This window comes from Capra hircus, chromosome 3, assembly GCF_001704415.2.
Source record: "Capra hircus breed San Clemente chromosome 3, ASM170441v1, whole genome shotgun sequence".
Classification (NCBI taxonomy): domain Eukaryota; kingdom Metazoa; phylum Chordata; class Mammalia; order Artiodactyla; family Bovidae; genus Capra; species Capra hircus.
This window is the reverse complement of record NC_030810.1, coordinates 92528942-92673120: the sequence shown is the minus strand read 5'-3', so window position 1 is coordinate 92673120 and position 144179 is coordinate 92528942. Positions and strand designations below refer to the sequence as shown.

The 144179-nt window shown below is 44.6% G+C and overlaps 1 protein-coding gene across 2 annotated transcripts; it reads left to right on the top strand.

Moving 5' to 3' along the window:
• On the top strand, positions 79145-135275 carry NGF (nerve growth factor). Of its 2 annotated transcripts, XM_018039349.1 has the most exons (3): positions 79145-79207; positions 125567-125690; positions 134382-135275. In XM_018039349.1, exon 3 carries the CDS (start codon positions 134394-134396, stop codon positions 135117-135119), a length of 726 nt encoding a protein of 241 aa, XP_017894838.1. In that variant the 5' UTR covers positions 79145-79207; positions 125567-125690; positions 134382-134393; the 3' UTR covers positions 135120-135275. The 2 variants fall into 2 exon arrangements, with proteins under 2 accessions (XP_017894838.1, NP_001272644.1); NM_001285715.1 differs by lacking the exons at positions 79145-79207; positions 125567-125690 and having other exon boundaries at positions 134386-135193.

Below are 144179 nucleotides of genomic sequence, written 5' to 3'. Positions count from 1 at the left end.
ACTCTTTGCAACCCCACGGACTGTAGCCCACCAGGCTCTTCTGTCTGTCTGCCTAACAGTCAATAAATGCTTTTGTTTCATTTCAGATATTAGACCTTGCTCTCAGCTGGGAACCTGGGGCCTCTGTATACCTTGCAGAAGCTGCCAAAGGCTGCTGAACCTCTGGTTTGCTCTTTTCTTCAGTTTTATTCTTCCCCAGAAAAAGAATAAAATTAGTTTCAGAAATGTTGGGAGAAGATATTGTATATTTAACACTATGGGAAAAATCATGGCAACTTGAGTTCATCTTTCATTCATCACTCTGAGAATATTCAGTTTAGGGGGTAGAGATAACTAAACACCTGCATATCTTTATAACCAGTCCTGTAATGAAGTCAGAAAACAAACCTGTTGGCAAGATGGAGAAACAGTGGAAACAGTGTCAGACTTTATTTTTGGGGGCTCCAAAATCACTGCAGATGGTGATTGCAGCCATGAAATTAAAAGACGCTTACTCCTTGGAAGAAAAGTTATGACCAACCTAGATGGCATATTCAAAAGCAGAGATATTACTTTGCCAACTAAGGTCTCTCTAGTCAAGGATATGGTTTTCCAAGTGGTCATGTATGGATGTGAGAGTTGGACTGTAAAGAAGGCTGAGCACCGAAGAATTGATGCATTTGAACTGTGGTGTTGGAGAAGACTCTTGAGAGTCCCTTGGACTGCAAGGAGATCCAACCAGTCCATTCTGAAGATCAACCCTGGGATTTCTTTGGAAGGAATGATACTAAAGCTGAAACTCCAGTACTTTGGCCACCTCATGCGGAGAGTTGACTCATTGGAAAAGACTCTGCTGCTGGGAGGGATTGGGGGCAGGAGAAGAAGGGGACGACCGAGGATGAGATGTCTGGATGGCATCACTGACTCGATGGATGTGAGTCTGAGTGAACTCCTGGAGTTGGTGATGGACAGGGAGGCCTGGCGTGCTGTGTTTCATGGGGTCGCAAAGAGTTGGACACGACTGAGCGACTGAACTGAACTGAACTGAACTGAACTGTAATGAAGTCAGAAAACAAACCTGTTGGCAAGAAAATGCATCTTTAGTGCATTTAGGGTGACTGCTTATCTCTTCCTACACCTCTAGGTCAAGTGTTACCATCGCTGTTTGAGATTCTGCTGTATCCTGTCTTCTTAAACACCACTGGACTCAAAATTTTCCACTCTCACTATTGTTTCAAATACTTCATTGCTCAATAAAGGGTGATAAAGAAGAAAGATGGGATTAAAGGGAGTACTGAGAGGGGAGGAAAGCGACAGGAAATATTAGATTAGCATCTGAATGGTCAGGCCACTCAAGATGGCTGCTCTCTTGCTCTCTGTACATCCCCTGCTTGACCAGTCCCTGCTTCATTAACATCCTACTTACCTGTCTGATCTTTCCTCATAATCACAGAGCCTAATCAGTACTTGCCCTCAGGTCCATCAAGTGATGATTCTAATCTTTATATCAGAACCATCTCCATTATGATAGCAGTGAAGGGCATCTTGCTCTGTGGGCTTCCCTGGTAACTGACTGCCAACCTGACTGTCAATTCCACTTGTAACTGCAAACATGCACACACTACCCTCCCTATCCCCCCACCCTCACTCCACCATGGAGCAAAGCCTGCTGCCATGTCTTACCTGCCATCGGCCACACACGGTGAGATGTTATTCCAGGACCTTGCTTCATGCATGTAAGATTGCCCCATCCATTAAACCATTGATGTCTCTGTCACTGACTCCAGGCTCTTTATTTCATCTTGAGGATAAGCAAGAATAGGGCTTGCAGGCTTGTGGGATGTAGCCCAACAGCACCCAAATTATCTTAGACCTTTCACTAGTCACTTAGTAAATGCTATTCAATTGAATAATGGTGATCATCTTGTAAGGTAATAACCATTATTCTGCTTCATAGATGAGGAAGTGGAGGCTCAAAGAGGTTAAATTGTCCACCATTGCACAACTGTGTTACTCGAGTAGACTTTAGTCAAGCTTTCCTTGGCTCCATAGCCTATCCTTTTTTTGTTGTTGGTGTTGCATTATTGACTATGATGGTGGTAGTTTAATCACTAAGTCCTATCTGACTCTTGTGACCCCAAGGACTCTGTCCATGGGATTTCCCAGGCAAGAATACTGGAAAGGCTTGCCATTTCCTTCTCTAGAGGATATTCCCAACCCAGGGATCAAATCCAGGTCTCCTGCATTGCAGGCAAATTCTTTACCACTGAGTCACCAGGGAAGCTCTTTATTGATTATACAGGGCTGCTAAACAAATTACCACCACACTCAGTTGGCTTAAAGCAACAAAAATTTATTATCTCACAAGTTTTATGAGTCAAGAATCTGGGTGCAGCTAGACTGGGTGCTTCTGACTCAGGGTGTCTCCCAAGGCTGTAGTCAAGGTTTGGGCGGGGGGCTGCCAGCATATCCAGGCTCACCCACGTGGCTGTTGGTAGGTCTCACATTCTCATTGGCTGTTGGCAGGAGACATACATTTTTGCCATGGGGACCTCCCCACAAGGGCAGCTCACAGCATAGCAGCTGGCTCCTCCAGGGTGAGTAATTGAGAGTGAGAGCAAACACTGGAGACTGAAGCCAGTGTCTTTTTATAACTTATCTTGAGATAACATGCCATCACTGCTACTATGTTCTTGTCTGTAGAAATGAGTCAGCAAGTCCAACCAATGATGCTATGAAATTAGTGTTCAATATGCCAGCAAATTTGGAAAACTCAGCCATAGCCACAGGACTGGAAAAGGTCAGTTTTCATTCCAGTCCCAAAGAAAGGCAATGCCAAAGAATGCTCAAACTACTGCACAATTGCACTCATCTCACACGCTAGTGAAGTTATGCTCAAAATTCTCCAAGCCAGGCTTCAACAGTACATGAACCATGAACCTCCAGATGTTCAAGCTAGTTTTAGAAAAGGCAGAGGAACCAGAGATCAAATTACCAACATTCACTGGATCATCAAAAAAGCAAGAGAGTTCCAGAAAAACATCTATTTCTGCTTTATTGACTATGCCAAAGCCTTTAACTGTGTGGATCACCACAAACTGTGGAAAATTCAAGAGATGGGAATACCAGACCACCTGACCTTCCTCTTGAGAAACCTGTATGCAGGTCAAGAAGCAACAGTTAGAACTGGACATGGAACAACAGACTGGTTCCAAATAGAAAAGGAGAACATCAAGGCTGTATATTGTTACCCTGCTTATTTAACTTATATGCAGAGTACATCATGAGAAATGCTGGGGTGGAAGAAGCACAAGCTGGGATCAAGATTGCTGGGAGAAATATCAATAACCTCAGATATGCAGATGATGCCACCCTTATGGCAGAAAATGAAGAATACTTAACCACCCTCTTGATGAAGGTGAAAGAGGAGAGTGAAAAAGTTCGCCTAAAGCTCAACATTCAGAAAACTGAGATCATGGCATCCAGTCCCATCACTTCATAGCAAATAAATGGAGAAATAATGGAAACAGTGACAGATTTTATTTTGGGGGGCTCCAAAATCACTGCAGATGGTGAGTGCAGCCATGAAATTAAAAGATGCTTACTCCTTGGAAGAAAAGCTATGACCAACCTAGACAGTATATTAAAAAGCAGAGACATTACTTTGCCAACAAAGGTCCGTCTAGTCAAGGCTATCGTTTTTCCAGTAGTCATGTGTGGATGTGAGAGTTGGACTATAAAGAAAGCAGAGCACCAAAGAATTGATGCTTTTGAACTGTGGTGTTGAAGAAGAGTCTTGAGAGGCCCTTGGACTGCAAGGAGATCCAACCAGTCCATCCTAAAGGAAATCAGTCCTGAATATTCATTGGAAGGACTGATGCAGAAGCTGAAGCTGAAACTCCAATACTTTGGCCACCTGATGCGAAGAGCTGACTCATTTGAAAAGACCCTGATGCTGGCAAAGATTGAAGGCAGGAGGAGAAGGGGGCAACAGAGGATGAGATGGTTGGATGGCATCACTGACTCAGTGGACATGAATTTGAGTAAACTCTGGGAGTTGGTGATGGACAGGGAGGCCTGGTATGCTGCAGTCCATGGGGTCTCAAAGAGTCAGACGTGACTGAGTGACTGAACTGATGATCAAGTAGAGGGGGGTTATGCAAAGACACGAACACCACAAAGTAGAGGTCATTGGGTGTCCAGTAGAAATCATCTCTCTGAGCTTGATTTTAAGTCCTAAGATATTCTTTGCTTTACAAAAATTTTTTTTATTTAAACTTCCCCTTAAGTAAAACCAAACATTCTATCTGAGTTTAGCATCTCTCATGAACTTTTCTTTATTGTAAATGTTTTAGGAAAGAATTTGAGAGAAGTTACATGCAACTTTAAAACAGGCAGTTCAATGATTGAAAGAATGTAGTTCTGTTTGTATGTGTGTATGTATATGGATATATATGTGTAGATATATATATATATAAATATTAAAATGTTCTTGTCATGCTGGTTGCAATTTTTAAACTATAAGAATAAAATAGAGTGATAAATAACAGTGATAAGCAGCATCTGGCACAATGTCCATTACTTTTACACAAGTATTATTTTGCAAAGATTTCTATATTGTGCAGTTTGGATGAGAACCAAAAGAAATATCTTTGTGGGCCCCTGATCCATGCTATGTGAGCATCTGTTCCCTTCTAAGTAATATCTAATTAATGTTCAGAATTAACTAAGAATACTTACTGAATATATACTAGGAACAGAGTCCAGTCCTTCACTCTGGCGAGCAGTTGGTAAAGTTTCTTTTTTTCATTCCTGAAATACCTGAAGCTCCAAGGCCCTAATGGGAAAAGGCAGGATGGATAGACAGCAGGTCACTTGAACAAGGCCCTAGGGTCCCAGAGACCTCACTTCAAAAGTATCCTCTTCCGCTGGAGGTTCGTGGGCAAATGGTCTCGTCTGAAACAACACCCACCCACCTGAGAGGCAGCTGTGAGAAGAGGCAATGTAGTCAGGTGGCTTAGGCTCCATGCGCTCAGTCTATGTCTGAAAGCCAGACTGGGTTCATCTCCTGTCTCTACCACTTAGCTATGGAAAAGCCCATAACCTCTCTGCTTCGCTTCACCATGTGAAAAGTAGCCATATGATGGCACCTACATCATTGTACTGTTGGGAGAATTATGTGCATTAATATGTGCAAAGCTCTTGGAATACTTGGCATTTCGGAAGTGTTAAGCCAAGGACAAGCCAAGGACAAATGAAGTCATTTGTGTAAAAGCCCTATCCCAGCACCTGGCATAAGGTAAGAAAATTAATAAATTTTTAAGCATTTAATTTCTTCATCTATAATATGGGCGTATTAATGCCTATCTTATAGAGTTCTATTTTTTTCTGGGTAGTAGAAATATTAAAAAAATTTTTTTTATTGAAGTATAATTTACAGTGTTATGTTAACTTCATGAATACAGCACAGTGATTCTTTTATCATATAAGTTATTACAGAATACTGAGTATAGTTCACTGTGCTATACAGTAGGTCCTTGTTGATTATCTACTTTATATACAGTAGTGTGTATATGTTACACCCAAATTCCTGATTTACCACTCCCTTCCACCTTTCCCCTTTGGTAACCATAGCTTATTTTTCTATGTCTGTGAGTCTGTTTCTATTTTGTAAATAAATTAATTTGTATCACTGTTTTAGATTCCACATGTACGTGATATCATATGGTACTTGCCTTTGTCTGTCTTATTTCTCTTAGTATGATAATCTTTAGGTCCATCCATGTAGCTGTAAATGGCATTATTTCATTCTTTTTTATGGCTTAGTATAGAGTTCTCTTATAGAGTTCTTATGAACATAAAATTATGTGTGTGTGTGTGTGTGTGTGTGTGTGTGTCTATGAAAGTTGCTCTGTCATGTTTGACTCTTTGCGACCCAGGACTATAACCTGCCTAGCTCCCCTGTGCATGGGATTCTCGAGGCAAGAATACTGGAGTGAGTTTCCATTTCCTTCTCCAGGGGATATTCCCAACCAGGGATCAAACCTGGGTCTTCTGCATAGGCAGATGGATTCTTTACCATCTTAGCCACCAGGTAAACCATATGTATGGGTTGTATACATATGTGTGTGTATATGTATATGTGTATATATATAACATCTAATGGTTTGTGATCCAACTAAGGACTTAGTGAAAATGAAAGTCACTCAGTCGTGTCTGATTCTTTGTGATCCCCATGGACTATATACTCCATGGAATTTTCCAGGCCAGAATACTAGAGTGGGTAGCCTATCCCTTCTCCAGGGGATCTTCCCAACCCAGGGATCAAACCCAGGTCTCCTGCATTGCAGGCAGATTCTTTACCAACTGAGATAACAGGGAAGTCCCAAGGACTTAGGAGATGGCAGCTATTACTATTAGGTATATTCACAAAAAATTACAGAGCTGCCAATATGTGGGAGTTGGGGATGTCAAATAATTCAGTGCAAAACCTCTCTCAAGCCAGGAAGGAGGTAAATCTCTTAGCTATCAGGGGTGTTGTGCTCCAAGATGACTAAAAGATTTCCTTTTAGCTTGGGTAGTGCTTTCTGGAGTTCCTTTGGGGCAGCATATGTACAGGGAATTTTAAGTCTGAGAATGGTTTCTTCTGGTTTCTGCTTGGTATTTTAATTGGCATATTAAGTTTCTTATCTACGTCTTTTTTGTGTTTTTAATAATATCCCTTTGTGGTTGCAGACTGAGTGCAGAAAGAATGTATTAGAAGGAGCTAGTGGAGATAAATGCCGTCCACACGCTGAGAGTCTGGAGCTCTGGGATCACTGGGTTCCAGACAGAGGGATTGGCTGTCAACCCCGTGAGCTGTTTCTGGAGGGCCTGGCTCATGGTGTGATGAGAAGGGAAGGCTTGAGGGCACCCAAAGAAAGGCCTGCTGAAATTCTTTTGTCTGCTTTCTCAAGGACTACCACTGTGCCTTAGCCCCTCTCTTGAGAACCCCACTCAAGAACGCTTGATGTCTCGAACTTCTCTTTCCAGGCAGAGAGGAATATTTCGTAGGTAGCACCAGCTTGGGTAGAAAAGAATGCATTTCTCAAAAACATAACCCTGTCTATGACCCTGCTAATGATAACCACAAACCAAGGGGAAAGAAAAGCAATTTAAAGCTAGTTCTGGGAAGCAGATCGCCCCCTGACCTCCTCCCCAGAGCCAGAGCTCTGAGTATCAGACTGAAGGCAAACACACCACAAACAAGACAGTGGGAGACACTGCTTCATGACTAATTGGCTTTAAGAACACAGAATAAAGGGAAAATATATAAACAACTCTTGAGCTTTGAAAATAAATACTACTAAGGACCATGGATTGCTCATGTAATTTCGTTTTTATTAGAAATACCAAACTCCATGACCGTCTCTGTCCCACCCTAATGTAGAGTTCATTAGGGGTGTATCATCTCTAATTTTAATCTTCAACTATATTAGAAATTTTATTTGTTTTTCTGGTCCCTCTTTCATTTCTTCTTACCTGGAAGCTTCAGAGAAGAAGTCTCATCAGAGTTCACTTGGCAATATTTTATGGATCTTAAATCCAGTAAATTTCATAGAAGTCCTAACTTTCATCACCTTTCAAATGGTATTAACTTGGCTTTAAACTCCTAAGAGGATCTCAAAGGATAAGTTCCTGCTATCTGTTATCAACTCCCTGTTTGGGGATTAGTCCTGTGTTTTCATGTGGGATAGAAACATATCCGGATAATTCTCCTGAGCTTCACTTGTTGAAATGTGACATTTGTCCTATCATTTAATTATGGCTTAGCTCCCAGAAAGCTTTGCTGTCACCTCTGAGACAGCTGCTTGCCCCTCCCCCATAGCACATACACTCAGTCTAGTCCAAATCCACCCTTCAGCTAAAATAACAAAAATAAAAAACAAAGCTAATGACAAAATACGGAGTGGAAACCCTTCATCTTGAAAGGCTCGCTCAGCTTTGTGTGGCTTGGAGCTGTTAGCCACAGAGAGATCAAAAGATTGCACTTGGGTTTTTCTGTCTTGGCGTGGTAGGGCTTCCAAATGCCTGGCCCACCCTACCTCCTGGCTTCTCCCTCCAACCCAGCATTTTAGCTTTCCTCACTGTCACTTTGTCTCACTGAATCCCAGAAGTACCTTTTTCTAGGGAACCTTTGTTACCTTCAATGTTGCCAAAACAGAAGCTGTCGCTTTAGACAGCTTCAAACTTTATAACTTCACAATCGTGTGTAGAAAGAGAACTGGAATTAGTGGCAAAGACCTTCTCTGTGTGTGTTTCCTCATGTGAGATTTGCAACTTGAAAAGATCATTCTTCCATGTTATAATCCTTGTTCTACTATCATCGAGGGTTTTCTCTCTGTGTAAAGTAACCAGCTGAGTGGTACCCAGTAGGTGCTGGCAAATGGATAAAAATGAGGGGGTTCGGGGGGAACTGTTCTTATTTGTAGCATTTGCCGATTGCCTTGATTTATACATATCCAGCTTGATTGATTTCAAGATGCAAAAGTGAAGTCACTGAGCACAGATTTGGGAAGAAATGCCCGCCCCCAGCTCCACTGGCAGTGTGTCTGCCCCAACACAGGGCTGGGGGAAGGCTGGGGAAGGCTGGGGAATGCTGGGAGCAAGCGGTACTTGAGCTTGAATCTCGAAAGGTGAGTAGGCACTTTTTGAATGGATAGAGACAAGAGAGAAGAAGGCAAGAATTTCTAGCAAAGAGTATGCTATCAACACCGAGTTCACTCTGCTCTCTGCATGACAGACCAATAAACTGAGGTGTCGAGGCTAGGAATACGACTTTATTCCAAAATCTGGTTTCTCAGATGGCATTAGTGGTAAAGAATCTGCCTACCATGCAGGAGACGCAACAGGCAGGGGTTTGATCCCTGGGTTAGGAAGATCCCTTAGAGTAGGAAGTGGCAACCCACCCAATATTCTTGCCTGAAAAATTCCATGGACAAAAGGAGCCTGGTGGGTTACAGTCCATGGGGCCTCAAAGAGATGGACACAACGAGCACGCACACACACACCAGGAGACCAAGAAGATGGCAGGCTAGTGTCTCCAAAAACGACGTTATTGAGGTCTGGGTGCCCGTTTCTTTTATATAGAGAGGGAAAGGAGGTGGGGAAGTAAAGTAAAAGACCATTTATCTTGCAAAATAGGAGGAGATGTGTTAATTTCTCCTTTTCTTCAGCCATTCACAGATGGGCAGGGTCAGCTCCTTATGAGCTGAACTAAGTCATTTTAGTTTAACTGTCAGGGTAAGGTTCTCTAAGGCAGGCTATTATGTCTGATTATAATAGTAAAAGTAACGAAAGGCAGAGATTAAAGTCAAAGAAACAGATCCAACATGTAGTCAGAACTGGCTCTTCCTTGTTACAGGTGAACAACCTTTGCTGCCTTCTAAGTGTTCATGGTGGAGCATGTATGGCAGGGATGGACTGAAGAAAAGACTCCCTCCAGCAAGTCATCTTGGCTCTAGCAACGTCCTCCGTCATCTACATAATTCCTGGGATTAAATGTAATCTAGAGTCTCCTCTCAAGACTATTAGTTCCAAACAGGACAGAAGATCCTCTCCAACTGGATTCTTTTCAAAAAAAAGAGCAGTTTCAACTAATCCTTTGGTTACAATAGTCAGTGTCCTAGTGAAATAGTCATTATTCTAAGAGCCAACATCAATACGTTATTATTACAGAGAATGATCACACAACAGGGTGCCTCCAAGCCAAGAAAAAGGGAATTTTAGACTAAGAGGCTGTTAAAGGTCATGCTGTGATTTAGCTGCATAGGAAATGGAGAAAGTTTAAAGGGAAAGAGTGATGCATTGATTTGCGTCAAAATAAGAGCTTTGTGTAACAGGAACTATTTGAGAGTAGTCTAATTACCAACTGTCTCCATCACATTAGCTTGCCCTCCAAAACCTGCATTTCTTTGGTTGCATCTAAGGGCAATTCAGAGTATTGCTTCAAGGCAAGAAGTTTATGTTTCTGAACCTGGGCACTAGTAAGACTCATCACTCTCAGTGAAATCAACAAATATTTATTGAGGGGCATCTTGGCCCATGATACCAGGTTATCCTTATTCCTGGCACAGCAGCCCAGGGCTCCGAATGCCCTACTCTCCTCTGCTATCCCTGGATTTTTTCAGGAAGAAAAAAGAGATGCCTCAAGAGATTTCTCATCAACTCTTTCCACTCCTGTCTCTTGACCTACACGGCAGGCTCCAAGGGTTCGGGATGCTCAGACATTATTTTTCTGGCTTCTTTCTCTTTCATGAGGATTTCCTACTCTAGCTTCTATAATTCATTTAACTATTGTTTGTGTAACTTAACTATATTTAAACATATAATTTAATATAAGTAAATACAAAAATACTATAAATATAACTATAGTTTAACTACACTTTGCAACATGGACATGTTCTAGAGACTTTTGGGTAATGGATACTTTAAAAATGAACCAGAAAAAGCCACCACAAATCAGAAGCACAAACTGAGTTTCTCCCTTAAGGTCTTTTTTTTTTTTTTAACTATGGGAAAAATGCTAATTTTCTTACACAGGAAACTTTAACAATCCAATTACAGTGAGTAGTAAAAATAGTTTCCTAGTGGGAATTGTTAAGGATATTGAAATAAACCCCCCTGGTAACACCAAATATCAGTTAAAATTATGTGGTAAATCAGGACAGTAAAATTTCTAATGAGAGGTAAAAATAAGAATTTGGAAGTCATATATTACCAAAGTCATCATTTTGCTGCCTGGTCCTAGGGGCCAGCATTGTTCTTTCCATGTTGTTTAAATAATGTCGTACCAGGATAAGCATGAGATTAAGTTTAATATTATCTTGCTGCTGCTGTCAACAGACAAACTTTTCAATGCTGTTTCCCCTTCTGCTACTAAGTTGTTGCTCAGAAAATAACTGATAACCAAGAATGACCATCATAAAACTTCCTTCCCAAGCACAGTGAAGGATATGTTATTGTAAAGAAAATTAGATCAATTTATATTAAATAAATAAAATCTTAAATTCACAAAATTGGCTCCAAAGGAGTTTGAATGAGTGGAAGGCAGCCCCAACTAGAAGCCCAGGCTCCGAGGCCTGGTCTCTTTTTGAGATCATCCTTGTCATCTTGTTTCAATTATTTAAGGCCATCACACAAACATAGGGAGGAAGTCATTCCCTAGAGCTCTAAGCCTCTTCCTATCCCAGAGGTGGCCCTCGGCTCATCTCTCCCCATCTCAATAGTCCTGGAGAAAGGGTAGAACCAGGTCTTTTTGTATCATTTATTTCTAATTGGAGGATAATTACTTTACGATGTTGTGTTGGTTTCTGCAAGACATCAATATGAATCAGTCACAGATATACACATGCTCCCTGCCTCTTGAACCTCCCTCCCACCTCCCGCCCCATCCCACCCCTCTAGGTTGTCACAGAGCACCAGGCTGAGCTCCCTGTGTTACACAGCAACTTCCCATTAGCTAGCTATGCTACACATGGTAATGTACAGATTTTAATGCTACTTTCTCAATTCGTCCCACCCTCTCCTGCCGGTGCTCTGTCTATAAGTCTGTTCTCGATGTCCGAGTCTCTATTCCTGCCCTGCAAATAGGTTCATCAGTACCGTTTTTCTAGATTCCATATATATACATTAATATATGATATTTGTCTTCCTTTTTCTGACTTACCTAACTCTGCATAACAGACTGTTGCAGGACTAGGTGTTAAGGGACATAACACACAGAGGAGGCCACATGGAACAGAAGGGTAAGCTGAATCCTCAGAGGGCAGCCCTCACTGGTTAACTGAGCTGGTGCGCTATTTAATCCTCTGAACCTCACTGGCAAAGTGGAGCTCGTAATATTAGTATTTACCTTACAGATTGTTTGAAGGATTCAATGAAATAGGGATAAAGTGCCCAGCATAGAGCAGAGTTCAGTCAACAATAGTGGCATTCACTGTACTTCAAAGCTACTCCTAGTCCTCTCCAGAATGGAGTTTCTTCCTCTTCCCTCCCAGCAACGTTTCCTCCTCTGCCCACAAGGAGAGAGGAGGGACTGGCATTTCCTCTACTAGCATCATCACAGCAGGCCAACTGCAACTGGAGGGTGAGTCTGAAGAAGACGAATACCCCAATGAATGGAAGCTGTAGCAACTGTTTGATCGCTGGAAGGAGCTGGCTCTTCGGAGGCCCAAGGTCACCTGGTGGGGCAGGAGGTTCTGTCAGTGGACATGAGCTTAACCCAATAAAGAAGGGCCAGGTCTTATGCTCTGGGAGGACAGGCAGCCCCACTTTACCAACGAGATGAAAAAACATCCTGTAACTTTTTACCACTTGGCTGGGATGCAGCATTCTTGAATTGTCCAAAACCAGCTATGCTACAAGCAGTGTACATTGCTGTTTGTATGTCTGCCTGCTCGTGTTTGCTTTCAGTGTCTTAGCAGATTGGCTCTGGGTTCATGCTGCGTGTTGTATTTGGCAAGAGGAGGTGTTTTAATATCCTAGCTTGGCTAGAACTATCTCAATGCCGAGGAGTTCAGCTATTTTGAATAGGATAAAGTATTGCCTCAGGTTCCCACGAAATCATAGCATAGAACAGTTCAACTTTAAACTTGAGTTATCTACCTTAGGAAATACTTGCTAAAATAGCCACATCTGGAATAAGTCCCATAGGTTCCTGGAGCTCCGACCAACTCTTGGGCAAACCATGCATATCAAAACACAGTTGATGACTTATCTGCACTATCATCTGGGAAGCTGAAATGGATAGAGCATCCTTGTCCTTACCCTAACCTTCCTCTGTATGTGTCTTTAATCCTGTACCTTAAATGGATGAGACCAGTGAAGACTGAAGTTGCCTTGTTCCAAGTTTCTATGATTTCTGTTCAATCCAAGAAAGATATGTTCACCCACACAAATGGAGTAAGGCTAAATTGATTCATTCATTCACAAATACTTTATTGCATCCACTTGTACAGACACTTTGTAAGCACTGAGGCTACAGATGTGAACGGCCCAATCTCTGCCTGAAAAACTCACAGTCTAACAGACGAGGCAATACTCCTGATAAGTAGAGGATACAGATAAGGCAATTAGTCAATTCCACAGGGACTGGAAACCAGGAAAGACTTTGTGGAAAAAACGACCTTTGTTCAGGTTTCTTGATTTCCAGTCTCCATAGACCTGACCGCTCCCCACCTGAACTCAGGACAATCCTAACAGCAAATGACAATCAATCACACTGTGACAACTTTTCTTGCTTGAATTATACTCATAGACTATTAGAATGACTCTCAAAATTGTTGCAAGTGTTAACCACTCAGTTGTGTCAGACTGTTTGCAACCCCATGGACTGTAGCCCACCAGGCTTCTCTGTCCACAGAATTCTCCAGGCAAAAATATTGGAGTGGGTTGCCATTTCCTTCTCCAGGGAATCTTCCTGACCCAGGGATCAAACCTGGGGTTCCTACATTGCAGGCAGATTCTTTACCATCTGAGCCGTCAGGGAAGGTCACTAGCTAATTGAAGAGTCACTGCTTTTATGACATGTGTTCATCTCCTTAGTCAGCAAAACAAACTCCCCTTTGATATTTGACAGTTTCAATAGTTTTAGCCAATTCTATTAAAGATGCATGCTATGGAACTCTATAAACAGGGCATCTAGGAAATAGATATATCTGAAACCATGCCCTTTGTTTATAACTCATGTCTTCCCAATAGTGAAAGATTAAAAGTTGACTTTTTAAAAGATTTGAGCTTAAGATAAGCTGCATGTGTGCATGCTCATTTGCTTCAGTCATGCCTGATTCTTTTTGACCATATGTTTTGTAGCTCACCAGGCTCCTTGGTTCATTGAATTCTCCAGACAAGAATGCAGGAGTGGGTTGCCATTTCATCCTCCAGGGGATCTTCCCAACCCAGAGATTGAACCAGAGTCTTCTGGTCTCCTGCACTGCAGGTGGATTCTTTACTGCTGAGCCACCAGGGAAACCCCAAGATAAACTACCTGATAACAAAGGCAAGGAGGAAACAGAAGCACCAAAGTCAGTATCAAGTCATTGACAATTAGTATGATCTCAGAGCCACTGTATGTTTGCCCCAAATGTTTCTCATGCCTTTACCTCTAAGTGACAATATCCAAACTTCCACTAGAAGACTTTTTCTTTACCATCAGGTTTGATTCTATTTATGTTTTATAGCCTTCTTTTCTTTATCTTTTTTTTTTTGGCTGTGCTGGCTTTTCGTTGCTGTGCACAGGCTTTCTCTAGTTGCAGCGATCATTTGCTACTCTCTAGTTGAGATGTGCAGGCTTCTCATTGCAGTGGTTTCTTTTGTTGCAGAACATGGGATCTAAGGAGTGGGCTTTAGTAGTTATGGTGCTCAGGTTTAGTTGAGTCACCTGGAAAGTCCCATGGGTGAAAAAAGGAGTGCAGTTAAGGTGGAAGGAGGGGAGAAAGAGTGAATAAAATAAAGGTTGAGGGTACTCCAAACTTTTTTATTTGCAATTTGCTAAAGGCCAGTCCTGCTCTCAGTTTAGGTAGAAAAAAAAAGGAAAAATTCACAAATAAAAAATGAAATTCTATACCTAAGATTTGTAAGACAGGTGAGTTTGATGGTTTTGATAATTAAGACTAAGACAGCCCACCCTTACACTCCAGCCTCAGTTTGTAGTCATACAGGAGTTTCTGGTCCAGAATATACCAGATTGCAGTAGGTGACATGAGGATGACATGGCCGGATGTCACGTGGCCCATGGCACTCTGAGAAAACAGCTGCAGTCACACTTTTTCATCAAGGACATCCAGTGTCATATTTCACTTTTCCTTTTTAAAATTTTTACTGTATATGCTCTTCCTTGTACTTAAATCTGATGTACAAAGCATCTCACTTCTCAGTCCCCACCCATGGGCCAGTGCAGGCCTGCCAGAAAAGGGATGAGTCAGTGTCTCAAAGTCCCAGTACAGTCACCAGAGGAACCTTCCATTCCTACCTGGGCAGAGTATTTGCGCCTGCAGATTCATCCACAAGTACAGATTAAACACTCTCTGTGTAGCAGCTGGACCTGCCCTGTGACAGATATCAGAAAGTATTAGACACAGTTCTGGTTTTGTTGTGCTTATAATTGTACTGGAGAGATAGTCACAAATGCATGAAAATGTCCGGCCACAGTAGGATGTAGTAGGGACTAACTTTCTAAAGAGAACTTCAGTCAGTCAGGAAAATGAGAGATACCTGTAGATGAAATGGTTAAACTCCATGAGGGAAGGGACAAAATCAAGTGTTTGTTGTTGTATCCACAGGGTCTTTAACATAGTGGGTGCTCAATAAATATGTGTTAAATGAATAAGTAGATAGATGGATGGATAGATGAATGGATGGATGGTGGGATGGGTAAATGGTAGATAGATGCTATTGTGAAATACTCCATAAAGGAAGTAGTGTTTGAAGATTAGCTAGACTTTTGACACAGAGGAGACGGGAGAGGGAAAATCAGAAAAAGTGCCTCTCCTAAAGCTCCCCATGTCATGGAGCAGGGTGAGGGCGCTGTTTCCGCAGGTGGCACCAGTGGTAAAGAAACTGCCTGCCAATGCAGAAGACACAAGAGACACAGGTTCCATACCTGGGTTGGGAATATCCCCTGGAGGAGGGCATGAAAACCCACTCCACTATTCTTGCAGGGATAAAGGAGCCTGGCAGGCTACGGTCCATGGGGTCGCAAAGCGTCAGACACGAACGAAGTGACTTAGCACACATGCATGCAAGCTAGAGCAAAGACTCCAGAGCAGCTGACCATTTCTGAGTCCTGAGCAATGCCGCGTCTCCAGTTTCTATCAGCATCAGTGGGGAGTAAGAGCAGAGTCAAGCTAGAATCCAAAAAGAGAGAGTGGGATATGGAAAGCAGAGAGGTAGCTTCTCGGTTTGAATACAACCTCAGTCTTCCACCAGCCATTCCTCCATCTACGGGGCAAGCTTGCAGAGAGCCAAGGTTGTCACACCCTGCCTGGGTCCATGGTAAAACAAAAGGAGAGAGAATCAACTTGTATCAATATAGATTGGGCACAATGGTCAGTGTGAAGACAGGAGCCAACAGGTTACAACTTTTCCCATGTTTTTCTGCTGGGCCGCATAAGGCTTGGCTTCCAGTGTGAACCCTGAGTTTCTTCCAAGATGAGCTACTTAATTCACATCCAGAGGCTCTTAATACCAAATTAGTTGATACATCCAAGTATTCAACAACAGTACCAGACCCATAACAAGACATATCTTACTATCTGCTTTTGTGATCTATGGAGGCAGCAAGAGATATTCAAGCTGAAGGCAGCTGCTGTGTCCTCTTCTGTGTTCCCAGCGTCTAGCCAGTGCCTGACAAATAGGAATTACTCAGCAAATGTTTGTAGAATGAAGGAGTAAGGCAGCTGTAGCTCCGTAGTGTGAATCAGCCTTCTGCTCGTCTTTCCCTGCCCTAAATCCTACTGTAAATGACTGAACTTCTGCCATCATTCTGTTCTGTTACTAGGATGAGGGTTCCTGCTCTTATTGGATCTATCCAGGACTGAACGCCTGCCTTAGGACCCAAGTCTATTATATGTTTTCTTCCTAGATGGCAAGTGTCTGAATTTCTCAGATATTGTCTTCCGCAAGTCACCTTTGGCCTCCACTAAGAACAGGCCCTCAATACGGTTTCATGTTTCAGTGCTTTCCTACTCTCAATCCCTCTTCACTTCTTTAACTTTTATTCCTGCTTCAAAGCTCGTCTCAACCATCACCTTCTCTCTGAAGCCTACCCAGGACTGCCTTCCCTTAGGTAATGTGAACATTCCTCCTTTAGGTTCCCATGGCCTCCTGGGTGCATCTCTACTGCCACTACCTAGTAAGTTTCATTGCAATCACTCATCCACTCACCTGTTCATGCTCAACTGTGAGCAAATGGAGGACGGGGAATATACGTTCATCTTTGTATCCCCATCATTTAAGATAGGGAGAAGGAAATGGCACCCCACTCCAGTACTCTTGCCTGGAAAACCCCATGGATGGAGGAGCCTGGCAGGCTGCAGTCCATGGGGTCAAGAAGAGTCGAACACGACTTCACTTTCACTTTTCACTTTCCTGCATTGGAGAAGGAAATGGCAACCCACTCCAGTGTTCTTCCCTGGAGAATCCCAGGGATGGGGGAGCCTGGTGGGCTGCCATCTATGGGGTCGCACAGAGTCGGACACGACTGAAGTGACTTAGAGCAGCAGCATCTAAGACATTGTCTAGCACAGTATTCAATAGAAGTTTGTTGTTTATTTTTTTAAGTGAGTGAGTGAATGAATGAGTGAAAGGCTTCTTCCTATCAGGGTGGTCTGAGCTGAGACCTGTTTTTTGCTATCCATCCTGGATGTCAAATGTTGCCTCTGACATTGACTATCCATTTCCCTAAGTCCTGTGGTTCAAGTGCCAGAATCTCTCTTATTTAACACCCCTCTCACCATGAGTGCTTTGACTAGCCCTGTTAAGAATTTTGCACTGCCATGTCCCATGGTAGGACACTTTGTTTAACACTGATCATGGTAGAATCACACAGCTGCACATTGCACTTTTATAATTTCAACTATGTTCGCTCAACATGACTTATGGCTTTAGAATTTATTGATACACATTTAAAAATTACTGTTTAGGTCTTAAATATATGCCATCTATTTCATCTGGCACAAAGAAACGCTCATATATCCCAACAGCAAAGGGAAAACTGTTAGATTCATTTAAAGATGGCAGACGCTGTTCTGTACTTTATGGAGATTTTGAGGGATTTTTTTTCTTTGTCTATAAAAGGATAGTTTTTGTCTAGAAGAGATTTTTACTTTATGCTTTGACTTTATTGTATCTTTGAAAATTTTCCTCTGTATAGTTTAGTATCTCCAAGATAAGGATTTCTTTTTAAACATCATCACAAACCATGATCATACAAAGAAACCCAACAATAATGCCTTCATATTACCAAATACACTTCAATCTCTATACATACATACATACATACATACATACATATGTATATACATACATACATGTATATACATATGTACATACATACATGTATATATAAAAAAATATGTATATTTAGGTTTTAATTGGGATCTGAATAAAGTCCACACCTTTCAGTTAGTTATTCTCTTAAATTTCTTTAGGCTTCCCAGGTGGCTCAGGGGTAGAGAGTCCACCTGCAATGCAGGAGATGCTGGAGACATGGGGTTCAGTCCCTGGGTTGGGAAGATGCCCTGGAGGAGGGCATGCCAACCCACTCCAGTATCTTCGCTGGGAAAATCACACGGGCAGAGGAACCGGGCAGGCGACAGTCCTCAGGGTCGCAAAGAGTCAGATATGGCAAGTGACTGAGCAGCAGCGGCAGCAAATATCTTTTAATCTGTAGAATCTTCCTCCATTGCTTTTTAAAAATTTTTACCTTGTTGTTTTGTTGTTGCAGAAACTAGATTGTTTAACTTGTACTTTCCTGCAGTCTGGATTTTGCTAATTACATCCTCCTGGTGTTCTTTAACATGTTACCTTATTCCCTATGTATCCTTTAAATTGGTAGTTAGATCAGGAGACTTAATTATATTCAGGTTTGCTTTTTCTTTTTTCTAAAACCATTTCACAGGAGGAATTGTGTGTTTCTATCAGGAAGTGCAAAATGTCTCTTTTTTATTACCTTAGCAGCCATTGGTGATAGCCAGGTAGATCCATTATTTCATTAGGTTTCGCAAATTGGTGAAAATCTAATTCCCGTAAATAACACTGATGAACCCATTTTCATGGAAGGAATGGAGAGGCAGACCTACTGAATGGACTTGTGGTCATACCTTCTTCATGTATTAAATGCAATACTTCTAAAAGGCAGATTTTTCTTCACCTATTTTTTTTTTAATCCTAAGCTACAGTTTGTTTAGGAATCAATAATAAATATTCAATTGTTTTATTTCTGTTTTCAGTCAGTCTCTAATATTCTTCCGAGGCAATCAGTTAAAAAATGAACCCATGGATTTAAATATATTTGATGCATTTCATTCCACGGTGGTCATTTTCCTTACTGATGCTCAAATTGTTCCCTTTCCACCCAAAGAGAGACTGTTCAATTGGCTCTCTGCCCTTTTGACATGATCCCAGTAGTTGCTGATGGCTATTTTTTACTTTGGTATGACAAGATGCTTCAGGCTTATCTTCTGCATTCCACCCCCAGATCTGGAATCAGCCTTTTCTCTAAGAAGCCTGATTCCTTTTAGTAGGAAATCATGCTTCTAAGCAAAATTTGGGTCCTAGAGGGGCTCAATGATTTTGCTTTGCTCACTGCCTCTAAGTCTTTTTGGTGAGCTAGAAAAATCATGATTTTATAGAGATACCACCAGTTCATATAATACCATTAGTTAGTTAGTTCAGTCGCTCAGTCGTCGACTCTTTGCGACCCCATGAATCGCAGCACACCAGGCCTCCCTGTCCATCACCAACTCCAGGAGTTCACTCAGACTCACATCCATCGAGTCAGTGATGCCACCCAGCCATCTCATCCTCTGTCGTCCCTTTCTCCTCCTGCCCCTAATCCCTCCCAGCATCAGAGTCTTTTCCAATGAGTCAACTCTTCGCATGAGGTGGCCAAAGTACTGGAGCTTCAGCTTTAGTATCATTCCTTCCAAAGAAATCCCAGGGCTGATCTCCTTCAGAATGGACTGTTTGGATCTCCTTGCAGTACAGGGGACTCTCAAGAGTCTTCTCCAACACCACAGTTCAAGCGCATCAATTCTTCGGTGCTCAGCCTTCTTCACAGTCCAACTCTCACATCCATACATGACCACAGGAAAAACCATAGCCTTGACTAGACGGACCTTAGTCAGCAGAGTGATGTCTCTGCTTTTGAATATGCTATCTAGGTTAGTCATAACTTTTCTTCCAAGGAGTAAGCATCTTTTAATTTCATGGCTGCAATCACCATCTGCAGTGATTTTGGAGCCCCCAAAAATAAAGTCTGACACTGTTTCCACTGTTTCCCCATCTATTTCCCATGAAGTGATGGGACCAGATGCCATGATCTTCGTTTTCTGAAGGTTGAGCTTTAGGCCAACTTTTTCACTCTCCTCTTTCACTTTCATCAAGAGGCTTTTTAGTTCCTCTTCACTTTCTGCCATAAGGGTGATGTCATCTGCATATGTGAGGTTATTGCTATTTCTCCCGGCGATCTTGATTCCAGCTTGTGTTTCTTCCAGTTCAGCGTTTCTCATGATGTACTCTGCATATAAGTTAAATAAGCAGGGTGACAATATACAGCCTTGACGTAATATTTAAAAATTTAAATATAAATATAAATCTGTATGTATTAATATATGTATAAGTATGAACTGTATGTGTATCCTCTATTCATTGATAAAAAGATGAATTACTCTACATGCTTTTCTTCACCATGCCTTTTGTTACTTAACAGTAAATCCTGGGGATCTCACCATTGTCGTATTGTAATGTATGAAGAGAATCACTATTCCTTTATACGGATGCATAAGTGTTCCATTCATAGATACAGCATAATTTATTCAAGCAGTCTCCTAGAGATGGATATTTGATTGGTGTAGGATTTTGCTACTAGGCAATGGCACCTCACTCCAGTACTCTTGCCTGGAAAATCCCATGAATGGGGGAGCCCAGTAGGCTGCAGTCCATGGGGTTGAGAAGAGTCAGACACGACTGAGCGACTTCACTTTCACTTTTCACTTTCATGCATTGGAGAAGGAAATGGCAGCCCACTCCAGTGTTCTTGCCTGGAGAATCCCAGGGACGGGGGAGCCTGGTGGGCTGCCGTCTATGGGGTCACACAGAGTCAGACACGACTGAAGTGACTTAGCAGCAGCATGACTACAATGGATTGCTTTGTGAAAATATCTTTTTATTATTTTGCAGGTGTATCTTTGGGAAATATTCCTAGAAGTAGATTGCCAGAATAAAGAACAAATACATAGACAATTTTACTAGATCTTGCCAAATTCCCCTTCATAGGGTTCAGCCCTTTATATCTCCACCAGTGATTTTGAGAGAACCCAATTCCCCATAGACTTGCCAATAGACTTTGTTGCCAGACTTGAATTTTTGCCAGTCTGATAGATGAGAAATGAAATCACAGTGTGGTTTCTCCTGTCATGAGCAGGACTGAGCATTTTTTCATAACACTTAAGAGCTATTTCTGTTTTTTGTTCAATAGTCTTTATCTCTAGCCTATTTTCCTATAGGGTTGCTGGCTTTTTTTCTCCTCTATTTTTATATTTTTAATATATTATATATATTAGCTATTAATCTGTGATGTACATTGCAAACATTTTCCCTAGTTTATCTCTTGTCTTTATTTTACTTGTGTTATTTTTCCATGTGGAATTTTAAAAAATTATGTAACGACATTTGTCACCTTTTTCCTTAATCATATTTAGATTAAGTTTTCACTACTTTCAAATTATTGAAATTGCCATTTTTTTGGTACTTGTATTTGGTATGATCCCTTTGGGATTTAACCTAGTGAGCAACTGTTAGGGACACATCCAATTTTATTATTTTCCATGTGGTGATTCAATTATCCTGCTGCTGCTACTGCTGCTAAGTCGCTGCAGTCGTGTCTGACTCTGTGCGACCCCATAGACGGCAGCCACCAGGCTCCACCATCCATGGGATTTTCCCGGCAAAAGTACTGAAGTGGGGTGCCATTGCCTTCTCGGTCAATTATCCTAATATCACTTAAAAAATATTGATCTTTCTCTCTGCTGATTTGAGATGGTGTTGTTTTTATTGTATTCCAAACATTCATAAACAATAGGATCTATTTAGTTTTTCTTTTGTTTTATTAGTCTGTCTACTCACACACTAACACAAATCTATTTTAAAGGTTTTATAGTATGTTTTAGTGTCCAGTCTAACTGAATTCTCTTTTTCAGGGTTATCCTATCTATTCTTATTTATTTGTTCTTCAACTGAATTTTCTAACCAAATTGTCTAGGTCTAAAAAGTAACCTGAGAGGATTTTATTGGGATTGCATTATACATAAAAATTAGAGAGAATTACCATCTTTATAAAATTGAGGCTTTCTATATAAGAACATGGAATATTTGCATTTGTTCAGGTCTACCTTTGTATCATTAAGAAAAGTTTTATAGTTTTATGACATTTCTTGTTAATTTTTTGCCTATTTTATTTTTAATTTATTATCATAAATGGATTCTCCTCTTCCATTATACCTCAAATTGTTTTTTGTTTATATATGTAATATAAAATCTATTGAATTTATGTTAATTTTATGACTTGCTACTCTATTAAATTCTTTCATTTCAATTTTTTTTAATTTTTATTTTATTTTTTTTTAATTTTAAAATCTTTAATTCTTACATGCGTTCCCAAACATGAACCACCCTCCCACCTCCCTCCCCATAACATCTCTCTGGGTCATCCCCATGCACCAGCCCCAAGCATGCTGTATCCTGCGTCAGACATAGACTGGCGATTCGATTCTTACATGATAGTATACATGTTAGAATGCCATTCTCCCAAATCATCCCACCCTCTCCCTCTCCCTCTGAGTCCAAAAGTCCGTTATACACATCTGTGTCTTTTTTGCTGTCTTGCATACAGGGTCGTCATTGCCATCTTTCTAAATTCCATATATATGTGTTAGTATACTGTATTGGTGTTTTTCATTTTAATATTTTATACATCTACTTTTTAGGTAGGGTTTTCAATAATTATGTTTCCTGAAAATATAGTTTTATTTCTTTCTAATTCTTATGCTTCAATTGCTTTCTCTCTCATCTAATTATGATGATTAGCCTCTCCAATGCAATATTAAATAGTCAAGAACTTAGAACCTAAAACCAATGTAAGAAATGGGTCCACTATATTTTAAACAAACTCCGTCTCAAGGAAATGATCAAGAGAGTTAAGCTATTGTGTCTATGCCAGTCTAAAAGATGTTATAGAGTACAATCTTTTACATCCATAATGTGGGAACTTTCAGTGGTGATCAATCCCTCTTCATGGCATGTCTCCCTTGAACTCCTGAATGTAAGTAAATCCTAAAGCTTCAGCTCAGTTCAGTTCAGCTCAGTTGCTCAGTCACGCCTGACTCTTTGCGACCCCATAGACTGCAGCACACCAGGCTTCCCTGTCTATCACCAGCTCCTGGAGCTTACTCAAATTCATGTCCATTGAGTCAGTGATGCCGTCCAACCATCTCATCCTCTGTCGTCCCCTTCTCCTCCTGCCTTCAATCTGTCCCAGCAGCAGGGTCTTTTCCAATGAGTCAGTTCTTCACATCAGGTGGCCAAAGTATTGGAGTTGCAGCTTCATCTTCAGCATCAGTCCTTCCAATGAATATTCAGGACTGATTTTCTTTAGGATTGACTGCTTGGATCTCCTTGCTGTCCAAGGGACTCTCAAGAGTCTTCTCCAGCACCGCAGTTCAAAAGCATCAATTCTTTGGTGCTCAGCTTTCTCTATAGTCCAACTCTCACATCTATACATGACTACTGGAAAAACCAGACCTTTGTTGGTAAAATAACATCTCTGCTCTTCAATATGCTGTCTAGGTTGGTCATAGCTTTTCATCCGAGGAGCAAGAGTCTTTTAATTTCATGGCTAGAGTCACCATCTGCAGTGATTTTGGAGCCCCTCAAAATAAAGTCTGTCACTGTTTCCATTGTTTCCCCATCTATTTGCCATGGAGTGATGAGACCAGATGCCATGATCTTAGTTTTCTGAATGGTGAGTTTTAAGTCAACTTTTTCATTCTCTTCTTTCACTTTCATCAACAGGCCCTTTAGTTCCTCTTCACTTTCTGCCATAAGGGTGCTGTCATCTGCATATCTAAGGTTATTGATATTTCTCCTGGCAATCTCGATTCCAGCTTGTGCTTCATCCAGCCCAGCATTTAGCATAATGGGATCCTTTCTGAATTAAGCCTTTAAACTCTCATGGGAACGCACTATGGAAAGTCTCAGATTTATCCCATGAGTAAATGCAATGATCCTTCCAATCCTTTAACCATTTCTAATATTGATTTCTGAAGTTTTGTTTTATAGCAACATCTTACCCATTCAGACTTTTAGAAAAGAAAATCAGTCTAAAGAAATGGAATATTAGAATTATGAAAAGCTTGCCACATATTTGACATTGTTCATCTGGATAAGGGGGTAGTGACACATTCTGGTGTCAGGTATAGCTTCAGAGCCCAGGGATCTGTGGGGCTCCAGGTCATAAGGGTCTTTACTGACCTAGCAGTTTAAGGCCAGGGCTTAAGTGCATGTTCTCATCTGCCTTAGAAATAGGACTCAGCCACCATGCTTTGGTTCTTGGTCTGCGTGTTTTGGACAGACTGGCATAGAGTTAAGTACATGGACCTTGGATAGACCTAAAATCAAATACTGGTTCCCATACTCATTATGTATCTGGTCTTCAGAAAATTATTGAACACATTCATCTTGTGTTGTCTGTAAAATGAAGATATTTCTTAGTTCCTTGATTATTATAAGGATTAAATGAGACAATGTACACAAAGTGCTTAACAGAGTGTTTGTCTCAATAGATGGTAATTATTATTTCTACTACTAAATTAATAGAAAATGCCAAATAAGTAGCGCATCAGTGCTATTGCAGTTTCAGCCACAGCAATTAAATCCTCAAACAGGGATGTCTCTGAGTCACTACCACTACAAGGCAAACTTAGAAACGTATGTGTGCGTGCCAGTCGCTAAGTCTTGTCCAGTTCCTTGCCGCCCCATGGACTGTATCTTGCCAGGCTCATTTTGTCCATGGGGTTCTCCAGGTAAGAATACTGAAGTGGGTTACCATTTCCTTCTCCAGGGGATCTTCCCAATCCAGGGATTGAACCCACATCTTCTGCACTGGTAGGCAGATGCTTTACCACTGAGCCACCTGGGAAGCCCCCAGAAAAGTATAAGAAGCAGCATATTGACCACTTCCTACTGTAAAGCAGATGGAATAATTGGCTTTTAGTTAGAATTCCAATCAGAAAATTACCTTTACCTCTCATCATTCCTGAACTTCCAAGAAATCAGTCCACTCTCCAGTATCCAATCCAGTGTGAGAAGGCTGAGGCCCTCCTGCTGTGTAGGTCTTGGGACATTAGACTGGAAAGGGAGCTAAAGGTTGAGACTGGGGTGAGAGTCCAGCCAGAAACAAAGGCTTGGTATGAAGCATCAAGGCCAATGTAACAGGCAGAGGCAAAACTAGGCCAGGAGTCAGCCACTGGCCACCAACTGAAAGAGGTGACGAAATCTGTAGTCAACACCTGGCAAGGTCACTGAGGCAACAGTGAGAAAGAACTCTCTGGCAGCAACTTGCTGTGAAGGACGCCGCGAAGTTTCAGACAGATAAGCTGGAAGCACAGTGCCGTGGATGGATGACCTAGGCAAGGGCGCCAAACGATGAAGTCATTTTGGGGTTTGCTATTCAAAAGTGGGAGGTGACTTGCAGAAATTGAGGGAGAAAAACCTATCTAACAATGTCATTTTACATAAGCTAAGATTCCTATTAAAAAATCACATATTCTAGATCACTCAGTAATCTTACCTTCTTTGCTCAAATGTTAAGTGATGCAAAAGTTGATGCTGGAAGTGGGTACTATTGTAATAAATTCTAACCTATGCGGCATAAGTCTGGACACAGAATAGCAGGTAGAAGTCCAATAGGCTCAAGGAGGCCATGGCAACAGCCTAAAGAAAAGCAACAAATTGTTCTTGACAGCCGGACAAAGGGGGGACTCATGGTACACAGTGGTAGAAATTTTTGCAACACTGTCTTCTGTGACAATATGGGAGATTGGAAATGGATATAATGGACATGATGATTTAGTTAAAACTATATCTGAGCAGAAAGTTGAGGAAATCACCTGGATATTTCTAGTTGTACAGCATACGGTACTGATGGAGATAGTAAAAAATAGGAATTATTAAGTTTTAAAGTAGAACTTGGCGAAAATATAAAGGTCTGAGAACAATTTCACACCAACAAAATTTTCTCAGTGAGAAATGGCCTTAAGGCAGAGATCAGAAAAATGTGAGCTCAGGGTAAAGTTGAAGCCAAGTTTATAAAAGTCAAACCCTTTGCTAAGAGTTTAGATATATTGTAGACAGTGCCTAACAGATTTAGAAAAATAGCCTTTTTCAATATCTCAGGTGTATACCTCCAAGATCCTCTCTTGGATGCATGAGAGAGCATCTAGGAATGATCGAGTTTCTGTCCCTCAGCAGCTTCATGGAGAATGCAGGGAAGAAGGATTTTGAGATTTGAAGGTACAGCTTTTGTATAATGAAGTGAATTATAAATTGGCACCTGAGAAACTCAATAAATTAAAACTTTACACTAGGTTGGCCCTAAAGGAGTAAAGACAAGGTAAAATACAGACATATAAAATAAAATTATAAGTCCATAATTTCTATGGACAGGAAATAGCTTGGTAAAACTACTCTTGCAAGCATGGACTTTTCTCAGGGAAATGTAGAGATCACTGAAAGGGTGAAGCTTAGAATCATGGAGTACAGCACCCAGAGAGCAAGGCAGCCCTAATCAAAGAGCTGGCAACATATTCCCTGATACCTTTCAGAACTGCCATAGCCCAGTGACTGCTCTGGCTTCACCTTTTTGAACAGCAGTATCAGTTACAGTCATTCAATGCCCGTCACACCGTTATATGTCAGGTGTAGGATGGGAGGAGAGAACTTATCTCTTCAAATTGCGTGTGGACATGATTTAGATGATACAACACTGGATCTTGAGCCCAAGTCTCACGCTGTAATGAGATGGGAATTTAAGGTATTCAGGGAAAGGTGAGTGTGTTGCTAGTAGGAAGGATATAAGATGGAGAACTGTGGCCAATTGTATTTCCCAAAGAGAACCACAACAGTATCTACCATCCACACACCCATCTTTAATGCGACCTTGTCATTTCCTATTTGTCACTCTACTGAGAGATGGAAATTAATTTCCCTCTCCTTGAATCTAGGTTAAATACGAGAATGTGGTAGAAATAACACTGCATGAATTTGGAGACTAAATTAAACGTTTTCATCTTCAGCTTTTGACTTTTAGAACACTCACTCTGGATGCTTCCTCTCAGGTTAGTCTCTCTTACAAGCCAGGTCTCTGATCTAAGTATCCTAAGCCACCTGGAGAGACCATGTGGGGGTCTAACAGCGCCAGCTGAGCCCAAGCATCAGTTATCTGAGTAAGAATGATTCCAAATGACCCTATTTTGCAGGTGTTAGAGTCAACCCCAGTCAAGGTCCCAGATAAGAGAGCAGAAACAAGCTATCCTTGCAGCATCCCGTCTGAATATCTGGTCTACAGAACCCATGAGCTTTGAAAAAAGCCATTTTGGGCCATGAAGTTTGAGGTGGTTTTGCTATACAGCAGCAGATTTCCAAAAGAGTGCCTAAAAGTTGGGACTTTGTACAAGAAAATGATAGTTCATCGAAGATCAAAGATCAACCTGGGATAAGAAAAGAACACCTTTTGACATCTACACGAAAATATCAAGAGAACCTGGAAGAATAGATTCAAACAGAACTGGAACACAGAATATCTGTACCACTGACACAGAGGATTAAACAATTTCAAGAGGGGAAGAAACTAGACATGAATTTTTAGACCCTGTAATATATCATCTGTATATTGTTGTATGTACATAGGCCTTAATTGTACCGTAAAATGTAAAAAGGTTCTCATTCCAGACTTTTGATTCCACTATTCTGAATTATTTTTCATTCTATGATTTTAAATCCAAATAAGAAAAAATAAAACCAAAGAAATCTTTCAGATGTGAACACCCGCTTCCAGTGATGAAATAAGGTGATCTAGAATTATAATCCCATGGGACCTGATCTAAAAACTGGAAAACATACAGGAAACAACTATTTTCAGACATTGGATGATAGCGCAAGAGTGCAGTCAGTGAGAAAAAGGAGACAAATGAGGTGAGGCTTACCAATGCCTACACTGTCTGTCTAGGGGTAATTCCAAGACTGGGGCACAGGAAGGAGAAACCCCAGAAGACTCCACCAATCTTGTTTTTCTTTTAAATATATAACTGTATTATCTTTTATTTAAAATTATTCTTATTTTTATACAGTTTTTAAAGGTTGTTTTCCCTTTACAGTTACTGCAAAACATTGGCTATATTCCCCACATTGTATAATACCCTCCAGAGCCTGTCTTACAGCCGACAGTTTGTACCTCCCACTCCACCAATCTTGTTTTTTGAAAAGACAACTATCAGAGCTCTGGAAAGCTGAAGCAGCAAGAATTTCAAGAATAGAATATACAAGAGAAGAGAGTGACTCCAAGGAAAAGCTCCAGAAATCTGAAGAAGATTTGAATACCAATTTGTATACGTGTAGAGTAAATCCAGTGAAGTTTAGCATGAATAACATCTGAGACAAGAGCAATTACTCAAAATTATATGATGATTTCAAGAGCTCTCACAGGGCTGGGAATTGTAAAAATTCTCTTTGGACAAAATGGAGAAATCCTTATAAAATACATGGGGTATAAAATACAGTCTCCAGAAACATTCGAAGTTACAATTAGGACTAAACCAGCCTGAAATGAAGACAACTCCAGTCCTGCCTTAGAAGAGTTTAAAAACAAGCTGCAAGAAGCTCAAACTAATCTGCAATACCTTAATTGCCTGCTGATAAAAGTTAAACACTCTTTAAAGTAACATCAAAATATAGCATCCAACAAGATAATATTCACAATCTCTAGCCTCTACTCTAATATTGCTAATATACAAAGCAACAAAGTTACCCGTAACTAGGACAAAAGTCAGAAACAGACCAAGAGAAAAACAGTACTGATGAAATTAGCAGCAAAGACTTTAAAACTATTATAAATACGCTCCTGAATTTGTAACTGACTGAATTGTGTCACCCCTCAAAATCCATATGTTGAAGTCTTAATCCCCAGTGTAACTGTGCTTAGAGATAGGGCCTATAATGAGGTCATAAGGGTGGGGCCCTGATAAAACAGGATCAGTCTCCTTGCAAGAAGAGCCACCAGGGCTTTCTCTCTCTGCCTCCCTAACATTCTCCATTTCTGTTTTCTCACTCTCTCCTCTACCCATGTGAGGACACAGTGAGAAGACAGCTATCTGCGAGCCAAGAAGAGAGTTCTAACCAGGTACCAAATTGACAAGCATCTTGGACTTGCCAACTTCCAGAACTGTGAGAAAGAAATTTCTGTTGTTTAAGGCACCAAATCTAGGGTATTCTGATACGGCATCTCAAGCAGACCAATACATTTCTTCTGTTCAAGAATGTTAAAGGAAAACATCTCCATGATGAGGAGAGGATAAAGACTCAGAAAATTTTAAGTAAAAAATACAATAACTGAAATGAAAAATAAATTGGTTGACATTGAGAAGATAAAATACTACAGAAGTAAGCATCACGGAAGTTGAACACATAGCAATAGATACTGTCAAAAATGAAGTGCAGAGAAAAAAAAAAGAATGAGAAAAAGTGAGCAGAGATTCAGTGACCCATGGGACAATATCAATGGTCTAACATATATTAAATTTACAAATGGAGTCCCAAAAGAACAGGAAAGAGAAAGCAGATAATATATTTGAAGAAATAATGCCCACTGTTTTTCCAAATGTTATGAAAAGTGTGAGTCTACAGATTAAGAAACCCAACAAATCTCAAGCAGAATAAACATAAAGAAATCATGCTATGGTATGTAATAATCAGATTTCTGAGAACCAGAGATAAAGAGAAAATACTAAAACAAGCCAGAGGGGAATAAATAATTATACAGATAAACCAATATTTGAATGATGGTAGACTTCTCATCTGGAGAAGGAAATGGCAACCCACTCCAGGGTTCTTGCCTGGAGAATCCCAGGGACGGGGGAGCCTGGTGGGCTGCCGTCTATGGGGTCGCTCAGAGTCAGACATGACTAAAGCGACTTAACAGCAGCAGCAGCAGCGTCATCATGGGCTTCCCAGACGGCTCAGCGGCAAAGAATCCACCTGCTGATACCAGAGACGCGAGAGACGTGGGTTTGATACCTGGGTAGGGAAGATCCCCTGGAGAAGGAAATGGCAACCCACTCCAGTGTTCTTGCCTGGAGAATCCCAGGAACGGAGGATCCTGATGGGCTGCCGTCTCTGGGGTCGCACAGAGTCGGACACGACTGAAGCGACTTAGCAGCAGCAGACTTTTCATCAAAGAGAGTAGGACAGAATACAATGGACTGACATCCTTGAAAATTCAAGTATTTAATGCCACTGAACCATACACTTTAAAAATATAAATTAAGGTGGTAACTTTATATTATGCTCATTTTACCATAATAAGAAATACCAAAAAGTTCAATCTAGAACCCTATATTCAGCAAAAATATCTTTCAAAACTGAGCATGAAATAATGCTAAAAAATGAAATGTTATCAGATGTTATCAGATTATCATGCCATATTATAACCAAAAATGTTTAAATTTCTTCAGATAAAATAAAACTGATAGGAATTTGAATTTTGACTTAGGACTAACGATCATCAGAATACAAAAATAATTTTTTGACTTAAAAAATCTTTTAAAGAGATAATTAAATGGCTTAAAGTAAAATTAATCATGTTGTTGCTTTTGTTTAGTCACTAACTCGTGTCCAGCTCTTTGCAAACCTATGGATTGCAGCACACCAGGCTACCCTGTCCTTCACCATCTCAGTTTGCTCAGACTCATGTTTATTGAATTGGCAATGCTATCAAGCCATCTCATTTTCTGCCACCCCCTTCCCCTTTTGCCTTCAATCTTTCCCAGCATCAGAGTCTTTTCCAATGAGCTGGTTCTCATCAGGACTTTAGTGTTTACAAGATAATGAGGAAATAAATAGATGACAACATAGCATAAAGGCAAAGAGGTGAAAGGGAAGTTGATGATGGTGAGATCTTTATAATGTCAGTGAGGAGGTATAGTGCTATCTAAAGGTGGACTGTAAAAAGTCAAAGATGCTTACTGTAAACACAAGAGTAACCACCAAAATAATGAAACTAAGAAGCATAGCTAATAAACCAATAGAGGAAGCACATTTGAATTAGTAAAATTACTTGATTAATTTTTTTAAGTAAAAAAAAAGAATAAAGAATTGGTAGACAAAATAGAAAACAAATATCAAAGTGGCATTTAACTTAAGTAATTAAATGTTTAACAGGTAAAACATTTAATGTTTAATTAAATGTTTAACTTAAGTAATTAAATGTTATGGTCAAAGCACTGCAGTTAAAATGCAGAGGGGGTTCCATGGTGGTCCAGTGGCTAAGACTCTGCACTCTTGATACAGGGGCCCAGTTTAGATATCTGGTCAGGAAGCCAGATCCCACACGCCACAACTAAGAGTCTATATGCCACAACTAAAGATCCCATGTGCTGGGGGACATTGTCCAACCAAATAAATAAATGGATATTTAAAAATAATAATATATAAATAAAATTCAGACATCTTAAGATTTGATTAAAAAAAAAACCCAAACAAAAACAAAACAAAAGCCACAACTGAATCCAGATATATGTTACCTACAAATACTCACTTGACATATAAAGATGCTGAAAGGAAAAATATATTAGGCAAACATCAAACAAAAGAAAGCTGAAATGGACTTAATAGTATCAGAAATGTGATTCAGGAACAGAAATAATATCAGGTATAAAGATGGACATTTTATAATGATAATGGTTTCGATTTATCAAGGAGACGTATTGACAACAGCCATCATTTCACTATATACAGTTAACTCTTGAACAATCTAGATTTGAACTGTGCAGTCCATCTATACACAGATTTTTTTCAATAAACATAGTGCCTAGATTTTCATTTTCTAGATTTTTAAATTAACTAAGTGTGGGGGAAATTTTGTGTTCAATTAGAGCGCACAACATTGTGGAATCAAAAGAACAAGGGTTTGAGTCCTAATTCCATCCAAACTGTTTCATCTTCCTGCCCTTGGTTGCATCATTTATCAACTCCTTTGTTTTTTCTGTTTTTAAACTTACTTATTTATTTTTGGCTGTGCTGAGTTGTGGCAAGTGGGGGCTACTCTCTAGTCACGGTTCTTGGGATCTAGAGTGGGTGGGCTGAGTAGCTGTGGCTTCCAGGCTCCAGAGCAGGGGCTCAGTAACTGTGGAACATGAGCTTAGTTACTCTGTGGCATGCGGGATCTTCCGAGAGCAGAGATCGAAACTGTGTCTCCTGTATTGGTAGGGAGATTTTTTTTTTTTTTTACCACTGAACCACCAGTGAAGCCCAGTTCATTTGTTTTTGAGCAATGAAAGTAGTGCTTGGATTTTTGACTGCTTGGGGTTGGCTCCCCCAATATCTGAATTGTTCAAGGGTCAACTGTATATGTTTATTAAATCATCATGTTGTACACCTTAAGCATACGATTTTTATTAAAAATCAATCCAGAAAAAGAAGACAGACAATATTAAATATATGCAAATCTAATAACAAATATTTTAAAATAATTAAATAAAAATGGATAAAACAAAGTAGAGGTAGATTATGAGTATAGTTACAGATTTTAATATTCCTCAGCAATCATATAACAGGTAGACAAACTGTCTTAATTGATGTTTATAGAACACATCACCTAACTAGAGTAGAATAAACATTTTTAAGTGAACATAAAACATTCACCTAGATCATACTATGGGCCCTAAAATAGGTCTCAATAAATTCAAGAGGCTTGAAATCATACAAAGAATATTTCTTCACTGTAACAGAAACAAACCAGAATTAATAACAAAAAGTTAGCTGGGAAATCCCCAAATATTGGGAAATTAAACCACACAGTTAAAAATACACCATGGGTCAAAAAAGAAATCACAAGGGAAATTAGAAAATATTTTGAACTGAAATAAAAATGAAAACACAACATAAAATTCATGGGATGAGGCTAAAGCAATGCTTAGAGGGAAATTTATAGCGTTAAATGATTATATGAGTAAAAAGTTCTTAAATCAATTATCTAAACTTTTGCCTTAAGAAGCAAGAAAATAAAAGTAAATTAAACTTGAAGTAAAATGAAAACAGAAATAATAAAGATATAAGGAAACCAAAAAGCTTAAAATGGACAAATAAAGAAAAAGCTATGAAGCCAATAGCTGGTTCTCTGAATACGTCAATAAAATTGATAAGCCTGAAGTTTATTCGCCTGGGATTTCCCCAGGGTTAATGCTGAATGTTCCAGATTTCAGGATCCATTCAGGTTTGAATGAACTGGCACAGTTGGTCACTCTGCTGTACCCAGATTGATCAGGAAGTAGAAAAAGAAGGTGCAAATTAACAACATCAAGAATGAGACATATTTGATCTGTGTAATTCTTTGTTGGCACACTTACTTGGCCTTTTCAGAATGATCAGCAGCACCCCTGGTCTCTACCCACTAGATGCCAGCAATATCCTAATTTTGTGACAAATGATGACATCTCTAGTCATTCTTACATGTCCCCTGGGTGGGCAAACTGACCCTCGAGAACCACTGATCTGATACACATGGGTCAACTGATTAGCAACAGCAGTACCATGTAATTCAATGGGAAAAAATACACTATTGAATAAAGTGTGTTGCAACAATCATATCCTTACAGAAAGAAATGAATCTTTCCCTATATAAAAAATTGCCTTTAAATGGATTATCTACCTAAATATAAGAGCTAAAATTATGACACTATCTGTAAGAAAGCACAAGAGAAAATCTTTGTGACCTTGGGTAAGCCAAAGCCTTTTTGGATTACTTAAAAATAATAATACATTGAGCATCATCAGAATAAAATGTCTGCTTTTCAAAGAAATTGTTAAGAAAATGTAAAACAAGCCACAGTCAGAGAGAAAATATCTGCAAAAAATAACTCGTTTTGGAATATACAAAGAAATTTTTGCTGTTTTTGTTACCACTGAACCACCAGGGAAGCCTATAAAGAAAGTTTATAACTCAATAAAAGAAAAACAACCCAGTGAAATTTAGCAAAAGATTTCAACAATCACCTTACCAAAGTAGATATGTAAATGCCAAATGAAAGCCCATAATAAGAGTCTCAACATCATTAGTCATCAGAGAAATTAAAACCAAAATGAAGTATAGCTATATAGATACTCATCAAAATGGCTACATTTTTTTGTTAGATGAAATAAACTAAAAATATCTGACAGTACCAAGTGTTGACAGGTTTGTAGAGCAGCTGGAACTCTCATAAAATGCTGATAGGTATACAAAATGGTACAGCCTCTTTGGGAAACATTTGACAGTTTCCTATGACATTAAATACCACTTACCATATAACCCAGCACCTCCAGTCCTAGGTATCTTCACAAGAGAAATGAAGACATGCTCACACAGTGGCTTACAGGCAAATATATATGGCAGCATTATCATAACTGCCGAAAGGTGGAAACAGCCTAAAAGTCCACCACTGGTGAGTGAATAAACAGACTGGTAGATCCATACAACGGAATACCACTCAGCATTAGAAGGAAGCAAACTGCAGTGGCATAGGCGAATCTCAGAAACATTTTGTTGAAGGTAAAAGTCTACACAGTAGACTCCATCTGATGTAGCCTTCTACCTGCATTCTAGACTTACATGCATTCTAGATTTCTGTCATTAAGGTGACAGAAATCAGGGAAATGTTTCTAGATGCTAACAGTGGAGGAGGGGCTGATTGTGAAGGGGTGTACGCGAACTTTGGGGGACGATGGAACTGCTGAGGATGGTGTGATTGTCAGCAACTAGGCAGCGGCACAAGGTGACAAGAGGAATGAAGGTCCTTGTGCTTAGAGGGGCAGACAGGTGGCAACTCGACTTGGTGGCAGCAGCAATAGCAGCTGCAGCAACTCTTCAGTGAGGGCTTACACTAGGCCTGGCAGTATGATGAACCCTTTAGATGCATTATCCCATTCAATCTTCAGAATAAACATCTGGAGTGAATTCTACAGCTTCCCATTTTTACGCATGAGGGAACTGAGCCCCAGAGAGTTTAAGTGCCATGTCCAAAGTCACCCCACGGGTCAGCAGGTGTGACTGATCCCCAAATATGAGCCGTAAATTAGGGACTTGTCTTGCCTCCTGCGTGGAATGCTGTTATAACTCTTACTTCCATGTGACTGTGTTGCACAATGATATAATACCTATATTTTTCATCCCAACATGACCTTTTGCAATATAAGCCTGTGTGGTTATGCCACACGAATGATTAAAGCATTTCAGCCTAAATCGAGAGCCCCTGAATTAACCCTTTCTTGGTCAATAAGGAAAAAACACTTGGGAGTCTTTCTGTGTGTTGCAGGCTATATTTTCTGCAAGTAGTTGCTAAGATAGAATTTGGGGTGATATCTATAAAAGAAAGGGTAAGAAAGCAGGATTGGGCGAAGGGACCAGTCAAACCATAGTGTCGACCCAACAAAATCCTGGCAAACCCAGTGGGGCTCCCTGGGGTGAGTGTTGCCCAGCAGAGTGGCCCACACAGAGCCAGAATGGCCATGCTTTTTGTATCCCTGCCTCATTCAGTCACTGATTTAGGGTTGTCTCAAGAAGGATGTGACCTTGGGCAAGGCTACTCTCTACACCAGAGCAGTCCTGAGATGCTGACTGCTCAAGTATCTCTCTATCCTGCAGCTGGTGAGCATCCTTGGGTTTGCACCTGGGCATGCACTTCTGAGTCCATGGTCTGGTGCTGCTTTCAGAATGCTTCTGCATGGCACTGCAATGTCACTGAGTTATCCCAAGTCCTCCCAAGAGATTTTCTTTTTCAATGGACATACTAATACTTGAAAAAATAAAATCCAGAAAGCATTGTCTGAACAAACTTGATTGGATGGTTTAAAACAAAAACCTGTGGCTAATTCATGTCAGTTCAGTTCAGTTCAGTTCAGTTGCTCAGTCGTGTCTGACTCTTTGCGACCCCATGAGTCGCTGCATGCCAGGCCTCCCTGTCCATCACCAACTCCAGGAGTTCACTCAGACTCACGTCCATCGAGTCAGTGATGCCATCCAGCCATCTCATCCTCTGTCGTCCCGTTCTCCTCCTGCCCTCAATCCCTCCCAGCATCAGAGTCTTTTCCAATGAGTCAACTCTTCGCATGAGGTGGCCAAAGTACTGGAGTTTCAGCTTTAACAACATCATTCCTTCCAAGGATGTCAATGTATGGCAAAAACCACCCCAATATTGTAAACTAATTAGCCTCCAATTAAAACAAATTACTTTTTTAAATCGCTTAACATAATGTTGATCTTTTGCTTGTAATTAAGTGTTTCTTTTATCAGTATCATTCATTTATTCATTTAAAGTGGAGCAACATATATACACTACCATATGTAAAATAGATAGCTAGTGGGAGCCTGCTGTGTAGTATTGAAGAAGGCAGTGGCACTCCACTCCAGTACTCTTGCCTGGAAAATCCCATGGACGGAGGAGACTGGTAGACTGCAGTCCTTGGGGTCGCGAAGAGTTGGACACGACTAAGCGACTTCTTTCACTTTTCACTTTCATGCATTGGAGAAGGAAATGGCAACCCACTCCAGTGTTCTTGCCTGGAGAACCCCAGGGGTGGCGGAGCCTGGTGGGCTGCCGTCTCTGGGGACGCACCGGGTTGAACACGAGTGAAGCGACAGCAGCAGCAGCAGCAACTGTGTAGTATAGGGAGCTCGGCTTGGTGCTCTGGGATGACCTAGATGGATGGGATGGGGGAGGATGGAAGGAGGCCCAGGAGGGAAAGGATATATGCATACATATAACTGACTCACTTTGTTGTACAGCAAAAACCAACACAACATTGTAAAACAGTTACACTCCAATAAAAATGTAAAATGTATGGTCATGCCTATGTACCAGGCACTCTCTTGATTATTGAAGATATGAAAACATACACAACATGGTAAGAATAAATAAATAATGGAAAAGACAAGCTTCTTATCCTTCAGAAGCCTAAAATTTACCACATGAGGACAGCAGGGAATCGAGTAATAGTAGAAGTATGCTGCCTGCTTTATGGAGAAAAGGTGGAGAAGGTTTTCAATATCTGAGCTGGGCCCTGAAGATGAATGATTGGAGCTGAATGGTCAGGGATGGAAAGACATCCTTGGTGAAACTGGGAACAGAAGTGAAGTCAGAACTGGGAGTAGTCCAGTTGTTGCAGGAAGGAGGACCCCTTCCAAGGCCCGAAACTGGGCTCTTGTCTAACACTCGGAAATGAATTGTCCGAGGAGACATGTGCTGACAAAGCAAGAGCTTTTATTGGGAAAGGGCACCCGGGTGGAGAGCTGTAGGGTAAGGGAACCCAGGAGAACTGCTCTGCTGCGTGGCTCACCGTCTCGGGTTTTATGGTGATGGGATTAGTTTCTGGGTGGTCTTTGGCCAATCATTCTAATTCAGAGTCTTTCTTGGTGGCTCAGAGGTTAAAGCATCTGCCTCCAATAAGGGAGATCCGGGTTCGATCCCTGGGTCAGGAAGATCCCCTGGAGAAGGAAATGGCAATCCACTCCAGTATTCTTGCCTGGAGAATCCCATGGACAGAGAAGCCTAGTAGGTTACAGTCCACCGGGTCGCAAAGAGTCGGACACGACTGAGCGACTTCACCTCCCTCCTGGTGGCGCACACATGGCTCAGCCAAGATGGATGCTAGCAAGAGGGATTCTGGGAAGTGGACGGACACGCGGTGTCTCCTTTTGACCTTTCCCGAACTCTTCCGGTTGGTGGTGGCTTATTAGTTCCGTATTCCTTATCAGGATCTCCGGTCATAAAACAACTCTTGCAAATGGTTACTATGGTGCCTGGCCAGGGTGGGCGGTTTCAATCAGTGCGCTTCCCCTAACACAGTGAGGACTGTGTAGCGTAGGATTGGCAGGCTGAGGGGAAGGGTGCCCAAAAAGCTGGTTGGGATGAACTGTGAGCTCCTTTGAACACCATGCCAAGAAGGCTGGAGGAATCACATGAAAGCCCAGGACCCACCGAGGCAAATCTACTCTTATGACTGGACAACTCAGTGTGTCTTTCTTTCCAGATGCACGGGGGTTCTTTTTTTTGTCTTTGGTTTGAGCCTTGTCTCCATGTAGGTTTCAGGATTTTCGATTTGCTCTCAAGCTCATTGTGGGCTTCCCTAATAGCTCAGCTGGTAAAAAATCCACCTGCGATGTAGGAGACACTGGTTCAATTCCTGGGTTGGGAAGATCCTCCAGAGAAGGGGTAGGCTATCCACTCCAATATTCTTGGGCTTCCCTGGTGGCTCAGCTGGTAAAGAATCTGCCCACTATGCAGGAAACCTGTGTTCAGTTCCTGGGTTGGGAAGATCCCCTGGAGAAAGGAAAGGCTACCTACCCACTCCAGTATTCTGACCTGGAGTATTTTCCCATTCTCCATGGTCTCATTGAGTCCTGTCTCAAAGAGTCAGACAGGACTGAACGACTTTCACTTTTAACCTCATTGTATTCTTATTCGCCCGTGTTATTTCTGACCATAGCTTCTAAAATCATGTTCTCCTATCCCTTTAGTCAAGCAAGTTGAGGAGGTCAGGACATATTAGTAACAGTGAGACCTTGAACTGATGTCAGTACCACAACGGAAACACCATTCCCCTGTGGATAGCAAGTGAGCACACCCACACCTCGGGCACCTTCTCTGTTGTTGAAAGGAAAAAAAAAAAAAAGGAAATCATTGTTGTTTAGAGTTTTAAATCTTTTATTTCTCTTGAAGTTTCTGCTCCATCTTTGTGGCCACTTTCAATAGGACCAGATACAGATACTTTATTTTTACACGATCCCTTAGAATTCAAAAAGAAATGTAACAGATTCACGTAATTGCTTGAAAACCCACCTCTGAATCACAAAGCTGATTTACATATAAAACAGGAATTAGCAAATGTTTTCTGAGCCAGTAAATGTTTTAAAGACATTCTGATGAGTCAGTGTTTAACCTTTTCTCACATAAATAGGACAAAAGATCTTTGTCATGTTTTCTCTTAAGTAAATATATTTTAAAACTGTGCCTCCATGGGGTTTCAATTTTCTTTTCAGTTGTCACTGTGAAGGGACAAGGCAGCTGGAATGAAGGATAACACATTACGCCCCTACTCTGAATTTCCTGCCTTTTGTTTTCTTGGATCATAGCCTTAATGTTGTTTAAATAGTGCTGTGTATATTTAATTTCCTTTTTCTCTCCAGAAAAAACAAACAATTTTTTAAAAAATCACCCCATCTTTCACGGTGGGTTATAAAAGTGTTCTTGAGCTAAAATTGAACTGGTCTCTTATTTAAACATATAAATATATACTTAGGTACTTTAATCCACTGTAATTTATTTTATTGATTGAGTGCTTGGGTAGAAATGTATTTGTACACATTTTATCCATGTCATGTGCTTTGCATTTAAAGATAACACTGCTGATAGTGACTGCTAATTGGGCAAAGAGCATGTATCTTCCAAGGTGCATGTACGCAAAGTCTGTTCTTCGCTGTTTTGCAGACTATGTTATCTGTGACTCTCCCTCTTCATCTCAAATCCTCCCCAAAGAGTGAAAGATACATTGAGTTAGAAGGATATTTAGATATTATTTAGCCCAACTACCCAAATGAAGCAGGTACCCACTATGCTCTGGCCTCATCTTATAACTTTCAGACAGAAGACATTCATCTGTATAGAAAGGTAGCCCATTTCATTGTCATTCATGCCTAAGTATTAAAAAATTATTCCTAAGTCAAAATTTTATTTCCTCTAACTTCCTGTTATTTATAGTGCCCTTTCAGTTCAGTTCAGTCACTCAGTTGTGTCTGACTCTTTGCAACCCCATGAACCACAGCACGCCAGGCCTCCCTGTCCATCACCAACTCCCAGAGTTAACCCAAACTCATGTCCATTGAGTCGGTGATGCCATCCAACCATCTCATCCTCTGTTGTCCCCTTCTCCTCTTACCCTCAATCTTTCCCAACATCAGAGTCTTTTCAAATGAGTCAGTTCTTCGCATGATGTGGCCAAAGTATTAGAGTTTCAACTTCAACATCAGTCCTTCCAAGGAACACACAGGACTGATCTCCTTTAGAATGGACTGATTGGATCTCCTTGCAGCCCAAGGGACTCTCAAGAGTCTTCTCCAACACCACAGTTCAAAAGCATCAGTTCTTTGGTGCTCAGCTTTCTTCACAGTCCAACTCTCACATCCATACATGACCACTGGAAAAACCATAGCCTTGACTAGACAGATCTTTGTTGACAAAGTAATGTCTCTGCTTTTTAATATGCTTTCTAGGTTGGTTATAACTTTCCTTCCAAGGAGCATCTTTTAATTTCATGGCTGCAATCACCATCTGCAGTAATTTTGGAGCCTCCAAAAATAAAGTCTGACACTGTTTCCACTGTTTCCCCATCTATTTCCCATGAAGCGATGGGACCAGATGCCATGATCTTAGTTTTCTGAATGTTGAACTTTAAGCCAACTTTTTCACTCTCCTCTTTCACTTTCATCAAGAGGCTCTTTAGTGCCCTTTCAGTTCAGTTCAGTTCAGTCTCTCAGTCGTGTCCAGCTCTTTGCGACCCCATGAATCGCAGCACGCCAGGCCTCCCTGTCCATCACATTTAGACCCAAACAAAATATGTACAGGAAAATTTTCAGAAGACAATTTTTACATCTCCTCTTTTGTCTTCTTCAGATGAAAATTTCTCATTTCCTTCAGCAGTTTCCTACTATCTTGACAACTGACTGTCAACACGTATCAATTTGTCAACATTTTTCTTTTGAGTAGTTTTTTTTAAATGAAGTAGAGTTGATTTACATTATTATGTTAGTACCTGAATATATATATATTAATGATTCAATATTTTATACATCAGGAAAACTAGACAGATACATGTAAAATCATGAACTTAGAATATTTCCTCACATCATATACAAAAATAAACTCAAAATGGGCTAAAGACATAAGTGTAAGACCTGAAACCATAAAACTCCTAGAAAAGAACATGGGCAGAATGCACTTTGACATAAATCATAGCAATATATTGTGTTGCCTCTGAAGGCAAAGGAAACAAAAGCAAATGTAATCAAACCGGAGCTAATTAAACTTAAAAGCTTTTGCGCAGCAAAGGAAACCATCAACAAAATGAAAAGGCAACCTACTGAAAGGGAAAAATTATTTGCAAATGATATGACTGATAAGAGGTTAATATCCGACATATATAAACTGCTCATACAACTCAACATCAATAAAACAAACAACCCATTTGAAAAATGAACACAAGAATTGAATAGACATTTTCCCAAAGAAGACAAATGGCCAATAGGCACATGAAAAGATATGCAACATCACTAATTATTAGATAAATGCATATCAAAGCGACTATGAGATGTTATATCACCTCACATCTGTCAGGATAGCTATCAATAGAGTTTTACAAATAGGGCTCTCCTGGCGGCTCAGTGGCAAAGAATCCTCCTGCCAGTGCGGGAGACAGAGGTTCAGTCCCTGATTCAGGAAGATCCCACATGCCTTGGAGAAACTAAGCCCACGCACCATGATGACTGAGCCCAGGAGCCTGAACTACTGAGCCCACATGGGACATTACTGCAGCCAGCATGCCCTAGAGCCTGTGCCTCACAAGAGAAGCCACTGCAATGAGAGGCCCAAGCACTACAGCTAGAGACTATATCCCACTCGCTGCACACAGAGAAAAGGTCCGCAAGGCAACAGAGGCCCAGCACAGCCAGAAATAAACAAATACAGAAAATTACTTTTAAAACATCTACAGATAATAAATGCAGGCATATGCAGAGAAGAGAATTCTTGTACACTGCTGGTGGAAATGTGCGTTGATGCAGCCACTATGGAAAACAGCATGGAAGTGCCTCAGAAAACTAAAAAGAGAACTGCTATATGACCCAGCAATTCCACTCCAGGGTATCTATCTGAAAAAAAAAAAATAAAATGGAAACACTACTTTGAAAAGATACAAGCACCCCAATGTTCATAGCAGCATTATTTATCATAGGCAAGATATAGAAGCAACCTATGTTTCACCAACAGACAAACGGATAAACAAAATGTGGTACGCATATATACATAATAGAATATTATTCAGCCATAAAAAGAATTAAATTCTGCCATTTGCAACAACATAGATGGACCTAGAGAATATTCGGTCTAGAGAATGAAATAAGTAAGATGAGAAAGACAAATATTGTATGTTATCACTTATATGTTAAAACTTCTCATGTGGCCTGAGGAGTGATATGGACAGATACACAGGAATCTACATGTCCCCCTTTCTTCTTTCTTCCTGTAATATGGCCTTACTCTTGACTTGTCAATTTTTGCCTTATACTTCAAAGGTTTTTCTTTCCATAAAAGTTAAGTCATATCTTTTATAGACTTAGTATTTGTCCACTTGACTTTTGGAGCTAAAATGTAGGATTTTGCGTTTAAATCTCATTTTTTTTTCTTTTCATTATAGTGGAGGGTTTTTTGTTTTGTTTCATTTTGTTTTTGCTAATTCTATTAACAAACATAGTTTTCTCTTCAAACTTATTTTCAGTTGAAAACCTACCGAACATATAATCTATATCTTTATTCAAGCTTTTGATGAAAACATTGTGTAGTATAGGTCTCAATATGGAACACCTGGACAAGCCATTAAAAACTCTTTCCCCTTCCGAAGTTTGTATCAGTTCATTAATTAACACCCTGATCCTTCAACCAGCTATCACTGGTCTAATTTCCGCTTTGTTCAAAAGATATGAGAAACTCGTTAAATGCCTTACTCAAACTATGCTATGTCTAAATAGCACTTTCTTGACATACAATTTAATAACTCAATCAAGAGTGGAATAGATGCCTTTCTATGGCTTCAACAGCAAACTATATTTACTAGTGGAGCCTGGAAGGTACAGTAAGTCCCCTACATATGAGCAAGTTCCATTCCAAGCATGGAATCCAATTTGTTCTTAAGCCCAACAAAGTTAGACTAGGTACCCAACTAACACAATTAATTATATAGTACTGTACCACAATAGGTTTATAATACTTTTCACACAAATAACATAGTTAAAAACACAAAAAAATAAAGGAAACATTTTAAGTCTTACAGTACAGTACCTTGAGAAGTACGGTAGTACCAGCTACATCATCACTGCTTTCATGCTCACTTCCGGATGTCCTCGGCTTGAGATAAAGACATTGCACTCCTGTTCTCTATATGGTACAAAGTACACAGAAGCATAACCACTTGTAGAGGATGCACGCAAGCGACCATGTAAGCCAGATACATGAACCAACTTACGCGACTGGACACGCAAACACATGTTCACGTCTTGGAAAGTTCACAGCTTGAAGGTTCGTACTGTAATGGGGTATAAAATAGATACTGGTTAAATTAGCGAATAAATGAGGAGTGGCATAATGGAACACAACAGAAGCATCAGTTTCCTCGTGTGTGTGTGCACGCTTAGTCGCTTCAGTCGTGTCAGACTCTTTGCACCCGGGTGGGCTGCAGCCTGCCAGGCTCTTCTGCCCGTGGGATTCTCCAGGCAAGCATACTGGAGTGGGTTGCCGTGCCCTCCCCCAGGGGACCTTCCCGACTCAGGGGGTCACACCCGGGTCTCTCATGTCTCCTGCATAGGCAGGCAGGCTCTTTACCACTAGTGCCACCTGGGAAGCCCCCTGTTGCTCACCCGTCTGACCTATACTTGATGACAAGGGGTGTATGGAACCTACCTTTGCCCAGTGGGTGGCTAATAAATGTGGAGACCACTTCCTGATGTGGGAAGAAAGCAAGAACATGGTGTGAATAGCCGCTGGTTGGTGAGGGGCTGCAAATGATGAGCTCCATATCTTCTGTGACACAGGCAATGATGATAACTTCTGAGAGGGTTAAATAAGGAGCTTGAGTGGAGCAGTTGAGGGGATATCCAGAGGAAGCATGCCAGGATCAGTGTGAAGATGACTGGTGGGTGCAAGACAGGAGCTTATCATTCAGGTTTCAACGTGTATTCATCAAGTACCTATGTGCCAGGTACTACCATTCGAGGATAGAGCAAAAAACACACCAGATATTTTCCCACTTTACCAAAGCAAACATGTTAGTGGGAGAGACAGTTAAGTCAACCAATATGCTCCACGTTGATAGGTTAAGTGTTATGAATGAAGTTAGCAGGGTAATAATACTATACACAGACTAGGAGACAGAGAGAAGACTATTTGGATAAGAGTGGTCAGGAAACCATCACTTAAGCAACATTTGATGTTATGTAGCAACCTGGATGGGAAGGGAGTTTGGGGGTGAATTGATACGTGTATATGTATAGCTGAGTCCCTTTGCTGTTCACCTGAAACAATCACATTGTTAATCGGCTATACCCTAATAGAAAATAAAACGTTTTTTAAAAAGTAAACTTGGAGTTAAATCCTGGAACTGGGAAAGGGCAGTGGTGTTCTGATTAATTGGCTCTCAAAAAAAGAAGGAAAAAAGGAAAGAAAGCTCTAAAAAAAAAGAAAGAAAAGAAACTCTGATTTGTAGTTTTGCTGTTTTTCATAGTGTAAATACACCACCACCAGTTTCCAGATACCAACATGACATCACTAAATGCAGAGCAGGGAAGAAAGGTACACTTTTCAGTCTGGCAAGCCTGTAGAAGCCCTCTCCAGCACACCACTAGAAGAATGTTGCAATGAAAAGGGAACCTCCGCAGGAAGGCATTCAGGGTGACTAGGGACAGGAAGTGGGGAGGGAGAGGAGTGTGGAAAGCCAGAGAGGTTGGCAAATGCCAGCTTTTCCATGTAAGGAGTTGGATCTCATTCTAAATGAAGTGGAACAAGATCTGATTTACATTTTAAAAGGATCGTTCGCATTGTTATGTGGAGAATGAGTTAGAATAGCAACAAAAATAGAAGCAGGTAGCCAGTTAAGAGTCATTGAAGTTGTCCAAGCAAGAATTCGGATGAGGGCAGTGGAAATAAAAGAAGCGGATATATTTGAGACATATTTTGGAAAGAGAAGGTAGTAGAACTTACTGGTAGATTAGATGTGACAGTTCAGAGAAAGGAACATTCAAAATAATTCCTAGGTAATCGTGACCAACTGGGAGGTTTCTATTGCCACTTATTGAGCTGTGGAAGAATGGAGGAAAAAATGGATTTGAGTTCAGGAAATTAGTTTGAGATACAGAATAGGTATCTAGGTGAAAATGTCAAGTAAGCATTTGGACACAGAGATCTGGAACTAAGGAGAAAGACTGGGGATGGAGATATAAAGTTGCCTGTCACCTACATCAGATAGCAGTTGAACCATGTGACTGGTGGGGATTACATAGACAGAGTATATTAACAGAGAAAAGATCAACCCCTGAGAAACTTAACCAACTAGTGGCCAGCTCGAAAAAGCGAATTCAGCAAAGGAGACCAGACAAAGTGATCAAGAGAGAAATAGATCATTGTGCTGTCAGAGACGTCTGGAGGAGAAAGTATTTCAAGGAGGAAGTAGTCAACTCTGTTGAAGTCTGTTGAAAGTTCATGCAACATGAAGACAGTGAAGTACCCACAGGATGAAGCAAAATGGAGGTCCTGGGTGGCCTTGATGAGAGATATTTCAAGGTCAGATGATGCAGAATGAATCAGGGCAACACCACCAACTCTGACATGGCAGAGCAGAATTTGGCTCAGTCTGCCCCATCCCAGAGTTAGTCACTCCTCTGGACATGTTGGTACAGCTGTCTGGAGAAGAAAGCAAGAGGCTGACAATCAGTCTCAGTATCACCCACTAAATAGCTGCATGATTCCAATAAGCCAAGTAATCTCTCTAGACCCTCATGTATTCTCATCAGTAAAATTCTGAGTCTGAAGTCACTCAGTCGTGTCCAGTTCTTTGCAACCCCATGGACTGTAGCCTATCAGGCTCCTCCGTCCATGGGATTTTCCAAGCAAAAGTGCTGAAGTGGATTGCCATTTCCTTCTCCAGGGTATCTTCCCGACCCAGGAATCGAACCCAGGTCTCCCGCATTGCAGACAGACGCTTTCACTGTCTGAGCCACCAGGGAAGCCCCTAGTAGACATCAGTAAAATTAAATGCTCTGAAATTCTACTTATTCATTTACTCATTCAGCAAATATGTATAAAGCAGTGATTCTATGCCAGTCCTGAATAAGAAAAGACCAGTTCCTGCCCTTGAACAATTGTCTCTAATTTACTGACTCGCACTTTATACAATTCTTGTGTCTGTTATGTGGCTTACCTCCCCTACAAGATGGTAGGGTCCTTGAGGCTGTATTTTTCTCAACTTGGTGTCCTCCACAGGGCCTAATACAATGCTTGGCACATACTGTGCACTTAATGTCAAGGGCATTAATATGTTATACTCTTAAAAAGAAGATTTATGATTTTCCAATTCATGTACAAATCCTTGCCATTTATTATCTGGACAAATTACTTAATCTCTCTGGGCACTGATTTCTTTAACTGTAAAATGGGATAATTACAGTATCTATATCATAATAGACTATGAAAATGTGATATGTGTTCATGGTGGAAAGTTCAAAAAAATCAGAATTTATTAAAAGGTGAGCTAAATTACTAATGACTTCACAACTAGAGGTAACTAATGCAAGTAACTTGATGTATGCCTTCACACTCTTCTCTTCGCATGATACAAAGATTATATCCTGAACTCAAGTGGCTCAAAGAGCCATTACGCATGACGGTGCTTGTACTGGAAATATTGTGTAGAGCTCTTTTATTAAATTAATAAAATTAATTAATTAACTAAACCTTTTTCTCCCTTCATGCAAAATAGAGTGAAATTACTTTCATTCTATTTCCCAAAATGTATATATTAAAAGCTACCAGTTATTGAGTCTTTGCAGTTTGAATGTTAAGCATTTTGTATGCATTATCCTACTGACTTATATACGCTGTGATAAGTATTACCCCCATTTTACTGAGGAGGAAAATGAGAGTCAGAGAACGTGGCATTACTATTGTTCACCAGTATCCAATTCTACTCTCTTTCTGGACACATGTGAATAGCATAATTCTCTGCCATGCCGATATTAGCTGTGGCCATGTCTACTTTGGTCAGTGAAGCGCCAACAGCAGTGATGTGAGCTGCTGCTGGATAGGAACACTTCATTCCTGATGCTTAACTCACCACCAGTCTTTCCCCTGTCACGGTCATCATGGAAACCAGCATGGGTGTGGAGAGTTAATGTTGAGCCATCCTAAGCAGAACAGCTGTGCTGGAGAGTTGCCAGACCTGTGTCAGTCTTTGCTTGAGCAAGAATTAAAGCTTTCTTGTTTGAAGCCATTCAAATGCTGAGATTGTTTGTTACCGCAGCATAGCTTGGCCAATCCTGATTAAGGCAGAGGGCTTAAAAAACTCCCCAAGATCGCAGAGCTTATAAGTAGCACGGCCAAGATTTGAGCTCAGATCTGTATGAAGTCCATGTTCAATAGTTTATCTAAGAGTTAGGCAAAGATTTTGTGAGAAATAGAGAGTAAGCAGCTGAGAGTGAAACTACTATAACAGTTACTGTCATCAGCTTTCTTGTTTCACCTTGAATATGGTAATGATAGTGTCATCTTTGAAGTTGTATGGCATTTCTCCAGATGTGCACATGTTTGGAAACAAGTAAGCAAAACAGAATAACCTTACCAGTTATGGTAAAATGTGTGTTTTCAACATCATGAGAGGATCAGGAAAAGTCATGTTAAATTTGTGAAGCAAAGAGAGTTGGTGAAGCAAAGTTTGAAAACAGGAAACATCTAAATTAAATCACATTCATTAAAATCCTTTACCCAGCAAGCAGTTTCAATGATACACCCTTCACTGGAACCTCTGGGAAGCAATCTAAGCCTCTTTGGGATGCAAAGATGATAAAATTGATAAGTAGAGCAATTATTAAAAGTTTTAAAGACAGAAATTGCTGAGTACCCAGCCAAGTTGAGTGGGAAAAAGAGGGTGAAACAGGAAGGATACAAAAGCACTCATAGTTTTCAGACCACACAAACTGTTAAAACAGTATAAAGCCCTGTATGTTATGAAGAACTAAGGTAGGGACTCTCGAACTTGCAAAGAGCGTACTGCACTAACTGCCAGAATCTGATTGCTGGGGCATTCCTAAAACTGTGGCCAAAACCACATGGCTAGCTTTTGTCAATTTCATCCTTCATAGTGGAAGACATTAAATTTGAATATGGCTCCTAATTTATTCAGAGAAAATAAAGATAGTATCTTCTTAGTGTCTCCAACCCATCAGCACAACCCGACCAAAGTAGCCAATTCTTAAAGACAGAACATTAATAAAAAGGAAAAGCAGTCCCTTTCTTGGGTCAGTAGACAAAGAAGGAAATAGCTCCAACTGCCTATTTCCTTACTCTTCCAGCCCTGATCCCAAGACAGGATGTTATCATGGTCCTTAGGGATGGGTGACAAATGAGGTGCTAATGGATCCTTTGGACTGAAATTCAGATGCATGTGGGTCTTTGCCAAAGCTCTTGTCCAGGGAGAACCAAAGGAACGGGATTGGGTCTTGGTGCATCATTTAAACAGAATGAATGTAGCATCAACTGCAGTAACCTGGGCTGAGACCAGGTTCTGGCATCTTCTAGGGCTCCTCATCAGCTCCTTTGATGAGAAACAGGCTTACTTTTCATGAGGCTGTGTCCACTGTGGCTATTACATCAGAATCTGAGGTTTCATCAGTGCTGGCTTGATTGCCTTATCTAATATGAGATATTTATATTTAAGATTCACCATTAACGCATTTGTATGGTCAAGTTGTGCAGAGCATTATAAAGCTGTCTGCAATTCTTGGCATCCTAAACTAGCACACACTCAAATACTAAACCTAACATATTCAAAACAATAGCACTCCACCTTTTCTCAATGGAACATAATCACAATGTTTCATAAGAAATTCCTCACAGTGAAAAGGTGTTTTTGCCATCTTGATGGAGTCTCCTTCTGTGTAAGTAAAAATATTTTACTCCTTCATCAGCCCTTTATGTGTGCGTATGTGCTAAGTCGCTTCAGTTGTGTCTGACTCTTTGAGACCCCACGGAGGAGAGGCTGACCTTAGGTAACAGGCACCCCTCCTCCAGTATAACAAGACAAGGAGAAGCAAACGGGTCCCTGGTTAGGCAGGTAACTCACCACCGTTCCTGTCTGCAATCTGAATGGGGCCACGATTGCACACTTTCAGCCTCTTTCACTTCCACAGGGACAAATTCTCTGCCATCCAGGCTGCTGCCAAGCCCTGCATGAAAACACTACCAAAAAGTGTGTCCTTACTCAGAGTGTCAGCATTCCTAGTTAGGCTTTTCCTCTCTGGATTTGCCATGGTAAAACATCCTTAAGAAGCATGTTTGGGTTCCTCTTCAGATAATGCCTTCTCCATCACTGCCACCTCATGACAAGCTCTGGCTCTGCTTTGAGCCATGTGTTCAAGGGGTTTAGGTATAGACTTGCAGGATAAGTTAAACAGAGAAAGCTGGGAAGGCACTCTCCATACTCACCAAAGTTCTTTTAAGGAGAGCTATCTCTCCCAAGATACGTATTAATTACAAAGGAAAATACAAAGATTTTGAAAATTTGGCAAAAATTTTGTGGTAGAAAAATGTGGTAGACACCTCTTAACCCATTGATCAAGGTTAACGATCACCAGTAATGAGATACATTGACCTCATGTACTTCCTGATATGATGAACCCAGAAGTGTACATCATTCTAAAGATATTCACGCCAAAAATGCCTACCACAGTCTAATCATGAGAAGACATCAGACCAACTCAAATGAAGAGCCATTCTGCATAAACCTGGGCTGTAGCCTTCAAAAGAGTGAGGTTGTTCAAATGTCCTTCAATGGACAAATGCTTAAATAAATCAGGGGACATTGTACAATGGAGCACACAGTAAGGAAAATGAACAAACAATTGATAACTGAAACAACTTGTATGGACCTCAAGGGAATTTTGCTGAGTGAAAAAAAGCAGTTTTGAGAGGTCACATTCTATAAGAGTCTATTTATATGGCATTCTTGAAATGACGGAACTATAGATATAGAGAACAGATTTATGTTTGCTAGAGGTTAGGGGGTGGGAAAGGAAGGGAGCAAAGGCAGCTCCCTCCTTGGGTACCATAAGTGATCCTTATGACAGAACTGTTTTTGATGGCAGCCACAAAAAACCACCCATGATAAAACTGAATAGAATTAAACATACATGCATATATAGACACAGAGATATACACAAGTCCATGCAGAACTGATGAAACTTGAAGAAAGTCCATGGATTGTACAATGTCTATTTCCTGGTCATGCTTTTTGTGCTCTAATTATGCAGAGTGCTTCTACTGAGGGAAATCAGGTCAAGTGTACAGGGATCTCTCTGTATTGTTAATATTTCTTACAACTGTATGTGAATCTATAGTTACCTCAAGAAGTTTTAAAAAGTATATTAAGGTTGTAAAAGTCAAGGAAAGACTTATTAGAGGTTCCAGATTAGAGGAACCTAAGGAGTCATGATAATTAAATGCAATATGGGAGCCTGGGTTTGATGCTGAACCAGAAAAAGTACTAGTGCGGGATGAAGTCTGTAGTTTGGTTCATTGTACTATGCCGATGTTCATTTCTTAGCTTATATCAATGTATGATTATTATATAAGATATAAGAGTAGGGGATGCTAGATGAAGAAAACTCTCCACTATTTTTGCAACTTTTCCTCTAAGTTTAAAATAATTTAAAAATTCAGAAAAAAGTTTAAAAGGTTTGTAAAGAAAAGTTTCTTTTATCCTAATCAGAAATCTAACTGCCTTTTAAACATAAATTGGAAAGCTAGCAAACTAAAGGAAAGAAAATAATAAAGGGAAACAAAACACACATGTAATTTCCTAATATTCTTACTGATAAGGTTTCTTCACGTTTAAGACCATTTATAGCGGCTGCTAATATAATATAAAATCCTAGGGTTTAAATATCACATCGATACTACTTTTCTATTATACCAACCTCTACAGTCCACTATGTTACATTTGCCTGATCTAATAACCATTGTTTTTTAGAGCAATTTTCTCCACTGATGATTGTTCTGTGAGCAAGCCATCTCCTGCTCCCCTCACTTGCCATTCATGGTGGAGACCATAGCTAGGTGGAGATCCCAAGGCCACTTTGGTTCCAAAGAACCCATCCAGGCTGCCTCAAGCATAGAGGAGTGACCCACAATGACTCAACACACTTTTCAATACAACTGGTTGGAATAAGATAGATTTCCTCACATCCATGATCTCAGTATCACACTTTCAAGGCCAAGGAACTCAGAGGACAGAACAGCCCACCCAGCAGTGTGCACTCTGCAGGCTGTTTCTCCAGGCTCAGCTTCTGCCATGTTCTTTGGCTAAACCATCTAAAGAGCCAGGTTTTGCTGTGTGTAGACTTTTTTTTGCCTTCCTCTAAATAAGTATTTTTCCAAGCGTGGAATTCAGAGGAGAGGTCACTTTTTCTGCATGGGAATCTGCCTGGTTTCTTTTTATGGTCATTTCTATATCCAGAAAGTCCCAGGTCTAGGATGGCATGGAACATTCTGGTGACGCTCCTCTGAGCAAGTGTTCCCGTATCCACTTGCTATCTTGTCACCTCAAATGCGGTAGCCACTCCCAGGTCCTACAGTCCCTGGTTTTTCTGCTCAAGTGGAAAAAGTACACTCCTTTAGTTTCTTCTTTGAGTTCTTATCTGTATAGCTCTGGTCCAAGGCCGGACTGGTCTGGTTTTCATCCATCTGACCACAGAGGTTACAGCAGGATGGACAGAAGTTTGGACATAGCAGTCTGGGAAAACTTCTCCTATAAACCTGACTTGATACATCTGTCCTGCTGGCAACCAGAGGCCCATCAAGCAGCCAGCTGGCTCCTCGCCTCTTCCCAGAGGCTTAATCCAATGAGGAGCTCCCTAATATGTTTCACTCTGGAGGAAGCAAGTGTCCTGCCCAAGACAGCCCAGTGGGCTGGGCGTACCAGAAGCCCCAGGGTAGCAGAAGCAGTGTCCCACCCCAGGCAGGAGCACAAGGAAGATGTTGACATCCAGCAAGGAGAGTAAGACTGGTGCACCAGACTGTGTCCGTCCTTGCTGTTTTCTCAACAACCGCTTCCCCCAAAACACAAAACATAAAGCCCCCGCTCTCATCTATCTGGTTCTGCTAGATGAACCAACAGAGCATAAAGCTAGTTTCCTGATATTCAGACCCAAGAGTCAATGGTTATTATTATACAAGAGGTCCAGCCTAGAACTTCAGGTACTTCCTTTTTAAGCCAAAGTTGTCTGGCACAAACAACTTTAAGGAAAAATGTGCCGCTCCACCCAAACCTCGCTGGTAGGAAACACTCCCCTTCTATTGGGTTGGCCAAAAAGTTTGTTTGGGATTTTCCATAACATCTTATGGAAAAAAAGCAATCGAACATTTTGGCCAACCCAATTGAATGTTAAGGAAATCTACTGTGCTGACATCTCAAGTGGTGTGACTGGCCTGGGCTTCAACCAGGGGGAAAAGGGGAAATACTCCAGGCCAGGGAAGGAACTGGGTGCTATTTGAGGCCTCCATTGAGGTCTCTGTCACTGTGTACTGCAGCTCAGCGAGGCTCCCGCAGTGAGTGAGCAGGCTGAACTCACCCTGCTGGCAGGCAGGGAGCACTCGGTGAGGGTTGGCTGATGGCAATCACGTGGCTGGACTGAGATTCCCCCTTTAAGGGACATGTGCTCACAGCACCCTTCAGCCACAGCCTCAGGTGCAGGGCACCAGCAGGAGGGGCCAACCATTGCCCTTCTCACCCGCTCCTTGCCACTGTACTAGAATGTCCTTGGAAGGGCCCTGGCTGCCATGGGCACTGTAGGTGGGGGCAATCATCCGTGGAACTCTGTGACATTTTCTTTCTGTTTATTCTTTAAGTTTTAGTGGAATTCTGTGGTCCAGACTTGGTTTCAGACTCTCTGCTCTCAGAGTCAGCTAAAGTACAAAGGGGGGAAAAAAGAGAAAGTAGTGGGAAAAATTAGATTCTTGATTTGTGTCCAGATGGTTCTGGACGAAAATAGACTCAGAGATTCTCACTGCAAACTTGCCTCTGGTATGAAGCTCCCCTCCCCTCTTCATTTAAGGTCTTCTTGGTAGAAGAGGGAATGGGGATGGGAAAATACTGGGAATGTTCATTTTTCTTTTTCCCAGCCATATATTAAAAGGCAGCACAGGTTCTAGCTGAGGACTTTGGGGAACACAAGGAGTCGCCCTTTACCTGGGGCCCTAGGATGATAGGATTTTTCACCAACTTGGAAGAGCCCCTTGGAGGCAGGCTTGCAGGATGGGATAGTGTGCTCTGCAGGTGATAATACTGTGTGCTGGACACGAGGAAGGGCCACATGGCCCTCACCAGACTCCACTTTCGAGGAGCTTGAGGGAAAGGAGGAAGGCAGCACACAGACCCCGGGGTCTGGGTCCCCTGCCTCAGAGAGCAGCAAGGTTTCATCCCAGCCCAGTCTCCTTCCCTTCAAGGAGATGCTCATGAGAGGGTACCCTCAGAGAGCAGCAAGGTTTCATCCCAGCCCAGTCTCCTTCCCTTCAAGGAGATGCTCATGAGAGGGTACCCTCAGAGAGCAGCAAGGTTTCATCCCAGCCCAGTCTCCTTCCCTTCAAGGAGATGCTCATGAGAGGGTACCCAGTCCTCTTTGAGGAGCTCACGAGAGCCTTGGGGCTTCCCTGGTGACTTGGCAGTAAAGAATCTGCCTGCAATGCAGGAGCCGCAGGAGACACAGGTTCAATCCTTGATTGGGAAGATCCCTTGGAGAAGGAAATGGCAACTCACTCCAGTATTCTTGCCTGGGATATCCCTTGGACAGAGGAGTCTAGCGGGCTATAGTCCATAGAATTGCAAAGACTGAAGGGATTTAGTGCACACGCAGGCATGGGGACCTTGAGGAGACACCTGTCAGCAACAGGAAGCCTGACGGATGGAACGGCCCCATCTCAGGACCTCCAGGGCATGAGCTTGACAACAAAACCAAGTGACCCTAGGGCCCCACCCTGACCAGAAAGAGGCCATGCCCTGTGCTTCTCTCATCCCCCAAATTATTCCCAGTCACTCCTTTGAGGCTCACTGAGAGCCCAGTGTTCATAAGTCACCACACAAGGTGGGTGTCCTAAAGTCCAGGACCTCCTCCAGTGGCAGCCAGTCAGATGCTCATGAATGAATAGTGGCCAAATGGAAGGTACTTTTTAAAAAATATGCTTTTCTACAGTTGGGTTTCCTTCCCAATGTTCCTAATGTTGCAACTGTCTTACAGACAACCAGAGTGCCAGTGAGTCTGTCCTTGGATCTGGGTGCCAGGGACAGGCAAGAGAGGAGAGACAAAGAGGTGTCAGTTGCAGGGCCCAGGCAGATGCCGGAAGCAAGAAACAGCAGATAGTCTAAAGAAAGCATCCTTGTGAAGGTCAGGTGGCAAGGAGAGTCCGATCTGAGACACTGCTGCCGCCAGGCTTCAGGCAGATGCTGAAGGAGAAGCTCAGGAGAAGCTCAGTCCAGAATATCTCCTCAGGCGCTGAGACTCAGACGCGGGGACCTCTGTATAGTTTGCCTAGGGCCATGTCTGGGTTCAGCCCTGAGGTCTTTTTTCAGAGCTTGAGGACTTGAAATAAGATCTTTCAACTTTCTTAACCCACTTCACCTATCTGTTGGGATTCCCTTGTGGCTCAGCTGGTAAAAAATCTGCCTGCAATGTGGGAGATCTGCATTCAGTCCCTGGGTTGGGAAGATCCCCTGGAGAAGGGAAAGGCTACCCACTGCAGTATTCTGGCCTGGAGAATTCCATGGACTATACACTCCCTCCCTGGGGCCACAAAGAGTTGGACTCAACTGAGAGACTCACTTTTGCCTGTTAGGTATTTTCTCAGCTTCAAATCATCATTGGGGGAAACCTTATTGTATAGGCAATATGTTTGAACACAGAATAACAATATTTTACATTTTACTGTGCTTTATACTTAACAAATCACTTTCACATCTCTTCTCTTGTGTGAGTTTCAAAACTACCCTATGAGGCAGAAAGGAAATGACTGGATTCCACACACCGTTAGATTCCTGGAAGGCAGGGACTATTTTGTTCTCTGTTATAACTTAAGCATGATATGTTGCCTGGTGCAGGGTAGATGCTTAGCTAAATATTTTTTTAATAAATGGATGAATGGATGGATGGTTGGATGGGTAGATGGATGGATGGATGAGAGGGTGGACAGATGGAAGGATGGATGGAATCTGCCTTGATTTTCAAGCTGGATTCAATTCCCAATTCCATTTACTACCTTTTGGCTTTGTCCAAGTCTCTAAACCTTATTTTCCTAACCTGTGAAATAGCAATAATGATATCATTTCTGCTACCAGTGTCATAGTGATTGGGAATAGAGCCAGGGCTTGAACTAGGATTTCCTGATTTTTGGTTCATTGTTTGTTTCATTATGGTGGAGGGAAGGAAGGAGGAAATTATTGTGTGTTTGTCTGTCAGGCTATGTTTTAGGAACTTTAGGGGGAATTGTTATGATTATTCCCAATTTACAGGTAAAGAAACTAAGAGATGCAAAGTGACTTGTTGAGGTTCCACAATGGAGTTAGGATTCAAACCCAGGTCTACCTGACTTCAAAAGCCAGCTTTTCCACCACCTGCCATATTTTATTTTTAGACAATGATTAGACATCTCTCAGGTTCCCCATCCATCCTGGAAACAAGACTGACAGTGACTGCCAAATACTCCAGTACCGCAGTGGAAACAGCCACTTGTGCGTTTGCCCCCGTTTTAACTATTGAATATAAACAACCCTGCAAGTTGGAATGTTTTGGCCAGAAACACGGTTGTCCACTACTACATTCTAGAGCATCAGATAACTCCCTGGTTGCCCAATTTTTTTTAATTCTAGACACTCTGAAAAATAGCAGGTAATGTAATCTTTACAAGACTAGATCTATGGAACCATTTATGGCTCAAAACAAACTCAAAGTATATGACGATTTATCGTGGAAGTCACAGAGGAGGAAAACCTGGCGGAAAATGAAAACAGAGCTTAGCCTAAATCTTTTCATAGCCTTTCTATCAGAGTAATTAGTTGCGTTAACTTTTGGCCAGGAAGCAGGTATACAAAGCAACTTAGGACCCAAAACTCTGACACAGGATGTTCCAATATGGGGCACACCTGGGCTTAGGAAGAGGGGAAGGAAAGTGGGGTGGAGGAGAAAGAAGTAGCTTTAATCCTGGAGCAAATGGAAACTCTTAATGGGTGAGGCTTGAATATGTCTGTCTCCAAGATGTATTTCTTTATCAGTGAAGGCTCAGCTGCAAGCGACTAAGAGCCGAGCCTAGCCTAAGTTAGTCTAAAGCAAAATGTTAATTTATAGGTCCACACAACTTACAAGTCTAGAGGCTGGCTGTCACAGACTTAATGTTTGTGTTCTCCCCAAATTCATACGTTGAAACCCTAGCCCTCATTGTAATAGTATTTGGAGGTAGGGCCTTTGAGGCTAATTAGGTTTAGATGAGGTCATGAGGGTGGGGTCCTAGGGATGAAAACAGTGCCTTTATAAGAGATCAGCGAGCCTTCTCTCTCTTTTTCTCTTTGCCATGTGAGGATTCAGCAAGAAGGCAGCCATATGCAAGCCCGGAAGAGAGCTTTCACCAGAACCTGATCAACTGGCACCCTGACGTTGGGTTTCTAGTCTTCAGAACTGTGAGAAACAAAATTTTGTTGTTTAAGCCACCTGGTTTATGGTATTTTGTTATTGCAGCCTGAGCTGGCGAAGACACAGGTATGGCTTCAGTATGGCTGGCTACCGGAGTTCAGAGCTGGTCATTAGAATCTTGTTTCTCTCACTCAGTGTTTGAACTCTCCTTACTCTCTCAAGGCTCCATTCTCAGAAAAATTTATGCCCCAGTGAGGCTACATTGCCTGCCAGATTCAAGTTGGAAGGGCAGTCTAGATGGAGGCATCTTCTATTCCAGAAATCCCAGCAAGAACCCATTACATCTCATTGGCTCTGATAGGGAAACACGCCTATTCCTTAACCAATCTCTGTGGCCAGAGAATATGACATGCTGACTGCCTGTGGCCTTGGCCATGTGCTTCACTCTGATTCTGTGGGCCTAGCCCCACCCAAAGAACACAAAATGAGGTGGGAGTGTGGGGGCTGAAGACACAAAGAGCACAGCAGGTTAGTGGAGCCTGGGTGGAAGCCAGGTCAGACCTCGAAAGCAAACCCCCCAGGACCAAGAAAAGAGTGAGTCAGCAAGGGAGCAGATGAATGCCCACAAATAAACCACTGTGACGTGTCTCAATAACCTTGCACACTGAGTTTACTATTAAGCTGTGAAATGTTTTATCCCAAATAAGTTAAATGGTAGAGTTCGTTAGGATGAAAATTCATACCGTCTGTGTCTTAAGTTCTGAAACTCAGTTCACAGGGTTCGGTAATAGCGTTGGTTTATCAAAATTTGTCTAATTAAATCATTACAGATGTGCCTCACTTTTCACCATGTGCTTATTCCTTTTAGTGTGTATTAAACTGAATTTGAGACCAGTGGATTATATTTTCAAATGTGAGGACACTTAAAGGAGCATTGTGAAATGCATCTATGAAAAAAAAACCAAAACACTCGCTTAATTTCTCTATAAGTGTAGGTTGTGGCCCATTGGCCTTTTGTAAAGTGAGGCCTCAGTAGCATCGTTAAATGTGGTGAGCATGACCGTACACACAGCCTTGACTTGAAAATCTATAGCAGTAACTGCAGAAGAATCCTAAAAATACAAAACAATAACAACAACAAAACTTTCCCCAACGATGTTTTTCCATATGAGTCTATCCTTATAAGACTAAATCTCTTTAAATTCATTTCCCCAGACTATGTTTCTCCCTGAACAACAAATTCCATAGAACGAATAGCCCTGCAGAGATATGACAGCAGAAAGACTCCAGGAGCCGATGGTCCTGGAGCCAACAAACAAAACTCTGGTTCAATATGGTTGCCATCAGATCAAGGGTCAGGCCTCTGCGCATCTCCACGCTACCAATTAGCATGACGCTCCAGCTGAGTTAAACGGTTCTCATTGGCAGCTTCCACCCCACGGGGGAGGCCATCAGGACAGATGCCAAAGTAGGCATATATTGTGTGTGAATTGTTCCAATTTGTTGATTTGGAGATTTTATTTGAGTTATTGATAAAAGCTGATACTCAATTAGTACTAGAACTAAAGTTGTGCTTATTAGGAATTTTCTCTTCAACAGGCTGGGAACTCAGAGGTTTCCTTCAGCCAGGGGCACTCATGGTAATCTTTAGAACATTCTCTTCCAGCTGAAAACATTAGGATGTATGAATACGATCATGACATAAATATCTCCAAGTAGGGCAACTAGGGCAAGGAGAACATAATTTCTGCCTGTAAATAATAAAAGACTCTTTTCCATCATAAAAGATGAGAGAGGGGCAGATTGCAAAGGACTTGCAAGTGCTTGTTGGTCCTATTTCACCCTCTCAGGAAGGAAGCAGAGAGCATCTTTTCTGGAAATAATAGGTAATCCTCTCCCTTGTGTGTTTCTAGGGGCACTTGAACCTCATTCCCAGAAGCATCTCCCCCAAGTGTTCTCAGGGTGCCAAAACTCCTTTCACAAGTCACACTGCTCAGTTCTTCAAGTTCAAAGGCAAACATCTGGGAGATGTTAGCTTAAATCTATGAACATGTACCTTAGAGATGCCAGAGCCTTTCCAGAGAGGTGGTATTGGTGACATCAGATATCCGTTGCGGGAATTCTCTCACTGAATCCTCCCAGCAACTGTACGGACAGGTGTACTATTACTAACACTCTTTTACAGAGGAGGAAACTGACATTTAAAAGCAAAATAAGGGGGACTTCCCTGGTGGTCCAGTGGTTAAAAATCCACCTTCCACTGCAGGGGATGCAGTTTTGATCCCGAGTCCAGGAACTAAGACCTCACATGCTGTGGGTAATCAAGCCCACACGCCATAACTAAGACTCAACACAGCCAAATAAATACATAAAAATGAAAAAAATCCTCCAAAACAAAATAAGGAACTTGCCTAGGTCCTGCAATCTTTTGAGAAACAAAAGGGTTGAGAAGGGAATAGAAAAGTATGAGGACAGGTAAGCTTCACAGTTGTTGCCAGGGCCAAGCCCCCAAACCATTCACAGCACAGCTCTCTCTGTTTTCCCAATAGGAGGAGTCAAAACAGGCATGGTGTAGGGTAAGGGGGGTACCCAGCAAGTAAAACACAACCATGTACCCATCTGAGCAAACACATTCACCATCATTTCCCCGTGGCAGATTCCAAGGTGGAAAAGGAAGGCGCTGTGTGAGTCTCCCTTCTTAGCTCCCGTCAACCATGGACACACTCCATGCCCCTGACTTCTTGCCCGTGGGGCCTAGAGGCTGCAGGTGGTGAGTAGTAGTAGCAGCAAACAAGAAGGAGATTCCCCCCCACCTCCCCACTCCCTCGTCGACCTCACTCAGAATCCGATGCCGGCAAACAGAACGGAGCCCAGAAAGAAGAATGATGCTGGTACCTGATACTCCCCCTGGGCCTCCCCTCACCACTACACTCCGCAAAGACTGCCATATGTAACATATTTAAGAACATAAACCACCCTCACATATCCCCACAGCCAAGAATTCTCCCTCAGTATCTACACTTTGCTTTGTAATTCTAAGCCAGTCCCACCACAGCAAGCTCTGGGGCATCCAAGATGGGACAGATCAGGAAACTGCTGACTTTGCCCTGAGTACCCCGCAGGCAGCTGATCCACCTGGGAAGGTCTGATATGCTGGACTGCAGACAGCTACCGTGTCCCAGGAATCCAGATGCTCCTTATTAAGATATTTTGAGTTTGTGTTGTTAATTTGTCCAATCATAAGGGAAGAAGGAGGTTCTGATAGCTCTCTCTGTAATTTCCCATACTTTGGGGGATCAAAATTCCCTGCCACATACTGGAGAGGAGCTGAAAAACTTGACTTCTACTCAATGCAATTCCGAATCCGGTGGGTCATTCCTTGAACGAACTTATATTAAACTTCTCCTTGTGTATCAGGACTAGTGATGGCTGCTGGGCTTTCTTCAGAGGTCCCCATAGCAACACACCCGAGACAAACCAACATGATGGCAAGTGGCCAGTGCCGAAGGGCAGGCATGACCCGCACCACGGGAGCAGAATGCAGGGTTCAAGGCCTCAGCTGCGGCTGATGGCCAGAGAAGTGTTTGCCTTTATAGGGCAGCTCAGTCTTCTTCTGCACTCTGGGGTCCATTTTTAGATTCAGATTCAAAGAGCATCAGGTTCAGTTCAGTTCAGTTGTTCAGTTGTGTCCAGCACTTTGTGACCCCATGGACTACAGCACGCCAGGCCTCCCTGTCCATCACCAACTCCCAGAGTTCACTCAGGCTCACATCCATTGAGTTGGTGATGCCATCCAACCATCTCATCCTCTGTTGTCCCCTTCTCCTTCCATCTTCAATCTTCCCCAGCATCAGGGTCTTTTCCAATGAGTCAGTTCTTCGCATCAGGTGGCCAGAATATTGGAGTTTCAGCTTCAGCATCACTCCTTCCAATGAATATTCTGGACTGATTTCCTTTAGGATGAACTGGTTGGATCTTCTTGCAGTCCAAGGGACTCTCAAGAGTCTTCTCCAATACCACAGTTCAAAAGCATCAATTCTTTGGTACTCTGCTTTCTTTATAGTCCAACTCTTATATCCATACATGACTACTGGAAAAACCATAGCTTTGACTAGATGGATCTTTGTTGGCAAAGTAACGTCTCTGCTTTTGAATATGCTATCTAGGTTGGTCATAACTTTCCTTCCAAGGAGCGTCTTTTAATTTCATGGCTGCAGTCACCATCTGCAGTGATTTTGGAGCCCAAAAATCAAAGTCTGTCACTGTTTCCACTGTTTCCCCATCTATTTCCCATGAAGTGATGGGACCAGATGCCATGATCTTTGTTTTCTGAATGTTGAGCTTTAAGCCAACTTTTTCACTCTCCTCTTTTACTTTCATCAAGAGGCTTTTTAGTTCCTCTTCACTTTCTGCCATAAGGGTGGTGTCATCTGCATATCTGAGGTTATTGATATTTCTCCCGGCAAACTTGATTCCAGCTTGTGCTTCATCTAGCCCAGCATTTCCCATGATGTACTCTGCATATAAGTGAAATAAGCAGGGCGACAATATACAGCCTTGACCTACTCCTTTTCCTATTTGGAACCAGTCTGTTGTTCCATGTCCAGTTCTAACTGTTGCTTCTTGATCTGCATACAGATTTCTCAAGAGGCAGGTCAGGTGGTCTGGTATTCCCATCTCTTTCAGAATTTTCCACAGTTTGTTATGATCCACACAGTCCAAGGCTTCAATAAAGCAGAAGTAGATGTTTTTCTGGAACTCTCTTGCTTTTTTGATAATCCAATGGATGTTGGCAATTTGATCTCTGGTTCCTCTGCCTTTTCTAAATCCAGCTTGAACATCTGGAAGTTCATGGTTCCTGTACTGTTGAAGCCTGCCTTGGGGAATTTTGAGCATTACTTTACTAGTGTGTGAGATGAATGCAATTGTGTGGTAGTTTGAGCATTCTTTGGTATTGCTTTTCTTTGGGATTGGAATGAACTGACTTTTTCCAGTCCTGTGGCCACTGCTGAGCTTTCCAAATTTGCTGGCATATTGAGTGCAGCACTTTCACAGCATCATCTTTTAGGATTTGAAATAGCTCAACTGGAATTGCATCACTCCACTAGCTTTATTTGTAGTGATGCTTCCTAAGGCCCACTTGACTTCACACTCCAGGATGTCTGGCTCTGGCTGTGCGGCACTGAAGTGGCTGTGAGGAAATACCCCATGTCCAGGGGCAAAGGAGAAGCCCTAGCAAGACGGTAGGCACTGGAGCGGCAGCTGCGCTGCGCTGGAGCGACTTTGAGGAGATACACCACGTCCAAAGGTAAAAGAGAAGCCCCAGCAGGATGGTAGAAGGGGCAAATTTGAGTTTAGAATCAAACCCATTCCCGCAGAGACACTCAGGGGGCTCAAACAAACCTTGTGTGCATCAGGACCCAGAGACCCCACAGAGACTGAGACAGAACTGCGTTTGAGTCTCTCCTGTGGAGGTACGGGTCAGCAGTGGACTGCTGCAGGGCAGGGGCTCTGGGCGCAGCAGACTTGGGTATAGCATAAGCCCTCTTGGAGGAGGTCGCCATTAACCCCACCATAGAGCATCAGGATAATTCCAATAAAATTAACCCAGCCATCCATCACACACTGTTACATTCAGGGAAGTCCTGAGCAGGGGTGGAGGCAAGTGTTTCGAGGACCCAGAGCCTGTGCTGTCTGACCTGGCAGGGGGTGCCGGATCCTCTGCAGGCCTCCTCATGCCAAGGCCTGGGGACTTAGGGCCCAGAGTGCTGGCCAGCTTGCCCATGCTCCACTTGTCTGAATAGTCACTCACTCACTCATGCAACCAGTATTTGCGCTGTGCCTCTTGTTACCCAGTGCTGCTCTGGGGCCAGGGCTGAAAAAGGACAAAAATCACTGCCCGATGGAGCCGACAGCCTAAGGCAGCAAGTGAGACAACAAATAAGAATAACAAGCCCTCTTGCTGTGTGCCAGCCACTGATCTCAGCGCTTCCATATTCCATTTTCTCCACTCTACGTTGTTTGTTGTTTTAGTCACCAAGTCGTGTCCGACTCTTTGCAGCCCCATGGACTGTAGCCCACCAGTCTCCTCTCTCCATGGAATTTCCCAGGCAAGAAAACTGGAGTGGACTGCCATTTCCCTCTCCAGGGGATCTTCCCAACCCAGGAATTGAACCCACGTCTCCTTCATCAGGTAAACAGCCACTAGGGCAGCCTGCCCACCTATGAAGTAGGCACTAGCGTTGAGCACAATTTACAGACAAGAAAAGTGAGGCACAGAGAGTTCATGTAACCTCCCCAAGATCAGCAGCCAGGAAGTGGAGGAGTCCTGGATTTGAACAGAGCCCATGCTTTCAGTGATCACACTCCACAAAATAAATGTCAGTTATACGTCACCATAGGAGGTGATAAGTTCAGTAGGAAAGGAAAAACAGGGAAGCAGGATAGGAAGTGCTAGGGGGTATGTGTGGGAGAGAGTGGTTTTCGGTTTTAATTATAGGGGTCAGGAAAATCCTCATTATGAAGGGACACTAGTAAAGACTTGAAGGAAGTGAGAAAGTGAGTTATACAGACATCTGGTGGTGGGGAGAACATTCTGAGGAGCAGACAGTGAGTGCAAAAGCCGTGGCAAGGAGTAAAAATTCTGCACCCAATTTCAGCATGGGAGGGTGAGCAATTCCCTGACATCAGCTCAGGCTCGTAAAATTCAACTCAAACCTGACACTGTCTCTGCAGAGATAGCCACAGAATCCATAGGCTAAAGGTTCAGTTCTTCAAGACTCCTCTCCCCCACAACCTCAGACCCCATTCATAAACCCAGCTTGTCTCCTATGCTTCTTCTGACCTATAGACAGGAGATTCCAATGACTCCTTCACTGCGTTTGATTAATTTGCTAAAGCAACTCACAAAACTCTGAGAAACATTTTTAGTTCCTGGATTATTGGTTAATTATAAAAGCCTGTAGCTCAGGAACAGCCAGTTGGAAGAGATGCACACGGCAAAATGTAAAGAAAGGTTGCCAAGCTTCCATGCCTTCTCCTAGGGTACCATTCCCCTGAAATCCATGTGTTCGCAACCAGAAGCTCTCTGAGCCCATCCTAGTGGGTTTTCATGGAGGCTTCATTATATAGACATGACTGATTAAATCCCTGGCCATTGGCAATTGATTCAACCGCCAGCTTCTCTCCCCTCTGCAGAAGTCAGGGGTGGGATTGCAGGTCCCAACCCTCGGATCATGAGATTGACTCTCCTTTTAACCAGCTTCCATCCTTAGGTGGGGTACAAAAGTCATCTCATTAACAAAACAAGAGACACCTTTATGGCTTCCATCACAGGCAATTCCAAGGGTTTTACAGATTTTGTGCCAGAAATGGGTCAAGGACCAAATCTATATTTCCTGTTATAAGTCACGACATCACAGGGAGCCTGCCTGGAGCGTGCAGCAGCGGCAGTGGAGGGAGAAGGAAACTGAAGGAGCTGAGACAGAGGTAAGGGGTTGGGAAATCATACCACACAGGGCTGATGAAGGCACGACGTGGACCTGGGATGTTTTCTGAGTGATGGGAGTTGTGGAAGGCATTATCAAGCAGTCAGTCAGTCATTCAGTCATGTCCAACTCTGAGATCCCATGGACTGTAGCCTGCCAGGCTCCTGTCCATGGAATTTTCCAGGCAAGAATACTGGACTGGATTGCCAGGGTATTTTCCCAACCCAGGCATCAAACCTGGGTCTCTTGCATCTCCTGTATTGGAAGGTGGATTCTTTACCACTAGTGCCACCTTGGAAGGCCAGGAGCCATAATGCTTTCTGACATATATTTTCCGTCTGTCCCCTTCTGACCTCAGGATAGGATTACTCTTCCTTGTCCCTCTGAAGCTGTGTGTGGCTATGTGCCTTGCTCAGTCGACAGAATGGGAGCAGAGGTGATGTGGTCACTTTCAGATAGAAACTTGGAATAAGAAGTAAGCTTTCTTGGATTAAGCCACTCAGATTTTGGTGTTGTTTGTTACCTCAGCATAATCTAGCCCAAACTGACGAGTACAGATTCCAAGAGGGAAGACCTGTTCTGGCAGGATCAGTCTGGCAGCGGCTGATATTCAGAGACAGGTTGGAATCAGAGAAAGCAGTTAAGGGAGTATTGCATCACCAGATGAGAGATGCAGATGCGGTCAATCAATCCTCAGTAATATTGGAAACAACAAAAAGTGATCAGATTCCAGATACATGCAACTGAACCATCAGAATTTGCTAATGAATTGGATACTAGCGGAGAGAAAGTGGAAGATGACCCCAAGGTTTATGGTATGGTCAACTAGAAGGACAAAAAAACCCTCAACCCTCCAAACCAACGCCTTCGTGCAACACACACACACACACGTTTCAAAAAAGAACTCTATTTTTCTTTCGGCAGGCAGATGCCTGAAATTTCACTATTAAAGAGTCATTCTTCTTGGATAAGCATTGCCCTTTCTAGGCAGTTTATTTCAAAATGAAAATATCTACTAGAGAGGTTCTTCAATGTGGATTGATTTATTTTAGCAACTCTAAAGACACCCTTGAAATCATCTAGTCCAAGCCTCTTATTTCATTTGAAAAAAACAGAGGCCCAAAGAGGTAAATGATCTTTCCCAAGGTCATGTAGAAAATTAGAATCCAGCCGAGACCCGAAGAGAAGGACTCCTGGTTCATAGCTCATTGCTTTCTCCCCTGCCTCTCGTCCAGGCTGCGTAGAGGGCTTCTAGCTGTGCACGCACTTTGGAGGGATGCAGGGAGGAGAGGCAGTGACTCCTTCACTATTCTGTGTGGACCAGTCCTGAGCAGGACTCAAGAGTATCCCCCTTCAAGGTTGAGAATCTTCCGTCACATTAACCTTGACTTTACAGGTCCTGAAGCAAAGCCCATACCTGAGAAGAAATAGTATTAAAAGGAACTGAAAAGAATACATCCTGTTCCACTCTGCCTGTGAGTGTGTCTGACAGTTAGCAAGCATGGGGCACATTCAAGTCCCTTCTTCCCTCTGTCTTGTTCAGTGCTTTCCTGCCCTGCCAGCTTTGTGCCACTCTTCCTACAAAGCATTCTTTGCACGGCTCCCCCTGGGTCGGGCACAGCTAAAAACAGACAGTGCCAACACTCCTCTTGGTATCCTGGCACATTGCATCCTGGCACGCTAACTAGAATCATTTGATGCTGCATTTTTATGTCAGGCTTTAAATCTGCAAAGTGCCTGACTATAATTTTTATTCGATTTTTATTATTAGTTGTACCTTTTAAAACAGCTATTTGAAACCGTTACCACTGAAACTCTTCTCTGACTTCGGCAAATCTTGGACCATGGTCATTTTTGGTGACTTCTGCCTTAGACTCAGTCCAGGGTCTAAGGAAGCCAAACCACCTTTTTAGGTAGTTAGTGAAATCTGCCATTTCCCACGTGTGGCAGAGTGGTGAGAGTCAACAAGCAGGTTTGGACCAGAATCTCTGCTTCTAAGAAGAAAGTAAAGAATAACCCCCAAAAGAAAAACATGGCAAAAGAGATTCACAGCTTTAGAGGCCAAATAGCAACTCTCAGAGCCACTGGCAGTCAAGGGACAGTTTGTAATGTTTATCAGGTCCCAGTATTGAAAAAATGTGTAGAATAAACTGAAATCATGTTAACTTTTCCTTCTGAAGTTTAAATGAATATCTGTATTATACAAAAGTGCCGAAAAGTATATCAAAGCCTATAAAAATAAGGCTAACTAAGACAGTGTTTCCAATGATTTTGCTTTTGTTGGAAAAGAAATGTCCCCATAAAAAGGCATAATTTGTGCCTCATTCTTCTGTGGAGCGATCTACGAATAGTGCACTTGACGGCCTGGGTAAACTTCCCTTTCTTCCAAGCAAACCAATTTTGTCTTTCCCTGCACACATGCAAGAAGTTTGGAAAGATCACTAAAGCCACACTTGGAACAATGTGACATTGTGTGCTGCTCCCGGACACATGGCCTGTTTCATATATTAAGCGCTTTCTAAATTCCACTAATGACAATGCCATATGTGCTGTCTTCAGTTTTTACCCCCATTTATGCCTTTATTTCCCCTCAACAGACCCCAGCTGTTATTAAAGAACAGTATTTAAGTCCCATCACAATAAAGATTTCTCAGTTATGAGTGATCCCAAACAGTGGCCCATTTCTTGGAATAATTTTACCAAATTCAGTTTGGTATGGTGTGTACTCAGATCTGTCAATGATGCAGGAAAAAAAAAAAAAAAAGCTGAATACCTGATCTCAGAAATGACCTGATCTTTGAAATGACAAGATTCCAACATAACCCCTTGAACTCAATTCTGATGGGACCTCATATAGAATTCCAAATAGGAATGATGGCTTTGTCCTATAGAGATTTTAATGTTTTTTTTTTTTTTTTTTTCTTTTTCCCACTTTTGCCACTTTTTGCTCCAGGCCTTGATGGATCCTAGGTTCCATCACAAGGAGAACTTCAGCAACTGCCAGTCCTCTGTGACAACAGAGTCATTTCCAAGGGGGTTCAGGAGGACTTCTCATCACCTTAACCACATAATCAGGCCTGACAGTATGATACTGGTATTGACACCAAGTGGCTTAAGGAAGATTTACCTGGACCAACGTACACATCAGAGGCAGAGTTTAAACCAGCTCTTTTCTCATCCTAAGAACTTGGTAGCAAAGTAGCTCCTTATTTCATCTCAATCCAGAGGGACGACATCACACATAAGATCTTTTCTTCTTGGGCCTCTTGGGCAAGCATTTTTCCCCTCACCACAAAATCCTTTTCTTTCTTTATTTTATTTTATTTTTAAAAATGAACTTGCTGCTCCAAACCGGCTTGGTATCTGGCTCTGGGTCCAGAACTTGAGGCTAAATGGTGAGGTTGCAATGTGTTTCTGGATTCTGTGGTTTCAAAGTTACTCTTTCCAAACCAGGGTGGGCTCTCTGAACAACGGTCAAGTTGGTGCACTCCGCGTCTCCCTGCTTCGCCACCACAGCTTCATCTGGATAGAAGGAAATGCGTCTGCAGAATCAAACAATGATTCCCTTCACTGAGCACTCATCCTGTGCCAGCGAACATCCCAAGTGCTTTCCCTCCATTGTCTTGTTTAAAACCTCCCAGTGTTCCCCTGCGCCCACCAGATCTTCCTCCCCCAGAGGGCATCTCCCTCCTCCGAGGAGTCTGATGCTCAGAGAGGTTAAGTAACTTGCCCAAAGTCACAACCATAGTAAGTGGTTGAGATAGCCTGGACTCCATCCTAAGATAAAGGAATTTTGAAGGTCACAGGCCCAAGCCTCATGCCAATACAGTCTTCTATCAAACATCAATCACATGCTTTATGCTATATAACACAAACACAAGCTACTTTCCCAAAAAGACAAAGAAGAAAATTTCTTAGAGAACTATCTAACTCAGCTTCAACTAAGGTCTCCCCAGTCCTCCCATGATATCCTGTAAGCCCAGGACTGACTTTCTCCTTGGGGCTGGGACTTGAACTCCTGGAAACACAGCCTGGCAGGCAGCAGGACGTATACCTGCTCAGTAGGGCTGCAGAAGCCTGTCCGTCAGGAAAACGCCTTCCCCTCCTGCACTTCCTTCTTATTTAAAACAACATTTTGAAAGTAAAATTAACCAGTGTGTAGAATAAACAGAACAATAGCTGTGATTAATCTGTCAGAGACGGTATAATGTGATGCTAATAGGAAGAAATAAACTCCTGCTGAAGACCAAAGTCAGCTCTGCACATGGAGAACTTTTAAAATTAGAATGCCAATAAATGAATCTCCATCCTGGAAAAAGAAGTAAAAGAGCTCTGCAGGCTGGCAGAATGAGGGCGGAAAGACAGTCTGAGGACGTTCTGCTGCCCAGAGAAGCAGGAACCCTGAAGAAGAGAAGTTCCGGTCTGCAGCCCGGCCTCTTGTCCTCTAGTATCCGGCAGCCCCTTTCTCTAACTTTGTGATAGTCACTCAAACCTCCCCCTGGCCTCCCACGTACTGTTACAATCCATCCAGCTCAGCCAGGGCAGGTAGGAGGAGTGTGGGGCATGTCTGCATGGAGTGTGTGTGCCTGCAGGTGCGAAGGAGGGGTGATGACCCAAGTCTGCGTTGAGCACCCACCTAACAGAGCCTTAGGGGACAGAAGAGACAGGGGTTGACCCCTGGATTGGGAAGACCCCCTGGAGGGGGGCATGTCAACCCACTCCAGCATCCTTCCCTAGAGAATCCCATGGACAGAGGAGCCTGGAGGGCTACGGTCCACAGGGTCGCAGAGTCTGACACCACTGAAGTGGCTTAGCGTACACGTGAGTCTTAAGTTACAAGTGAAGGAACTGGAATTGTGAACCCAGATCTTTCCGGTTCTGAAGCCCAGGCGTGTGTGTGTGTGTGTGTGTGTGTGTGTGTGTGTGTGTGTGTGTGTGTGTGTGTGTGTGTGTGTGTGCGCGCGCGCGCTTCTCTTTGGGAAAAGTATAAGCTAATAAAGAGACTGTGATGATGCACGTTCCACTTACACCCGTGGAAAGGCAAATGAAGAACTGAGGAGCATGCAGTGAACAAGCAGTTAAACAACAATAAAAAATGGAGTGCCTACTGCGTGCAGGCAGAGTGTTAGGTACTGAGGATGGCGTGGCCCCTGCTCCTCCTGAGAGAAGCTTGTTGGGAGAGAAAGAAGGGAGACTGACAGGTAGACAGGCCTTTATAATCCAGTGCAGATGCTGCAGAGCCCCAGCCAGAGGGGCTGAGGGGCCACAGAGAAGGACCCTACACCAGACCTGGGAAGTCACGTCTGCACTGAGGCCTCGGAGACAGGCAGGGTCAGCTTAGTGAAGGTGACTCAGAGCAGGAAAATGTCCCAGGAAGCGGAAAGAGCATGTGCAAAGGCCGAGAGAATCATGACCCATGGATGCCTATACAATATCTCCATGAACAAATCTGAAATTATTTCAGCTCCCCCCACCCCAGATCCTGGGTTCCCTCAAGTATCCCCTTCACCCAATTTACAAGTTAGCTCTGCCATGTTCTGAGTCAGCTCTGTGGCCCACCAGAATGCAGCTACCCCTGAGAGAACCAATGGATTTTAGTCCATTTCGGCTCAGGGCTGGTGACTGTCCCAGGCCATTTCCTGAGAGTAGAAATGGATACCTAAGGGTGATTGCTGGTTCCCCAAAGGGAGGCAGGTTTTGCCAGGCTCACAGTCGGGCAAACGTGAAGTCCTGCTGCCGCCAAGACTCTTGTCATAAAGGTGCGACCAGCAAGGGTGATGTGTGTTCTCACCTGCTGCATCTCAGCATCACAGCAGGAACTCCCTGTCACTCCCACACTGCCATTCACTTAACAGGAATACAGCCCGGGACTGAGTGGGCTAAGGGAGCATGACCAGGGCTACGGTGTAATTAAACTGTTAAATGAGCCAGCACACCTGAGTGGTCTACAGTGTTCTTAGCTTCTACCAGACTGACAAAAAATGATTTTAAGTACTTAAGTTTTGTTTTCTTTAAGGATTTTCCAAAATACTAGTCAGTAAGGTGCCATGGATTACTCCAGTACTTAGGCCGCCTGAAGTGAACAGCTGACTCAATGGAAAAGACCCTGATGCAGGGAAAAACTGAAAGCCAAAGGAGAAGAGGGCGGCTGAGGATGAGGTGGTTGGATAGCATTACTGATTCAATGGACGTGAACTTGGGCAAATTCCAGGAGATGGTGAGGGACAGGGGCCCGGTGTGCAGTAGTCCATGGGGTCACAAAGAGTCACGAAGTCACAGGACTTAGTGGCTGAACGACAAAACGGTGCAAGGCGGAGGGCGTGGATTTTGGAGCCCACAACCTAGGTGTGTGACCTCAATCTGGTTATTTAAACTCTCTGAATTTCAACTGATTCATTCACTAATATGCATTTGTTGAGGCTCTGCTATGCTCTAGGTGTTATGCGGAGTACTGGGCCGACAGCTCCTAAGATTGTATAGTTTAGTGGGGATGGCAGACTACTGCCTATGGTGTGACTGTAACAAGGAAGGGCACATATACTTTCTTCTGCACTCCCAGTATTCGACTTCTCCCTGTTCTTCCAGAGGCAAGTGGTTTTCATAGGAGACTTTTGGGATTGTTGCAGCCAGGATGCAAAGAGAAAGAAAAAACCAACATTCAGCTTTCCATCCAGAATAGGATTTTTGAGTCCACAGCAAGACAATGGTTTTGAAAGCCAAGCATTCTCAGAATCAAAAAGGAGGGGTGGGGGAGCTTTCTGAATTCCTTAAGCTCCATTAAAATATCAAAAGCAGACTTGGAGCTCTTGATCAGAGTTTCAGTATCGGCCTAAGGTGGGGAGAGCTCTGGAGAGAAGACTGGCTGAGGGAAGGAGGAGGACAAAGCTTTTGCCTTCAGGCCAGCAGAGGAGAGTGGGCAGGGCAAAGACAGGCCAGACCTGGCCAGGGTCCTCATTTTCCCTTCTTCGTGGGCCTACCCCAAAGGCTAGGATGAGCATTACAGAAAGGGGCAGGAGAGAATCAGAGAGTACTGGAGCATGCGCCTCTTTCCCTGGGTTCAGGCCTCTGAGAGATGCCCTGGGTTTGTTTTGGTGCCAAAACAGCAGAGAAATGAGAGTATGACATTGGGGGTGGGGGGTTCTCAGTAGAGACTTTGAGATAATGCCTCTGGCTCCCTTCAGCCTGCGTGCAGTGTGCAGAGATGGCCACTTTCCTGACATCTTTCCTGACCTCCAGACTTCTGTGTTGTACATATGCCCCTAAATGTTCCACAGGTCCCCCCCTTCCCCAAATCCTATACTGAAGATCTCAGCTTCCTAGCACACCCACAGGCTCCAAGACTGACACCATTGCTATAGTTGGCAGAAACATTTATTTGGCCAGGCAAATTGGGAAGCCAGGGGACATCCAGGAGACCCCTTTCTCTCCCTTATCCCCTCATCCAACCACTCCCACATCCTGGCCACCTTACTTTTACCTTTCTTTTGAGCGTGTCTCCTCTCTACCCTTAGTTCCTAGTAACAGCTTAGGGCATCATTGTCATTGTTCACTTGTATGTGAACTTTATGTTTCCCTCCAAGGAGAGCAAACTGGGAGGAGAGAGTGGAAGACATCAGAGCATCAGGGTAACACTGCGTGGGTAACACAAGGCACTGGTGCTGCACACACACTGGGTGCCCCCCAAGATGCCCCCCGTGCCTCAGATCTCACCATCCAGGTGCATCTGATGGCCGTTCTTCTACAAGCACCTGGGGGCTTTCTCTGGCTGCAGAAGCATGTTCAGATGAGAACAAGAGGCAGACTACTAGTGGTTGGGGGACTATTCTCCCCTCTCCCCAAATAGCCTTCAAACAACTTCGAATAGGGGTTGGAGGGTAAACACCCTAGCTCCTTCCCTCCTCATGAGAGATGACATTGAGGGATGACCATTTTGCTTGAGAATGACTATATCCCCCAGGTGATCCACACCCTCCTTGACCTCACCTGTGACTCCTCTGGCTTCATCTCCTGCCACTCTGTGCCCCATTCATTCTGAACTGGCTGCAGTGTCCTGGACGTACCACACTGTTCCTGCACACCTTAGTTCAAGTTTTCCCTCTGTCTGCAATGAGGTGTTTCCCAACATTCTTCCCTAGCTCTTACTCATGACTCAGCTAAGTTCATTTACATATATTTAGGCATAAGAGTCGGACACGACTGAGCGACTTCACTTTCACTTTTCACTTTCATGCATTGGAGAAGGAAATGGCAACCCACTCCAGTATTCTTGCCTGGAGAATCCCAGGGACAGGAGAGCCTGGTGGGCTGCCATCTACGGGGTCGCACAGAGTCGGACACAACTGAAGCGAGTTAGCAGCATCAGCAGCAGCAGCAGGCATTTGCCATGTGCAATACAGAGTGCCTCAGAAGTACCTAGGAAGGGCACTCAGTCTTTGCTTAGGGGGTCAAGGAAAGCACCCCATTAGAAGTATCATCTGAGATTCCAAGAGGTGACTCTCAAAGGAATAGAAAGGGGCAAGATGGAACTGGGGGAGTGATGGTTTTTGAAGCACTGAAAAAGGAATATGGGGCCTGGAGATGCCAGCACAACTTATTAAATGAACTGGAAAAAAAATTCACCGAGGCTGGAGCTGTAGGAAAGAAAAGGAAGCTGCAGGAGGGGGAGATGAAGAGGCGTGAGAGGCTGGATGACAAAGGGCTTTAAGGAACAGAGAATTTATGTTACTGCAATGGATGATAATGAAGAGACTCTGAAGCTCCTAGTGGGTCAAACGCTTCATTCCCAGAGCTTCCATATTTTCCCTGGGCTGTATCTTATCAGTTTACACATCGCCTTTCCCACAGGATAGCAAGTTTCTATGCGGCAGCAAACACTTCTCCTTGACCTCTGTTTTCTTGTCCCTAACACAGATCCTGCCTCAGAACAGGACTGTAATAAGGGCACTGAGTTGGGCCACTGAGGTGACAGAGAGCCACCCAGCCCAGACTCCTCCACAGGAGCACCACAAAGAAGGCGTGAGGTCCCAGCCTGTGCCTTAGCATCACGGATCCTGTCAACATGGCACCACTTGGCGGGAAAGAGCAGCCGCAACGCTCTGCAGACAGACTCTGGGGGGCGCTACCCCAGAGTGTCTCTGCGGTGATCCCCACAGAAATGCCTGACAGCCGGGCTGGTGGGGACTGAAGACTGAAGACCTGGGTGCAGACTTCAGGGCAGCAGCAGCGGTGTGGGGGCCCCTGAGGAGTACCGCGGACCCACCCTCATGGGTGGGGAGTGGGAGAGCCTCAGAGGGGTCTGAACACAACACCCGCGAGGATGAGATCTGGGTGGTCTGTGTGGTGGCCATCAGGTCATTGAAAGCCCTTCTGGGGACAGAGCTGGACTATTCTGGGAAGTTGGAGTCTCACAGCTGTTTGCTTCAGGAGAGCAGAGGGGAGACTCCAGTCCCCTAGGAGACTCGCGAGACCTACACCTAAAGAGGTCACTGCCTGTTTCATCATGGCTGATTTCTGTGTCTGTCTCACGCTCCTTTCCAAATCAGGCTCAACCAAGTCACAATTTTATTTTTATGAGCCTGGAATATAATGTATCTTAAATAACTATTTAATAAGGGCTTCCCAGGTGGCTCAGTGGTAAAGAATCCACCTGCCAATGCAGGAGATGTGGGTTTGATCCCTGGATTGAAAAGATCTCCTGGGAAGGAAATGGCAACCCACTCAAGCATTCTTGCCTGGGAAATTTCATGGACAGAGGAGCCTGCGGGGCTGCAGTCCATGGTGTCTCAAAGAGTCAGATGAGACTTAGACACGACTCAACAGCAACAACACAAGTGGGTGAAACAACTTATTAGCATTTAAGTTCCATACAACTAGAGGCTATTTTGTTTACTTGCTTAATCTCTGGCCCCTAAAACAGGACTGGCCCATCGTAGGTGTTCAGAAATTACTTATTTAATATATTTAACTCTATAACTATGTTATTATACTTATGTCTCAAAGGGGATAGATCTTTCTCCCAAGGTTCATTTCTCCCCACCTTAGAGAAATGAAATCTTCCTAGTTGCAAGCTGGTGGCTTTCCTGGGCTGCGGTGCCCCCAATGGAGAAGAGCTGAACTGCTCTGAGTCCAGCTAGGCTCTTGACTGGTTCCAAGGATGAGATCCGCAGGGTTGCTGCAGCTTGAGTTAAGGACAAAGACTTTGGGTGGACGTGCTGAGGGGGATGGGGGGATGGCAGCAGAGCCCTTGCAGGTGTCAGTATATATGGTCTAAAATAAGAACCCGGGGAGCACCTGGCATATAGCGACACTCAATGTCAATGACAGGGGCATGTGTGAGAGGTCAGAGTTGAAGCAGGGGGTGGAATCATAAAACAAGGAGGGGACACCTGAAAGAATGAGCATGGCAAAGAAAGTAAAGTCATGGACTAAGCCTTGGGAGGCAAGTTACATTCCGAGGGCAGACAGAGAAATTAGAGAGCTAGATGGCAAGCCAGGATGTAGTCACAAGAGCCTGGAACAGAAAATGTTAGATGCTGGAGGTCATTGGAGAAGAAGCCAAGGGCTGGCATAGTCTGCTGAACCTGGCCAAAAGGAGGAAGAGGCACGGCGTTTAACAGCAAGAGCACCACAGGTTTGGGTCACATCTCTGCTCAGCCATTAACTTAGGCAGAGCAAGAGAAGTACCTCCTAGGTCTTCAGCTTCCTTATCTACAAATGGATGATGGCTACTGATCGGGCCTGGGTCCAGGCCTGAAAAGAGCATGTGCTCAATAAATGCTGCCATCATAATATTGGTGGCGGGGTGCTTATTGCAACTGTGACCTTGAAAAAGACAATTATCAGTTCAGCAGGGGGAAGGGAAAGGGAAGAAGATGGGAATCAGACTGCAGGGAGTTAAGGGGAGCCAAGGAAATGGTGAGTGTCAATGACTCTGCTGAGGAATTTGGTAGTAAAAGGAAGTTGAGAAATCCAGTGATTCTGCTGCAGAAGGGCCAGTTGTTTCTTTTAAAGAGAAAAGGCAAGTGAGTGCTCACAAGGAAAAGGGAAGAGACCTTGGAGATGGAGAAAGTGAAGAGATCAGAGAGGAAGAAAGGAGATATCAAAGAAGAGGTAGACACAGTCCTCCAGAGGAGATAGGGGAGCCCCCCAGCTACAATGTTCTCTGCTCCTTTATCAGCCTCCCGCTCCACCCAGGGTCGGGAGCTCTTTTCCTCAGCCAGAAAGTGTGATATCAAGAAGACTTGCCTAGAAGTCAAGAGACCTGAGTTCTGGTCCTGCCCCTGGTTGTCTGTACTTGGTCTGTACCCTTGTTCTTCTGAAACGTGTCCTCCTCCTGCATAAGCGAGGTGGCTGGAGCAATCATCTCCTCTCCTGCATAAGCGAGGTGGCTGGAGCGATCATCTCCGTGCTTCTATAACTGTGTCATCTCACTCAGCATTATGAGACGTTTCCTCTTCTGTAGTGTTTCTGCACTCTGATCAGCAGGAAGGAAAAAAAAAATCTTTGAACTGAAGCTATCACTTCCTCCAGCAATTGGGACAATATTTCCGTTTCACACTTACTGAGAGCAGATCCGGTGATTCCATCAGTGCCGATAGATCACTGCTGAGCCTCCTGGTGTTTTAAATAGCATATGCACTTGGTCCTGGCCTTCTGGAATGAAGCAAAGGAGAGACAGGAGCTTTGTGCTAGGCTGAGTGTTGCTGTTGACAAGGCACTCGATGGCTGCAGGCTTCTGCATCCTCAGAAATAACAACAATTACTGCGCACTCCACAATCTGTCCTCCGAGGCAGCAAACGCATCAGCTGCTGGTTATTTTGATACCCTGGATAAAAAGCTTTCGAGAAAATCTAGTACAGAAAACATTCTTATCCTCTGCTTGTCTGCACCATTCCTTCTGCCTGCTGCCCTCTCAGCTGTTTGGATTCCTATAAATGTAGCTGGTCCAGGCTTCAAGGTCCTCGTTTCAGTGGCCAAGAGGAAGTCGTTTCTGTTTGGATCCTCCTGAAAGTGGAAGAAGCCAGAGAAGAGACATCTGGGTATGTGTGTGTGTGCCAAGGCCGGTCTGACCTGGAATCTGCTGGGAACCAATGCAGTGTGGATGCTCTGACAGCCGCGAATGGCTATGAGCATTGTGGGCTTCAGAAAGCATTCACTGAACACCTACTGTGTGCCAGGCCTGGTGGTAGGACCAGGAGAGATGGTGATGAGCACAGCCAGGATCTAATAACCAGCCGCCACAAGAACACGAGCTCTTTGATCAGGTACCATGGTCATCTCACAGACTCGCACAAAGTTGTTCAGCCACTAAATTGTGTCTGACTCTTTTGTGACCCCATGGCAGTCTCCTCTGTCCATGGGATTTCCCAGGCAAGAATACCAGAGTGGGTTGCCATTTCCTCCTCCAGGGGGTCTTCCTGACTCAGGGATCAAACCTGAATCTCCTACTTGGCAGGCGAATTTTTTGCCACTGAACTACCTGGGAAGCCCCTGGCACATTGTAGGTGCTCAATGATCAGTCTCTGGAATGTGTGTTTGTTATTTACATGTTATAATTTACTCAAGATCCTTAAAACTCAGGGACATTCAGGGATGGAAAGGAGTGCTTATTAAACCAACATGTGCCATCAGAATATGATCAACAATTTGGGCAATGGGGTATCCAGGCTTGTATCCTGTTTACTTTTAAATCTCCGTCTTTACATTCTACATAAAAAAGAACCACAAGTGCCCCCAAAACCTTTTATCCTTCTGGGTGATAACACAAGGACACATACAAAAGGTCTGCATTCAACAACCAAATACTCTGTCATTCTAAAAATTTCAACTTCATCCCTGAATTCTTGGGCAGCGATTATGTAAGGCTTAGGGCTGGCGCTTTCAAACAAGTTTATACATGACATGATTGATGAACGAATTTGTCCTATTGTCTGGAAATTCCTTTGTTTAACTGACTGGTACATTACCTAATGGATCACCCTACTCTGATGCCACGTCTACAGAAAGGGTCATTCATGGTGGCTCTGGTCACTTACACTCACCTCCTAGGTGTGTTCCTCTACCAGTTTGTATCTGAACAACTGAAGTGGATAAGCCTTTGCTGGGAAATAACGAGGTCATATCAAAGCTGAAGCTCCCTTCCAAGTCTGAGGCTTTCTTCCTACCTCACCCCTCTCGGGTAAATGGGTAAACCTAGGTATGGGGGCAAAGACAAAAACAGAAAGAAGTGGTAACCTCAGATCAATCTGTGTCAAGTGCCAAAGCAGAGCCTCCCCTTGTTCAAATGCCCTCCGCTGGGGAAACAAGGGCCACCTCTGTACTCAGAGCAGGAATCCCTATGCCTCACTAAGTCTGGCCCCCGTGGGTGACCTTCACATTGATTGCGGTGGCATGGCTTCACCCATAAAGGGAGACTCTGTCTCTCCCTCTCTCTCTCCTCACATGCCTTCCTCCCTTGTGGTATCAGGTAGAGTAGGGCTTCAGCATTCAGTTTGCTCAAGGAAGAACTGAAGAAACACGCCTACAAGCTCAACACCAGAGGGGCTGGTGGAATGAATTTCCAAAGACATATGAATCCCCCAGAACACTATTACAATTAATGATGCACATTTAGTGGGAATCTGACTTTGGGGGTATTTCTGCCTTGCCAGTATGGGTCATGGGTCAGGCATGCTTCCCCCGTCAAGCTCTGACTACACAGAACCCAAGAAATCTTGGAGGGTGATCCAGGAGATCCCATCCCACAGAAAGCACAGATGGTGGAGGAAAAGAAGAATTTGGGTAAGGCTTGGGGTGGGGTGAAAGGCTGTCTTCCTAGGTCAGTTTAGAGTCACAGAACTCTTGCAACATTGATGAAAGCTGCGCACCCTCTATCCAGAAAAATGCAGGCATCACACACAGACCAACATGACTACAACTTCAGAAGGAGCGATCGGGCTTCCCTGGTGGTGCAGAGGTTAAAGCGTCTGCCTGCAATGTGGGAGACCTGGGTTTGATCCTTGGGTCGGGAAGATCCCCTGGAGAAGGAAATGGCAACCCACTCCAGTATTCTCCCATGGACAGAGGAGCTTGGTGGGCTACAGTCCACGGGTCGCAAAGAGTCGGACACGACTGAGCCACTTCACTTCACTTCACTTCAGAAGGATCAGGGACTCCAGGAAGGAAGTTTCCTGAGTCCAGGCCTTAAGTGAAGGCTCTGATTCTAGGTCCTGATGCCTAAGTGCTCTGCACCTTTTCTCTACAGAGGACTTGCCCTTGCCCGCAAGGGTCTTCTAGGGGGATACGGTTCTCAGGGCCACAGCCCTCCCTCGTGTCAGAGAAGCCTCTGCACCTTCATCTTGCAGAGCTCTCCTGGGTGCGCTTTTTCTCCCAGGGTGACAGGAGGCGTCCCGGGAGAAAGGGGTCTCTGGACTTGTCTCTTGTGGCTGCCAGGAGCAGGAGGAGCAGAAGCCTAAGGGCAGGGAAGGTGACGACCGACGGGGACGGACACTCCCGCCGGGCTCCAGGCGCTGGCTGCAGGCAATGCTGAAGGAAAGCGTGGGGAGGTGGGGGGTGGTGGTGCGTGGTCAGCCGGGCAAATCCACCCACCCCGAGCCTGTCGGCCCGTGGGAGTCGGCAACCAGTACCCCAGCCTGGTGTCTCAGAAAATCCCCAGCCAGCCGGGTTCTGCGCGCGGCCCCTCCAACCGCGTGCGCTTCCTTTTGACCTCTGGAGGGTTGAACCCCTCCCAGGCCGGGTCCAGTCAGCCTTCCCGGGGCAAGATCGACCAACCTCTCTCGTCCCCAGGAGCCCCCGCTGGCGGGCACCTCCGCCTGGCCAGAGCAGGTGCGGGACTGGGGCCGGGGAGGGTTGGAGTGGGGGAAAGGATTTGGAGTGGGTGACTCAGGGAGGAGGGGCTAAGAATTCAAGAAGCCTGTGTTGAGCAGCTCGGCGCTCCGGCACAGCAGAGAGCGCTGGGAGCCGGAGGGGAGCGCAGCGGTGAGTCAGGCTGCCCCGAGCTCAGCCCGAGAGGGGTGCGGCGCGGGCACGGGCGCGGGCCGGCGTGGCTAGGCTCCCGGGGGAGGGTAGGCAGGGATCGCGGACTGGCGAGATCTCCGGGCACCACCGCCCCAGAGGTCCCGCGGGCTGAAGTGCGGCGGTGAGAGGAGCGTCCCGAGTGGGTGCGGGAGCGCGGGAGCCTCTGCTGGCGGGCGAGTCGTGGCGAGTAGCGCTCTATCAGGTCGTGGAGTTCCCGATCTCCCGATGGATGGTCGGAAGTCCGGAAGGCAACCCGGGCGCCTGCAGTCGCGGCACCACGGTGCCAGAGACTAGCTCGAGGGTTAGAAGGGGGACAGCGCGCAAGCGAGGGAGAGTAAAGGAGCGGGGCGAGAGGGATGCGCGGGCTGTGAGCGCTCCGGAACAGCAAGAGTGGTGGTCTGCACCGCGGAGGGCGAATGCGCGGCGAGCGCGGGCTGCGGTGTGCGCCCAGTCTCGCGTGGGCTACGCTGCCCTCGGGACGCTGCTCCCAGGTATCGGGACGAACCCGGCAGGGGGTTCTGGACCTGGTGCAGCGAGTGGAGCCAGGGTCGCTGGAGGCTTGGGAGTCCTGAGTGATGGCCCCAGGGGATGATAGAGGAAGCTTGCTGATCAGCCTCCATGGAAGGTCCTGCTACGTGGGTCACACGCCTCACCTCCAGCTGTCTGCTGCCAGGTGTAGAAGTTGGCATGAAGGGGTGGGGCGGGCAGCGCCTTAGGTCCAGGCGGCAAAAACCCGGAGGAGGGAGAGACAGGACTTGGGGGTCAAGGAGCGGCATCTTTGAGCAATCATAAACAAGCGGCTTCACTCAGATTACAACTCTCCTTTTGCTTTCCAAAAAAAAAAAAAAAAAAAAATTCTGAGATTCTCATGGAAGGTGTTTTCTGCTTGAACTTTCTCTTCTCTAGTGACTTGAGAGATTAAAAAAGAGCGTGCTTGCTAGGCTGGTTTTTCCAAGTTGTTCCAGGTTGGAAGTTGTAACAGTTTGTCGGATAATTTATGGGTGTTTCATGCATTAAAGTGTATTACTGCAAAGCCTTTGGGTGCTATGGGTATTAAGGAAAACTTAGTGCACGTTCCCAGCTGGAAACCAAAATAGGACTCTCCTGGGTATCTCTGCCCCCTCTGTCATCTGAGGCCAATGGAAATCCTGGAGAAAAGGCACTTGATTAATTGTTCTGGCTCCATCCTCTGGGCGCACCCACTACAGTGCCAACCGCCCCCACCCCGTTCCCCACACATGCATGGCCAACTACATTCTTAAATTCAGAAAGGGCAGTGGCAGACCCACCAGTATCTTCTCTCCAGGGTCTTCAGACTCTTGAAGCTGTCACTTAAGTCTGCCGGAGGGGACTGTTTCTCCTTTTCAGTGTGGTGCAGAAGGACAACAGCCGCTGGGCCCTGCCAGCCCTTCTTGCGCAGTGTTTGCTGTTTCCTATCCAATGTCTGAAACTTTCCCCTTCTGAAGACCCACTGAACAAGGACTCCATTCGGTCAGGAAGGGTCTCTTTTGTGGAGAAGTCATAGGTCAGCCTGGGCAACCCGAATGTCAATCCACCATGGTCAGTGTTCCCTGACATTGAGGTAACTGAGGACTGGGGTTGGAGGGTGAGTGAGAGTGGTCTGGGGTCTGAGGCTGGCCCTGCTGGTGTTGACTCAGAGAGGAAATGAATGTTCCTCAGACTCTGGTCCTTGAAGGGGGTTGGGATTAACATCACATGCCACCAAAATCCTCCCCAGGCTTTTGCCAATGTTTTTGTGCAGGTAGGGAAAAAGGGCAACCTTGAAGGGAAAAGTGTTAGGAGGCACCAAAGGAAATGGGGAACCACGGTCTCGGGGACTGGGGACACATGTATGGATAGGACTGTAGAAGCATCTCAGAGGATTTTATAGCAGCTGCTAGTGCCATGCCATCCCTGGACAGCCATCTCACCCTAAAACTCCCCAGACCCACGAGAGAATTGGAAAATTGGCTCCACTCGGGGCAGCCATCCTAGTACTAGGGACTTCCCATATCCTTAACCTTTGTCCACAAGTGGGGTTCTCACCTTCTGCTACTTCCCACCACAGATCTCCTCAACCTGGAGGGGCAGAAGGAGCAGGGAATGAGGCTTCACACGCTCCTCTTCCAGAGAAAAATCTGCGCAGTGTCCAGGAAGGGGGCCCCAGCTGCCGACATCAGCAGGGAGGGTAGGGCACGGCAGGGCAGGGCTGGAGCCCGAGGGAAGTTTCTCATCATTGCTGAGATTAAACTGATGAGAAAATCACACAACTTTCCTTTTAAATGAGTGCTGAGCACTTCGGCTGCACATTCATGGAGTGCCTTATTTCAGTGGCAACTCCACTGGAGCCACAGAAAATGACACTCTGCCCTCAGCAGGCGGTGGAAGGCTTGCTGAGGACTCATATAAAGTCTGGATATCTATGAGCAAACAACCCATGTTCCCAGAGGGTTTCTCTTTCTTTGACTGGCACCTCTGAACTTGCAAACCATCAACTAAACTGTCAGCTCCTAGGCTCAGCCAGTCCTGAGAACTCGACTCTGGGCCATTTTCACAGAACAGCATTCTGTGGCCTCTAGCAAGTAAAGGAAGAGGGAAAGACCCTTCCCCAATCCATTGCCAGGGACCTTGCTTCCTGACGGGGGGAGATGGTTAACATCCAATCTCCAAATAGTAACAAAGTCGAGATGGCCCTGAGGCAGAAACGCAGCTGGAGAAGCTGAGGCTTTGTGGTCATTGACCTTTCGGCTGGTTATGCATAGGGATGGAATTGTCCTATTTAAGCCAAGATGATAGACCTTGAGCCACAAAATTTAGCCAAGACCAGAACAGTGAAATCACATAATAAAAAAAGATCTTATGCTTCATGGGTTTTTCATTACTCTTCTATGGGTTGGTTACCTTACACGTTTTGGAGGAATTCCTAGAGGTTGTTTGCCTCAAGAGAAATTATACTGAAATGATCTCTTAATGTTTCTCTCCTGTATTTTGGGTAAACTTCTTGTGGTAGTTTTTGAGTTGTAAGACAGAAGGGAAAATAACTTTGTGATCTTGAGCGAGTCACTAAACTTCGCAGCCTTCACTTTCCCAATCTATGGGAGAAGGGTAGTGTATTAACAGTGTTTCTCAATGGGGCTGTTGGCATTTGGAGAAGATTCTTGGTTAAGGGTGACTTATTTCTGTAATGCTAGAAGTTGAGTATTCCTGCCCCACCTGCCAAAATGACAGAAATGGTGACAACCCAAAATCCCCTCTCCCCCATGGAAGGCTAAATGCTTATTAAAAGGGAAATACTGCTCCCAGTTGAGAACTCTGTTGGCAATTACCAATAAGGACCTTTCTTTCAGGCTTTATGGTCGGGCCATCTTCTACTTAATCACTGAATTGGGGCTTCAGAGATCCAGCCCTGGGCTTCATCCTCCGAGAGCCAGCGTATCAGGGCTCAGGAAACTCAGTGCTGTGGTCCTGCCAGGCATCATCCTTTGCTTTTGTCAGTGGAGTGTGACTACAAATGGCCCACATGAAAAGCAAACCAGAAAGAGTTGGGGGGAAGGGACTGGTGGTATTAGAGCATGGCGGCTTCCTTCTCTGCCATATGCCATTAAAAATACCGGCAGCCTGCCTGCCCCGGGTGTCCACAGCACTGGGAGGAAATCCTTCTCTCCTTTACTAAATGGATCACACTGTAGCACCAGGAGGTTGCTTCTCTGCATGAGAGAGCGAGGAAGCAGAGCCCTCCCCAGCACTGACAACACTTAATACAACGTGGGCACATGTTGATATCAAATTAATACAACCGTGCCCAAGCTGTGAGAGTAAATGGGAATCAATAACGTGACATTTAATTGAAAAAGTAAGCTAGCAATGTACACTGGAGGGATGGTGCATATAGCACTGGGCTTATTCTCACTTATCCTTACCTCTGCCACAAGGTCTCACTGGATGACAAGAAATAGGGCCATTTGGGTTATTCATAGTGTAAAGGGCTAAAACGAATAATTTCTTTGGAGGCTTTTATTGCTTGCTACCCACTCCCAAACCCCTGGAGTAGGGAATGGCAACCCATTCCAGTATTCTTGTCCTGGGAAATCCCATGGACAGAGGAACCTGGTGGGCTACAGCCCATGAGGTTGCAAAAGAGTTGGACACGACTTTGCAGCTAAACAACAGCAACACCCCCAAGTTGCTGAAGAGGGAAAGCTACCAAAGAAGTAGAACTGGCAGGGTTCGTCGTTGATTCCTAATGAGGACACAAAAAGAAGAAAAGGACATCAGAGATGTAAGGAGATTCCCAGATGAGACTGAGACTGGCCTGGTGATGCAATCTGTCAAGTAGGACTAGCAACAATGCTTTTTGAATTGCCCAAGTTTGGCCAACCTCTTTCACACGTGGAAAATCTTTTTATTAGTAGTAGTATTAGTCAGTCAGACAGTCAGGGTTTCCCTGAAAATTCCCCACTGGGGTAAGCAGAGGGAGAGGTTTTGGCACTGCCTGCGGTGGCCTCTGCAGGTGGAGAGCTCTGCAAGTGGAATGATCTGGCTCTGAAGTCAGTGAGGATGAACAGCCCAGGCTTCCCCCAGAAGCTGTTCCATACTAAGGGCAGTTAAAATCCACTGCTACAGAATAGGCTCCCAGTAACCACAAAGTATGTGCTACTTGGTACACAGATGGGCTGATTTTCCCATTTCCTTTGGCTGTCCCCTCAGTAGCCAGGTTGGTGGAATATATCATCTGTCTGAACACCACACACATTCCCAAGTGAGCCCATGGAGGGCTGCCTGCTGGAAACCATGAGAGCTCAGCCCAGGTCCAGAGAGGGAGGTACTGTCTAAGTCCCTAGTCACTGTGGATCTGGCGCGGGGTTAAAGTGACTTGCATTTCTCACTTGTCCAGTCTAGTGAAACACCAGCCTGTGTTTGGACCCGAGCAGACCTGGCTTGGGAAAGATCCCCTGGAGAAACGCACAGCAACCCATTCTAGTACTTTTGCCTGGAGAATCCCCACGGGCAGAGGAGCCTGGCAGGCTACAGTCCTTGGGGTCTCAAAGAGTCAGACATGACTGAGCGACTAAGCACAGCCCAGCACAGACCTGGCTTGGAGGTTAGCACGCTAGGGTGCCATCTCATCCTTGTCAATAACCAGGTATTGAGCCTCCATGCTGTATGGGAGATGCTGAGGCAGGCAGACTCCCTTTGGACTGTTCAAAAGAAGGAGCAGTCATGCTCCTGAAGGCTGCTGGACTAAGGAAGCAGGGAGGAGAGAGATGAGCACCAGGAAAGCAGAGAGGCAGGAGGGCGTCTCTTGTACCTGGTGTTCCTCTTCCGGGAAACAGAGGTAACAGTAGGACCTGCTCTGTTGGGCTGGGCACCTCAAGCGGGGTGATATTGGTGGGATACCAGCACAGGCCTGGCACACAGTTGAGCAGGCACTCAACAAACACAAATTCTTTTCTGTCGTTCTCTCCCTCAGTGGTACTGATCTGAGGTATGCTTTTCACTTCAGATTGAGCAACGTTATTTTTGCATTTTTTTATGCCTCTGTATGTGTAAAGCTTTGCTGCCCTGGGAGAAGAAATCTTTCTGGAAGCATCGAATCTTCTCTAGGAATTTACCCACCTTCATTTTGACTTTCTGTAATTAACATTCTCATTGGGAGAGAATTTTAACCAAACATTTCATCTTCTGAACTACCTCGGCCTCATAATATCAGAGTGAAAGGAAACTCAGAGATATTCTCCTGTGATTTTTCTTTCAGAGGCAAACTTCTCAGACTTGTATCTCAGAGATGTTATGTAATGCTCTCTAAATAAGGCATTTCTTGAGAATGGCCATTTGTACTGGCAGCTTTAAGAATGTTTTGGTTCCTTACCCCACATAACAACTTCTCCCTCCAACAACTCATTTCCTTAGGATTTTATGTGTCTTATCAAGTTCACAAGAGAAGGAAGAGGAGGAAGTGAAATTTTCTATGTCAGCCGGGCATTCATGCTCTCCCACCCCAAGGGTCAGTGGCTGGGCAGCTGTTGCTAAATAGCATATAACCTGTGGTTAAAGGGGAAACAGTCCCCACCCTGGGAAGGCAACATCAGGCCATGGATGGATCTGCCTTCTTCCAATGAGCATCTTGATTAATATGCTAACCAAGGGCCTGGGCCCTGTGGGGAGTCATAATAAATATAAATTCTGTCCAAGGAGCTTGCTCTCAAATCAAAATATAAATGGCTTCAGAGGCTCATCAGATAATATAAATTAGGTAAGACTTAGGCTGGTGGGGGCTGCAGAGAACTAGAGAGGGTATGCCCCATCAGAAAAGGACAAACAATCTGTTGCTTTGCAGGTTTGTAGACCCAATGTGACCAGATCTTCCAGCTTTTCCAAGAATTCAAACTTTGTGCTTGAGTGTATAGATCCTTCACTTTTCAAAGCATTCATGCAGATCAACAAAGCCAGCCTGCAGTTTCATCTTATTATCCAGATAGACACACTTGGAGAAATTGAGAGCAGTATCAAAATGGAAACTAGCTGAAGAAGTTCCCATCAACTCTGAGAGGCCTGAATGACCAGTGTCCCCTAGGAAGGCTTCCTAGGGGAAAGGAATGTCCTGCAGGCAGGTAGGATTGTATAAAAGCAGCCCTGGCATAAAATAGAACCAGCTTCAGACCCAATCTCTGTCTCTTATTGGCCCTGTAGCCACATAATGACTCTAAGCCTCAGTTTCCTCATCTGTAAAAGGGACTCATAATGCGAGTCTCAGGGGACAGTTGCGAGGGTGAGACGAAGGAGGGCTGGAAAGCCCTTACTTAATCCAGAGCTTGGAACATTGGTGGTGCCCAGTGAGCCTGAGTTCTGTCCTAATGGTAGGCAGGTGGGGTTTAGCCAGTCCAGAGGGCATGAAGGACCAGAAACATGAAGAAGGGCCATTCACTGAGCTTTGTGAACAGTGGCTTTCCGAGGACTTGGGCTTCAATTGCTTTTCCTGTCCCCAGAGAAGGACAGTGTTTGTAGGCTGTTTTTCTCCCCTCCTGCCCTCTTCCCGCTTCTCCCCAAGGCCCGAGACTGGGTTCCCGCTTGCTCTATCAGAATCCCACACTTTAAAAACCTGACCTGGGCCAACAGCAGAAAAACAGAACTCTACTCCATAAGAAGGAAAAGTACTCCGGGAGGCTGTATAGACACGCATGGCAAATATTCAAGGAATTCTTAGGAATAAAAAAAAAATTTATAAATCTGGATTTTTGCATGAGGCCATCACAGGAACATGTTTTCTCAATTAGCATGCACATTGTTTGGAGTGAAGTCACTGAGTCCGTGGCTCCTCAGGCTGACTTGTGCTGAAGCCACCTGATCAGGACCTTACTTTCCATGATCGAAATCTGATTCGATCAACCCTGTCCCTGCCCCTAGCTGCTGAAACAAAATCACCCCAAATTTAAACCAGGGTGGAGACGTATGCACTCCACTGCAAAGCAATCAAATTTCAGATCCTGGGTGTACTCACCCAAAACTGAGAAAGGCAACACTACTCTTGATGATGGGAGTGACAGTCTTCACAGACCCTTGCGTTGTTCTTTTCCTTGGGCACTTATTGTTAGATGGTGGCTGTGCATGGTCCCGTCAGAGCAGATGTGTCCTGTAAGTTCTGAAAGCAGAGAAAATAGTTTCTTTTGCGAAAGCATGCATCAATTGCTTAAAATATTACTAGTTGGTGCCTGAGATCAGCGATTATGTTTTCTGGATGGTTTCCTGGACTGACTCTTTTCCAAGCGAATGGCTTTGTCAGATATTTGTAATTTCTGAAATATTTGATTAATGATGTCCCCTCACTAGAGGGATGGTCCAGGGTACATGATTAGCAGCTTGCTTCAGAAACAGAGATACAGCCCAGCATCCAAAGGGATCAAGCAAGAAGCTGAAAAAATTTCAAACCCATTGTCATAGAATAAAGTAAGGGAAAATGGTTTTCAAACTACAGGTTGGGACCTATTAGGGAGATGAGAAATCAATTAAGTGGTACAACTTTTTTTTTTTAAACGCATGTAAGAATTAAAGATTTTAAAATTTTAAAAATAAAAAAAAATTTAAAAATTGAAAAAAAAAAAAGAAAGAAATAGAGTAAAATTTAAAAAAATCGACATGCATTGCATGGAACAAAGGGAAATATGTGTGAAAACTTTGTTTTAATTGTATATATGTTTACACAATATGTGTGCAAACTGGATCATGAAGGAAAATGTATTTTTTCACTATGAGTCATGGTTAAAAAAGTTGAAAAGCTCTTGGCACAGACAACAGCATGGTTTAGAAAAGGGCATCGCTCTGAAGCCAGACAAGCTTGGGGTTAAGTCCCAGCTCTGTGATTCCTAGCTGTATGATCTTAGGGAATTTAAGTTCTCTAAGCATCGGTTTCCTCATTTGCAAGGTCAGACTAATTGCCTCCTCATAGGGCTATTGTGTAGATTAAACGACAGAGATGTATGAAGTGCTTGGTACTGGGTCCGCCGTCAAGGAGATTCAGTAAGCAAGAGGCACTTCAGGCATCAATGGCCTTCTTCTTCCCCCTCTGCCTACTCCTTCTTCATCTTCTTCTTTTGGACTACTCCACCTCATTAGAATGATGACCTCCCTAAATGTTTTTGTCCCTGAGATCTCTGGCCAGCCTAGCAAAGAAACAATAGCATGGTATGTTGTCTGTATCCCTACCTTTCTACCCTCCTTCTTCTTTCATGTTGGCAGAGGCATCTTTCTGTGATTCTGTTCCCTGGACATCATCATGACAGTAGTTGTCCCAAGGGCCCAAGACATCCCCCTCCCTGTCACTGAGAACCATCAGCGGGGTATCACAGCATCACAGCCTTGCCCGGCCTTGTGACCGGGACAAATTCTTTGGTCTTAATGTGGTGGTACAGTGACTCTGGAAGGAGCTTCTGTTCCCACAAATCACATCCTTTCCTTCTCAGTATATTTTTATAAGGACAACAGGGCTAAGATACTATTAAAATGTTGACATTGTCAAATTCTTAAGAAGTCCCTGCCCAGAGCAGGGAGCCTAACATTTTCTTGTGAGCGGGGCTCCAGCCTGCCCCAGTATGGAGGATTTCAATTTCTCTCCTGCTATAAACAGCTTACAGGCTCCTAGTGTGGGCCTTGGAGCTGACGGCTTCAGGTAAGCCAAACCCTAATCCTAACTCCAGCCCTCAACCTGGCCCAGTCTGTCACTGACCCCAGACCTCCCCTCTCCAGCTGAGGACTCGCAGAAGAATGACCCACACCAGGGGCCACAAAGGTGACATGGCCCCATTTTCTTGAGAGCCTGGCTAATGCAGTCCCCTGAGGACAGATCAGCCATGACAAACTGCCGCCTCTTTGTTCAGGCGGAAGCTTCACCTTCTCCCTCTTGTGTTCCCCATGCTCCCCTGGGGCTCATTCCAGTGCTCTCTCTGTAAAATGCAACTTCCCACCCCCACCGGGGCCCCATTTTCACCACTCAGATTCAAAGAGGATTATTAGTGACATCTCCTCAAATGCTGAATTCCTGTCCAGACCAAAGATTTAATGCTCCTTTCTAGGCAGTTTTTTTCTAGACAGTTAAGACATCTCTATTTGAGGTTGCAGGGCAGAGGGCCTTACGGGGAGAAATGGGCATGTTATAATTTTCATCTCTGTAAGAGTCTTCTGTACCACAACTCATCCCACCATCCCCTGTAAAATTCATGCCATCAGGCCAGTTCACATGTTAAAGAACATTTATAGGGACTTCCCTGGCAGTCCAGTGGTTAAGACTTCGCCTTCTGATGCAGGGGCTGCATTTTGCATCCCTGGTTGGGAAGCTGAGATCCCACATGCCTCACGGCCAAAGAACCAAAAGAGAAAACAGAAACAATATGGTAGCCAAATTCAATAAAGACTTTAAAAATGGTCCGCATCAAAAAATCTTTAAAAACGTAATAACATTTAGAGCAGAAGGGAGACATTTGCCACAGCATATTCAGCCCCTTGCTCCTTAAGCAGGTGGATGATATTGAGTGAAGCATCGGGATCTTGACCTGATCATTAACAAAGCAGCTAAGCGGCTGTTAAATCCATCACTGTTGGACCTGAGTTGTTGTTGTTTAGGAAAAAGCAGAGGCTGACTTACATTTTCTGTGCCCAAAAGGGGAGGGAAAATAAAGCATATTTCCACCCTTTCTGAAACTTGCATTGACAAATGGAATCAATTGTCCCAGAACATGACACACCACCAGGAATGTTTCTTATGCATGAAATGAATTACCTTTCTTTTCATCTGAGTTCAAGGGTATTGCATCTGTCCTTATGCGGGGAAAGTGTGAACACTTAGAAATGTTTTCATTTTCTTTTTTGAGGAGGTCAGACACCAAAACCTGACTCCAGATTTCACACCCATGTGTCAGCATCTCCATTTCCATTTATCTTGGAAATGAAAGAAAATATTCTGGGAGTGGAACTTTTGAGTATTGTTTTGAATTTTTCTAAAAAAGAGTGGAACTTGTCAGAAACTAGAGGGCTTAATAAAGCAACAAATATCATTTGTTGTAGGTTATTTTTAAATCACCTTTATGACTAAGCATAACAAAAGTAATTTTAAGTTGGCGCAGTACACAGAATATCCACATTCTACTCATTTTCACTTCTTTAATGATTATGAACCAGAATTATGACTGGCAACACTCATGCTTGTGAAGATTCCAGAAACCTGTCTGAAGCTTATTTCTTTTATGGATTGGGAAAGCTGTTATGTAAGAAAGAAAAATGGTTGTCAGATATAGATTATTTCTTTCAGCTCTGTCATACTGAGAGCTAGGAGAATGGGGATTTATTTCTGGGTCAGCTTCTGAGCTGTGTGACTTGGACAAATCACAGAGCCTCTCTGAGCCTCTGTTTCTTAATCTGTAAAATGAGAATAATAAGTTTGCCCCTGGATACTGGAACGACTTTCTGCCTTGAATACGGTTGCCAGCGGGGGAGACACTTTGACTGTAGGTATAAGAGGTGAGATGTGAGAACCCTGGAAAAGGACTTTGAGACTCCAGGCCCCAGTGTTGGCTCTACCCTGAGTTAGGTGAGGGCCCTTGACCGTCACTGGCTCTGTGTGTGCCATCCCAGCTCCCCCCTGCCCATCTCAAATGCAGTACCAGATGTGAAAGCACTTCACATAATCCTGGGAAGAAACAAGCTGCTCCTGCCACGGTGGGAACAGAGGCATGTGCCAGGCACTGAGCGGGCCCCTGCGAGGCAGAGGCCAAGGGCACCGTGGAAAGAGCATTGATTTGGAATCAGACTCTCCAAAGCTGCAGGCCCAGGAGTGGGGCTGAAAACACATGTGACCAGGGCAAGTTCCTGCAGCTCTCCAATTTCTAGTTTCCTCGGCTGTGAAATGGGGCCAGTAGCACTTACCTCTTGATGTAAAGATTAAACAACGTGACTCCTGCTAAGTCCTTGGCTTGTCCAAAACTTGGCTTTGTAGTGGTCGTTGGCACTAATCATGGATGAGTACCCGAGGGGCTCTCTGCTTAGCTGGAGACCTGGCTGAGGACAGTCCAAGGCAGATGTGGTTGCAGGATGCTTCCAGGACGTGAAGCTTCCTAATGGCCCCTTTGTCTCCTCTGCCAGCTTTTCCTTCTCCTGACCTCTAAATATAGGAGTTCCTGGGGCTCAGCCCAGGGTCCTTTCTTATCTGTATTCCTCTCTTCCTAGATGGTCTGTCTCAGCCTCTCCAGGCATTAAATAGGTTCTGCAACTTTTGGATGTCTGTTTCCAGTCTGGCCCTCTTCCCTGGGCTCCAGGCTCTCAGGTTCTATCGCCATGTCTGCTTGGACATCTAATGGACATCGCAGATTTAGAGTTGTTGACCCCTGAACTACTCTTTTCCAAGTCTAATTTTAGTCTTCCCTATTTTAGTCAATGATGTCATTATTCCCAGCTGCTCAGACCCCAAATCAGGAAGTTAACCTTGATTAGACCTTCCTCATCACCTTTATTTTTTTCTCATTCACTTATTCATGGTTATTAATTCAACAAACATTCTACAATGTTCTTTCTGCTAGTTTATAGGAACATAACTAGAAACAGTGTATGGTTTCTCCCTTGGAGAAGCTTACTCTTAAGCCAACTAGGGCTTCCCTGGTGGCTCAGAGGTTAAAGCATCTGCCTGCAATGCGGGAGACCTGGGTTCGATCCCTGGGTTGGGAAGATCCCCTGGAGAAGGAAATGGCAACCCACTCCAGTATTCTTGCCTGGACCTATATTCTCTATGATTCTTGGCCTATTTAGCCAAACAACCTGAAAGTGAAAGTCTCTCAGTTTTGTCCAACTCTTTGCAGCCCTATGGACTGTAGCCTGCCAGGTTCTTCTGTCCGTGAAATTCTCCAGGCCAGAATATTGTAGTGGGTAGCTGATCCCTTCTCCAGGGAATCTTCCCAATCCAGGGATCAAACTCAGGTCTCCCACATTGCAGGCAGATTTTTTTACCGCCTGAGCCACCAGGGAAGCCCATTCAAACAACCCAGTGCTTTTTTACACTGCTGGGTCGGTTTCTTCTGCACAGAAAAGTGAATCATTCATACATACACACTTATCCCCTCTTCTTTGGATTTCCTCCCCATCAGGTCACCACAGAGCATCAGGCAGAGGTCCCTGTGCTATACAGCAGTTCTCACTAATTATCTGTTTTACACATAGTAGCTCATCACCTTTTCTATTCAGTCCCCCAGCAAGTCTTCTTGCTTTCAAACTGAATACTGAACCTGGGCACTTCTCGCATCCCACTACTGCCTCTTAGTCCAAATTACCATCTCTCAGCCAGATTACTACAGAGACTTCCTCCTGGATTCCCTGCCTCCACTCTTGTTCCCTACAACCTTTTAACCTAACAGCAGAGTGCCCTTTTAAAGATGTAAATCACGTCACATTATTTCCTAGCTCTTAACCCTCCAATTACATGTAGAATAACATCCATACTCTGGGCATGGCCTTATTTCAGTGGTTCTTAACCCAGGGGACACTTGGAAACATCAAAAATGACAAACACATGATTGTCACGCGTGGAGAGAGTAGGGGGCTGATACCCAGCATTGAGCTGGCAGAGTCCAGGGATACAGCTAAGCATACTGCAATGCACAGGACAGCACCCAACAACAAAGAGTTATTTGGCTCCAAATGTCAGAAAGGTGAAGTGGAGAATGCATGTGTGATCTGGACCCTGACCCTCCCTCCAGTATCCTGTGTGGCAGCCTCACAGAACTTCTTGTTGTATCTGCAACACGTCATTCTTGATACCGTCCTGGGCCTTTGCACCTGCGGTTCCTTCTGTCTGGAACACTTCCACCCACAGATTTTCTTCACATAGTCAGCTTTTGATCATCATTTAGTTCTGTTTGGGTGTCACGTCTCTTGAGCGCTGTAACTCAATACATCTATCCCCACTCCACCAAACCCTGCCACGGTAGACTCTCCTCCCTTACCCTGCTCTGTTTATGTCATAATACTTAGTTTTATTATTTGTTTTTTTGTTTGTTTGTTTATTATTCGACTCCTCCACAGGAATGTGAGAATGGGGACAGAGCCGTTGTTGTGTTCATCAAGGGCTTCATCACATATAGGAGCTCAAGAAGTATTCGTTGAGTGAATGAATGAATGGTTGATGCGTATGGCACAGACAGCGATTACTACAGAAGATTAGGAAAGGAGACCATCAGTGGGATCCGGCTTGTGGGGGAAGGCTTCCTGGAGGGCTGTTTTGCAAGTTTGTGGAGTCCCCACCTGTTCAGCTAAGCTGGCCCCAAATGGAGCAGGGCATTGGAAGCTTGGCCTCCTCTGAAGCATGAATATACCTGGGAACACCTCTTATAGATTAGAGCCGGCTATGGACTTTAATATTCAATAGGATAGGGAGCAAAGTTGGAGAGCTCAAGGGTCTTAGATGTATGCTTGAAGAGAGGACCAGAAAAGAGAGGCAAATGGGAGAAAGGCAGGAGCAGGAAGGAGAAATCTAGGCTCAAGTTGGTTCAGATCAGGAACAGAGGTCAGTATAGAGGGAGGGAGGAGGTAGGGGAAAGGGGAAGAGAGGACATCTTCAGGGGAAAGTCTCTAAGTAGCTCATCCCGAAGGGCTGACTGTATTAATAGTTTCTGGAGAAGAAACTGGAAGTTCTTCTGCTATCAGTTTTCCAGGAGCCAAGTGAGGCAACTGTTGAGTTGGGCCTAAGAAGCTAGAAAGGCCAGTAAAGGGTAGAATCAGATTTCACAGGCAGAGACTGTGCCCTGAATAAACATTGTACTGCCCCATGTATCATGAAATACTACATAAGATAATTATGAAAATCATGGCTCCAGGATAGTCTTAGTTTCTAACATTCTGACCCATTGCCAAACATTGTTCCTGTGCCTCAATTAAAAAAAGCAAACCCACAAAGCCACCTGTGATGATGTACAATCTGTGTGCAGCACATCCAGGTGAGGAGAGCGTGCCCCTTGCCCCAGGTTGGCCTCCCCATGATGCTGCACAATAAGGATGTTAACGTCCAGTTCTTGAGAGGAGTGGGTTCAGATCGTGGATTGTTTTTCCAGGGTCTCAGGAGTCCAGAGTCTGTAGATTATAGAGCCTTTGAGGAGGGGAATGCTTGGTCCCAGGTACACAGCTTCACTCATCCTCACGTCTCCTCCAAGTGACACATGGTCAGGGTCTGTGCCCTCGGGGCTACCTCAGGACACTTACTCATAACTGGTTCATTCTGCTGCCTGGATACTTCTGAGGGTATGACTACAGGGGATTAGCCAGCCAACACCTTATTTTATGAGTCTGTTAATGTAGGTTTAAAGTAATACACCTCAGATGTAGACAGCTTACTCCAACCTACCAAAAATATCATTAGGAACATTTACAAGGTCTAAAGAGTGATTTAATGGTGATGAAATTCAGATGCGTTGCATCGCCCTAATGTCGAATTTAGCCCTGACTCAGTCCATAGAAATACGGATTTCCTGCAGACGCACTCTCATAGCCTTCTGGGTCCCATGTGCCTCGCGGAGCTAGGGTGATGAGCTCGTCTGTCACACAGCCTCAGAAGTCATAAGACACCCCTGACCATCTCTGCCCTGCTTCTTCAGAGAGCCGCTGACACTCAGCTTTGACTTCTTGGTCACACAGCCTTTCTGCCAACTTGTTGCTGGAGCTCTCTTCCATCATTACGTGTCCTTGGTCTACAGAGGTGTGATGCTCTCAAACCTCTACTCCATCAAAAGGTGACCTCTGACCCTTCACTCACGCTGGAGATACATGGCTGACAAAGACTCAAACGGATGCTTATCCCAGGGGCAGACGCTCTCAGCGGCCATCAAATTCCCTTGGTCAGAAGGCAGCGAACCACTCACAGACAACAGAGCAAGCAAAAGGAGAGCCCTGGCCCTTTTTCCTACTGATTGTGTCAGTTCACATACATTACAAAAACTCTCTTTGATTCTCGGTTTCCTGAACTGTAAAATTGGAATAATAACAGTATTTCCTTTGTAAGGTCTTCCCTGGTGGTTCACACGGTAGAGAATCTGGAACCCCGGGTTCAATATCTGGGTCAGGAAGATCCCCTAGAGAAGGGAATGGCAACCTACTCCAATATTCTTACCTGGAGAATTCCACGGACAGAGGAGCCTGGCAGAACTGTAAAATTGGAATAATAACAATACCTCCTTTATAAAGCAGTAGCTAAATGAGAGCGTATATGTAACAGCACAGTCCTTGGCACCTAAAAGCTCTTCAACAAACGGCGACTACTCACATTATTTTATTAAAATCTTGGAAAGTAAAATTTCAGGCTTCAGTCAATGACTCATGGAAATATTTTGAAACTTAAGGTCTTTGTGAAGTGAGAGGAGAAGGGGATGGAGTCTAAAACACTGAGAGAAAATCCCTAGCCGAGGAAGGCAGAAGTTCAACCTCGTGGTGTCACTGTGGCTGCTATTCAGTTGTGGAGGTAAGCCTCAGTTAAGCCATCTATCAAATAGGAGTAATAAAGTTGCAGTGATGATTAAATATAATAATGCTTATAGATGGTTAACACAGCACCATGCACTTGAGGCTCAAAAGGTTTACCCTTCTTGTCACGGCTTTTGTTATCACAGCCTGTCTTTTCCATGCCAGGTCCTCTCTCAACTCTTTACTCAGGTCAAGCTTATATATAGACACATGCAACCTAAGACTATTCCAGGATTTAGGCTGGAGCAGCCTTCCCCCGTGTGCAAGGGGCTGTCCCTGTCTCAGGGCGTTTACAGCCAGCTGAAAGTCACTCCCTCAGATTTCGGGGATCTGCTCTTCCCTGCCACCACGTGGCTTCATCGTGAGGAAAGGCGATGCCATGCTATGCATGGACGGGGTCAGCTCCTTTCCTTCCTTACAGGGCTTTGGAGGTGGTGCCCCCTGGCTCTCACCGTTCATCTCTGGGATGGTCACAAAAGCAAGGGGCCTGTAGCCCTTGAAATGAATTTCTGCAGCAATCAGGAAAAGGGCCCAGAGTTTTTTTTTAAATAGTTTTAATATATTTCTATTTATTTCTTTATGACTATGCTGGGTCTTTGTTCCTGCACAGGCTTTTCTCTACTCTCGACAAGTGGGGCCTCCTCTCTCGTTGTGGTGTGCAGGCTTCTCATTGAGGTGGCTTCTTTTATTGTGGAGCATGGGCTTTAGGCATGAGGGTTTCAGTAGCTGTGGTGTGTGGGCTCAGCAGTTGCAGCTCCCAGACTCTAGAGCACAGACTCAATAGTTGTGGGGCACGAGCTTTGTTGCTCTGCAGTATGTGGGATCTTCCCGGATGAGGGATCAAATCCTTGTCTCCTGTGTTGGTGGGAGGATTCTTTATTGGTGAGCCACCAGGGAAGTCCAGGGCCCAGAATTTAGCTTTTGCCATTCTTCTTGGCAGAAAGTGCTAGACTGGGACAGAAAAGAAATCCCAGAGACAAGGGTCCTTTAGCTTTCTTGGATTCAAGGGGAAATAAGTTTTAAGCTGCCTCATTTATGATCAAAGCTACCAAAATTTATAAAATGTCCTGAGGATGTTTCTGCCCGTGTGTTCCTGGGCAAACCTATAAAAATGGAGGAACATTTTGGTCCCAACAAACTTGGTGATTAGGACTAACTCTTACTGCTAAGGTGAGGTCTGCTTAAAGCTAACTGTTCAGCAGGTGTCACTGGGTTATCTCTGCGCTGTTCAGGGCTTTAGCAGGATATAAGGATGTTTAAGACTTGGACCTGCCTACAAGGGACTTAGGAACTTATTGGAAGGTCTTACTTTGTTTTAATTCCAAGGAAACCTTCAGCCTTTGGGAAAAAGAATCGCTGGGATGAATCAAATTCCACAGGGCTGGCTGTCATATGGATTCCTCTATGACCCAGTGGCCTCGGACACGAAAAGGAAATGGAAACGTTTTATTATGAGATTTTCTTCTCCCTTTTCTCAGGCTTCCGTTGTCTGCCCCTGTCTACCCTCCACACCACACATACACACGCACACACACACACGTAAACACACATGCACAGGCACTTATAACCAGCGCCCCACACACACCACACACACACACACACACAAAAGTGGAGACATTGCTGAAGCAGCTGCCAACATTCAAAAGCTGCACTACATTTCGGACTTCAATATCCATAAACTCCTAGCATCAAAAGAATCATGCAAACTCATGCAGTCTTTATATATAGATACACGTTTTTAAAAGAAGGGAGAGAAAAGCCAGAAAGCTAGCAGGTGAAGTGTCTTATCTAAAATCAGGGTTAGCAGGCAAGCCCAGCTCAGGTCTTAGCTCATTTCTTTTTCTCACTCTTTCATCAGCTATTTCATAAGCACCAACTTTGTGCTAGGAGCTGTGTGAGGCACCTGTGATTCCAGGTGGATGAAACCTGTACAAAGTTCCTCCCTCCTAGGGCTACAGACCAGACAGGAAGACAGTGGCAAGAAACAGAAACGAATGAGCAGTTTCCACTCCGAGTTCTCATGTGAAAGATCCATGTGCCATCATAGAGGGGGGGTCCTAGGAAGGCAGGGGAGGTTCCTGGAGAAAGGCATGATTCATTTGCGATCTGAAAGGCAGGCAGGAGAAAGAGAAGGAGGGATGTTCCCAAGATGAAGGGAAGTCTTCCTGCCTCATCCAGGAAGCATATTTTTGATAGTGGTGTGCGGGAGTTGGGCTCAAGCAGGCTCACACCTGCTCCACTGCAAACTTCTCTTCCCAACTTCACACTCAGTGAAGTCACACTAGTATCTTGCTGTTGGCTGTGGTGGGAGTATTTACACCCCAGAAAGCAGAAGATGCTACAAATCAAGGTCCCTTTCCTTTGGAGAACCATCTTTACCAAGATGGTTCTACGTTCCACCTGCTTCCTGCTGTGGGCATCACAAACCCTGCCCTTTAAGCCAAACGCCTGTCCCCTGCCTGCAGAGTCTCTACCAAGAGCCTGTTCCCAGAAAGACACTGTCAACAAGTGACTGAGGCCTTGGGGCTGTTTATATCAGACCCTGGGCCATCTGGCTTCTAAGAAAGAGCTCGTTCTTGTGGTCTTCGTCACCCCCTTGCCATCTAATGATATTTATCAACCACCCACGCCTGCCCAGTGCTGCATGAGACACTTGGCAGGCAGATCTCAATCAGGCTGTGACCCCTCAGGAATTCGGAGCCTGGCTAAGGCTGCTAGGCTGACATTGTTCTTCCTTAATATAACTCAGGCTGCTGGGGGCACAAGAACCAGGGGCTGAAAGCCCAGCCGAGGGCATGAGATTAGGAGATGGCATCACTACTGTTTTCCCCAGTCTGCTTCTAGGTACAGGAATCACCAAGTGAGTGCAGGTCAGAGTTCACGGAATATATGATTTGGTGACGTTTTTAAAAGTCAATCAATTCTCCCATCCTTGTACCCTCCAGTGTCCTCCCAGTTTTATAAAGGGATTTGCCAAAAGAAAAAGTGAGTTTTGAGTTCTTAACAAAGACTGGCAGGAAGGCAGGTGGATGTCACTAAGGGGATGTTTTGCAGTGGAAGTACCTTTGTTCCCAAGGTGTGTGCGCACGTGTGTGTGTGTGTGTGTGTGTGTGGTGTCTGCTGTGCATACAGAATACAGGGGAACAAACAGTGGCTGTGGATGGCAGTGCAGGTGCAGACGAGGAGGTTGAGCAGGGCTGTGAGATGGGGAATCCTGAAGAAAAATACTGACCATAGGGTCTGGTTGGGAAAAGAAGCTGGACACTCTATTTGATTGCCTCTGATCATCTTCCAGCTCCTGGATGGGAGCCTGTGATGATCACACTTGGCTCATGTTGGAGAAGGCACCCTTTGTGCTGTGGAAACTCAACCATTTTACTAGCTTAATCTCTAGTCAAATGCAAAAGCTGAGTGACACCAACCAGTGAGTCTGGCTAGGAGTCTACCCAGAGCCAGGCATGAATATGCAAGGACCAACTTATGGGGTCCTATGAAGCCACTCAACATTATCTTCCCATGGCCCGTTGTGGGCATCAGCCACTCAGGGGACTGTGAGTCTCCAGCTGCTGCTAAGTCGCTTCAGTCGTGTCCGACTCTGTGCGACCCCAGAGACGGCAGCCCACCAGGCTCCCCCGTCCCTGGGGTTCTCCAGCAGGCTTCCCTTAAAAGCAAAACCCAGAGTGATCAGGGCAGCATTACTGACACCCGGTCTTGAATCTGATTATCTGATTGGCAAACTGCACACGCAGGGCGGCAGGGGCTGTGCTGAGGGATGGAGGCTCCCCAAACGGGACGAAGCTGGCAAACCAGCAGGTGGACCACCAGGGTGGCAGAGACATGGTGATACTGGGGCGGTGGCTGTCTGTGGGTGCTCTGTATTTAGAGCATGGAGGAGAGGATGAAGGAGAGAGGGTGGCTAGAGGTCAAAGAAGATGTGCCAAAGGAGGCTGGCACACGGTGAGCTGCCCACAGTGATGCAGACAAGAGGCAGGTGGATGTGAAGACTGCTCCTGGCTGCCATGCAGAGGAGCTGCATCCCCTCCCCATCCATCTTCTGCCACTGATCTGGAGGCCAGTGTACCTACTGGCCCTTCTGGCAATGTGCAGTAATTCCAGGGTCCTGGCCCAGATCTCATGAGTCAGTGAGGAAGTCCAGAGGGGAGTCCTATGCACCCATCAGTAGAGGGGCTGCAGGGATGCAGGTTGTGTCCTGTATCACAGCGGTCCCCAACCTTTTGGGCACCAGGAAGTGGTTTCGTGGAAGACGATTTTTTCCATGGACTTAGTGAAGGTGGATGGTTTGGGGATGATTCAAGTGCATTGCATTTATTGTGTACTTTATTTCTATTGTTATTACATCAGCTCCACCTCAGATCATCAGGCATTAGATCCTGGAGGCTGGGGACCCCTGCTGTATCGGGCATCCAGCTTAGGTGGTGAGTGGAGGCTCATCTTCCACTGATTAACACAAAAGCTCCACATGATCAGGGTACAACCTGCCCCTGGGAAGCCCCCTTGGGTCCTAGAAGAGAGGCCAGAGAGAGGATGGGAAGCCCAGAGAAGGGGAAAGTTGTGTACCAGGAGCCAGGGGAGAGGCAGCCTTTGAGAGGGTGAAGACTCACGTTGCCCACTTAGCATCTCCTGGAGCAGCATGGACTATCTGTTCACTCCACTGAAACCCACATGGTCTGAAGATCAAGGGGGTGTTTTCCTTATTAACATCGAAACAATGAACTAGTTTATGTTATTACATGCATTGTCTAAATATTGTTAAATAAAACGGCTTAATGCCAATAATTACCCAAACATTTCAGTGACACAGGACTCCTGCCAGTGCAGGGATGGGTTACCAATAAGGCAGCAAGCACTGAGGACTTACTTTGCTGCCATGTAAGTCACTTGATGGGGGTCCCCTGACTGCAGTCCCCAGACTGTGGCTCTGCTTAGTGCAAGCTCTTTATCAGCCCCAGGTGAAGAGAGCTTGGATAAAGTGCAAAGTATTCTCTATGGTCAGATCCCAAAGTATGTGGGTGATAAACACAGTGGCATTGTTTCCTCGGGTGAGTCTTATTTTCCACATGTGGGAGGAATTCCAGACTTGAGAATTCTGCATCCAGACTTCATAGATTTTTTTTTTTCCCTAATTGAGACAACACAACTAATGATAAAGAACAATACCAGCAGGGCTTCTAAGCTCTGAAAGGCTCTGGGTCAAAACTTGACCTCCATAACAATTGGACAGGCTCCAACAGCAACTACTGTCTTCTGTTGTCAAGCAGGACCACAGGCTCCACCAGACCAACTTTCCATTGGCTTGTGGAGTGTGGAGACAGAGCAGATGTGCCTGCCTGCTAATGCGCTGTGGGATGGAGCCACTCTCTGTTCTTATTGAAATCAGATGCCCAGCCATCAGAGCTGCCCCGCAAACAGATGGTGGCTCCATGCAAGTGCCATCATTTGGAAAATTACAGAAGCCATGACTCCATTGCCTCACCTCTGTGCAAGACTCCGTTTTTACCAACTGGGCAACACGAAACCCCTCCTTTCTCCATCACACACTCCGAGGGGCCAGGCCTGTGTCACAATTAAGTACTTCCAGAAACTAAATTGGTATGAAAATTTGAATACCAAAGACAATTCCTTGTCAACATGATGTCAACATGGTGTACCCAAAATGTTGACATTAGTTATCTCTGAGTAGTGGGATTGGAATAGAAAGCACAGAGGCCTATCTGGAATTGCCCATGCCTGTTCAAGAAAATTAGACTCAATCTACAAGTAATGTTCTACTTGTTATAAACAATTCTTGAGGTTATGGGGAAATCTTTGTTTTTAATATGCAATGTCATTTGGAAAAAATATGTCTTAAAAGGCTAGTTAGTTAATAAAACTCTTTCAGTTGCTCTAAGATTTAAAAGTTAAATCAAAATTATATTGACTCTCTTTGAGGTTTCTAGGTTAAGATTCTATAATCTGAATAAAGCATGGTTAGAGTGAGTTGGTTGATTGGTTTTTGAGATTTATCTGTGTGTGTGTGTATGGCTTTGGTTTCCTCCTCTGTACAAAACAACTCTACTCATAGACCTATTCTGAGCATGAAGTGAGATAATCCATGTAAAGTATTTCCAGCAAGGTCTTCCCTGGTGAGCCACTGGCTAAAACTCTGTTCTCCCAATGTAAGGGAACTAGATCCCACAGGCCACAACTAAAGATTACGTGCTGCACCGAAGACCTGGTGCAGCCAAATAAATAGATAAAGTATTTTCAGCAATACCTGGCACATGAGAGATTTGATAAAACACAGCTATCATTATATACATATATTTCATTTTCTTTTAAAGGTGACACCCAGGCTCTGCAAAAACAATAGGTAGGCAATGAGCATATATCACGTGTCTTCTTTTTTGAACTTACCTGAGATATAGGAGTGTGAAAAAAACATCTAGAGCCCAATTTGAATTTCCTAACCTTCTTCATGTCTTGGAGGGCTCCCCGATGGCTCAGTGGTAAAGACTGATCTGCCAATGAAGGAGATCCCTGAGTCAGGAAGATCCTCTGGAGAAGGAAATGACAACCCACTTCAATATTCTTGCCTGGGAAATCCCGTGAACAGAGGGACCTGTCAATTAGTCCAAAGATTCGGATACAACTTAGCAACTAAACAACAACCATCAGGTCTTAGATCTCTTCCTAGTTACTACTATAAACACTGCATAATTTGGTGAGGCAGAAATTTAGGACTGGAAGGACTCTTAGAGGTAATCAGTCCAGATCATTTTACAAATGCGATATTTGATGTGTGATGACTCAGCCAATGTCAGAGAGTAACAAAGACCAAACCAGACTCTAGGTTCCTGACCACTTTCCGACTGTTTGTGCGTCTCCTTTCAGTCTTACAGATGGCCTCTTGGTTTCTTTCCTGGTTGATGTGTAATGATACTCCCTACTGGTGTCCTACACTACTGATAATATCACACAGCACAGCCCTGGGTGTATAGCAGGTGTTTGATAAACGGTTTGCTCAGCTCAACTCAACAAGGGTCTGCAGCCTCTGACATGCCAGGCGCATGCTGGGCAGTATATGGAATAGGAAGCTAAATAAGACAGTCTCTGATTTCAAGAAGCTTCCAGAGACTGATGAGGGAAGGCACAGAAAGGGGACAAGGGAGTCTCAGGGCTGCTGCTGCTGCTAAGTCGCTTCAGTTGTGTCCGACTCTGTGCAACCCCATAGACGGCAGCTCACCAGGCTCCCCCGTCCCTGAGATTTGCTAGGCAAGAGTACTAGAGTGGGGTGCCATTGCCTTCTCTGGAGTCTCAGGGCAGGAAGACTTAATTTCATCTACAGAAGAATAGTGAGTTAGCTCTCCAGGCTCCTTATCTTAGACATTTTCAAATCCCAATATTTCCAAAATTTATATTTACAGTTCTTGACCTCGCCCCTTAACTCCAAATTTTGGTATCAACTGCCTACTCGAACTCTCATCTGATAGGGATCGCAATTTACCACGTCCGTACCTAAACTCTTGATTCTGCCCTTGAAACCTGCTCCTTCCCTGGTGTTCTCCATCTCAGTGAATTACAGCTCCCTCCTGCTGGATGCTAAGACCCTGGAATCATTCTTGATTCTCCTCTTCCTCACTCCTCCCACATCAGAGTCCACGCAGGAATCCTGTTCACCCTGTTCTTTCAACACCGCCTCTCACCGTGCCCTCCCACTGCCATGTGAGTCTTGATCATCACCACCTCTTGTCAGATTATCACAGGAGCTGCCTCACTGATCTTCCTGCTTCTACTCTTGGTCCGCTTTGTGCAGGTTCAGTCAGAGTGCTCCTTTCAGAATATATCACATCAGGTCACTTTCCTGTTCAAAGCTTTGTAATGGCTCCCTCTGTCCTTAAAAATAAAGCCTGGAGCCCTCACTATGGTTCAGAATGTCCTGCAAGGGCTGTCTCCATTGCCTCTGACATCTCATCTTCTGCTGCTCTCCCCAGGGATCTGTCTGCCCCAGCTGCAGGGGAATGTTTACTGTTTTCAGCCAAACACGTTCCTGCCTCAGGACCTTCACACTGGCCATCCTCTCTGCCTAGACTGTTTCTCCCACATTTCTGCATAGCTCTCTGCCACTCTTCATCAGATCTCTGTAAACATCACCTCCTGGGACTTTCCTGTTACAAAGTAGCACTTCCCCAATTTGTAACTCCCAAATCCTTATCATCTTTGTTTTTTCCAGCAGTCACCGTCAATTGACACTTTGTTGGTTATTTGTTCTTTCTTTAAACGTCTTTTATGTTTTTATTAAAATGTTTTAATTTGGCTGCCCTGGGTCTCATTGTGGCACATGGGCTCTTTGTCACAGTGCATGAGCTTCTGTAGTTGGGGTTTGCAGGCTTAGTTGCCCCACAACATGTGGGATCTTAGTTACCAACCAGGGATCTAAGCCATGTCCCCTGCATTGGAAGGTGGATTCTTAAACACTGGACCGCCAGTTCAGTTCAGTTCAGTTCAGTTCAGTCTCTCAGTTGTGTCCGACTCTTTGCGACCCCATGAATCGCAGCACGCCAGGCCTCCCTGTCCATCACCATCTCCCGGAGTTCACTCAGACTCACGTCCATCGAGTCCGTGATGCCATCCAGCCATCTCATCCTGGGTCGTCCCCTTCTCCTCCCGCCCCCAATCTCTCCCAGCATCAGAGTCTTTTCCAATGAGTCAACTCTTCACATGAGGTGTCCAAAGTACTGGAGCTTCAGCTTTAGCATCATTCCTTCCAAAGAAATCCCAGAGTTGATCTCCTTCAGAAGGAAGTCTCTATTTGTCTTTTATTTTCTGTCCATATTCCTTAAATTTAAGATCCCTTAATGCAGGGAACTTTGGCACCCTGTCCACTACTGATTCCCTATATCTTGATTTGTGCCTTGGCAGGTAGTAGGTACTCAACGTATATTTGCTAAATGAGTGCATTAACAATGTGCTTTCATTGTGCGTTTCAGATTAGCTCTTTGTGTACTTATTACTCCAACTAGACCAGTCCTGTTCCTCTTTGTAATTCCTACAATTCCTAGCATGGTGCACCTGCACGGAACAGGTGCTCAACACATGGGTGTTGACTTAAATTGAACAGTTGCTAACTGCTAGCCACAAATTATGTGACTCAAATCCAGTTCATATCATATATAAGGAGCAGTGTACCCAGACGGTTTGTTCATGTTTCTGAGAGATGGTCCCAGTATTTTATTAGAACTTAGGCAGCCACTCTGGGGAGAAGGAGTAGCACAAATGAAGCTTTGTGTACTGGAGAAAACAGAGGTGCAGTCACAGCAGAGCCAGCCTCCCGAGCCAAGCTCGGATGGAAGCAGCAGAAGCAAGTGTGACCAGAGGGCTGACTGGCCATGAGCCACCAGGGTCAAGGGTTTGTCTTGGGGGGAAGGGTGTACCATACGTCCTCCACAGCACCATGCAGACAAACCTCGGTGAGGTGGACACACCAGGATCTTTGCTCCTGTCGCATTCTGCTGCACTTCTATAGGACCTGACAGCTTTGTTCCTCAACTTAGGTGCCGTGTCCATGTGTTTGCAGTATGCTCAAGCACTAAGTCATATCCAGTTCTGCAGTCCCATGGGCTGTAGACTGCCAGGCTCCTCTGTCTGTGGGATTCATCAGGCAAGAATATTGGAGTGGGCTGCCATTCCTCCACGAGGGGATCTTCCCAACCCAGGGACTGAACCCGAGTCTCCTGCACCTCCTGCATCGGCAGGCAGATGCAGTGAAGTACCACTGCACCACCTGGAAACCACACATGGCTTGGTGTCTTTCTGCAGTGTCATCCTCAGGACCCATGCCCCCAGGCCCTGGTATAGATGAGGATGAGCTATAACGAGGCCCATTCCCAACAACTCGCTTCTTTAGAAAGTCCAAGTACAAAATTCCAGGCTCTATGTTGGGCTAGCACATGACACAGTGTACTAGGAATCATTTTACAAATTCGTCTTAAACACAAAGCAACTTGCAGAAATGGATTTAGCACTGCCTTCAACTGTATCCTCAGGCTCAAATGTTTCAATAGAAATAATTCACAGAATGTCACTTGTCTGCTTGTGTTTTCTCCCAATGGCAATAGAATGTTACTCAACTCCCCAGTTCACCATCAATTATTTTGAAACTGCTCTGTCTTTTAATAAAAAAAACCCTTTGGGATCTGGAAGATTTGTTTCAAAAATTAATTAGAAAAGAGAAAACAATTCTACATTTGAAAGCTATATTAAAGTTAGCTAAAAGAAGCTTTTAATAAGGTAAAGAAACTTAATAGTTATTTTTGCTTTTACCTTTTTGTAGACTGGTGCCCATAAGTGATGCTTATAATTGGAAACTATGAAAGGAAACCCACCAAAATCAAAGCAAGTGCAGATTTACAGGAAAACAAGCAGCAGCTGTCCCAGATTTTCTAGGGCTCTGGGGCCAGCAGTCTGCTGAGAATTTATCAAGCCCCATTGAGCAGTTCAGGGCAAATGACATTAAAAAAAATAAAAGTACAAGCCCACTGGGAATATTAAGAAAAGAGTCATCCAAATTTTTAAAGCATGTCCATCCAAGGCTTAAGCTGTTATAGTAGGCCAAAACTGGACTCTGTAAACCAGTGATGCAGAGAGGCCACTTATAAGAGTTCCTCAAGGGCAGCATAAAAATTATTCTGGTCTTCCCTCCACACAGCATGGTTTAGAAGGACAGGACTTCTTTTCTCTCTCTCTCAAGATTCCCCAAATCATAATTTTATGGCTCCATTATACTTTTTTTGAAGCACTGATCAATTCAAGAAACCATTTTCTTTGGATAATTTATTCTCAAATTTCTAAGTGTATTGATTCAAATTTATGTTACCAAATCTTCAGTTAAAAAAAAAATATTTCCATGATCAAATACGTTTGAACTCAAAAAAGTGAATCCTTCTAGAGATTCCCAGTGCATACTGGCATATAGAAAGCTCTGATTAAAGAAAACTGTTTCTAACCCAACAATTCCCAAATGCATCTGACCATAGAACCCTTGTTTTACCAAATTTCTTTTGACACCCCAAGGGGTAGGAAACACTGATTTAGACATTTCTGTGATTTCAAGGTCCACTTCCTATTGAGATTATTCATTCATTTATTAAATGGATATTAATTTGTTGGCTTCTATGGACCAGGCTCTGTCTAGACATCAAGATAGACACAAGAAGAAAATGTCAAGGTCCCTGTACTCTTAGTAATTATCAGTGTAACAGGAGCAGTGAACACGTGAGCAAATATCAGCAATTTCATGTGAACCCTGTCATTGCTAACAGTCTGCACGACACAGTTTAGAACCTGTTATTCGCTAAATATTTCCTGTGTACTGATCTCATCTCCTCCCCTATACTGTTTATTACTTGGTGCTAAGCTTGTGCTTTATGCTTGTCTAGTATTCTCTCTGATACTGAGCATGGAATTGGACATCTAGTAGGTCATCCAGAGAAAACTAGTTAATGAATTCAAGATTAAACTAGATGATCCCTGAGTCCTTTTTAGTTTTGCAGAGTTTCTAAGAGTTTTTCTCAAATATTGATACAATTCTATGCTTGCAAAATTATGGTGAACCACAAAAGCATTAAATAATTCATTAGCTCTAGTTATCCAAGGGCTATTTTAATGCTATTGAAGTAACAAAATTAATGTGTGCTGCCCCTCCAAATGGGCAAGCCATAGCAAACCAAAGCAATTTTCTCTGCTCATAGATACAGCTTAAGTGTTAAAACTTAGTGATTTGACCTTGTTATCGGAGAACAGCCAAGTCTCTGATTTTCCATATGGGAATCCTGAGACTCAAGAGAACGTTTAGCCATTCATTATAGAATTTAATACAGATTAGGTTAGCCACAATTGGTAACACTTGGGGAGCTGTTAATTTCTTGCTAGCAATTTCACTGTATATTCCCTTAATAAATTTCAGATTTGAACTTGGCATTGTCATCTAGATTTTATGCACGTTTATTTGATTTATGTATGCTGAGTGGTTCCTAATCATATGATCAGTAAGCAGACAGCATCTCAGACACTTTATATATTTGAGAAGTGTTCAGAAGCAGAGAAACTTCATTTCAAAAGTGAACAAGGAAGTGATTGTAGGGGGGTTAAGTTACTTTGGGTTCTGTTATGATATGGCAGGGTTTCTTGGTCTCAACACTATTTAACATTTTGGCCCAGATGATTCTTGATTGTGGTAGGTGGACCTACACACCGTAGGATATTTAGCAGCATTAATGGCCTTTACCTTTGAGATGCAAGTAGCCACTCCCCACCCCATTATGACACCAAGAATGTCTCCAGATGTTGCCTAATATCCTCTGGGGTGGGGCTGGGGGACAAAATCACTCTTGCTTGAGAGCCATTTACTATAAGAGAACCCCTGGTGATTAAAGTCAGTTCTATACTTTTTTTTTTTTTTTCATTTTGTGGATTATCTGTCTGTGCACAGAGCATGGAAATCAAGGCCTACTGTGCTTTGGAACTAAATAATTCCTTTTTTCTAGCCCGTGTGGTCTGGGACAAGCTACCTAACTTCTGAGTCTCCATTCCCTTGTCTGTCTGGGACGTGGAAGTGAAGCACACACTAGCAGGCCCCTAGCATTACTCCTGGAGAAGGTCGGGCATGTTTCAAATGTCAGTGGTTCCCTCCTCCTTCTCCTCCTTCTCCTCCTCCCACTCCTCCTACCCCCTTTCTCCCCACACCCTTCCCCAAGCCTGGGGTGGACACAACCAAAAGATACGCGCTCGCGCTACAAATAGCTTGGTGGTTTGTTTCCAGTATTTTCCTTCCATAGAACAGATAATCAGGAGCTGCCATTATATCCAAACCTTATGTGAGTTTTGGGGGAACAGAATCACCTAAGTCAACAATAGATAAAGGAGAATCCCAGTCTCATTACATCTTCCAAGTATAGAAAGCGTGTCCATAGGCCCCAGAAGCATTCATCAGCTTCTCATTCTCTGTTCAAAGCAATGACACTGTGACTTGAGTAAAGAGAGGCTGCTCACAGACTAAGCCTGTCCCCCACCTGCAGCCACCCACAGCCTGGAGTGAACCTGCTGGCTTAGTGACATTAGCTGCCCCATCGCAGAGTGCAGAAGCCCAGGCTGGGCTCCTTGAGGGGACACTACAGAGAAACAAAAGCTGGTATCACGTGAAACCTGACAAGTTTCCAGAAAGAACTTATGGAAAGGCTTATGGGCCTTATTTTTATTATAAAGGCATTACAGAGATATTACGATTCATTTGGGAAATGGGCAAGAAGGGAAAGAGATCACCCTAAGTTCTAACACTGAATACAACTGTTTTTATTTTAGATAGTTACTTCCTGGCCTGGCCCCTGTGCACATGTGAGTTCCCTTGGCTGCAAAGATTTCATACATAGTCTTCCTAACTTGTTTCCGCCACCACCACCTCACCCCACCCCTCATCCCACACCACAGTATGAGCGTAACTCCAGGTTCTTACTGTCTCTACAGTTTTCATATTTAATGACTCACAGACGTTCTAGAAAAAGATTTCCATCAAGTAACTAATGACCTATCCCATTATTGAGGACACTTGGCTTTTGATTGTGCAATTATAAATAATTTAGGGGGAAAAGTCATAAGTATAGATTTTTCCTCAGAATTATTTCTGTGGGATAAAGTCTCAAAAGTGGGACTAATAGGTGAACTCAATGGATATTTCCACAGTTTTACGTACACAACTGTCAAATTGTGTTAAAATACATTATTCTGACTATAAAAAATTCTTCATGGCTCACTGAAAACTATTTAGAAAACGGTGGTGGTTTAGTCGCTAAGTCATGGCCGACTCTTGCAGCCCCAAGGGCTGTAGCTCCTCTGTCCGTGGGATTTCCCAAGCAAGAATACTGGAGCGGGTTGCCATTCCTTTCTCCAGGGATCTTTCTGACTCAGAGACCAAACTGGCGTCTTGAAACTGCATCCCCTGCGTTGCCAGCGGATTCTTTACCACTGAGCCACCAGGGAAACCCACCCCAAAAGTGTAAAGAATAAAAGGCTTCCCTGGAGGCTCAGTGGTAAAGAATCTGCCTGCCAAAGCAGGAAATGCAAATTCAGTCCCCAGGTCATGCTTTGTTAGCCTCAACTAAGACAGATGAGTAATTCTAGTCAGCATAGCAAGGGGTCTCGTGAACGTGCAAAGAAATGGCTACCGTGAGCTCAACAGGACACCTACAGCTACTTCCACGTCATCCACCTTCTGTTTAAGACCGTCTTATCAGCCCTTCAGCAAGTCTGTGTTCTAAAGTCAATGTACAAGACAGCAGTGAAGTGAAGCCAAGTTTACCTTCAAAAGCCCCTTAGGAAGGCCCTGTGCTGAAGAATAACAATGCCTCTCAATAAGTTTAACCAGCTGGATTTTCCTTCAATGTGGGAACAGACTGCTCTTTCTTGGGTGGAGCACCGGATGTTGTCGTATGGCTTCAAAGGGGCCATATTGTTTAAAACATACTAAATCCACACAGGCTCACAGAAGGGGAGGTTGATGGAAAGGGACACTGATGAAGAATTGCGTCTCCACCTCCTGCGCTGGCTTTGTAGGACTACAAGAAGAATCACCCTCACTGTTTACATCATTACTCTCCTTTACTTCTATCATGCCCTCCTTCCTACTCTCCTTCCTTTTCTCTCTCTCTCCCTCCTTTTATTTGTTCTAATTGTTGATAATTTACACAAGATTAATACTCTTAGAATGAGAAACTTCTCCAGGGAATCTTCCAGCCCAGGGACTGAACCTAGGTCTCATGAATTGCAAATTGATTCTTTACTGTCTGAGCTACCAAGGAAGCCCCAGAATGAGAGACTGTTATATTTTAAATGTTTTTCATTTTATTTTCTCTTTGGCTGCACCAGATCTTAGTTGCAGGACATGGGGTCTTGGCTGTGGGATGCAGGCTTCTCTCACTGTGGTACTTGGGCTCCAAAGTTGCTCTGAGACGTATGGGATCTTAGTTCCCAGACCAGGGATCAAACCTGTGTCCCTTGTATTGGAAGGCGGACTCTCAGCCATGGGCCACCAGGGAAGACCCAAGAGGCTATTATCTTTATTCAGCCTGAATTGAATATGGCTCATGATAGGGAATTCTACCGCAGCAGGCAGTAGTTCCCCTTCGCTTGGTATCATCGGCAACCTCGTGTTGAGGGAGGATCCCTCTTCCAATTCTGTGCATTCCCCCCAGTTGTGTCTCCTGGAACAATGGAGAACAGCTCTTCTCCCCTCCCTGTGAAAGTGTTCCTAAATTTGTGACACCGCTAATTCATCCAGTCGTTTTATTACGGGATGGTTTCCAGGTGTCCTGCCTTCCTGGTTTGCCTTTTATCATTTGCCACACTGGGAACAGAAGCATGGTGGATCTTGGGCAGAGCCTGTGGTTGCCCTCAGCTCCTTCACTGACTGGCTGGGCTGCAGTGACCAGAAGATGGCAGTGGCCCAAGTCTAGTGGTGGGAGCACACCCCCAAGACAGCCTCTCTGCAGCTCCAGCCCCAGAAGCCTGCATCCCGGATTTATGCATGGCACCTGGTGAAGCAGTGATGCAAGCTCAGTGTGAATTCCGAGTGCATCATCACTTGTCTGTGTTTGGATTTGGTCAGGGGGTTTATTAATGAGGATTTGATTAAACAAAGTTTACACTCTAACTGACTCCAGCTGGATCTCCCATCAAGGGGAAGCCCCGATTCCCCTGCTGTTGTCCTTTTGTTCTTTCCACTTGCAGTTTCTCTTCCAAGGCATTTTCTCTGCATCTGATAATGGTGAGGTCACGATCACATTTATTTTGAGGGGTCAGTCTGGCACACCCAGCACAGCGGCTCTGTGATGAGGAAATTTTGTGTTCAGGGCATGGTGTTACCCTGGGATATGCCTTACCCTAACCTGTGAACTGAAATCATTGTGTCATGCTGCCAAGGCAATGCTATCATTCGGTTTGGGCTCAGATTTGGAATTTTTCCAGCAGAAATTGTATTCTCATAGACTGCTAATTGAAACATCATCAGGATTATCTTGTACGGTCACCAGAAGCCAATTCAGCGAAATCTGGGTTCTTGAGGGCAGGAGGTGCTAATTATAAGTGGCTCTGATTACCTTGCTTGGACTGTTTCTCCAGGGAAATCCAGGAACCACATCTCGTCAGCACAGAATGAAGAGCATGTCTGTTTACGATTTGTGCGAGTGCTTCTTTCCCCTCACTGGAGCTGAGGCCAAGGCCATCTTCAAAGTTTTCTCTCAGTCTGTGTATCTTCCTCTCATTTCTTTCTCCCTCCAGTTGCCCTCTCCTTGCTACTGCTCCTTTGCCCTCTGGGTCCACCTTCACCTCTTTCCACTTTGGCCGCTGCCCCCCACCCCCGACCCGGGTCATTTTCCTGCCCCCCCCCTCTCTGCTCTCTTTTTCTGCTTTTGCACTTCCTCCCACTCTCCTCCTCTCTCAAGTGCTTCTTACTATAGTTCCATCGTTCTCATTCCATGTCTTCAGTTTCCCTCTATGATGACATCAGATTTCCTAAGGGCAGGGCGAACCCCAGCTCACTGAGTTTGTCCCAGTGCCTGCAGGTGTTGGGCTGGTCTGATTCCATCTGTTCAGAACTCATTCATTCGTGCCACAAACACTCTTCAAGCTCCAAGCTGATGGGAAACGAGAGAGGCGTTTCTCCCTCTGTCCCTGACCTGGCCCCGGCCCCAGGCTGGCCCCTAATTGGAAGCAGCAGATTGAGCACCAGAGCCAGAGCCATCGTCAATGCCAGCATTACTCAGATGCCCCATGGCGCCCAGTGGGGATGGGGCCAAGCCACATAATTCATGGCCAGTGTGTGTGCTTCTGGTGTATCTGCCAAAATGTCACTGTCAGCCTGTAGGTGACAGCTATTGCTCACCGGTGAAAAGCCTTCTTGTGATTTGCACTCTTTCTGCCCACACTATTTCGAGAAGTTAGAAGACAGCAAGCCCGTCTCCTTCAATGGGAGTTTCTGAAGGCTGTAGACTGGTGGGCCAAAGAAATTGCCAGATTTTCACTCCAGAACTTAGAATGAAAACCATTAATCTGCTGCAACGTAGCAGCCTGACTCCTAATGGCAAGCCATTTACTCAGTTCAGTATAACTCAATGTGGCAAATCAGAAGGAAGTGATTCCCTTTTGTCTAGGTGTCCTGTCTGTTTTTCATAGGACGAGATTCTCATTCTTCTTGGAAAAGACCATTTAATTGGCTAACAATGAAAACAACCAAGTCTTCTTTAAAAAAAAAAAAAAATCACTGATGGTGACTCACCCTCTTCTTTGCCTTTGCTTCCCCCCTATTATATACATGAAGTACTCACTGCTGGGAGCGTGAAGCCTGGACAATTGAACCCTGGTTGAGTAATTTACACGGTTCTGGGAAATAAAGTCAACAATCCACAAACTGTATCCCCTTCTGGATGCTCATCCACCGAGGACCCTTGACATTCGATCTCTCTGATTTCTGTTCAGTGTTTACTGCTTTCGCCCATCCCTCAAACCAAAGTCATAGCTTGGTAATTTCTTGTTTTAGAAAGTGACAAACAGAACAGGCAGAGAAAACACTGTATATTTTGGAATAAAAATGAAATCATTAGGGTAAGTTTCTATTCTTGGTGACTGGAATTTTACTCTGGTTCTGATTAAGCACAACAAAGATATTATATGTGATGTTTTCCTGTAAATGTATGAGATAGTTTTCTATTGCATGTCCATGAATGGAAATATTAACAGACTCCACTTGGCTCCATCAGGCTCTGGCTTGGTCTTCACACCCAAAAAGCCAACCAACAGAGAATCACATCCCAGCCCAGAGTGAGTAGTTTCTGTCTTGTTGTGGTTTTTTCGGCTTTTTTCACAGTTTCACAATTAAGAGGAAGTCTTATCCACAAAATAGGACAGCGCATGGAATAGCCACATTCCCTTGTCTATGAATTGCTCAGTGAGTAGCAGCTGGGCATACTAAACATCTGTCGTCTATGCCTACATTACTGTCAGAAAAATGGGTCCATTCAGACTCTGTTTCTTGGTGGTTAGAGGATTTAAGTGAGGAGGGTATTTCAGTGTCTATGGACTCCCTCAAAGTAGTAAATAAGGAAAGTCTCATGACAGAGAAGTGGCAAAGTCAAGGCATCCCATAAATCAGGAGATCCCCATTCAGTTTTTAAAAGTGATTAGGTAAATTCAAGAACAGAGAATATGCAGGATCCCACCTATACATTATCCATATCACAGAAACAGAAACCAACTCTCAGTACAAAGCCCAGAGGACAAAGCTGTTGCTCCTCTGAACCATCAGGTTTGTGAGCATCTGGAGAAGGGTGATGAGCAGTGACCACCGAGTGGGGGCCCTGTGCTCTTGTCCTTCCTACCACCCACCAAGCACTTGCACTTCCCCACTTCAAGTGGAAGTTTCCTTATCTGTAAACTGGGGATAATATTGATCTCAGAAGATTGTTAATATGTACTTTAAAAGGTAATCTCTAGAAAGCTGTTGGTAGACTGTCTGGCACATAATGCACAATAAATGTTGCTTATTATTAGTGGTAGTAGTTGTATTCACTTTTAGCCCAAGGTTTATGCTAGCAAAGTACATATATATATATATGGTTTTGCTGGGTCTTAGCTGTGGCATGCCAGAGAAGGCAATGGCACCCCACTCCAGTACTCTTGCCTGGAAAATCCCATGGATGGAGGAGCCTGGTAGGCTCCAGTCCATGGGGTCGCTAAGAGTCAGGGATGACTGAGCAACTTCCCTTTCACTTTTCACTTTCAAGCATTGGAGAAGGAAATGGCAACCCACTCCAGTGTTCTTGCCTGGAGAATCCCAGGGACAGGGGAGCCTGGTGGGCTGCCGTCTATGGGGTCACACAGAGTCGGACACGACTGAAGCGACTTAGCAGCAGCAGCTGTGGCACGCAGCATACTCAGTTGCAGCATGAAAACTCTTAGTTGTGGCATGGAGGACCTAGTTCCCTGAACAGGGATCAAACCCAGGCCTCCTGAATTGGGAGTGTAGAGTCTTAGTCACTGGATCATCAGGGAAGTCTGAAGTACTTTATATTTTAATGCATCATATTACATTACATTTAATCTTACACCCAAAATATTGGTAATTCCATCCTTTGTGGTGCCTCTCAGGCAGCCTAAGGGAGATGCCTAGGGGTTTTGGGGTTCTATCCTACCAGACACCCTTTTCCCCATAAGCCTACACTCAAACTTCTGGAGTCTAAACAAATGTCTGGAGGAGGAAGAGTGCCAGGGAGCCAGCGCTCTTCTGGGACACTGGTGGCCCTTCTGCTGGTGCAGAGGGGCCACGAGAGAGCCACCTCAGGCTGGCCTTTAACTCCTAGGGAACTCCCCCCATCTTTCAGGTGGGAGCCTGTCACTGCATAGAGTCACACTAGCCTGAGGAGTACCTCCTGGAGGCTGAGGGGAGGGGTCAGGGAGAGCTCTCCCTCCTGCAGGGGCCTAAGCACAAAGCCCACTCACCTTCAGACTGTGAACAAATAGAAAAGCTCAAAGATGCTCGGCAACAGTAGAGCTGCTGCTGCTGCTAAGTCGCTTCAGTTGTGTCCGACTCTGTGCGACCTGGTAGATGACAGCCCACCAGGCACCTCCCTCCCTGAGATTGTCCAGGCGAGAATCCTGGAGTGGGCTGCCATTTCCTTCTCCTAACAGTAGTGCACTGATCCTCAAACATTGCACAGGCAAATGGAAGAACCGGCCTCATTCTGGAAGACAAGGCACATAATTCCTTCTTTACCTTTGGAAGTGTACATGTGTTTATTTACAACGTCCTTGATAGTTGTAGGTACTCCTGTTTTGAGAGAATGTTATCAAGGTCTAAACTAATGTTATGAACATTATTAGAAATACAAAGTTAACAACAATAACAAAACTCAGGAGAGAAAAAAACACAAACAACTTCCAGAATGGGTGCTGGGAAATAGTCTAATGGAATACGTAGATGGGAAGCAGGAACATAGATTTCTAGACCCAGCTCTGTTCACCACTCAGTTGGGAGTTATATGGAACACAAATAGCTCACTTAACCACTTGCAAGGGACTAAATGACCCCCAGCTTGGCCCTCTTCTGGCTCAGCAAGAGGAAGCCTTGAGAAGCATTGGTCAGACTTCCCTGCCTGACTCCAGAAAGTTATTTAATCCTTTAGTGATGGTGGTGATGGTGACGGTAAAATGGCGGCAGTGGTCATGCTGGTGGTGGTGATGGGGAATGACAGGCTGGCGCTGGTGAGGAAGCATTGAGGGAATGATGGCAGTGATGACTGGATGGTGGTGGTCATGCAGATGGAGAAGATCCTGGTGGCGATGGTGGTGGAGGTCATGGTTGGAAATGATGCTGCTGTGCTCTGTGGGTCTGAATAAGAGACCTGACTTGTATACTTGCTGTGATCTATTTGAAAGGTGGGCAGAGAGCCATGGGACACCTAGGTACTAGGCCTTCATGAGCACAAATGCACAGAGCATTTGGTGCTGGGTTCAGCCTGTAACTATAATGTATGTATTTCAAGATGCTTCCTTTCTTGGGGACAATGTAAGCAAAGCAAAGATGCTTAAGCAGACTGCTGTCCTGTTGTTGCTGTTTAGTTGATAAGTCATGTCTGACTCTTTGTACCCCATGGACTGTAGCCCGCCAGTCTCCTCTGTCCATAGGATTTCCCAGGCAAGAGTACTGGAGTGGGTTGCTGTTTCCTTCCTCAGGGGCTCTTCCTGGCCCAGGGTTGAGCTCCTGTCTCCTTCACTGGCAGGTGGATTCTTTACCACTGAGCCACCAGGAAAGTACATATACTGTTCTACTGGCTGTAAATTTTGGGAAGTTTTGCTTATTGAAAGCTTTTTTAATTTTTATTTTTATTGATTTTTGGTTTTTATCCTTAAAAATGTTTCAATATTTATTTTGGGAATATGGAAGTCAGGTCTGTGGAGAGAAAGAAAAGTAAAAATAATTAAAAAGAAAGTTGAGGCTGCAATCCTGGACACAGATGGGTGGATACTGCAGGTAAGGAAGAGAGCCCTTTGTACGCAAAGTGGACCATATCTGGCTCAGGCAGAGCTTAGAGGTCACCACGGCCACGCACAGCCACACTGGATGGGTAAGGGCCCCAGGATAGACGGTGAAGACCAGAGCCAGGCTTGATGGCTGTGGCCCAGAGGGAGCTGGGGCCTGGGGACAAAGGGTGACACTCTAGACTGGACATGGAGGCATGAGTCCCTGGAAGGCCTTGGAGGTGCAGCTCCCTTTCACAGACAGAGGCGTGGTGCCAGGAACTCAGCTGATTCACAAAGAAAGGAGTGAAACGCTAACAAATGGTTTTCATTATCATCGTGCGGCCTCCACCCTCATTCTGTACGTGTGTGCTCTGCTCTTTTCTTTCTTTCCTCTTTTCATGGGTTGTAACTAAACGATGAGGTGATTGCCATCCCAGCAGATTGCACAAGGGAACCGATGGCTGGACTGGAGCATAGCTTTCTCGAAAGAAATTCTGGACAAGAAAAATAAGCAAGCAGAAATAAGGAGTTTGTTTTGCCCAACACCTGTGTGTTTTTTGGTGTTGGTAATGAAGGCGGAATGAGGCTTTGCTCAGAGCTAAGACAGTTGGTTCCTTAGCAATGCACCTGTCAGCCCAGCCACGGGGCATTCTCCTTCCTAAATAAAACACCGCATTGTCAACATGACAGGGGGTGCTCACCCACTAATCCAGGAATATAAATTGGGACCTCTTGTTATTAATCAATATAATACTTTAAAAAAGGATTTACTTTGACTAGTCTGGTGCAGCTGTGGGAAGAATTTTCAATTCTGTTGCATAAACATTCTTTAAGGGCCTGGGGCTTCCCTGGGGGCTCAGATGGTAAAGAATCTGCCTGCAATGCAGGAGAAGTGGGGTTCGTCCTGGGTCGGGAATATCCCCTGGATAAGGGAATGGCTACTCAGCCAGGTATTGTTGACTGGAAAATCGCATGGACAGAGGCGCGTGGCAGGCTACAGTCCACGGGGTCACAGACAGTCAGACACGACTGAGCGACTAACACACACACACAAGGGCCTACTCTGAGACAGCCCCATGGAGAGAAAAACACCTAAGATCTCAAGAAGTTAATGATCCAGCAGATGCCAAAATCTGTCCCCAGTCCCTGGATACGTGAGCACACGTTTGACCATGAAGATACCTTTGTGTTGATATTCTTCTTGTGATCTACTCCTGTAAGGCAGCAATCACCATCGGCCAAGACGCTATGAACTCCACAGGGCCTGGCAAGTTTTAGTCATAGCTGGAGCAGCTTCCTTCCTCTGACTTGATAAGGCTGAAGAAGATGGATTATTTCGAAAACAAACATCTTAGTTCGTTACTCAGCATCTTTGTCAGCAAATGATTGCAGACAGTCATCCTGCAGCTGCAGTGCGCTGCACTCAGACGGGGCCACTGAGCATGTGCCTGGCCAGCCATTTCCAAAAAGACCGGGATATAAACAATGACTGGCACATAAACAGGATTTCTTCCTGCCGGAGACAGCCAGACAAGGGCACAGGACGGACGGGGGCACCACTTTCTATTCTGCACCCAGCCTGCCAGGAACCCACTGCCAGATTAGAGCTGAATCTCTTTAATGGTATTAATAAGAAGGGCTGGCATTTATGCAGCACCAGCTAGGTGCCAGGCCCTGGGCTAAATGCTTGTTTCTTTTAAGCCTCTCAACAACTCAATCCTGACCTTTGAGAGGAGACACTGAGGCAAAGAGAGGTTAAGTCACTTGCTAAAGGTCATACAGCTGATAAGTGGTGAGGCTAAAATATAACCGGGCCCAGGCCTCAGGGCCATGTTAATTCGGCCATCAAGGGACGCGCAGAGTCACTCTCTTTACAGCTCTAACAGCTTATAATTCTGTAAAATAACAATTGAGATTCTAAAATAAATAGTTTCTATTTCTTTGAAACTTAAACATCTACACTTGCCTCTTGAGTGACTGGGTGCCTGGTTTCTCTCTTCCTCTGTGTGTATGTGTGTGTGTGTGTGTGTGTGTGTGTGTGTGTGTGTGTGTGTGTGTGTGTGTGCAGTGATAGAACAGGGAAAACTGTCCGCCTTCATCTCTGGAATTCCTAATTACCCACAGTGCTCTGGGCCCTGGAGACGATGCGCACTGTGGGTCCTTTGTTCGCTCTGGAGTAAATTTCCTGAGTGGGGGGTTTTGCTTTTGTTCATGATGTCATGGTCAAATAAGGCCTAAAAGAAGAAACACTAGAAGACTGAGAATGTTGTGAAATATGATTGTATGAGAATCAAGTGACTTCAGGGAGACAGCAGGTTTTCATCTCCCCTGATCTTTCCTCCTGAGGAAAAGAAGGAGCTTGATGAAACTCCTTAATGGGAGCTTTAATGCCTGTCAGCCCCTTATTACAGTTAGCCAGGAATTCCCTGGTGGCTTAATGGTAAAGAATCCTACCAGTGCAGGAGACATGGGTTTGATCCGTGGGTCAGGAAAATCCCTCGGAGAAAGAAATGGCAACCCACTCCAGTATTCTTGCCTGGAGAATTTCAAAGACAGAGGAGCCTTACAGGCTACAGCCCACGGGGTCTCAAAGAGTTGAACACAGCTGAGTGACTAAACAACAGTTAACCAGCCCATTGACATTCTGACAGTCCCCATCAGGCATATATGATCTGTATAATAAGTGCCCATTTGGGGCTGGGATTGTTAAAGACATACACAGGAAGTAGCTAAAATAGCCCAAAGCCTCCTGGCAAACACATACATGCAAATAAATTTTTCATTTCCAGCTCTTATCTTAGCCTCGGGTTACCTAGGATTCGCATGTGCGGCATGCCTGGGCAAAGCTGGGCTGCGTTATCTCTTTCATGCCTTGAGTCAGATTTTCTGAGTGTGAAGTCAGCAGACAAGCCAGGAAATGTCAGCACAGAAGAGCGAGAGAGCTGTCACTCGCTCCCTAGGGGGGGTATGGAGTGGGATGGTATCTGATGTGCCCTTGGGACTCGGTATCCCCAGAATGTGCTGGCTGCCTGTGATCCATGTTTTCTTGGAAGCAGGGTGTCTGGGGTGCAACAGTTTTTGCAGTGAAATTGAAGTCCAGCTGCTCAATAGAAATAGCCAGATGGCTCAATGGCAAAGAATCCTCCTGCCAATGCAGGAGATGCTGGAGATGCAGGCTCAATTTCTGGGTTGGAAAGATCCTCTAGAGAAAGAAGTGGCAACCCACTCCAGTATTCTTGCCTGGGAAATCCCATGAACAGAGGAGCCTGGCAGGCTACAGTCCATGGAGTCACAAAAGAGTCAGACATGACTTAGCAACTAAACAACAGCAACATCTCATGGACTCTTTAATGAGTAAGGGTGGCCTTCTACAGGGATTTTTACATTCAAGTCCCACAGCTTGTGTTATCCCTCTTTCATGGAAGGATGAATTGCCTGCCTTTTTTAAAGCCCTAGAACACTGTGTGTCTGTTTAGTCAGGATTTTTCCCAGGTCTTTTTCAGGGCTGTGGATGTTAAACTGGTCTTAATTTCTGAAGTTACATCTGAACTGCATTATAGACTTATGTATTGTAACATTGCTTGACCTGTTGCTTGGAAAACGTACCACACACTGAGAGGAAAAGGCCTGCTCAAGAAGAGCTGAGGATAGTTAATCTGATAAAGCAAATGGAATAAAGAGCTTGGATCCCAGTTGGCTCTCATTGGCAGCGTTTTGTTTTCATTCACGTATTCCATCCCAGGTGGTCATCTCGATCTACAGTAGGCTGGAGGCCTTGGTAGGCACTGATATAATTGGATGTAAACCTTGATTCCAACCAACCCTAGAGTTTGCCCTTTTCCCCAGTACTTCTGTCTGCTCTTAGTCCCAAGTACGCAAACAATAGCCAGGAAAAGCCCAGCACAGAACTGAAATGGATCTTTTTCTTGTGGTTTAAGAATCAGCCAGTTGGAACTGAGGAGATATTTTCTTAGGGTTGCAGAAAAGTATGAAAAACTCTTGGATTGTTTTTGGCACTCAAATGTAGATCATAGATATATCATTAGTATTACTAAGCTGATGGGCTACACTACAAGAACTGTTATTTAGTAGCACATTCTTGCAAAAATGTATTGGCTTCAGCTCTGTTATGGAAGGCTGCTGTGTTAGATATCTTACCTTCTGCCACATTCGTGTCGTTGTGATTACCCATGTTATGAAAACCTCTCAATGCACTGACATTGCGTAGTTTGTGAGTCCACAACTCATAGATCCAGTCGGGCAAGCACCATGACAACTGTGTCCCACCACACACCCAGAAGGCTACACACATTTGTACCAAATGCTGATTGATTCTGAACCTCAAGGTCAGCACCATGATGATTTCTTCCTTGAGCTGCCTCTCCGGGGAACTGCTAGGAAGAGTTTGTAATTCATCTGAGAATCTCCGAAAGAGCCATAGGACCATTTCTCTTTGAGAGAAATGTGTTAAGACACTTCAGAATTGTCAGCATTGAAACTTTCAGTCAAAAAACAGAATAGCGGCTTTGCTGAACCTGAATATCTTCCTAAGTCCTGTTGCCAGATGCACTATTTTCCTATTGGTTGTGCCAAAACCACTAAATAGTTAAAACATGTCAAATCATCTCGAAACGGCCAAAACTGAATTTTTTTCCCCAAAGAAAGAGCTCCCAGTCAGCAAACCTCACAGTCATATTCCATACTAAAAAAATGTCTGATTAGGCTAAAAATTAGAAAAAGAGACTTTCAATGTAAAAGATTTCAGATTTTCTTTGTGTATAGGCTCAGAGTGAGAACTAACAGAGAGAGGGAAGAATTAAGGGGAACAGTTACAGCAATGAAAACCACAGCGACAGCACCAACAGTTATTATTATGCCCTCAGCAACATGTTCTTGCTGCCCAACCTCCCTAGCGAGTTTTCCCAGCTCACAGAACTCCAGCAGGTGGAATTCAGGAGGGAGTGGGGCTGAAGCTCACGCCATCTACTCTAGCATTTTGATGTGATGTAAGCTGGTCTTAGGACTAGCCATTGGGTCCCAGTACCTGTGAGGGATGAGTGGTCTAAGAAGTCTTTTTGGTCAAGCATCTCCCAATTTTTGTTTTTAAAAATGTCAGCAAATAGTCCTTGGGCTTGATAATAAGCTAATCATAGCTCCAACACCAAAGAACATTTTAAGTGGTGTGCAAGGAGTTAAAAAAAGAAAAAAACTTTCAAAATTCACAAATATCAATTATACCTAGATAATTCTGGGGATGGAGTGTGGGAAGGGGAGGCAGGGACAACTTCCCCTCAAGAGTCTGCGAGCTATATGCTCACACATTCTTGTTGCCTATGGTGTGACCATACCTGCACTTTATATTTTCTGAGATATGTTCATTTCTTGATCATTTTTCTTCATTGCTAGCTCATCAAAGCCAGTGTCAAGGTTTCCATTCATCCTGTGCAGCCATGATTCTCAGCCCTGACCTTTCCTCGGGGTCACCTTGGAAGCTTTACAAAATATAGTTTGTATTTCAAAACTAACCAAAATATCATTGAGACCTTATGAGAGTGAAAGGGAGGCTGAGACAAGTGTCAACAAAGAGGGCCATACAAACATGCTCAACTTCAGGGGGTTTTCAGAAGAACGTTAGCTCCAGCTGACTCAAGGCTGATTGATCTTGGGTTCTGAGGCATGATCTAGACATAATGTTAATTGTGATATGGAAAGTTATGGTCAAGCAGGCAGCCTGCAGAAGTATTCTGACTCTTGAGTTGTCACTGTCTCTCAGCCCTGATTCCCTCACTCCAGGGGGGAGATTGCATTTGGAGGGGGTCCAGAGTGGAACCCTCCAAAACAGTGCTTCTGAAACATAGGTATGCATCAGTATCAGCAGTAGGGATTAAAACTCAGATTTGCTGGGTTTCACTAAGCATGGCTAGGCCTATGGTAGCATATACATTTCTAAGAAATTCTGAGATATTGCTAGTATTATGGTAGACCTCACTTTGAGAAACAGTGCTTTAAAGTCTGAGACCCAGCATTATCCTGGTCTAGAAGGAATACCAGATTACGGTAGTATTCCTTCATGCCCTGAAGGAGGAATAGAATATGGTCCTGAGATGAGCTGGGATTTATTTCCATGCATTTATAAAAGTGAAAAAGCTCTCTGATTAAGTGATTACTGCATGAGAAAAGATAAGGTTTAAAAATAGATATGCATTTGGGGCTGTTTGTTCCTAATATCATTGCATTAGAAATTGGTAATATTTAAATCAGATTTAATTTTAGAGCCCCAACCTTCACTAGCATGAGACTAAAAACAATGACAATAATATCTATGACAATCACTCAGTTTTCTGGGCAGGAAATTGTTGTCTCCAGTAGCAAACTACCTGTACCTACACTGAACAAGAGAAGACCAAAGGAGATGCAAGACAGGGTCTCAAAGATAGCAATCAGACATCTAGATGTGGTTGGCAGGGGGCCCTGGAACGCAAAGGGGACTATTGCGGTCAATCTACAGCCCATCCCCCAAGAAGGCAGTTCTGCCTAGGAGTTGTGGAATGTTTGATTTAGATCGACCATCCCTCCCCTTCAAATCAGCTAGACTGGAGGCCACCCTGGCATATAGTGGAATATATAGAATGTTTTCATAGAGTCACTGTTACTTCCCTGATTGTTCCCTAGATTTAAGTAGAGGCTTTTGTGTCACATTGGAAGGTATAGTCAGCAGGTAGGCCACAGCAGTGAGTTCTGCAAGCTCATAAGTTCCTTCTGTTGCTGTATAAGACCACCACATATTCTTCTCACCCTCCCCAGCACCCCCTCCTAAGCCATGTGGGACTTCTGGGGCTCTGTGATAGCTTTCCTTCCCTTCTTCCCTGATGCAGTCCTATTCATCCTTAAGAACCCTGCTCAGATGTTACTTCCTCTATGACCTGGCCAGATAAAGTGAATTCTTCCCTCTGCTGTTTCCCACATCATGTCAGAATTATCTATCATACTTAGCACATGGTGCTTTAAATGCTGTTCATGTATTTGCTTTCCTCACCTCTAGCTTCTTTGCTCTTGGATGTTGTGCTTATGTCTCATTCTTGTGTTCCTAGTACCTAGCACAGTGGCTGGTGTGGTGCCTGCAAGTTTAGAGTTTAATCAATGAAATAAATGAATCCCAGTGTTTGTACAGAAAGGAAAGCATTCCTTAGATGCTCAGTATGGGTGCAGATTGGAAATATTAGTGCCCATAGACTCACGGCGATCAGAGCTTCAGGGGACCTTAGTTAGCATCCCTATTGGTTCCTCATCTGTGGAGAAAGATCAGCGAGGCCTAAAGATACTTGGCAACTTGGGCCAGGACAAAGTTCTGTAGTTTCCAGTCTGGTGATCAGTCAGATATGGTCAAACACCCAGTTGAAGGGTTTGTGGACCAGATCAATCAGGTCCTGTTCCCGTGAGTGATGGCACCAGATCCCGGAACGCCCACCTCCTCCTACCTGGAGGACCTGCTGTCCTCCCCGTCCTGTGCTCAGTTCAACCATGATTCAGGGTGAACAAGGCCTTTGCTACAAAATCTAACTTTTTTTAGTGTTTGAGTAAGTGTTCATCTCTAGGCCTCAACCCCAATTGAGGTTTGGAAGCTATTTCTGGTACTTCTGAAGAAAAAGGATATTTTAAGTAGAGTGGGTAAGAAAGAGAAACGATAACATCCCAGTCCTTAATTTCACAATTTGCAGCAGCAGGAAAATCACTCCATGCCCTTTCCACCACCTTGTCCTCCAGCTCCTCTGCATGATCAGGGATTTGGGGGCCGTGGTGTCTTCACCGACCTTTGCTTCGGTAGTTCAAGCTGAGAGTGGGTGTTGCAGGGAGACGGAGGAGGGGGTCCACACTGGGAAAAGGCACGCTGGGAAAGGGGGGTTGAGGAGCTGAAAAGATAAGCTAGATAGAGATAAAGGTGTCATTTTGGAACTTTTTTTTGGCGGGGGGAGCTATCCCCACCTACAATAAAATTCTACAGTAGACATTAACAGTTCACTCACTCATTTGTAAAAATATCTCATGTCACCCTCCAGCTTAAAGCCTTCTGCTCCTTTCCCATTGCCTAAAGGGTGAAACCGTAGTTGTCACTACACCCCTGCACACGTAGTTGCCCACTACATTCTTCTCTCTCTCCAGTTCATTTCTTAGGTCTTTTTCCTACATGCTCGGCATCTTTGACTTGTTTCGACCCCCCAGGACCTTTGCACTTACTGTTCCTTCTGCCTGAAATGCTGTCTCCCCCACTCCTTCTCATCTTTCAGATCTCAACTTGAAGATCATTTCTTCAGAGATGGAAGACCATTTCCACTAAGCATCCTGTTTTTAGCGGCCCTTCACTACTACACCCCGCCATCACCCTCTATCATCCTATCCTGCTTACCTGCAGGGCATGTAGAGAATATAAGATGTTATGTTTATTTATATAGGACTGTAAACTCCATGGAGTACAGACCTCGTTGATCTTATTCACTGCTGGGTCCCTAGCACCTAGGACAGTATTTGGTACATGGTAGAAATACGTGCTCAGGAAATATTGCTGAATGAATGAGCGAAGTGCCTACGTATACAAGGTTTATAAAGGTAGAAGGAGAATAGAAACCTAATTGCTTCCAGGAACTACAACCTAAAACTGAATAGAACTTTTTCTCTCATTGCACCAGCTCCCTAGCTCCTGATTCCTAAAATGTGTCTTTGCTAAACTTTGATCTCTGAGATTGTCATCCTAGTTCTGTAAGAGATCTCTGTTATCTATCAAGTGGTTAAGTTGTCTTGCTTTCCACCATGACTTGGTCTGGAGTTTCATCAAGGCACCAGCTTGTTCTTCATTGTCAGGACTTTATCTTCTGAATAATTTACCTTAGGTATACTGGTCCAGAGTTGGGTATGCTATATCTCTGTGTATAATGTACAGAAGGATTCCATTTTGATGCTGGATTAGGGACCTGTTAGAGCAATACTCTGATGTGGGACTAGAAGTGCCTACACAGGGCATAAGATCAACCATAGACTGTGTCCAGGGAGATTACAAGAGTTCTGGCACCAGAATGAGAGGTGGGTGCCGCCCCACGTCTGGGCAAGGTCAAGCCCCTGGCAATTTCGGTAGCTGAGTTCCAGCTTCTTTGGTTCTGATGCTGGCAGAGTCCCAGCACTCAGGAAAATGAGGTTTATCTTCTTGCTTGGGGCACAGCTACCCATCTGCTAGACAACGTGCTGAAGCACTCATCTAATGCCAGCCCTCTCCTCCCACAGAGTCCTGGCCTGGGGTCGTGCAGTCCAAGGGGCTGGATGGCATGCTGGACCCAAGCTCAGCTCAGCGTCTGGGCCCAATAACGGCTTTTCCAAGGGAGCAGCTTTCTGTCCTGGCCACACTAAGGTAAGCACCCACAGGGCATCTGGTTCACCAAGGTTCCTAGTTCTAGAGATGCCAGGCTAGCTGGAAACAAGCCTGTAGCTGAGGATGGGACTTTAGTGCTAGCTGTCAATCAGAAGGGGCCCGGGTGGCTCCTAGTGATGCCCCACATGTGGCCCCCCAAGCCTGTCTGAAGAGGATGTCACTCTTGCTTTCAGGCTGGTCCCACAGTTTTCAGGGACATGATTAGACACTGAGCCACCCTGTCTAAAGGATCAGAACACAGGACCTCCAAGAAACAGACAGCACCAGACCCTCCACACAGCTCTTGATCTGTCTGAACAAGTGATCTTAGGAGACTGAAGGTCCCTAATCACTCTTCATGCCCTTGCCTGTGGAGCGGAGGGTAGGGAGAGCTCCAAGTCTGGAAACAAGGGTGAGTTCCCCTTCCACGAGGCTTCTGCCTGTGGTCAAGATATTTACTCTTAACTGTGTCTCAGTTTCCTTCTCTATAAAATGGGAAGAATAAGACCCACCTGCCAGATTTGTTGTGCTGGGTAATGAGACAATTATGCCCAATAAACTGATAAGATGTAATTATGATCTCTCCTCATTCATTTTAAGATGTCTCTAAGAATTCAGATAAGTAGATTCCGTTTCCACTCTGCCCTGAAGTAGACGATAAACCCACAGGTGCCCGCACCTGCTAGCAGTTTCTGACTGCATACCTCTGTCATGGGCATTTTAAGCGCTTTTGTATCAAGCCTACATGATGTCGAGAAAACCTGATAAACCAGATAAAATAACTAAGTACCTAATTACTCCCTGGATCTGGATTTATGGCTTCAGGAAGGTAAAACTTACAGCCTGCTGAACGGTATTTTCATTTTGATGTTGGAGGCTGAATAAATGCAGCCCAGGATCCATCAGTTATAGTGTGTGTGCAGCCTCGGCCCTCTCGCCTCCAGAACAGCTGAGGCAGAGCAATGCCAAGTGCCCGCATGCAGAGCCTGCCACTCACTAGCTGCATAACCCCAGGTCACCATGCCTCTCTGAGGTCCATTTCTCTCCTCTCTAAGATTCAAGGATTGGACAGGATGTTGTTGTTAGGTCACTAAGTTGTGTCCAACTCTTTGCAACCCCATGAACTGTAGCACACCAGGCTTCCTTGTCCTTCACTATCTCCAGGAGTTTGCTCAAACTCATGTCCATTGAATCATTGATACCATTCAACCATCTCATCCTTTGCCACCCCCTTCTCTTCCCCTCAATCTTCCCCAGCATCTGAGTCTTTTCCAATGAGTCAGCTCTTTGCATCAGGTGGCCAAAGTATCGGAGTTTTAGCTTCAGCAACAGTTCTTCCAATGAATATTCACTGGGCCCCTCAGCTTCCCAGGCAGAAATCCCTGAGGCTGCCACAGAGAAAGGCACTGAGAGTATAAAATCCAGCTCCGCTGCTAGCATCTCCCAGGCTGAATTTATTATGGGGAAGCATGAACTGGAAGGCATGTCAGAGCTGATCAAGTCCAGAGGTTCAATGCATTAGAATCTGCATTGATTTTAGCCCCTGGAAGGCTTATTAAACTACAGACTGGAGGGCCCATCCCCAGAGTCTCTGATTCAGTAAGTTTGGTGTGGGGACCGAAAAACTTGCATTTCCCACAGCTTTTCTCCCAAGAAAAGATTTCCTTTAGGATTGATTTCCTTTAGGATTGACTGATTTGATCTCTTTGTGTCCAAGGGACTCTCAAGACTCTTCTCCAGCACCACAATTCATAAGCATCAGTTATTCAGCACTCAGCCTTCTTTATGATCCAGTTCTCACCTCCATGCGTAAATAATGGAAAAACCACATCTTTGACTATATGGACCTCTGTCGGCAAAGCGATACCTCTGCTTTTTAATATGCTGTTTAGGTTTGTCATAGCTTTTCTTCCAAGAAAAGCTGTGGGAAATGCAAGTTTTCAGGCCCCACACCAAACTTACTGAATCAGAGACCCTGGGGATGGGCCCTCCAGTCTGTAGTTTAATAAGCCTTCCAAGGGCAAAAATCAATACAGATTCTAATGCATTGAACCTCTGGACTTGATCAGCACTGACGTGCCTTCCAGCTCATGCTTCCCCATAATAAATTCAGCCTGGGAGGCGCTAGCAGAGGACCTGGATTTTATACCGTCAGTGCCTCTCTCTGCGGCAGCCTCAGGGATTTCTGCCTGGGAAGCTGAGGGGCCCTAAAATTCCTCTCTCACTCCACGCAGGCCCCAACAACCAACTGTGTCCCAGTCTTTAGAGCTGAAGACAGCAGTCAGTTTACATTTGGAGTGGAGGCCAAGTGTAAAACACGAAATGACTCCTGACCCACACTCTAATGTGGCGAATGAGATGGAGAAGGAGGCTGGATTTTCTCAGCCACAAGGATTTCCTCTCCAGCTAGCATTTCGTGACCCTGGTTCACTAATGTAATCGCTAGTCTAAGAATCACTAACAGCTCCCTCTCAGCACTCCTCCAGCCAAGGCAGGGATTCTCTCACTCCCTCTACAAGGCATGTCCAAAGGCACACTCAACTGAAAGGCACTGGCTGTCTTGGCCACAGAGATGGACCAGTTACTTAGCTCTGCCCAGCAGCTTCACCACCTATTCAGGTGAGAACACCTATGTGAAATCATCCACCTGGTGCAGGAAATTTCTCTTATTCCTGGAGTATGCGAATGACTGGAAAACCACAGAATGTACCTCCAGCCCAGAAGAGGGCAAGGAAGCTGGGTGGCCCTTGAATAGATGGAAGTAGGCCCCCGGCGGGTCCCCCTACTCTTAGTCATTTATCTTTCATTCTCGTAGGAGCAGGACAAACACAGACATTCACACATTAAACAGAACATGTTCCGTCCTGCAAGCCCCTAATTGCATCTTCCCCAGGTAATCTTTCTACTACTCACAGGTCTCTGCTTAGTGAAACCCCAGTGAGGGCTGTCACCACTTCAGAAGTAAGGCTTCAAAGTTTGTTTTTAAAAATAAATAAATAAAACTCCTCCCTGGTTCACATCAACCAAGTAGAGAATATTCTTTTGTGAACTGTGCCTTGTACTTTAAATCACTAGAATAAAATACGTACTAATTTTTTCTTTTATTTCTTATCTACTCATTATTTTTTAAACAAAAGATTTTTTTAAAAAAAGATTATAGGGGCTTACTATTATGAGTAAGTCAATTTAGGGAAAAAAAATCCTTTTGCTCTAAAGCCTAAAGGAGAGATATATTTGCAACATTTTAAAATCTTAATGAAACAATAAAGCAATCTCTTCATGATGCAAATCTCCATTGTGTTCAAATACCCCCAGTGAGGACAGGTTAGGGGCTTCCCAGGTGGCTGAATGGTCAAGAATCCGCCTTCCAATGCAGGAGGTGCGGGTTGGATCCCTGGGTGGGGAAGATTCCCTATAGAAGGAAATGGCCAACCCACTCCAGTATTCTTGCCTGGGAAATCTTATGGACAGAGGAGGCTGGCAGGATACAGTCCATGGGGTTGCAGAAGAGTTGGACATGACTTACCAAATAAACAACCACCACAACCACGGGTTACCTTGACAGTGTATTGAGGAGCAGCAGTAGACTTCAAGAACTCCATGTAGTCAGTTGAGTAGAACCAGCAGAGTTCTAGGCAGAGCAGAAAACTTTATAATTGCTTACACTCAGAGTGTCAGAGCTGAAAGATACCATAAACAGATGGAGAAATGAAGGGACACAGAAGGAAGAGACTTGTTCACACACTCAGACTCTTAGAGGTGGAGCTCCTTGTGAGGGTTAGGTCACCTGCACGGGAAAAGATGAACAGGATGTGCTTCTGCCTCCAGGGACTTTGCCCTTTAGGAGGGAGGATAAGAGCAGAATACAATGCTGTAAGAGAATTTTAAGGACAGGCTTCTCCTTTATGGAGAAGGAAGAGAGTTGGTCTCTCTGAAAACAGGAAAAGCTCCCCAATGAACGTGGCATTTAAGCGGACTCTTGTAGCCAACAGGAAGGACTCTGACCAGCAGAGGTGGGGAGCAGGAAAGGCACTGGTCGGTGGGGGGAGGGGTAAAGGGGAGAACGCCTGGCACAGAAGAGTCTGAACCGAGGGCAGCGGCGGGGAAGCACAGAGCCGGCACAGCCTGTGAGGAGACCTGTTTGCCAGGAATGCAAAATATGTGGAGGGAGTAGACGGAAGCCTGGGTCTATCTGCCAGGCTGAGCAGTCCTAGTGGCTCCCTAGACAACTGCTCACCTCTGGATATCCTGAGCATGGTGATGTGATCAGAGTAGTGTTTCAGCAAGGTAAATGGAGCAACCAGGGATGGTAGGCAACCAGGACATAAGTTGGGAGACGGTTGCATGACCTGAACCAGAAACACAGAGGTGAGGACAAAAAGCACAGTTTCAAAAGATGACACTAAAACAGACAAAAAGAGCTGGATGAAAGGCAGAGAGGAAAACGCAGAGTCCAGTGAGGAGCTGAGGCCTGGAGCTGGCAAATGAAGCAAATGGTGGTTCCAGGAATAGAAAACAGAGATGCAGAGAAACATGTTTAGGAGGATGGGGAGAGAGGCTCACGAGAGATAGTGGCTGTGAAACTACTTTCATAAATCATTAAGTGGCCCAAAATGGGGCAGCTGCTTTTGAGTAAAGAGAAAGGAGAGGATGGTGGTCGTAGTGGGGATGTTGAAAATGAAGGTTCTTGTTTAGGACAGCTTGGTTTTAAAACGTCGACACCCGTGGGGAGTTGCCTATCATAAAACTGGGAGTTCAGAACTGGCTTTCAAAGGAGGAATTGGACCAGAGATCCTGGCATGGGCATCAACTGCACAGACATTTCAGTTGACTCTCTAGAAGAGGATGAGCTCAGCCAAGGGGAGACTGTAGAGTGAGGTGGGAGCCTCTGGTAATGGGAAATAGGGAGCAGTGCGTCCTTATTATCATCAAATACATTTGATGACTACATTGTAGTCTTTTCATTTCCCTATCCAAACTCTTTAGTGTTACTAATATGGATATGAAGGGATGAATTTCCATTTCATTTCTTCTCCCTTCATCTACCTGATGAGAGATAATGTTTCTGAGAAGCAGAAAGAAATGAAACAAGAAAGGGAGTGAAAGCCCAAGGCTTGAATTAGCAACCAACTGACTAATCAGCTGGACATTTATCTGCGAGACCATCAGCCTGCAGAACCAGTGGCGGCCAAAAAGCCAGATGCGTCACTGCCTTCTCTGCATGGCTGGTGGGAGAACTGGAGCAAACACAAACATTTTTTGAAGTAACCAAAGAGAAAAGAATTTGGTGGTTTTATTCTTGGTATCTCACCAAAGAGCTGTCTAGCAGCTGAAGAGAAGCACATTACCGAGAAGAAGAATGCACTGCTTTAAAACCGATTAGGAATGCAACATGTGGTCATACGCACAGCATCCAAAGGAAACCAGGCGTCATGGTGGAGAGAAGGCAGATGGCGAGCTGCTGTGGACATCCCCATTCACGCTCTCACTCACTCCCCTTGTAGAGTTTGAGGACTTTCTACACGCCAGGCACTGCGCACGGCCCCAGGAAACTCAGGTGGCACCACTTCCAAAGTGCTCTGAGGGTAACAGAGAAGTAAACCATGACTCGCAACACAAGGAGAGGCAATAGGGTTAAGCACAAACCATTAGAGCAAAGAGGGGTAGAAAAAACCATATTTTTGTTTGTTTAGTTTTTCATGAACAAGTATCAACTTTTATTCAATTAAATTAACTGGTGAGAGAACCAGTAAGATGTTATGACCAAGTCCAAGGAGAATTCAAAGAACAGACATGTAAATGTAAACACTGCTGCTGCTGCTGCTAAGTCGCTTTAGTCGTGTCCGACTTCTAAGCGACCCCACAGACGGCAGCCCACCAGGCTCCCCTGTCCCTGGGATTCTCCAGGCAAGAACACTGGAGTGGGTTGCCGTTTCCTTCTCCAATGCATGAAAGTGGAAAGTGAAAGTGAAGTCGTTCACTCGTGTCCGACTCTTCGCGACCCCATGGACTGCAGCCCACCAGGCTCCCCGTCCATGGGATTTTCCAGGCGAGAGTACTGGAGTGGGCTGCCATTGCCTTCACTAAAGAACATGGAAATGAATTTGCTGAAACGCTACAAAATTGGACAGCAGCCAGAGACAATCATGAACAGACAATATCCGCACCTCCCCACCACCGACCCCGGACAATCACATACATTTATATCATTTAAATTAGCCTAACAATAATCAATTACAGAGAACAGATGGGGAGCCCCCAGCAGGAACACTCTGTGATTGTATTTTTCTCATTTTTGATGCCTCTCATGACATTTCCATCAAAAAAAGTAAATCTATTAAATCTCATCCACTAGCCATGCAGGTGGATGAGACAGGCTCTGCCCTCTAGGACCTTACATATAACTAGTGGGGAGATAGTCTCAAATCACTAGGCTTGAAAAGAAGCCTGACTGAAGTAAACCTATGTGCTATGAAAAGATGTGGACGGAGTGTGCTCCAAGAACAAATTAGCAGCAATATAACTGAAGAAAACAAAGTCCTTGATCACAGGACATTGGAATGACTCAGAATTAAATAGGTGTATACTGCTAAGTCACTTCAGTCGTGTCCGACTCTGTGAGACCCCATAGACGGTAGCCCACCAGGCTCCCCCGTCCCTGGGGTTCTCCAGGCAAGAATACTGGAGTGGGGTGCCATTTCCTTCTCCAGGGCATGAAAGTGAAAAGTAAAAGTGAAGTTGCTCAGCTGTGTCTGACTCTTAGCGACCCCATGGATTGCAGCCCACCAGGCTCCTCCATCCATGGGATTTTCGAGGCAAGAGTACTGGAGTGGGGTGCCATTGCCTTCTCCAAATAGGTGTATAAGCACCTATTTAATCCTAACAACAGCCCTATGAAATAGAGTTTGTGGTGGTTTAGTTGCTAAGTCGTGTCCAACTCTTTGCAACCCCATGGGCTGTAGCCCGTCAGGCTCCTCTGTCCATGGAATTTTTTCAGGCAAGAATACTGGAGTGGGTTGCCGTTTCCTTCTCCTGGGGTTATCTTCTTCACCCAGAGATCAAACCCATGGACCCATGCCTCATGCACTGCAGGTGGATTCTTTCCGGCTGAGCCACCAGAAAAGCCCTGAAATAATGTTTATTGCCTGCTTTTTATCATTGAGGAACTCAGAGCTCAGAAACGTTAAGTAGGTTTCTGCTAACAAGTGGCAGGACTAACACTAGGTCCAGTGCAGAGTTCTTCTCATTACACTGATTTAGTAGAAAAGAACAAACACACACTTCTGAAGTTGAGAATGGGGAGAGATGGCTATTGGTTGGGTGATCTGAGAAGGTCTCAAGGAAGAGAAGGTACCCATGCCAGGCTGGAAGAGTGGGCAGAGAGCAGAATGACCTGGGGGAGAGATACGGGGAGGGAGTGCACTGGAAGTTTAACACCCTGTCTAGGGGGTGCCTCTAACCCTACCAGGAAGATCTGGGGAAGCTTCCCAGAGGAGGTAACATCTGATACACATCTGCAAGTGTGTGTAGGAGCTCATCAAAAGTGAGCTCAAGAATGGAGCTAGTTTCACGGCAGGTTGCCCTGGGGGTGGTCGCTGGTAGGCAAGTCAGTACAGTTAGGTGCAGAGTCCCATCTGGCAGGAGCTCAAAAGGAGCCTGTACTGCTAGTGGGGACAGATGATTTACACTATTTGGTCTATTCTCACTTAAGATTAAATAATTTTTGAAAAGACACACTTAAAAATGAAAGAGAAAGTGGAGGAGGAAGGAAGGGTGGAAGGGTAGACTGGCTTAGTGAGGGGTCAGGTTTAGATTCTATTTCTGGTTCAGTTTTTGTAACTGTCGGCCTGTTACTTCATTTCTGTGGGTCACTTTCCTCGCATATGAAAGGGAGATGATAAATCCTAACCTAAGTCACAAGCTAACAAGAAACTTGAAGTGAACGCTGAAAAGCTGAAAAACATCACTCATGAAAAGAGAAAACATTATCAATATTACAGACATGCACCTGTGGCTGAATAGCTAGACTGGCTCAGATGTCCCAGAGCTATATACATTTTTTTTTTTTTTTTGCCAGACATGGATTGGCATGTTTGTGGATTTTTAGTCATCAAATCTCAGAGCTGACCTGGTGCTCCTACCTGCAGAGGGTGGGTTCAAGGCTGAGGCTTCAAGATAAATCCCCAGCAGCCCTTCCCACTGCCTTCCCAGGGAATTCAAACCATTGGGCAGGCCACAGCGCTGGGAGAGGTGTCAGACTCACCTTCCCCAAGCCATTCTGCTGCACACACACACACCACCTGCCCGTGGTGAGACTGCCTCACTGGCGGGTGGAGAACCCCAATGACTCTTTAAGCAGTGCCACCCAGTTCATACCACAGCACTGGGCAGAATTTCTGGGACTCTGTCCGTTCTTTCGAGGAAAAGCCCACCTCTTCTAGATGAGGTGCCCAGACACCGGGTTGTCTGCGCCAGCCCTGTTTAAGCCTGTCACCCTAGCGTTACAGTCATAGCATCGCCTTTCACTCTCCGAAGGGTCCCAGTTTGAAATTCCAGGGTCACCTTGCCCTTAGCCACCAGGGGAAGCCTCCTTGTCATCCTCTGGGAAGGTCAACTCCGAAGGACCCAGAAACCACCCTCATCCAACGCTCAGCGCCCCGCGGAATAATCCTCATTTCTGTTTCATTCCAGGTGCATAGCGTAATGTCCATGTTGTTCTACACTCTGATCACAGCTCTTTTGATCGGCATACAGGCAGCACCGCACACCGAGAGCAATGTCCCAGCTGGACACGCCATCCCTCAAGCCCACTGGATTAAACTTCAGCATTCCCTTGACACAGTCCTCCGCAGAGCCCACAGCGCCCCGGCTGGGCCGATAGCCGCCAGGGTGGCAGGGCAGACCCACAACATCACTGTGGACCCCAAACTTTTTAAAAAGCGGCGACTGCGTTCACCTCGCGTGCTGTTCAGCACCCAGCCCCCACCTGTGGCCGCGGACACTCAGGATCTGGACTTCGAGGCGGGCGGGGCCGCCTCCTTCAACAGGACTCACAGGAGCAAGCGGTCGTCATCCCACCCCGTCTTTCACCGGGGGGAGTTCTCGGTGTGCGACAGCGTCAGCGTGTGGGTGGGGGACAAGACAACCGCCACGGACATCAAGGGCAAGGAGGTGATGGTGCTGGGAGAGGTGAACATCAACAACAGTGTATTCAAACAGTACTTTTTTGAGACCAAGTGCCGGGACCCCAACCCCGTGGACAGCGGGTGCCGAGGCATCGACGCGAAGCACTGGAACTCGTATTGTACCACGACCCACACCTTCGTCAAGGCGCTGACCATGGACGGCAAGCAGGCCGCCTGGCGGTTCATCCGGATCGACACAGCCTGCGTGTGTGTGCTCAGCAGGAAGACTGGGCGGAGAGCCTGACCTGCAGCAGCCCCCCACCCTTCCTTGCTCCCCTCTACACTCTCCTGCGCCCCTCCCTACCTCAACCTGTAAATTATTTTAAATTATAAGGACTGCATGGTAATTTATAGTTTATACAGTTTTAAAAAATCATTATTTATTAAATTTTTGGAAGCAGCTTGTGTGCTGGCCCTCCAGTCATTCTGCCCAGGGTGACCATTTGCAAGTCTTGGTTCGGAGGCTGCAGGGAGGAGGGTCCACAGTACCCCCTGGCTCTTTCCTCAGTGTGTGTATGCTCATTCGTGTTTCACTCTTTGTGACCCCATGGACTGTAGCCCACCAGGCTCCTCTGTCCATGGGATTTCCCAGGCAAGAATACTGCAGTAAGTTGCTATGCCCTCCTCGAGGGGATCTTCCCGATCCAGAGGTTGAAACACCGTCTCATGTATCTCCTCCATTGCAGGCAGAGCTTTACCACTGAGCCACCTGGGGTATCTTACTCTTTCTCTCAGGCACACCTGTAACCCTCACCGACCCATCACTCCCAGCCAGCCGTGCCACTTCAGGGAAAGCTAACTGGGTTCAGATATTAGCCTAAGCCGGGCATGATTAGGAAGGGACGTCTGTTGGATTGCAACTTTGTTCTGCATTCCAGAGCCAAAGATGCCTAATCCTTGGATTACCTGCCCCACAGCCCAGATTCTTGAGCCTTGATTGCTTCATTTGGGGAAATTCATGGAGCCTCATTAGAAGGCAGATCCCTGCTGGGCATAGAGCTACCTCCCACCTCAGAAGGGCCCAGGCTGGGTCCTGGAAGGGCTCACTAGATGGATAGGAGACTTGCACCAAAGACTGAGGCAGGCTCTTTTTATGAGAGGATGATCTGCTTTTTTTTTTTTTTTTTTTTTTTTTTTTTTGCTGAAAAGCTCTCTCAAAGAGTTGTAACAAAATAATCTCAGGAGGCCTGTCAAGGTAGATCTGATTACATGTTAAGATTGCCTTAGTTCTAATGGCTGGCCCTCAACTGATTCCCCGGTAGCTTCCTGCAGAAAGACTCCATTCCCCCCAGAAAACATGACGACCTCTAACACTCCTGCCACCTATTCACGGCCCCACAGCAACTTCCAGTGGCCCCAGCATCAGTCCAGAGTCACAGGAGCCAGAGACCAGACCAAAAAGAACTTTTTTTTTTTTTTTTAAGAACTTTTAAATTCCTACCGGGGTGACTTCCACAAGTGACCAAAGGTGGATGGGGTCATGGGACCTGCAGAGAAGATGACAAAAATGAGTGAGAACCAATACAAACAGCCGGGTAAGGGGCGGAGGAGGGGTGAGGACTCTGCTCCTCCCTGACAGAGAACACTAGACAAGAGAAAGACAGGGGGTCAGGGGGTCTGATGGGAGCACAGCAGAGGAGAAAGGTGTGTCATCTTTACCAGCATCAGGATCCCTGGGCCTCTAAGAAATCCAACACCCTGGGTAGTTGCCTGGGTTGTTTTGGGTTTTTGGATTGTGTGTGTGTTTAGGCTGGGGGAGTGCTCATCCACACTGGCTGTATCAGGAGAGTCTTAGAGATAGTTTGAGGTGACAGGGAATCTAGGTACAGCGTGGAGCAGGGCTCTGTCCATCCTCAAGGTGCCACTTTCCCCTGCAACATTTCCGTCTGTTTGGTGTTTTGTTTTCTCCCCAAAGGCACAGAATTTTTTCACTTGGAGCACTTACATAGGGATGAAAATTTTGCTTTCCTACCCTTCCTCTTTCCCCCAGGGTAAAAGGCCGATCTAGTTTCTTGTAACAGGCCGAAACTGTCCCTCTGATTAAAAAAGAAAAAAGGAAATGGTGGGATCCATTCATCTGTAACTCCCTGTTCCCCTGCCTGCCCGCCATCCTCAACCCAATCCAAACAGGGCAAATTAGAAACATAGGGAGCTTTGGCATGAGAGACATTTGATTAGGGTGAAAGCATAATGAAATGGGCCCTATTTTTCCTATCAAAGCTACTGCAATTGGAATAAAGATTTATGTGCAAGAAACACCAACCAGAACATTCTGTGCTGAGATACTTGCTCAGATAAAGGCTGCAGGGAGGCAGCCCTCCCGCTGACCTGTGACTGTGGCTTTTTCCCGGGCTCCAAAACCAGTGGCCTTGGCCTTCCCGGCCCCTCCTACAAACAGTTCTGGGGGGGACCTTCCTCTGAGGGCCAGACAGGCCTCCTGGGTCCTGAATGTGGGGAGAGAGGGAGGCATTCAAGAAGCATCCACAGGGAAGCAAGGCTGTTTGTGAGCAGCTGCACCTTGTGGAGGGCCTGGAGAGCCACCACCAGCCCTACAGGACCCTGAGGGTGACTGGGACCCCACTGCCTGCCTGGAGGGAAGGCAGCCTCCAACCACTGAGGAAAGACTGAGGCTGACAGCTGGGTAAGAGAAGGTGCCCCCTCTCCACTAACACTAAGGCCTCCCTCAAAGGCAACATTGCTCTAGGCTGAGTTCTGGAGTCCCAGCGTGGGAGCCAAAGTTTTCACACAATGAGAGGGGATGTGAGTTTGGCTGAAAAGACTCAGAAAGGTCCAAAAACAACCCAGAGCTTGGTGGCTTCTATAGTTTGTACCCGCCCCCCCCCCAACATCCACACAGCGGGGAGCTCTGGCTTCCAGACCCACCCAGGCTGCCCCCCAGGGGCTTGCTGGGTCACCAGTGCCCCAGACACTTGAATATGTTGAAAAAAACAGCTCAGAACTGCCCATTATATTCTGCCCAAGCTCAGCACCTGCAAATCCCGCCAACTTCCACTTCACTTGCCTCACTGAGGTGTTCTTAACTGGGGTCCACAAAAGCCCAGATCCCTCTTCCCTGCAGCACACCTGCCCCCAAAATGAGTGCAGACCCTGGCTTGTCCACAGGCTGACACGGCCCAGCCCTCCCGGTGAGGCCCGCGCTCCCCTCAGCTAGAGACAAGATTCCCAGTTCTGGGGGGCAAGAGCCACGTTTTGACACATGGATTCTAGTTTATATTTCAAGTCTGTCCCCATGACTTCCCCCTCCCTCAAGCACAGCACCAGCCTCCCCCGGACCAAACCTACAATGGGGACGCAGCTGTTCAGCAGACCTGAGTAGAAGTGTGGGCGACCGAGACCACAGGGTCCCCCTCAGTGGTAAGCTCAGTCTTTCCTTCACAGGCCTGACTGGAGCTGTGGGAGCCCCGCTGCCCTGGTGCTGAGGAAGCAGCCAGTGTGATGGTCGGAACACTGGGCCTGGTGTCAGCAGAGCGAGCTTTTAGGCCCAGCTCCCCCATTACTATCTGTGCAGCTTTGGCAAGCTCCCCTTTGACCTCAGTTCCTGCAGCTGTGAAATGAAAATAATCATCCCTATATCCCAGAGTTGTGAGCATGAAGCCAAACCAAGTATTTGAAAGTAAACAGTTATGTTCTATACAAGCGCAAGGCAAAGTAATTTGTTCTAAACTTAATAACTTCTGTGTTAATTGTAGGAGAGTGACAATAATGCTGGTACTCAGTAGATATCTGTTTGCTGTCAGATACATAGATTGGGTAAAGGGAATCTGGCTAGTAGACGTCATGGAATACAACTTTTCATCTGTGAAATGGGGATCAGAATACTTTCCTGGTGGCTCCAGCGGTAAAGTATCTACCTGCAATGCAGGGCACATGGGTTAGATCCCTGGGTCGGGAAGATTCCATGGAGGGGGAAATGGCAAACCATTCCAGTATTCTTGCCAGAAAAATCCCATGGACAGAGGAGCCTGTCGGGCTACTGTCCATGTGGTTGCAAAGAATTGAACACAACTGAGCATGTGTGTGTATATGTGTGTGTGTGCGTGTGTGTGTCTAGTGTATAATAAATTTTAGTGTTGAAAAGTAGAATTGGTAGAGAAACTCTAAAAGTTTGTTAGAATGGAGTGGACAGCTTTCAACAAGGCAAAGGAGGGTCATGAACAGACAGCTCTGCAGGATATATCACAGTCCCTTTCGTGACAAGCAATGCTGATAGTGATCATCAGCATTTACTAAGAGCTTGTTCTATATGAGCAAGAACATATCGATCGCTCCGAACAAGTCTATGGACTCTAAAACCAAGACCACCTTAAGGAGAATACCGGAAGGCTGTTCTTTCTGTTTTATGCATCCCTGCCAGAGAACTGCTCCCTAGCTATCTGGGATGTGTTTACTTCCCCATCCCTTGGCAAGTTTATAAACCACTGGCTTTGAGAGTTTCCACGTGTCAAGCACGTGGGCTCTGTTTTCTTCCAATTCACTTGGGTCTGCAACTGGAAAGCTCTGACCTTCTCAAAGTTCACCTGGGTTTGTGGAAATGACTCAGGGACCTCGGGTCCAAGATGAAGTTGGAAGATCATCCTGCAGCAGTCTCCTGAGGAGAATCCCTCCAACCCAGGGCTATTTTTTAAAATGAAGAAAGTGCTCCATCTGTGTCCCCTCAGCACCTGGCCCAACCTTGCATGTGGCAGACACTCCACCAGTGTCTTAAGGTAATTAAGACAGAAGTTAATGCCCATCTTTTCTCAAACACCATCACCACCGCCACATCTCCACCCCCTCTGTGTCTGCACTGTATCAGCAGGAAACGGGTTAATGGTCTAAACTGAAGGTCATTCCAGAAGCCACTGCCTGGGAACCATCTGAGCAGCTTTTCAAGGTTGCTGTCTAATGAAGAGCACGATCAGACCACCACAGTCAAACCCTGGCCTCACCACTAGCTGGGCTGAGTGATATCAGACAAGTTACATTTATTCTCTGCATTTCAGTTTTCTTATATGGAAAATACGGATGATGACAATAGCACCTACTTTGTTGAGTTGAAAGGCACTTTGTCCAGTGCCTGGCACATAGTAAATTATTATGTATAAACCATATGTAAAGATATACACATCTATATATATAGATGTGTATATATAGATATAGATATAGATATGTGTGTAGATATAGATATATATATACATCTATTATATAGATATAAATATCTATATATTCCTAGATGCCCACTTAAAGACACAATATACAGATACACTGGGGGCTTCCCGTATGGCGCTAGTGGTAAATAATCCACCCGCCAATGCAAGAGTCCAAGGTTTGATCCCTTGGGAAGATCCCCAGGAGTAGGAAATGGCAATCTGCTCCAATATTCTTGCCTAGAAAATTCCATGGAACTAGGAGCATGGTGGGCGACAGTCCCTGGGGCTGCAAAGCGTCAGATGTGAAGGAGCATACACAGGTACATTCACAAAGAGAGTCCAGCAGCCAGGAAGTGTACATTCCACGCTTACACGCACCCACACACTGACTTAAAATCACAGAACAACAGACAAATCACTGCAATGATGCCACAGTGATTCTGAATGATGGCCACAGTGATGAGATGCAATCAGGTGGAAATAGTAAACCCAGGAAGACTTCCTGAAGGAAACAGCTTCTGAAGTGTGTTTAGGAAAAGAAGTTGAGTGAAATTATTGTCTGTGCTGGGACTTCTTCCAGATTTACAAACAAGGTAAAACCCAGATACGAGGTTGCCCAGCTCTGGATGACAGAGAGAGAACAGTTGCCCCTGTTCTCTCACCTTGATCTGAATGATTGGGTCAGCCAATAAATTCATTCGGGTTTTCCATCTCATCTTACAGAAAAACTTGAACTTATTGGCCAACCTGGTACAAACTGGCAAAGGAACCAGCTTCACCTATAAACACAGAGCATGAGAAAACTCAAATAATAACAGTGTGAAATCCTACTGGTGAATGCTATTTCCCCGTATGCTGTCCACTCAATCTTTGTATTCAATAAAATGCTGATGGGCTAGTCAAATAGCTTCTGAATATGGGACTTCCTCCAGCCTTATCAGCTGATTTCCTTGAAGCTCAAAGTAAATAGGAAGAAGAGGGGCCCTCAGAGTGGGCACCGGGCTTCCCTGGCTCCAGGGATGGACTTGGGTGGGAGGCCAGCTTTGACGCCCTGGCTGACACTCGGAGCCACGGCTAGGTGCAGTCTCCAGCCTGGCGGCCTCTCCCCCTTTATCTCGCCCTCACCATTCCTTTCACTTTGACATAATGAAAGTGCAGCTTGCACACTGTCTCGAGATTGCATATGATAATTGGAAACATGTGTCCGAGCTGGCATCCCTTCAAAGGACTTTGGAACTCGGACTTGGGCCGTCTTCTGATTGCAATAGCAATCCCCCGAGCTGGCTTTCCAGCCTTCACATTCCTTCAGCTGCACCTTAGCGTTAACTCTTGCCAGGAGAAGGCTGCTGCAAGCCGAGCTCATTCCAAAGGCTCTGCAGAGGCTGGCAATAACAATTCACAGGTATGCAACGAGGCTCCAGATTTGGCATCTAGGCAGGAACTTTTCAACAATAATAGCAAGAACCAGCAGCCCCATTCTCCTCTTTGCAGAAATGGCACATTGATGGGTCAACACCCCAGTGGGAGCCTGGGTCTTCTGAGCACTGCCTGGACTCTCAAGGGATATGATGCTGCTTCCTTTTTGATTTATCAGGGTGATTTTTGCTTCAAAATATACCAAAATGTCTTAATCTTATCAGAAAACTCCTGACAGAGAAACAAGAATCTCTGTATCTCCAATCTCTGTGGCAACTCTCCATTTAATCACCCATGCTGTATAACTCGGAAAAGGCAATGGCACCCCACTCCAGTACTCTTGCCTCGAAAATCCCATGGATGGAGGAGCCTGGTAGGCTGCAATCCATGAGGTTGCTAGGAGTCGGACACGACTGAGCGACTTCACTTTCACTTTTCAGTTTCATGCATTGGAGAAGGAAATGGCAACCCACTCCAGTGTTCCTGCCTGGAGAATCCCAAGGATGGCAGAGCCTGATGGGAAGCCTTCTATGGGGTCACACAGAGTCGGACACAACTGAAGCAACTTAGCAGCAGCAGCAGCAGCTGTATAACTGCCAGGAGAGGCTGAGGGGACTTAACTGGATGAGCAGAGACCAACTGCACAGCAACGACATGCAGGTGCCATGCTGGGCCCTAAGCAGACAGAAGATAAGTGCGGTTCCTTGGCCTCCAGCTCTATGTCTGAACTGTAGGCTAGACACAGAATTTTGATCTTTCTTTCAACTTCTAGTCCAAATATAACTACAGCCACACACCCATAGCACATCAAATGTCCCCTGGTATTGGCAGCAATCACCCTGCCCCCTCACCTTGGCCTCCACTTGCTTGTTCTTGACTTCCTCTCACTCGTTTCTCATCCTCACTGAGTTCTAAACCCTTGACCTCGTGCCCTTGACCCTGATCCTGACCTGAGTTTTTCAGGGAAGAGTTTCTCAAACTTTAATGTTCTCCTGAGTCACCTGGGGATCTGATTCAACATGTGGGTAGGAGGCTGAGATCCTGAATTTCTAACAAGTCCCTAGACGTTGTCCATGAGGCTACTCTGGGGACTACACACTTGAGTAGCAAGGTCATAGACCACACATGGCCTCCCCTTGGTCTAGACCTCAGTTCTCCCCTGGGAACTCTAACCAGACACATCTTTAGTTCTCAGAGTCCAAATTGGCTTTGGGTACAACAGTGCTGGTTCTGCTCCAGTCACTGGGAATTCAGCCTCTGCCTTATGCTCCTGAGTTGCTGTCCCACAAGGTCAGTGCTGCTATCCTCCCTTGAGAAGGGAGAAGTCAGAAAGGGCAGATCCAATTCACATCACGCTGGGAAGAATGCAATGGGAGCTACAACCAAGTCTCGAGGAGGCAGAGACTTATTGCAAAGAGAAACCTGGGGCGGAGGCAGGGTTGCAAGTGTTAGACCTCGAAGGTGTATTTGGTGTTGAGACAGAAAGAAACAAAGGCACCAGCCACACAACACCAGGCTCATCCTAGTTGTAAAAAAGTTAGTGACAAGCAAACACCATAGCACCCTCTCCTCTTTGACCTGTAGTTTCCTTGTCTTGATAACAGAGGGATGAAAAATCATTTTCATTAGCCTTAGACACTGTGAACTGTCCTAAAACTCCCCAGAGGGGCTGTTTTTTACTGCACTGAGGACAGTTTACATAACACTTGATATAACTATTGGCAATGGCTGTAAAAATGAAAAAATGTCACAATTAAGTGTGTAAAACAAGTAGCACTTTTCCATCTCAGAGTTTGTCACCCATCAGCTTCAAGTAGATGAATTTCATAGCCAAACCACATCAGGAGTCACTGAAGCACTTGAAAATCTCAAACTAGACCCCTTGGCAACCATATGTAGAGTTTCCACCTCTGGCTGTCATCCGTAAAGGGTGATATACAGTTTATTTATGGTTTGTTATATTTGAAGAATGTCATTTAAAAATAACAACCAGTTCGATTTCTTCTCTATTTAGTCAGGTCCCTTCTGTATCTACAACAGTTGCTGCTGCCATTATAATCTCTCTTTTATCCATTAAGTAAAAATCTTACTATTTTGAGCAAAATATCATGGACACACACACAAGAGTGTGGCTTTCAGTTGCCCTAAGAGACACTTTGCTGGACGCAATTGTGACGATTTCAAGCTACTCAAAGTTTATCAGAACAGATGGCCACCTAGTTCTCTCTGAATTAATATTTGATGGAAGCAATAAAACCAAATGAATGTTGTATTCTTATATCAGAAATCATATATTTATATAACTTAATGAAGTTCTTTGGTTGGCATCATTCAGTGCCAGAGATTTGTAGCTCTAGGTGATAAATATAAATTTATCTGGAAAATATTTTGTTTCAGAGATTGTTTGAGCTGTGGTTATTGCTGTTGGTTTTTTTTTTTTTTTAAACAACAATTTTCTACACAGAACAAGAGCCAGAAGATGAAAATGTGGGCAATATTTCCTCTAAATCAGTCTTGCTCACTTGTTCTGGCAGCCTCTGGATTCAGCACAGACAAGGATTACAGCTGGGAAAGCTATCTGTTAGCTGCTGATTCTTTTCTTCTGGATTTACCTTTCACTTGGGGCATTTTCCTGATTTTTCTCCATGTGTTCCGGGAAGCCCTCCCTATGTGCCTCCTGTTAAACATGACTCTTATCCACTGAGAAATCACACAGGCTTAAGATTCATGGCTGGGGA

Excerpts from the sequence above, each read along its gene's own strand:
- NGF (XM_018039349.1), top strand. The coding sequence starts at position 134,394 with ATGTCCATGTTGTTCTACACTCTGATCACAGCTCTTTTGATCGGCATA.